Below are 125129 nucleotides of genomic sequence, written 5' to 3'. Positions count from 1 at the left end.
TAAATGTTAGAAACAATGTTTCTAAGTGCAGGTGATGCTTTGTTAAAGGAACAGTAACACCAAAAAATGAAAGTGTTTTAAAGTAATTAAAATGTAATGTACAGTTGCCCTGCGCTGGTAAAACTGGTAAGTTTGCAACAGAAACGCTACTATAGTTTATATAAATAAGCTGCTGTGTCAACACGGGGGCAGCCACTGAAGCTGGGAAAAAGGAGAAAAGGCACAGGCACATAGCAGATAACAGATAAGCTTTGTAGAATATAATGGGGTTTTATCTGTTATCTGCTAAGTAACCTGTGCCTTTTCTCCTGTAAATGGCTGCACAGAAGCTTTATTATATAAACTATAGTAGTCTTTCTAAGGAAAACACACCAGTTGTACCAGTACAGGGCAGCATTACATTATATTGTACTTACTTTTATACACTTTCATTTTTTGATGTTACTGTCCCTTTAAGATTTCTGGGGCTCTCTCCCAAAAGCTACTTTTTAATTGAATTTGTATCTTTTTAGCTCCAGTGCAGAAGATCAAAGGGAAATGAGGGACTTTTTAAGAATCCACTGGGGTTGAGCTGTCAAAAGAGGGACTGTCCCACGAAAATCGGGACAGTTGGGAGCTATGGTTTAACCAATGGATTTTGACAAAGCTTTCATGGCAAATTCAGCTGAACCCATTTGTTTTTATTTAGTCTTTTGATGTATGCATTAAATTATTTTGTAGGATCTGCAGTAAGCAGACTTTCGATGGTTCAGGGCATTGCACAATTTGTTGTCCTAATGCATAAAATACTCAAAATCAACTTCTCATGCATGTGATCTATTAGTTAGCACTCCTGTTTCTCAGTGTCATTTACATTCCGTTTAATGTACTGTCTGTTTGCACTGGCATTTGTTTTCCAAAAACATAGCAATAAGTTATACAGACTTGGCTGCAGCTATAAATGTTTTTGTTTTATTTACATTTCATATGGTTTTATATGGGTTTAAATGAAACAGGGCACGCTAAGAATCACAGTGCATGAAACTAATTATGCTACTGTTTTAAAACTTCTGACAGCCAGTAGGCAGAGGGGTGGTAAATTCTGGGAGGATGCAGGTCACTGGTTGGTTAATGTATCACTGCACTAGCTAATGTTAGCACCTCAAGACAAATGTTAATATTTAATTTGATTATATATATATGCTGCTAAGTATGATTTAGAAGAAATAAACCAGAGCACCCCATGTACTTGAAAGAAAATATAGCCGGAAACAAGCTATTTATAAGTCTAGGAGTGACTGTTTAGAAAGACAGGCTTTTTGTCTCAGGATAATAAAGCTCTATAAAAATCTAAAAAATACTTTATTTTGGATCAATCTTTCTTTCTAGGTGGGGTTCTACATCACATATACAGTATATGGTAATGTACATGGTAATGTACACAAACTGGCCCATCTCTAGAGAATGCATGCTTTATACTATAAAAGTCAAATATCAGGTAAAAAATATTCAGCAGAATAAGGGTCATTTATTTCCACCAGTGTTGAGCGCACGCACACAAATTCTAAGGCCAGTGCACACAACAAACTGTGGTGAACATAGAGAATTTTATGTGAAGACACAAAATGTTGTATTTATTCTGACCCAAGCACACAGTTTTTGAAAATGCCCACAAAAGTATTTGTTTGCACACATAGCAGCGAAAGAACATTGTTTGCCATCCATGGTAAAGTGCCTCCTAAGCCAAGGCTTTTATCTTGCCTCATGGCAGAAGTCGTACAACAACAATATATGAAAATGCTAATGATTTAATAGCTATTCAAGATTGTAAATGCTTTCTTTTTGGCCCTGGCTAAGCAGAAACCAAGCAGAAGTCAAGCTTGACTTTTTTTATTTGACAGTAAGGCAAATTATCCTTCTAAATTGCTTTGGCCCTATGTGCAGAAATTGTCTTTTGTGCACACTAAACTGTGTGTATGTAGAGAACAGATGCAATTCTTTCCCATGTGCCACCCTGAGGAACTTTTCGTAAGGCTGCCTTCCACCTTTCCCTGTACTTAGCTTTCCAGCGCTGGAGTGCGGGGGGCAGTCACACTCTATCTGCACTAGAAGAGCTAAATTTCTAATTGGATAACCATATATTTGGCTTTTAAAGTTATCAGTAACAGATTTTTGCCACCCCTGGTTACTTGCAGGGTGCTGCAGTCTAAGGCAAGGTTCTCACCTTGAATAAATAATGCAACATGCATCCATTTGGTCTGCTGTTTGATGAGCCAGAAATCTTTAAAGTCATCCAGTGTATAGACAGCATAGAATAATTATGTCCTAACATGGTGGGACTAAGTTACCAGTGAACAGTGATTATAAAAAAAAATTAAACAATTGTAAAAAGTACTGATCATTTTAGATTTAACCATTTCTTTTCTTTGCTGAAATGACAGCGCACAGCAATTATCACATTAAAATCCATTCTGCCAAATTGATAAATGTATTAATGTATTTACTGGCAGTTAGGAAAGTATTAATAAATGAGAAAAAATGCTGAACTACTGGAAATCCTCTACAATTCCCCAGTTTAGCATTATTATAAACTAGCACCTATGTTTAGGCCAAAGCTTATACTGAATCTAAAATGACAAATGTTCTATTAAATGAACTCCTGCAGAAAGAAGGTAATTATAAGCATATACTGTAAGTGTAGAAGACAAAGGTTGCCATCATTGGCATATGAATATTTTAAATAAGCAATTTTAAAACATTTAAAAAAACAACTTACTTTAATGTAATTTATTAAATGATTTCTCATAATGGCATTTAACATGGTTTCTACTTATTTGTACAGACCTTAGAACATTTTTTATTAACAATCAAAAAATAAGCTTTTACCTCTATTTATGGTGCAAAATTGTAAATAATTGTTTTTGAGGTCTAATGATAAGCCAGATTCATTACTAACCAAAAGTGTAGAAATAGCTGAGCCACTAGTTAACCGAGTGGTGCATAAAGGGATTTTAATGCATCTCATGACAGATTTTTGACCACTGGGCTATCAGTGTCCAGAGACTCCATTGTACATAATCTCCAGTCCCATAGACCTACATTCAGTAGGCCTTACAAGAAACGCTGCACTCTCAGATTTCAATCAGAACATTGCCACAATACAAAGATTTAACAGGTTGATGTTTAATGGAAAACTAGCCCCTGAACAATAAGGGTCTCTCTAAAAATATATTGCATTAAACAGATTATATGGCTTTGTCTAGTAAACCATTTCTGGCAGTATGTGCCATTGGCAACTCCTAAATAGAAAATTGCTATTTTTAGTGCTAAGGGACACCCTCTGGCTCACAGGGTACACAAACAAACTAAGGGCACACATACATGCTAGGTCACATCAGCGATTAATGGGGAAAGTTCTGTCTTTTACTCCCACACTTCTACCTGTTACAGTTAGAGCTGCATTATTTGCTTTCAGGTGATCTCTGAGGGAGCACACAGCCCATCTCAAAATGGTTGCTCAAGAGACAGGATGTAAAAGGGCAATATTTACCTATTTATATATATTCCAATTTGGTTACATTCTTTAATAGGTCACTTTATGCAAAGTATGATGCCTGACATCATGATAGGACTTTACCTAATCGATAATTTTTTGGACAAATACAGAGTCTTTCAAAAGACTGATTCCAACCCATATTTGCATATCCTGATTGGAAAAAAAAATGAAAAAAATAGTAAGTAAAAGTAAAGTAAATTTGTTGTTCATCATCTGTGGGTAAACACTTGTCATCTTCAGTTGTTCAAAGCTGTACAAAGTCATGTGTTCAGATTTGGTTAAAATGGACCAGTAATAATCTGTATTCTGGATAACAAAAGCAAAAAATACTAAATACAAGTACAGGCGTGGAATCTCTGATACAGAAACTTTCTCCAGAAAGATCTCAATTATGGGAAGGCCAACTTCCATAGGCTCCCTTTTAATCAAATAATCCAAATTTTTAAAAATGACTTTCTTTTTCTTTGTAATAGTAAAACAGTATATTTTACTTGATCCAAACTAAGATATAATTAATACCGTTTGGTTTATATAATGATTTTTTAGTAGACAAAGTATAGTGAGCCCAATTACAGAAAGACCTGGAAAACTCCAGATCCCGAGCATGTTGGATAACAGGTCCCATGCCTGTACCAAGTTTAGAGATAGCTAATAGTGGTGATGGCAGGCATGGGATTCATTTCCATTACTGAGGAAATTCTTTTCTTGCCATAAGTTGTTGGCCACGCTAAAGCTTCTTATTTTCCTTGTGCAGGGCTGAAAGGAATTTCATCTTTTAGAAAGTGATTAAAGGGGTGGTTAACTTTTAGTAAGTTATAGAATGGCTAATTCTAATTAGATTTTCAATTGGTTTTCATTATTTATTTGTTATAGTTTTTTAATTATTTGCCTCCTTCTTCCAACTCTTTGCAGTTTTTAAACGGGGTCACTGACCCCAGCAGCAAAAAAACTGTTGCTCTGTGAGGCTACTTTCTTTACTATTCAGGCCCTCCCCTATCCATGTACCAGTCTCTCATCCAAACCACTCCCTGGTTGCTAAGGCAACTTGGACCCTAGCAACCAATGGCTGCTGAAACTCCAAACTAGAGAGCTGCTAAACTGAAAATGAAATAACTAAAAAAAAATTACAAATAATAAAAAATGAAGACCAATTGCAAATTGTCTCAGAATATTATTCTCTACATCATACTGAAAATTGCTTCAAAGGTGAACGACCCCTTTAATGTGATTTTTAGCTTACTGCAGTTAACGATGGTTGAAATTTCCTTGTGCCTTTCTATACAGGATATGAACAAAGTTGTTCCTGCTGCAGCTGTGCCGGGCCTTTTTATTACTGGACATGCCCACACTGACATCACTGAATTTGCCACCTGGTTTTTAAAGCTAAAGTTGCACTATGTGTGGAAATAAGGAACGTTGTCACCGTTATAGAAGCAAGCACAAAAAGTCCATATACTCACGGTTCATTATGTGTTGGTGCAAATCCTCCAGATGCACCTGGCTAGGTGCCTATATCAATGAGCACAAGAAAAGAAATTTATAGAAGGACATCCCAACATTTAAATAGTAAAAAAAAGGGCAATTTAGACTGTACTCTTGTTCTGAAAAAGGCCACATCCCTCTTATAAGTAGAAAACCACTCACTTAATGATAACCACTACCCTTTTCTGTACTGCCCTGCCTTAATTGTGACCATAGGAGGTATGTGGTATATCGTTCCTTTAAGTGGAAATACTTATTTCTTTTTTTTTTTTCCTCTTTGCACAGATCAGTATATCATATTTAGAAGGGAGCAGCAATTTTTTTTAGGATAGTAAGGAGAGCAGTCACAAGAAGTTACTATCTAACATGGGCTATAAACGTCTGTATTGCAGATACACAGGTAATAAGAAGCCAGAGGTTAATAAGCAAGAGAAGGAGTGTCTCTGGCCATCTCTGGATATCCTTATAAACAGGGTATAAGGATCCTCATTTGCACTCACTATTTTCTCTTTATCCATGAACTCTCAGGTTCATAGTGGGGTAAGTCCTGTCTCACTTGTGAATATTTTGTCTCCCGTAAAAATAAACCCCTCAAATTAAACTGAAAAAATATGGGTTGTGGTTTTTCCACAGAAGCTCACTCTAAACCTCACATTGCTATGTCTGGTTCTTGGCATCGGTGGAACCTTTCAGTATGGACTACATATATCTCTCATCAACTCACCAGCAGAGGTAAGATTCTAATATTTTATAGGGCCTCACTTTGAAGTATCTAGATGCGCAATGCAGCTGTAACGTTGACTGTTCATAACACATTTTGATTGACTGTGTTGCTTACTATAATAATTTATATCACTAGAATTTAGCCACCCTCAGTAAAAATTATTATAGTTAACAAAAGAAAACAGACCAACTATCAGCTAAAGGCAAGTACTATTAGGGTGAAGACATACAAAACTACTAGAGCTCAGTATTGTCCATAGCAAGGTATTTTCTGGAGTTTAATAGCCATGAAAAAGTAGCTGCTACTAGTTGCTCAATGTGTCTTCACCCTTACTGCTCAACAGTCTAATTTTAAATATCAGATCTGCCTCAGTTTACACATAGTGCCAGTAAGTGGAGAAGGAGTTCCAAAGATAAATTTTAGCAGACAATTGACCACTTAATGTGCAGTGAGTTCCAATATTATTCTCTCATGAACAATACAACTTATTGAATGGAAGATTCATTTATTAAGCTACATCTGCCTAATAAGTTAATGTCCCAAAAGACAATGATGTCACCTTCCAAACACCTAGGATACCAGATAGGTATGAAATCCTTATGCCTAATTTTAGCTCCAAAGATGTGTCCTATTATTTTTCTGCTCTTTCTTATTTTGGCACCTTAGTATATCCAGAAATTTATCAACGACACGTGGCAGCATCGTTATGGCTCTCCACTACACCCAGATAAAATCACTTTATTCTGGTCTTTCATTGTGTCTGTGTACAGCATTGGTGGATTGATGGGATCCTTAATCGTTGGATACTTGTCTGTCTCATTTGGAAGGTAAAGAGTCTTGTGCTTACATAATAAATAACCGTTTGGGTTGCACATCTGATGGGCTATATTTATTATGTACATACAAATTAATTACTAACTGTTTAGTCTAATTCTACTTTATATTTTATCCTCTTTCGCAGGAAGAAGACTCAACTCTACAATAATGTCTTTGCTTTGTTGGGTGCTGCTCTCATGATGCTGAGCCCAGTTGCACAGTCATTTGAGATGATTATAGTAGGAAGGTTCCTGTATGGGGTAAATACAGGTATAGAGCAGAAGTTCTGGCAATTCCATTATTCCTGTGCATAAATGGCTGATTAAATGTTGAAGGAGGTGAGATTCCATATACTCCTAACAGGGTTACTATTTGTGCACAAATGACATTTGCCCAATATGGGTTAATTATATAAAAGTTAAATGTAAAACGATTACTATATAGATTCTTTGCTTATGGGTCAGGACCCAAAATTTGGTCTCATTGCTGTTTAGAATGGGCTAAGTTTATAAGTTAAGTTTTTCCTTACAGTAGGAAATACTAATTAAAATAAAGCTGATTCTTTGCCTTTATTTGACAATAAGGTTAAGAAGCACATAGATAGATATAGATGTTTTGTGCAAGATACAATTAAACAGAATGTGTACTCTGTTTGTGCTTTATCTGCTGCTTTAATTGCATGGTAGTTTCCATTGTTTTATACTAAACTGTGCACACATAGGATGCTGTTCTTACTAGACTTTCAACATTCCCTGTACCTACCTGTTAAATCATCTACAAATAACCAACTCCTGATTTATAATGACAGAAATAGAGGTGATAGAAGAAGCTCATTGTGGCTTACTGGTTAGCATTGCTGCGTTATAGCACTGGGCAGGTTTGATTCCAATGGGGCCCTATTTGTATGAAGATGTTCTCCCTGTGTCAGTGTGTGTTTCCTCCAGATACTCCAGTCTCCTTCCACACTCCAAAAACAGACAGGTCAGTTGGCTCCTGATAAAATGGAAAAAGAGAGCATGTAGGGAAAACAAGATGAAAAATAAAGTGAATTATAGTGCAGCAAATCTTATAAGCTAGTACACCCTGTGAGATAAAGAGAATTATTTAGGCATAAAGGAGGGAGATAAGGAAAGATAGGATATACAGGAAATAACTCTTACAGACATAGGCAGGAATATAAAAGGGAACTGGAAATTAAGTTAATGCATCCATTGACAAAAATAAAGTGATAACAAAAAGCCAGGAGATAAGGCATCCCCACAATCACCTTTTTTAGAGAGAAGAATTTATCACATCAGGGCTCTTTTTGCGGGCCTGTCCCTATGGAAAAGATGTATTGATGATGATATTGTTATTTGGAACAAAGGGGAACAGGCCTTACTTTATTTTGTAAGAGGGCTACCGTAATTGAAAATTATATAATGAATTTTAAATCTATATCAGAAATAGCCAAATCAAATCCCATACTTATTTTAAACCAGCTGTAAAAAAAAAAAGGCTTTTTCCCTGTACAGCCTTTGCAAAGTATGTTGGTATAGTCAGAAGGTTAAGAGTTTTAATACTGAAGAAAATTTTCAAATTCAGGAGATTATTAAATGCGATTCAACTGTTATCTATGTAGTGGAGTGCCCATGTGGCCTCGCATATGTAGCTAAAACTAACAGGGTTAGAAAAAGAATATTTGTAAGGGGTATGAAAAACTTTTTTTTTTTTTTTTAACTTTGTGTTTATTAATTGTTTTATGACAAAATCATTTACATATAAAACATGTAGGGGGAAAAGTAGAGAGAGAAGGAATAACATTTGTACAGAAGAGGGGGGAGAAGCAGGGGTTGGACTCTCGCCTATTTATTATAATAAATGTACACTTTCTTTATTTTCTGAACTGGGTTTATCCATTATTGGGCCTGGTCATCTTCTGGTTGCTTAGTGCATTTCTTATGTAGTGTAGTGGGTTGGTTTCTGAATATGTTGGATTTCATTCATCTTCAAAAGGATTACAATGGTTTGGGATTGAAGTAACTAAACCACATTGGAGGGAGGGGACTTAAATACAAATACAGGTATGGGACCTGTTATCCAGAATGGGGTTTTCCGGATAAGAGATCTTTCCATAACTTAAGTCTGCTAAAAATCATTTAAATATTGAATAAACCCAATAGGCTTGTTTTGCCTAAAATAAGTATTAATTACATCTTAGTTGGGATCAAGTACTTTAAAAGGGGAGAGCTGGTGGATATACAGTATCTGATTGCACTGTTTATAAAGCAAAAATTACTGACTTTCTGAATTAAATAACAGCAGCAAAATCTACTGCATATTTAACCATTTAATGGGCCAAATGACAGGAAATGGCCATTAGTGTACAAAAAAAATCCCTTATGATGCATTTATCCAGCTCCATTCCATCATTTTACATGTTTTTTTTTTTACCTCTACAAATGCCATAATTTTCTTCCACACAAATGGATTACCTGTAATTAAGGGTTTAAGGGTTTTCACACATCTTCCATCCTTATAGACTCCAAATGGACACCTTATTGATCCCCTTTCCATTTTTTCTTTGGAATTATTTGTATTCTAAGAGCATTCTGTATATGTGCAAATATGTGCATTTCTGTCAACATATGAAATGTGTTTCTCCAGGTGTAAGTCTGAATTTGCACACAATGTATATCGGTGAGTGCGCCCCCAAGAAACTCAGAGGGATTTCTGTAACAGTGTCTTTATTCATTGCCTTAGGGAAGTTGATGGGTTTTGTTGTGGGTCTGAGGTAAGTAACTAATCTTGTATAAGTGCCTGACAGTGTATGTCTCCCTGTTATTTTTGCTTTGTATGACACATTTCATCTCTTTGACAGGGAATTCCTGGGTTCTGAGGCTCTGTGGCCCTATCTTATGTCTTTCAGTGCAGTACCTGCTCTTGTCCAGTTGCTGACACTGCCCTTCTTCCCAGAGTCCCCTCGTTATCTCCTCATTGATAAAGACAACAAGGAAGGCTGTCTAAAAGGTGCAAAGCAATGTTTGGAAATTATTGATCAGAACCAAGGTTGATATTTAATGGATTTCATATTCTGCCGGAATGCACTGTACATTTATTTTATAATACTTCAGTAAGCATTTGGCAGTTCCCATCACTGAATAATGGAGATTCATTTAAAGCAAGAAATATGAAATATTAACTAGTCATAAAGACAGGCTTCCCTATCCACAGAAATAAATAGCTCACTTATGTTTTAGCATCATGCTTCTTAACATATATATAACAAATATATATTTGGAGAAACTAGTATGAGAAAAGAGGAAATAAGTAGAAGGTAAAAACAATGACAACTGAAAATGAAGCACCAAAAAGTAGGGCGTGGGGACACAAGGAAATAGAAAAGTCAAGAAAAAAAGAGCAAGAATAAACATGACTGGGAACAATGCCAGATAATAAGAAAGTTAAGGAATTGTATAGCTGAAGAGATTCCAAAAAACCGTTAGGGGATAATAGGACACAATCTGAAATCTAAGGTTGATGGTATACAGGGACAGCATTAGACTTGGCTGCTGGAGCACCTGGAGAAAAGCCGGTGGCCCAGACCTAATCTCAGCTGGGTGCTCCACTGATCTGCCAGTCTCCCTCCCGCAGCTTGCTTCAGGTAAATTTGTGCCATAATCCTAAAGAAAAAGATACAAAGTGCTACTATATTAGCAGTTTTAGACTGATAATTCCAGGCTTTTTGGCTTTATGCAGGCAGACAATTAGGGTTGCTGACAGTTTAAACCTGTTAATGTCTGAGAAACCACTAAAAATAGAAAATTAATATATAAAGTTGACCACTGTGAGCAAGTTTATATATGTTGACATTTGAGGGGTTAAAAGAACACTTAAAACGTTATTCAAGAATGATTCAAACATACCCATATCAAGGCAATAATTTACTTAACTTAGTGTCTGTTTAACAAATTGTTTACATTTGGCTGCATATACATACCCACAATATTAACACATCCTCAAGTGCATAGCACTTGTACATCAGGATTATCCAACATTCATCTTCATTATGTTACTGATACCATCTATATGGTGACACAAAATTGGTCATTATTCTACACTTGGCCCTTATTAACCCATATCGCTTATTTGCATTAAGCATTTACTTTATAAATATAGGAGATCCTCTCTCTGTTATTTTGTCAGCTATGCAGCAGCTGTGGGGTGCAGGAGATCATGTGGCAGAGATGGACGATATGCTGGCTGAAAAGAATTCATTAGAAGGAGAGCAGAGGAAAGGTGTGATGGATCTCCTGAAGAAGCGCTGTGTGCGCTGGCAGATGATTTCGATTGTTCTGACGTGTGGCGCCATTCAGCTTACTGGCATCAATGTGGTACTGTAAGCTACCTTAGAACAAAAGTGCATTACAGATATCAGTGAGAGCATTTCTTTTAGGCTCATATTACCTATTCAGTTTAAAGTAAAAGATATATCAATGTGTAGGTGACATGTTTAGAGATTCTCTTACCAGAAAGAATCCTGCTTTCCTTTTACCCTATCAGGTATACTTCTATGCCTATGATGTGTTCCGGAATGCTGGCATTCCAGACAGACAGATTCCATTCATCTCACTTGGAATTGGAGTTACTGAGGCATTAACTACGGTACTCTGTGTAAGTTTTGCACATTATATCTGAGATATAGAGCATAGATACAGATATATTGGATATGCGTAGCATAGTTCTGGGGTGGCTGATTATCCTGGCATGCATTCACTGCCACAGGGGCATGACTGGCAACATATGAACAAAATATTCATATTGTTGCTGGGCACCAAGAAAACTAAGTTAAAAGAAACACAGAATTAAAAACTGCACTGCAGAACACCTTGCATAGGGAATCATTCTTAATAGCCATCGGTGGAGTAACATGAACAGGCAGAGGCCAACTCCAAAATAACTATTAGAGGGGCCTAGCACACACAGTCTCACCAACCTTGCCCACCAAGCCACCCACTTGCTTGTTCGTATTTGGAGTTGGCAGCAATGCTAGCTGCAGAAGGGGCAGGGGAGGGGTATTACCATATAGTAGACCCCACAGTCCAGGTCCCCCTGTGATTACAGGGTCTCCTGTATAATAGTCACACCATTAATCATGGTTATCACAATATTAATTGCAGTTTAAGCATTTCTGCTTCCCAGGGTAAGAGAGTCAAAACTATGGCAACTATCTAGGGGAGAAAATATGTGACAAGTTTTTAGCTCAATGACATTTATTTGTGCTGTTATATATGTTTACAGGATGCAATCCTTTGTGTTTGACACAGTGCAATGTTTCATACTAATGCCTTCTGGTGCTGCGCTCCTTGCTTTAATGTACTGGTTGGAGGTTTAAAAAGTATTAAAGATCTAAACAATTGATTATATATTAAAACACTAGAGGGCCCCCTTGAGCTATAATAACGTGTACCAATTTTGCATCTACACACACACCATTCTTTTCCATTCCTGATGCATCATTAATGTCTGTTCAACCTGCAGTCCTAAAGTTCAATACACATCAAATGAGACCACCAATATCAATATATGAGGCACAATAGGCACAATGTTAGCAGATGCTTTTTGAGTTCCTAATATCTAGAATACAAAGCTACTATTAGGAGCCAAGGATTTCACCTTGAGTTACTCAGGCACTAAGCACTGAGAGTAAGTGAGAGTAAGCTCTATGGAACCTGGACTCAATAAGATAATGCACACAGTTGTGTAAGATTAGCAGTGGTTTATGTAATAATTACTATTTATATTATACAATAGTAGTAACATTTGTTAGTCTGCTTTCCATTGTATATTCTCACCTTCTGCTTATAATCACAGGGATTTGTTATTGATCGAATGGGAAGAAAGCCCCTACTCTGGATAAATTATGGAGTCATAACACTGACACTTTCACTTCTCACTGCTACACTATCTCTTCAGGTAAGTTCCAGCAGCACCATCTATCACCTGCTAAACTGATTCCAGGTGGAAGGGCTGCTGTACTGGAGGTGGGGCAAGGTGCAACAAACAGGCAGTAAGTCCACAGTGCAACTGCTCACCTGTAAATTGTTCAGGAATGGAGAGCAGATATTTGCACCCAGCACTGCTTACAAGAGGGGCCAGCACAAGTTATGTGCGGGTCAGGAAAAACTCAACCTGTACCCGACCCTAACTCACAAATCCTTAACCCAACCCTAACTCACAAATCTTTAACCCAACCCTAACCCACAAATCCTTAACCCAACCCTAACCCAAAAATCCTTAACCCAAACCCACAAATACTAAACCCAACCATAACCCACAAATACTAAACCCAACCCTAACCCACAAATACTAAACCCAACCCTAACCCACCAATCCTTAAAGGAACAGTAACACCAAAAAATGAAAGAGCTTTAAAGTAATAAATATATAATGCACTGTTGCCCTGCACTGGTAAAACTGGTGTGTTTGCTACAGTAACACTACTATAATTTATATAATAAGCTGCTGTGTAGCCACGGGGGCAGCCATTCAAGCTGGAAAAAAGGTGAAAAGGCACAGGTTACATAGCAGATAACAGATAAGTTCTGTAGAATACAATAGTGTTTTATCTGTTATCTGCTATGTGCCTGTGCCTTTTCTCCTTTGAATGGCTGCCTCCATGGCTACATAGCAGCTTATTTATATAAATTATAGTAGTCTTTCTGAAGTAAACACACAACTTTTACCAGTGCAGGGCAGCAGCACATTATATTTTAGTTACTTTTATACACTTTCATTTTTTGGTGTTACTGTTCCTTTAACCCAACCCTAACCCACCAATCCTTAACCCAACCCTAACCCACAAATCCTTAACCCAACCCTAACCCACAAATCCTTAACCCAACCCTAACCCACCAATCCTTAACCCAACCCTAACCCACCAATCCTTAACCCAACCCTAACCCACCAATCCTTAACCCAACCCTAACCCACCAATCCTTAACCCAACCCTAACCCACCAATCCTTAACCCAACCCTAACCCACCAATCCTTAACCCAACCCTAACCCACCAATCCTTAACCCAACCCTAACCCACCAATCCTTAACCCTAACCCACAAAATGTTGCCAATGTAGGACGTGCAGTCAATCCTTGCTGCATGTTTCCACTCTTTCAGCTATTTCTGCATGCACCTTAGGTTACAAGACAGGGAAACTTTGGGAGCAAAGGAAGAGGGTACTTCTAAAGTATGACACGCAATGGTCACATCCAACCCAATGGTGATCCGAATTTGAACCCTAACCCGCCTGACCTAAGGGTAATCCCGGTCATCTGACGAGTTACAGGTCAACCCACACATCACTAAAAGCACATTAGCAGGATGTGGGCATCATCTCACATCAGGGAAAGCAAGGTGTACTTAACACTTATTTTGGTCCCCTACCAAGTACATAGTATAATATTATGAGTAATGCACAGTGATGAGTGCAGTTTTTATCCCATTAGCACACCAGTATATATAGGTACAAAAATGCAGTGGTGCCGTAGCCATAAGTGAACTGTACAAATTAAAGGACATGTAAAGCCTACATTTTCCTACCATGCATACACGTTGGGCACATCTCCCCCACCCAAAGGGCTCATTTGTACTGCATATATCCCCTCTATTTTTCCAAGGTCTTAACATTTTCCTAAAACAAATAGCAGCTTTGACCCGGCGCCCATTTTCCCTCTGACATTTACAACTGCAAACAGCACATGTGCCCTGTAAAGTTCATGCAATGAAGAATGTAGGCTTACAGAGGCTTTTTGATAAACAAAAATGTTTTACTTGGATTGAGCACTGTAATGCTTAAGCTGAGCTCAGGAGAGAAGGTAAGGTGAAAAAATAGGAGCAGGCAGCTAGAGTAGAGTTTATGTGGGAACCAACAATGCCATCTCTTTATTGGCTGGAGGGAGTGTTTAGTAATCTGAGCTGAGAAGAACTGGGCATGCTCAATAGCCAAAGTGAACTCCTGAGCGAGGGGGCTTAGTGTGTAAGCTGTGGAGGAGGAATCCCAAGTGATTAAGGGGATGCTGCAGCCTTACTATTAACCTTTGGACAACCAGAGTGGCAGGTGTTTAAAGATTTTAAAGAGGCTTACATGTCCCTTAAAGATAATTAGAATTGGCTGCTGTATTGAAGGTCAGCATATTCCCTGTTGGGTGCAAGATAGAGCACCATAATAGAAAATATAAAAAGTTAGTCTTTGCAATAAACACATTTTATGATCAGCAGCTAACATTTTTCGCAAGCTTAAAGAGTGCTTGTTGCTCTTCATTTTTGTTTTCAGGTTCAAATGCATTTGACTTTGTTCCCTTACAGGATTTGCACAGTTGGATGCCTTATTTTTCTTCTGCTCTTATCTTCATCTTCACTCTCAGTTTTGGCCTTGGACCAGGTCAGTGTTAACATTTTTGCTTGTGATCTTAAAATTATCTTCTATAAATGGCCTGTCAGCTATCAATCCGTTATGCCTTTGTTACGGTTGCTAAAGGAGCTGCTGTATCGTGTAGTGATCAATGATGTATAAAAAGCAGAAGCAAACCCCAAACCCACTATAAGGTCACAGAAGGCAAGTCCAGAGTGGTCTGTAGCAATATCTCTAACCCACAAAGTTAAGATTTACTTGCAACCAGTTCCCACCTGATGGGGGATAAATCCTTCCGACCCATTGTAAACCCATGGCTTTGAGTTTGCCTGCTCATTACTACTATCATGCTTTTTATCTGCAGTATAATGCTGGTCATTCTAATAGGTAAAATTCTTGGCAGGGGCCTACAAGGAGCTGGTATATGAATATTCAATTCAGAACCTACCTTCAGTGCCATTCATTGCCTCAGAATGCTTCCCTTTTAGTTACATAGTAGCACCACATGTTGCCTGCCACCTTCAAATAGCATTTGGAATGTGCTATGAGCCTAAGGAGCAGCTTTACTCAGTTTACAGTGTAATGACCAAACATGGTCAAAACTGGAATTCCCTTGTCTGATAGAAACTTCATTCACCATTTTTTGATGATTTCTTTAATCTTTGCATGTGATTTCATATATATACCTACTAGAACTAGTCGTAGCCATAATAGAAGCAGGGTCGCACTGGGGGGTGCAGGGCCGACCGGGACTTTAATAATAGGATGCACAGCAAACACCAAAAATGACACCAGGTAGTCTTTGTAAATATCTAGTATCTGATTTGCATTGAATCACACCAGCAGTTGCATTAATTTTGGAACATTGGACACAATTACGGTAGACACAGTACGATAGCCCATTTGGACCTGCAGTGACACTGAAAAAAGCTCTGGTAAAAAACTCTGCATTGTGGATAAAAATATGGCAGTTGTGCTCGAAATTGCCCTTTGTTCACCACACTTGTGTACATGTGCCCTAATATGTTTTATTGATGATTTAGGGCAGGGTCACATGGGGTTTCTTGAGTGACAATTTAAACCCTTCTACTGACCACAGGCCATCAATGGAAAGTACTGGGGACTACTTGCCCAACAAGTTTCATCCTAAAAAGTAGCTACAGGGCAAACACCTCATGTACACACTATTATAAAATACTGTATTAAGACGATTATTTGTAGATTGTAAGCTCTTTTGGGCAGGGCTCTCTTCACCTCTTGTATCGGTTATTGATTGCTTTATATGTTACTCTGTATGTCCAATGTATGAAACCCACTTATTGTACAGCGCTGCGGAATATGTTGGTGCTTTATAAATATATGTTAATAATAATAATAAGTCACTTAGGAGTTCCTTGACCATAGAAAGATACCAGGCAAAAAAGCATGTGCTTTTGTACAGTTCATAGAACTCCAATATCCTTGTATTTTACAAAAGTGGGTACATTATTTGCTATAATGCACACGTTTCAGTGACACAAATTACATCACAAAGCACTAATTATATAGTAAATAATGTACCCCAAATGTAAAATTTAAGGATATTATAATTCACAAGTTTTGGTAAGTCGGGTGACAGAAATGATCTCTATGCACCGATTATAACTGATGACATCACCATGCACCACTTACAGTATAAGTCTATAATGTACTGGGTATGTAAAGCTCTTGTGTATTATAAGGATATAATTTACAGAATATTTATAAATCTTGTATATGTAAGCTTTTTTGGCCAGGGCCCTCTTTACCTCTTGTATTTGTTATTGGTTGTTTCTGTGTTTCTTTTTTAATGTTTAATATATACACCCATTTATTATACAGCGTTGCGGAATATGTTGGCACTTTATAAATACGTGTTAATAATTACATACTTTATTTATAGAATAAAAGAATAAAAATAGAAGCAGCCTAAGAAAAAAAACATACCTAAGTCTGGATGAATAATGCATGCATAATTTATTTATTTTCATCAGGTGGTGTAAGCTGTGTCATCCCTACTGAAATGTTTGTACAGTCATATAGACCAGCTGCGTACATGTTAATAGGAATTCTGAATTGGCTGGGAATGTTTATCTTGGCTTGGAGCTTCCCTTTCATGGAGGTAAGATATGGAAGTATGTGAGCTTGAAATTGCTATTAAAATGCACCGTCTCATATCACCTTCATCATCAGTGGCATCATCAGAGGGCCCTGGGAAACAGGCGGTCTGCAAGGGGGGCTGGGTGACCCACAATACGTGTGAAATTGCAGGTCACCTATGTTCACATCACAGGTCAACCACAATTTTGTGTAGGAGGGGGGCCCAGAAAAACATTTTTATTTTAATTTTATTCCAGTTACTATTTATTTGATGCTAAAACACTATTTGGTAAATATTGGGTGCTGCTTGGTTTGGATTACTCACCTCCCCAAAGTGTTGTGTATAAAAGTATATGTGTGAACTTGGTGTCATGCTAATTCACATGGCATCACATGGATTCAATTTTGGCTTTTTGATTGGCTTTGGCTTTTTAAAGTGGAATTACAATTTTTTTGGTCTATATAGTATACCTGTTGAAAGGTGCTGGAATTTTCAACTTTTTTTTGGGGCCTTCCTTGAATTCCTTAGTGAATTCCAAAGGTCTGTTTCTGCCACTGTATTTCTCAAGGTCCAGAAGCCCAATTATCCTTGGCAGCGGTGATTCTGGGGTTGCTGCCACCCCCTCTCTCTTGCTCCATGCTTACAATTTTAGCATCAGAGCAGGTCCAGAGGGGGCCGCATCGCTAGTGCAGCTGCATAACTACAGCACATTGGCCCATAGTACCAATACTTTTTCTTGAGCCTTCTCACTGGCACTACACCCACACGTGCCCTCAAAAAAACAATTTCCTAATCTCTTCAAGTTCACAAGAAGGACAGTGGAGGATTCCACACCATTTTTTTGGAGGCTTATTGGAGATGAATGTAATTGCTGATTCACTCATTTCCAGTTTGCTCCTCTTCCATGTTACTTTGCATTCTCATTCCAGCCTAGGGAATATTTACACAGGAAGCTGTTCATCCCCATCATGCATTCAGTATGTTGTAAACTCCACAGCCCTCTTACCTACAAACACAAAACATTCCAGTCCTCCCGGATTATATTTGGCATGAGAACAGAACAAAGCTACCTGTATAGAGTTCATTGCTATGAACTCTAAAGAGAAACTGTCATGATTTTTATGGTGTGCTTTTTATTTCTAAATGACACTGTTTACATAGCAAATAATTCACTCTACTATTTAAATTTTATTCTTAAACCAACAAATGTATTTTTTAGTTGTAATATTGGTGTGTAGTCGCCATCTTAATGCATTGTGCCTGAGTCTGAGCTTTCAGAAGGAGCCAGCACTACACATTAGAACTGCTTTCTGGTAACCTATTGTTTCTCCTACTCCCATGTAACTGGAGGAGTCCCAGGCTGGACTTGGATTTGTTACTGTTGAGTGCTATTCTGATACCTGCTGGGAGCTGCTATCTTGCTCCCTTCCCATTGTTCTGCTGATCGGCTGCTTGGGGGGGGGGGGGTAGATATCACTCCAACTTGCAGCTCAGCAGTATGAAGTGTGAATGAAGAGCTTAGGTCACATGGCTGTGGTACCCTGGGAAAAGAAGAATATGGCTGTAGGTTGTAGTGATATTGCAGTGTTATATTACAGAGTGATATTGCAGTGACTCTGTGCCACTTGTTGTCAACACAGGATCATGCTAGGCTTTCTAGTCAGACCTGTGGATGGGATGTTATTTACAGATCTTTAGCTGTGCACCCGTGTAGAATTCTTTCTGCCCTTCCAGTACAAAGGACTTATTTGTAGGGTTTTTATGTTTTTTTTTTTTATTAAAAACTTCACAATAAAAGATTAACATAACTCAGACCAACATGCCGGCCAATAATTTCAACTTACAACCAAAATTCCCCTCCCCCCAGTCCACTGGCCAAATGTCCTGATGAAGAACCTGACAATTGGACAAAAGCAGTCTCAGTTCTAGGAAGAGTCTATGCCTTTGCCATGGATTTCCGAAAGAGGATGATGGAAAATTAAAACTATTTACATCCATAGGGATTTGTTGCTCCCGGTGATCTGAAGGAGCAAAATCCAAAATAGTGAACTTGGCAGGTCCAGAAAGCTCCAAGTCCCATGTAAGAACACAGTCTAATAACAGTGTTAAAACTCCTCTTATTTGGAGGGCATGTTAGTACTGTTATGAGGGCCTGGACTGGCAATCTTTGGATTCTGGCAAATGCCAGAGGGGCTGCTGTAAGATGCCATAGACAGTCACTATTTATTGTGCTGGTTGGGGGTCTGTTTGGGCCTCTGTGAATTTGAAATTCCAGGGCTTATTTTGAATCCCAGACCTGCTATCATGATTAGTGAAATGTTGCTTCCTTCCAATTGGTGTATTTATTTCTCTCCACAGGCAGCATTGGGTGCTTTCTGCTTTGTTTTCTTCATAATTCTCTGCATCTGTATGGGTATATTCTCATTTCTAATATTGCCAGAGACAAAAAACAAAAGCATTCTGGAGATTTTGGATTCATTTAACCAACTAAACTTTAGGCAGCAGAAGACAAATCCTGTACATTCCACCAGACTATAGGATTCAAAGTGCTTTCTCATCAGAAATTTGTACATGCACCTGTAAACAACAAGTGGAACAGAGGGACAGATGGAGTAACATCTGGAGGACAAAAAGCATTTTTTAAATTGAAAATCAAGCAAGTGGTATGGCAGCTTGTGCCACCAAACAATCAGTTTTCCTGAACTTTCCTGATGTTGCTATAGGTTAAAAAGAATGAATAAAGCCTTGCTGGGAAGTTGTGTATATGGGAAAAATCATTCATTTCATAGAGACTGAGACCTGATGCTCATAGTAAAAAGTTATAAAAGGACAGGCCTATGTTAGGGTGACATGGGTATAGAATTTGCGATATATCTTCACAGGCAGGTGCAGAGTAACTGTTAAATGAGCTGTGCCATATGGATTGAAAAAGGACCAAAGTTTATTAAGTTCAACCTCTCCAAATGAACTGAAGTGCACATATATACACATACTCATACAAACCAACACCTATACCAACTAACTAACTGTAGATCTTAACATCACTATAGCATTCAATAATACACTTGTTCAAAAAATAATCCAAGCCCCTCTTAAAGGCATTAACAGAATCTGCCATCACTAGGCAGGGCATTCCACAACCTCACTGCCCTCACCATAAATAAACACCTACACTGTTTTAAATGAAAGTTCTGTTACTCTAGTTTAAACAGGTGGCCTCTGGTGTGCTGATCTTTTTTCTGTGAGGGAAAAAAGGTCCCCCACTATCTGTCTATAATGTCCTCTAATTTACCAGTTGTATATGTATGTTCACGTATCCAGACTGGGATTCAGCAAAACCAAACAGCCCCCCAGGGCCAATAATTAATGATTGTCTTTGGAAAACCAGGGGGTCATTGGCACTTATTGGAATCATTTTTTAACCGCACCACTTAAAATCACACCCATGTTATTAAAAGAGCTTTGACTATCATATAGGGCAGGCAGAGTATAGCACACACAGGCTTTGTAAGGCAGGCAGAGTATAGCATGCACAGGAAGAGTATGGAACACACAGGCAGCATAGGGCAGGCAGAGTATGGCACACAAAAGCAGGAGGGTAGGGCTGACAGAGTGTGGCACACATAGGCATCATAGGGCAGGCAGAGTATGGCACACACAGGCAGCATAGGGCAGGCAGAGTATGGAACACACAGACAGCATAGGGCAGGCAGCGTATGGCACATATAGAACAAGCAGAGTATGGAACACACAGACAGCATAGGGCAGGCATAGTATGGCTCACAAAGGCAGTGTACAGCAGGCAGAATATGGCACACGAAGGCAGGGTAGGGCTGACAGTGTGTCACACATAGGCAGCATAGGGCAGGCAGAGTATAGCACACACAGGCAGGGTAAAGCAGGGAAGGAGACAGGGAAACATATCATGCTTACGCAAATGATCATGACCACTCCAACATGAATTGTTTGTACTGTACTACGTACAGTGACACAATGCAGCTGTTCATCCCCATCATGCATTCAGTATGTTGTAAACTCCACAGCCCTCTTACCTACAAACACAAAACATTCCAGTCCTCCCGGATTATATTTGGCATGAGAACAGAACAAAGCTACCTGTATAGAGTTCATTGCTATGAACTCTAAAGAGAAACTGTCATGATTTTTATGGTGTGCTTTTTATTTCTAAATGACACTGTTTACATAGCAAATAATTCACTCTACTATTTAAATTTTATTCTTAAATCAACAAATGTATTTTTTAGCTGTAATATTGGTGTGTAGGCGCCATCTCAGTGCATTGTGCCTGAGTCTGGGCTTTCAGAAGGAGCCAATACTACACATTAGAACTGCTTTCTGGTAACCTTTTGTTTCTCCTACTCCCATGTAACTGGAGGAGTCCCAGGCTGGACTTGGATTTCTTACTGTTGAGTACTATTCTGATACCTGCTGGGAGCTGCTATCTTGCTCCCTTCCCATTGTTCTGCTGATCGGCTGCTGGGGGGGAGGTAGATATCACTCCAACTTGCAGCTCAGCAGTATGAAGTGTATGAAGTGTGAATGAAGAGCTTAGGTCACATGGCTGTGGCACCCTGGGAAAAGAATAATATGGCTGTAGGTTGTAGTGATATTGCAGTTTGATATTACAGAGTGATATTGCAGTGACTCTGTGCCACTTGTCAACACAGGATCATGCTAGGCTTTCTAGTCAGACCTGTGGATGGGATGTTATTTACAGATCTTTAGCTGTGCATTTGTGTAGAATTCTTTCTGCCCTTCCAGTACAAAGTACATATTTGTAGGGTTTTTATGTTTTTTTTTTTATTAAAAACTTCACAATAGAAGATTAACATAACTCAGGCCAACATGCGGGCCAATAATTTCAACTTACAACCAAATTTCCCCTCCCCCCAGTCCACTGGCCAAATGTCCTGATGAAGAACCTGACAATTGGAAAAAAGCAGTCTCAGTCCTAGGAAGAGTCTATGCCTTTGCCATGGATTTCCGGAAGAGGATGATGGAAAATCAAAACTATTTACATCCATAGGAATTTGTTGCTCCCGGTGATCTGAAGGAGCAAAATCCAAAATAGTGAACTTGGCAGGTCCAGAAAGCTCCAAGTCCCATGTAAGAACACAGTCTAATAACAGTGTTAAAACTCCTCTTATTTGGAGGGCATGTTAGTACTGTTATGAGGACCTGGACTGGCAATCTTTGGATTCTGGCAAATGCCAGAGGGGCTGCTGTAAGATGCCATAGACAGTCACTATTTATTGTGCTGGTTGGGGGTCTGTTTGGGCCTCTGTGAATTTGAAATTCCAGGGCTTATTTTGAATCCCAGACCTGCTATCATGATTAGTGAAATGTTGCTTCCTTCCAATTGGTGTATTTGTTTCTCTCCACAGGCAGCATTGGGTGCTTTCTGCTTTGTTTTCTTCATAATTCTCTGCATCTGTATGGGTATATTCTCATTTCTAATATTGCCAGAGACAAAAAACAAAAGCATTCTGGAGATTTTGGATTCATTTAACCAACTAAACTTTAGGCAGCAGAAGACAAATCCTGTACATTCCACCAGACTATAGGATACAAAGTGCTTTCTCATCAGAAATTTGTACATGCACCTGTAAACAACAAGTGGAACAGAGGGACAGATGGAGTAACATCTGGAGGACAAAAAGCATTTTTTAAATTGAAATTCAAGCAAGTGGTATGGCAGCTCGTGCCACCAAACAATCCATTTTCCTGAATTTTCCTGATGTTGCTATAGGTTAAAAAGGATGAATAAAGCCTTGCTGGGAAGTTGTGTATATGGGAAAAATCATTCATTTCATAGAGACTGAGACCTGATGCTCATAGTAAAAAGTTATAAAAGGACAGGCCTATGTTAGGGTGACATGGGTATAGAATTTGCGATATATCTTCACAGGCAGGTGCAGAGTAACTGTTAAATGAGCTGTGCCATATGGATTGAAAAAGGACCAAAGTTTATTAAGTTCAACCTCTCCAAATGAACTGAAGTGCACATATATACACATACTCATACAAACCAACACCTATACCAACTAACTAACTGTAGATCTTAACATCACTATAGCATTCAATAATACACTTGTTCAAAAAATAATCCAAGCCCCTCTTAAAGGCATTAACAGAATCTGCCATCACTAGGCAGGGCATTCCACAACCTCACTGCCCTCACCATAAATAAACACCTACACTGTTTTAAATGAAAGTTCTGTTACTCTAGTTTAAACAGGTGGCCTCTGGTGTGCTGATCTTTTTTCTGTGAGGGAAAAAAGGTCCCCCACTATCTGTCTATAATGTCCTCTAATTTACCAGTTGTATATGTATGTTCACGTATCCAGACTGGGATTCAGCAAAACCAAACAGCCCCCCAGGGCCAATAATTAATGATTGTCTTTGGAAAACCAGGGGGTCATTGGCACTTATTGGAATCATTTTTTAACTGCACCACTTAAAATCACACCCATGTTATTAAAAAAAGAGCTTTTACGATCATATAGGGCAGGCAGAGTATAGCATGCACAGGCAGGGTGGGGCATGCAGAGCATGGCACACACAGGCAGCATAGGGCAGGCAGAGTATGGCGCACACACAGGCAGAATAGGGCAGGAAGAGTATGGAACACACAGGCAGCATAGGGCAGGCAGAGTATGGCACACAGGCAGGGTAGGGCAGACAGAGTATGGAACACACAGCCAGCATAGGGCAGGCAGGGTATGGCACACATAGGTAGCATAGGACAAGCAGAGTATGAAACACACAGGCAGCATAGGGCAGGCATAGTGTGGCACACAAAGGCAGGAGGGTAGGGCTGACAGAGTGTGGCACACATAGGCATCATAGGGCAGGCAGAGTATGGCACACACAGGCAGCATAGGGCAGCAGAGTATGGAACACACAGACAGCATAGGGCAGGCAGCGTATGGCACATATAAAACAAGCAGAGTATGGAACACACAGACAGCATAGGGCAGGCATAGTATGGCTCACAAAGGCAGTGTACAGCAGGCAGAATATGGCACACGAAGGCAGGGTAGGGCTGACAGAGTGTGTCACACATAGGCAGCATAGGGCAGGCAGAGTATGGCACACACAGGCAGGGTAAAGCAGGGCTGGCAGTGTATGGCACACTCAGGCAGGGTAGAGCAGGGAAGGAGACAGGGAAACATATCATGCTTACGCAACTGATCATGACCACTCCAACATGAATAGTTTGTACTGTACTACGTACAGTGACACAATGCAGGCACTGCTCCTACAGTCTGAGGTGTGAACAGGTAAACAATGTTGAAGCCTACAGTCTGCGTCTGGGGTCTTACAGGTGTGACAAAGCAGGAACTAAACAATGTAGGGGCCAAATAATCTCAGTAGTGATACCATTTAAAGCAATCAGAGCAACCAGCAGGTGGGTGCCACTCAAGGGAGGGGGGTGGGGCACCAGTTGGACAGCACTGGTCTAATATCCTGCAAAGAAAACAAACAGAAAACTTTTTTTTAACTGAGCACTTAGAACCAATCTGTGTGTATATTAAGTGGCATCAATGGCCAATGGTAGAGATTTATCAAATACAAATAGAGAAAACCAGAGTGCCACGGGTATCTCACAATAAAATGCCACATATTGTTAAGCCACACACTGCAGAACAGAATAGGGGCCAAACAATAATTGCTGTTAAAATGGTGTTTTCCCATTAGGTGATGAGAGAAATAACATTTTGGGTTCCACAGAACATTACATCTTCAAAGAAGGTGTATAGTCAGGTGTATAGTCATGTAACAGGTATATGGGCTGGGGGGTACACCAAAATCACTATTACCTCTATTGGTATACCGGTTACTTTGGGCACAACACCCAGTAGAGCAAGTGTTACTTAAGACTTTTCTCACCAGGGCCGGAACTAGGGGTAGGCAACGATTGGGGGGCGCCAGGCAGGTACCTCTCCTGCCTACCCCTTGTGTTACTTTGTCATTGCCTCCGCCGCTTGTCATTAGCGGTGGAGGCAATGACCGATCTAATCGCACCACCCCCCCGCGCCTCCTCCTGTGCTTTGGCGCGCATGCGCCGTTCGGGGGGAGGGAAGGTGGGCGGAGTTGGCTGACCGGGTTGCCTAGGGCGCCCGGTCTGCTTGGCCCGCCCCTGTTTTTCACTCTGGTGGGCCCTTGCTTACTTTTGGAGGAAGGGTTAACCACACTGTATCTTCACCATAAGACAACCTCTTCAAATAAACTTGGTGAAACAGATGAATTCTCTATTCAATAGATCAGGGGTCCCCAACCTTTTATACCCGTGAGCCACATTTAAATGGAAAAAGTGTTGGGGAGCAACACAAGCATGAAAAAGATTCCTGGGGGTGCCAATAAGAGCTATAATTGGCTACTTAATTGCCCTATGTGGACTGGCAGCCTACAGAAGGCGCTGTTTGGCATTATACATAGTTTTTATGCAACTAAAACTTGCTTCCTTAGCAGAAACTCAACAATAAGCACCTGCGTTGAGGCCACTGAGAGCAACATTAAAGGGGTTGGGGAGCAACATGTTGCTCATGAGCCACTGGTTGGGGATCACTGCAATAGATGATACACTTAGAAGGGTGTGTTCTGATTCAGATGGTACAAGAACATTCATTTAATGCTTCAATCACTTTCTCAATTAGTAGTTGTTCAGAAAAAAATTCAGATGTAGTTTTCACCATACCCCAAAAGTAGTATTTTCTGCCTTCGGTGAATCAATTCCCAGCCGTAGGTAGAGCTCACGATGGTCCAAGAATCCCTGACCCTAACCGCTTGAGTCCCTGGTGGCCTTGTCACTAGGATTGCCACCTGGCCGGTATTTTATCAGCTTAGCCAGTAAAATACCAGCCAAGGCCTGGGCCAGTATTACAAATTTACCGTCAACTAGTGTATCTGGCTTCAGCCCATCACTGTTCCGCCCTCTGCAACCCACTTTTTTCCCTTTCTCGCTTTCATGCTTACCAAATCTTCTTTGGATCCCACACTGGATGATGTGACTCAGGCCCTTAGATGTTTTTGCTCTGCCCCTGTGATGTCATAACCCTTTCCACTTACATCATAATCTGCCCCCTTTTGTGGTATAGATATTGAAATAAAAGGTGAAAACCCTACTTGTCACCACAGGGTACTAGCCAAACTGACCTCCACGTTGGAGCCTCTGACTGGCTCTACTAACTAACTTAACCGCTATTATTCCTAGAGTAAGCTATTACAAGACTATCCTGGTAGTCTATGCTTGCCCTATATGGGAACCTACCTCCATTCCAGGCTCCCAGCACCACACCACTCCATTCAACAAGTGTGTGAATTAAAAGAGGCTGAACACATTGAGCCTTCCCTTTTTATAAACTAGGAGGTTACTCCCCCTCCCAACTGTTCTTACAGGCACACAATAGCTGGCCAGGAACCCTCCTGGGGAAACTAACATAATTAAAGTTTTATAAAACCTTTACCCTGCTACTCCCATAACATATGGCTGGCTTAGAAATAGAAAAGTCTGTAAGGAATGCTTTCCCCATACAGGATTGCAAGAGCAGTTAATATGAGTCAGTAGTTCCTGACTTAAAAAGAAACACAAAATAACTGCACTGTCCACCGAGAAAACATATTGGTGGTGTGCAGGATAATAAAATATTAGAAATAATCAAAAAGAAAATAATTACCCACCAGAGCACTATCTGCATGTGTTTTGGTTCCCTACTTGCCTCCCATACTCCAATAGGGTTGCCACCTGCCGGCTGTCCAAGTGTAAACTGGGCAGAAATCCTCCAAATTGCATCCGACGGAAGCAATAACCACACCCCTGACGTAATTACGCAGCAAGTAACGGCATAATGTGATGATGTTGCTTGATGATGTCAGTGACACACGATGTGGACATCATGCGTTATTCTTTGTCCGTGTTTAAAACGCATCAAAAGTGGCAACCCTATACTCCAAATAACATACTTGCTAAAATAGAGCCCTGCGTGTGTTGTGTTAATGTTGTAGGGACCTAGGCAGCAACAAATGTGAGCCATGTAGACTCATTGCTAAATGCTGTGTAAACATATTGGCACTATGCAAAAATTGATGCTAATATATTGTTATAGATAAACATGAGCACAAACATTGAATCTGTATGGGAACACTTAAGTGATTAGTGGCTGATTTGTTTACTATGGCTGATAAATCAATGGTCTTACAGCTTTAAAGAAAATGTCTGTAATAAATGTTGTCAGTTTTCCATGGTCATACTGATCAATGGTGACTAGTAAAATTAAACATGAAGGAATCACCCACGGAAAGGGGGATCCAACCCAGACTACTACTCATGCTTTTTTTATTTGAATGTTGTTTTATAATGCTTACATTTGTACTGTCTGTACTCTGCTGGCTGCAAAAAAGGCCATTAAAGAAAATTGGGCATCATACGTGTGATAGCACCCTGCACAGTAACAGAGATTGGAACTGCAGTACAGTAATATCTTACTTAAAGAATGTAGTGCCACATATAATATTCACATTACACACAGCTTTCTTTTGAGGTGGTAGTGGGTAGTATTTGGCCTGTAGCATGTTTTTTAAGTTCACTGATCAACAGATGGGATCCAAGGGTAGGTGGCTATTAGAGGAGCAGAAAAGAAGGTTGGGATCAAAGTAGCAGGGATCAGGCAACACAGATATGAGCTAGGAGGAAAAGTCAAACAAAAGCAATAGGAATATTACTACTAGGAATGAGATTCTAGGACTGAACAATAGTAGTAATTGCGAGCAGATCTACAAAAGCATCAGTTGCATTACTACAGCACATTGGCCCATAGTACCAATACTTTTTCTTGAGCCTTCTCACTGGCACTACACCCACACGTGCCATCAAAAAAAAACCAATTTCTTAATCTCTTCAAGTTCAAAAGAAGGACAGTGAAAGACTCCACACCATTTATTGACCACCATTTATTGATGCTCCCTGACTCTTCAGTTATCACAAATTATTCAGGTGAGTAATTTTCTTTTATATCATACACACAAAGGTTTATTGGAGATGAATGTAATTGCTGGTTCACTCATTCCCAGTTTACTCCTTTTCCATGTTACTTGGCATTCTCATTCCAGCCTAGGGAATATTTACAGGGGAAGTTCTTCATTTCTATCATGCATTCAGTATGTTGTAAACTCAACAGCCCTCTTACCTACAAACACAAAGCATTCCAGTCTTGGAATAAATTCATTGTGAGAACAGAACAAAGCTGCCCGTATAGAGTTCATTACTATGAACTTGTGATATTTCGGTGACTTTCTAGTCAGACTTGTGGCCCTGGTACCTTGTGATTTCACATTTTGAGCCCAAACAATGTTCAAGTGTTAAATAAATCTTTTTAACAAGTACCAAGAAATATTCTGAAAGGGAAAAAAGGTTATAATAAAAGGCACTGTTTGCCCTTGATTTAATGACTCTGGGTGCAGGCACAGGAGAAGGCTGATGCCAGTGTAGGGGCCAATTCTCCATCTGTAGGCTCAAATGTGTGGTAAAGGCTAAAAAAGGCAGGAAAGCCTGACATCAGTTTGCTGAGTCATATTGAATTGGGAGAATGCTGCTGTGACACTTCTGGTTACTAATTACAGTACTGACTGCCGTCCCTACACCTTTTCCCCAGTGCCTTTTTGAAGCATAAAGATCTCCAAAGTATAAACAAGCACATGGCATTTGTACACAGTACAGTACACTGACATCCAGGATTATGAAATCCTTCCTACGTTGGTGACCTATGCAGTTATGTCCCTGTACTACAAGCCCAAGCAGAGCTGCTTGTAGTACTTATAGTAAAATTTTGTTCAGCATGTTTTTTTATTTTAAAAATATTCTTAGTTTTATTACATTTTTAACCATTACATCCTCTTAATTCTTTCCTCAGAATCAGGTCATAAGCTCTGTATAAATAGCTTTCTCATTCCCTAACTGCTGACTTTGTCTCAGGTTAACTGATAAGAAGGACTACACGCAGGTCATGTGACTGATAATTGAATTGATTGCCTTATTCCCACAATAGTTTTAAAGGAATTGTTCGGTGTAAAAATGAAACTGGGTAAAATAGATAGACTGTGCAAAATAAAAACTATTTGTAATTTAGTTTGGCAAAAATGTAATCTATAAAGGCTGAAGTGAGCAGATGTCTAACCAGAACACTCCTGCTTTCAGCTCTCTAACCTCTTCGTTAGTCATTAACTTGGGGGGGGGGCACATGGAACATAACTGTTCAGTTCAGGTAACTAAACAGTTATGTCCTATATGACCCCCCCCCCCAAGTCACAACCACTGTTCCTTAGATAAAACAAGTTAATTGCAATTGCAACCCAGACATAAAAAGCTGAATAATAAAAGTCCTTTTTAAGTTAAACATGAAACCCAAATTCCTTTTTTTAATAACACATCCAAACCCATTATAAAGGCATTTAAAAATCCCAGCCTTAGGCATAGAGGCGGGGCAGACAATACCTTTAGCTTTCCGTTCAGCACTACCTAGATGTCACTGCACATCTCACTTTTCCTCTCCCTCCTCATCATCTAACTGTGTAGCCAGTGCATGGGCATGGGCATCTGGCCTCCAACAAGATTTTGGGATTATCCAAAGCTTGCCGTATTACAGTGTCCACAAAATGGCAACTGCCTGCTTGCTGTGATTAAATAGTTCCAAGACTGAAGGAAACAAGATTTATATTATTTATATAGAGTAAATGAAGTTTATTTTGCTCAACTAACATGATAGAAAAGAATTTGGAGTTATTTCTTAGGGTGACAGGTCCCCTTTAACAAATAGTTATGGTTTGTTAAATATATTTACTTCTTCAGAAACTGTACTTTCAGACATGCCCAAGTGTACTGCGGGGACTAGATTGCTGTTAAGGGATTTTGTTATGCAGACAGTTGGGCTCATTTACGAATGGAAGGTGCCTTGCAAAGTTCAAAAATAGATGCAAAGTTGGCATCTGTATTATGTTTATGAGCCTTTCTGGCTATATAAACCTTAGTATGTTGTTTGCAGGGACTCAGAGGAAAATTCATATGCTCTATTCATATTTTATGGTCCCTTGTTTGTTATTGTTTAGCACGTGCAAGATACAGTAAGGTGTCGAAAAGTGCAACGCTGAAGTTAAACATTAAAAATACTGTAGAAGACATTACTTTTTACGAAAGATTTGCAGCTTGCTAGCTTTATCACTTTTAAATTCTACAGAATATGGTATATGTATAATGTGTGTGTGTATATATATATATATACTGTATAAATATATAGAAATCCAACAATATAAGGTGCACACCAGGATCCTTTAAAAATAAAACATTACTTTTATTAAATCATGCTGATAAAACAGGCCCTGTATATATACAACCCGGATTCCAAAAAAGTTGGGACACTAAACAAATTGTGAATAAAAACTGAACGCAATGATGTGGAGGTGCCAACTTCTAATATTTTATTCAGAATAGAACATAAATCACGGAACAAAAGTTTAAACTGAGAAAATGTACCATTTTAAGGGAAAAATATGTTGATTCAGAATTTCATGGTGTCAACAAATCCCCAAAAAGTTGGGACAAGGCCATTTTCACCTCTGTGTAGCATCTCCCCTTCTTCTTACAACACTCAACAGACGTCTGGGGACCGAGGAGACCAGTTTCTCAAGTTTAGGAATAGGAATGCTCTCCCATTCTTGTATAATACAGGCTTCTAACTGTTCAATCGTCTTGGGCCTTCATTACCCACCTTCCTTTTTATGATGCGCCAAATGTTCTCTATAGGTGAAAGATCTGGACTGCAGACTGGCCATTTCAGTACCCGGATCCTTCTCCTACGCAGCCATGATGTTGTGATTGATGCAGAATGTGGTCTGGCATTATCTTGTTGAAAAATGCAGGGTCTTCCCTGAAAGAGATGACGTCTGGATGGGAGCATATGTTGTTCTAGAACCTGAATATATTTTTCTGCATTGATGCTGCCTTTCCAGACATGCAAGCTGCCCATGCCACACGCACTCATGCAACCCCATACCATCAGAGATGCAGGATTCTGAACTGAGCGTTGATAACAACTTGGGTTGTCCTTGTCCTCTTTGGTCCAGATGACATGGCGTCCCAGATTTCCAAAAAGAACTTCGAATCGTGACTCGTCTGACCACAGAACAGTCTTCCATTTTGCCACACTCCATTTTAAATGATCCCTGGCCCAGTGAAAACGCCTGAGCTTGTGGATCTTGCTTAGAAATGGCTTCTTCTTAGCACTGTAGAGTTTCAGCTGGCAACGGCGGATGGCACGGTGGATTGTGTTCACTGACAATGGTTTCTGGAAGTATTCTTGAGCCCATTCTGTGATTTCCTTTACAGTAGCATTCCTGTTTGTGGTGCAGTGTCGTTTAAGGGCCCGGAGATCACGGGCATCCAGTATGGTTTTACGGCCTTGACCCTTACGCACAGAGATTGTTCCAGATTCTCTGAATCTTCAGATGATGTTATGCACAGTTGATGATGATAGATGAAAAATCTTTGCAATTTTTCGCTGGGTAACACCTTTCTGATATTGCTCCACTATCTTTCTGCGCAACATTGTGGGAATTGGTGATCCTCTACCCATCTTGGCTTCTGAGAGACACTGCAACTCTGAGAAGCTCTTTTTATACCCAATCATGTTGCCAATTGACCTAATTAGTGTTATTTGGTCTTCCAGCTCTTCGTTATGCTCAAATTTACTTTTTCCAGCCTCTTATTGCTACTTTTCCCAACTTTTTTGGGGATTTGTTGACATGACATGAAATTCTGAATCAACATATTTTTCCCTTAAAATGGTACATTTTCTCAGTTTAAACTTTTGTTCCGTGATTTATGTTCTATTCTGAATAAAATATTAGAAGTTGGCACCTCCACATCATTGCGTTCAGTTTTTATTCACAATTTGTTTATAGTGTCCCAACTTTTTTGGAATCTGGTTTGTGTATATATATATATATATATATATATAAGTAATGTTTTATTTTAATATGGTTGCCTTAAGAAAGGTCCCGATGGGGACCAAAACGTAACGTTGGCTGTTCATGTGTTTTTAATACACAATTGTTTTTTTTTAAATAAACTCGGTGTTGCTGGTCTTTTTTTTTATATATATATATATTTAAAAGTGATAAAAGTGATACTTCAAAAGCTTCAGCTAATGTTGGGATTTGCCCATAATTTCGAATTATCCATACCAGCTTGTCTTGGCTAGAACTAACTTACTATATGACAATATGATGACCGGAACATCACATTATTAATAACATCACGTTAATTTTACTTCACTGTGTCCTTGGTCAATCTATAAGTGATCGCACCCCCAACATGCATCTTGTGTTTGTAACAATGTATCAGATTATTTGTAACCAATTTACAATAAGTACAACAGTGTATCTGATTTTTAATTTAACTGGTTTCCAACCAAACTAAGTATGAATTGTCATGCAGTACTTCTGAATACTTGGTTATACTAGAAAGTGTACGAGTGCTCTCTAATAATATTTTTTAATTTTATTATGTATTTGTACTCTACTAATGACACGTACATGTTTATTATGCTGTAATTTCACACTACAAAGCTATATTGAATATAAATCCCCCTGTTCTCTTTGTGTATTCAATATGTTGATTTAATATGTTGATTCTATCTTTCCTATCCCTTGTTTCACCTGTGGTCAAAAACACCTTTTGTTTTATCACAGTTTTTGGTATTCTTATGTCACAGTTTGGAATATACGGCTCACAGGTGGCCACGTCATTGGTCCTGTTCCCACCAAACATGGTATATAAGCTTCTCGCTGGTATTGTTATGTAACTTTGTCAAAGGCCAAAACATTAGTTCTGTGCCACTAAATAAAATTATTTAAACCATACCTTAGACATGTGTGCGCGGATTCTGAATGTTGTATATATATATGTGTGTATATACGTTGTGTATATATATATATATATATATATATATATATATATATACATACAGTATATATGCTCTGTATACCATTTATATATATGTATATGTGTATATATAATTTATTGCATGGATAAAAAGCATGGGCGACTATATTGTATTGTCTATATCAAATTATATGGCTTTGAGTATAATATCACTTTGCTGTGCATCTTTTCTTTGCATTTTATAGGTTTGATTACATTTAGATAGTAAGCTCTTGTGAGCAGGGGCCTCATTGTAAGACCCCTGTTTCTTATTAATGAATGTAAAGCGCTGCATAACTTATAGGTGCTATTCTGGTTCCTGTCCAAACTCCAAAATATACAGGTAGGTTAATGATTCCGGATAAAACTGGCTTTAGTGTGTGTAAATGTGACAGGGGCTTAGCCTGTAAGCTGTAATGGGGCAGGGACTGAAGACATGACTAATGTATAATCTAAAGTGTTGCAGAATATGTCAGCGCTATATGAATAATAATAATACTATGTCATTATCAGTTTTATGCATGTTGTTAATGAATCAGGTACTAACATGCCCAGTAGATAAGACATTGGAAACAGAGCTTCTGTATTAGGGCAAGGACATACATAGTACATTGTCTGCTTTTCTCCACCTGCATATTGTAAATGTTGTTCAATGTTGATAAGTGCAAAGTTATGCACTTTGGTAGAAATAATATAAACGCAAACTATCTACTGAATGGTAGTGTGTTGGGGGTTTCCTTAATGGAGAAGGATTTAGGGGTTTTTGTTGATAACAAGTTGTCTAATGCCAGGCAGTGTCATTCTGTGGCTACTAAAGCAAATAAAGTGCTGTCTTGTATAAAAAAGGGCATTGACTCAAGGGATGAGAACATAATTTTGCCCCTTTATAGGTCCCTGGTAAGGCCTCACCTTGAGTATGCGGTGCAGTTTTGGGCTCCAGTCCTTAAGAAGGATATTAATGAGCTGGAGAGAGTGCAGAGACGTGCAACTAAACTGGTTAAGGGGATGGAAGATTTAAGCTATGAGGTTAGACTGTCGAGGTTGGGGTTGTTTTCTCTGGAAAAGAGGCGCTTGCGAGGGGACATGATTACTCTGTACAAGTACATTAGAGGGGATTATAGGCAGTTGGGGGATGTTCTTTTTTCCCATAAAAACAATCAACGCACCAGAGGTCACCCCTTTAGATTAGAGGAAAGGAGCTTCCATTTGAAGCAGCGTAGGTGGTTTTTCACGGTGAGGGCAGTGAGGTTGTGGAATGCCCTTCCTAGAGATGTGGTAATGGCAGATTCTGTTAATGCCTTTAAGAGGGGCCTGGATGAGTTCTTGATCAATCAGAATATCCAAGGCTATTGTGATACTAATATCTACAGTTAGTACTAGTGGTTGTATTTATAGTTTATGTATGTGAGTGTATAGATTGGTAGGTGTGGGTTGTGTGTGCTGGGTTTACTTGGATGGGTTGAACTTGATGGACACTGGTCTTTTTTCAACCCTATGTAACTATGTAACTATATGTAACTATGTAACAGACACGCAGAAAGCAGATTCGCTTTCATGCACTCACCCAGGTAGCTAGGAATCTTTAACACAATTATAGTTTGTGTTTATTTGTATTTATTACTGTAATCACCCCTGTTTGTTCTATTAAATTAAATTGCACTGCACAGTGCTGCGTACATACTGTAAGTAGTGCTATATAATTAACAATGTACATACACACATACCTGGACACATACCATACCCTATGTAACAGCCTGACTGGGCACCCTGGGCAACCCGGTCGGCCACCTTGCACCTTTCCACACCAAACACCCCCCAACTGCGTGTGCGCTCATGCGCAGTTCCATCAGGCGGGGAGGAGGGAGTCATTGCCCCCACTGTGTAATGACAACCAGTGTGGGCAAGAGAAGGGAGCACAGGCTAGGGGTAGGCAGGAGAGGTTCCTGCCTGGCGTCCCCCAATTGTTGCATCCTAGTTCTGTCCCTGAATGGCCTTGTATAGACAGTTCGAAAGAGAAGCAGTTATGCACCAATTCATCTAGAGTTTGGGTTCACTGATTGTTTGACCTTCTAAGTTCATTAATGTTTTCTTAGCAGTGGTCTCTCCTCCCTTTGATAGCATGTGGTCAGCCCTTACATAAAACCTAGCCTTTCCGCTCTTCTCATGCTTACGGCTAATTCACTGAAGGTAAAATATATGAATATCAGGCTATCCTGTGTTGGATCTGTTGGCTGTTTGGAAGTTTGTCTGTAAATCTCCCAACCTCACGAAACACAAACAGCAGCGGCATATTAATGGCTAACATATCTGCTGACTTGGTGAGTACCTTCCTATATAAATATATCTCTTTTACAATCACCTTTTTTGCAGTATGCTATTAAGAACATAAAAGATACAGAGTGCTCGGGTACCCAAGGAGATTGGGAGCCCTGTACTACTTCTGACAGCTGTAAAGTACATTGTTCCCTTGCACCTTGCAGCCTTGCATGATCTCCAGTGCAAGACACAGAGAGATTTCACCAGCCAATAGTATGGAAGCAAAATGTTTAAAAAATCGGCCCTTGGGTACTCTGGGGGGGACTGTAGCTGTGGGATAGCAGGTATAGTAGGTAGAGATGGCAGGGGTGTTTCTGGCCCCTGAGACAGCTCCTTCGATGCCGCCCCCCTTGGCCCCCCGTGCTTACCTTTACAGCACCGGAGAAGTCGCATCGCTAGTGTAGAGAGTGCAGTTGCGCTCTCTGCACTAGCAGAGCAAAGTTACCATTTTAGAAACTGGAAATTTGGGTCTTAGCAACACTCCTGAGAGATGGTGGTTATAGTATTAGTGGTGATATAACCTCTGGGAAGGGACTGTGGGATAGCAGGTATAGTAGGGAGATATGGTGCCTATAGTATCAGTGGGGATATACAGTAGCCTCTGGGAAATTACTGTGGCTGTGGGATAGCAGGTATAGTAGGGAGAGATGGTGCCTATAGTAGCAGTGGGGATATACAGTAGCCTCTGGGAAATTACTGTGGCTGTGGGATAGCAGGTATAGTAGGGAGAGATGGTGCCTATAGTAGCAGTGGGGATATACAGTAGCCTCTGGGAAATTACTGTGGCTGTGGGATAGCAGGTATAGTAGGGAGAGATGGTGCCTATAGTAGCAGTGGGGATAATAGCATCTGGGAAGGGACTGTGGCTGTGGGATAGCAGGTATAGTAGGGAGATATGGTGCCTATAGTAGCAGTGGGGATAATAGCCTCTGGGAAGGGACTGTGGCTGTGGGATAGCAGGTATAGTAGGGAGAGATGGTACCTATAGTATCAGTGGGGGATAATAGCCTCTGGGAAGGGACTGGGGCTGTGGGATAGCAGGTATAGTAGGGAGAGATGGTGCCTATAGTAGCAATGGGGGGATAATAGCCTCTGGGAAGGGGCTGCGGCTGTGGGATAGCAGGTATAGTAGGGAGAGATGGTACCTATAGTATCAGTGGGGGATAATAGCCTCTGGGAAGGGACTGGGGCTGTGGGATAGCAGGTATAGTAGGAAGAGATGGTGCCTATAGTAGCAGTGGGGGGATAATAGCCTCTGGGAAGGGACCATGGCTGTGGGATAGCAGGTATAGTAGGGAGAGATGGTGCCTATAGTAGCAGTGGGGATAATAGCCTCTGGGAAGGGATGGGGCTGTGGGATAGAAGGTATAGTAGGTAGAGATGGTGCCTATAGTATCAGAGGGGGATAATAGCCTCTGGGAAGGGACTGGGGCTGTGGGATAGCAGGTATAGTAGGAAGAGATGGTGCCTATAGTAGCAATGGGGGGATAATAGCCTCTGGGAAGAGGCTGTGGCTGTGGGATAGCAGGTATAGTAGGGAGAGATGGTGCCTATAGTAGCAGTGGGGGGATAATAGCCTCTGGGAAGGGACCATGGCTGTGGGATAGCAGGTATAGTAGGGAGAGATGGTGCCTATAGTAGCAGTGGGATAATAGCCTCTGGGAAGGGACTGGGGCTGTGGGATAGCAGGTATAGTAGGGAGAGATGGTACCTATAGTAGCAGTGGGATAATAGCCTCTGGGAAGGGGCTGTGGCTGTGGCTGTGGGATAGCAGGTATAGTAGGGAGAGATGGTACCTATAGTAGCAGTGGGGGGATAATAGCCTCTGGGAAGGGGCTGTGGCTGTGGGATAGCAGGTATAGTAGGGAGAGATGGTACCTATAGTAGCAGTGGGGGGATAATAGCCTCTGGGAAGGGACTGGGGCTGTGGGATAGCAGGTATAGTAGGGAGAGATGGTGCCTATAGTAGCAGAGGCACAAAATCAGTAAGGTATAAATGGAATGTTATCGTCACTGAATTTCTTTTGTATTATTGTGCCGAATAGGTTCAATATCGAGGCCTTTTCTTTATGGCCTTTATAATGGGCATTGGGAGCACCTTTCAGTATGGTTATCAAATCTCTGTGCTGAATTCACCGTCTCCGGTAAGTGTAATTCCTCTTCACTACAAAACAATCACTATGAGCATTTATTCTGTTCTTTGCAGATTCACACATACTTCGTTCATATGTAAATACTATGGATGGAAATGGAGTCAGAGATGGAACATCATTTTGGGTGTAGATAAAGGAAAGTGGATCTGCTGTCATCCACTCTTTCATGTGGCCCCATTGACAGGCACAGCCTTACCCTGTGTGGCGCTACACTGAGCAGATTTTGGCACCACAATGTAAACTTTTGCATCTCCACGCCAATATCCATTCAATGTAGCTCCACACAAGGTAACGCTGTGCTTGTCAATGCACCACACAAAGGAGCAGATAACAGCAAACCTGCTTTCCTCCACCTGTATACAAAGCACAGGCTGAGAAAAGTGAATGATCTGCTCTGTGTGTCCATATCCTAATGGGCCCCTTCTCATAAAATATGAGATATTATACATTGCCTGGGAGTTCTGTGACCTGTATAAATCACTTGGACCATAACCTTGAATAGTCATGGAACTATTCCTTATACCACAGATTGAAAAGAAACTATGATGGTCTCTGTGCTCTCTGGAAGCAGTCCTCCATTCCACCTTAGGCTGACAGTGTCATGCAACCCCTCCCTTGCCTCGTTGTATTGTGAAGTGATGGATTCCAGGACTTGTCTCTCTGCTTTCCAGAAAATCTGTGCAACCAACTATGGAAAAAGAGGAACTGCAAGTCCCAGAATTCTTCACTTTACACTGTCAGCCTTGTGGACATTTATATTTTCTCTATACAAGTTTTCTACATAAGCCCACCTGAAACAGCTCATGTAAAAAATGGGGTATATTTTCTTTTTTCAAGTCCTGCTATATGACCCCTGGGTTTTTTAAAAAGCCTCAACAACACAATATCTTGATACTTAGGTTTAAATTAGACTGGAGAATCCTGAAGCATTCGTAGCGATTCAGATTTTATCACATGTGCTAACACACTTCACTGACTGACAGGAAAAATGTTTAATGAATTGCCACATTTATAATGGCAAACTAACTTGTCAGTTCAACACAATATGATTTGCTTTTTTTCTGTAATAATAAAACTGTAAATTGTGTTTGATGGTAACTAAGATGCACAAATCTATGCGGGTGGGAAAATAATCCTACTGGATTTATTTAATCTTTAAATGATTTTTTAGCAGACTTAATCTATGGTGATCCAAATGTCACAATATCCCTTTATCCAAAAAATCCTGGTCCCAAGCATTCCAGATAATAGGTCCTATACCTGTTTTACATTAATTTCAGCACAGTTCAAGGAATTTGGTAAATCTATCCACAATTCTATTGAAATCTGTCCCTAATTTCCCTTATTAAAGGGTCACATGCTCAGGTAACCAGAGTTACTTGGTTCATTGCTTTCTGCTACTAACACTTGTGCATGTCTTTACAGAAGTTGCTTGGATTTAAGTAGAGGAACTAGTCAAATCTAAATATCTGAGATCATTAAGTAAGAATTGTCTCTTTTCACTCCCTTTTACCTCTTCATTTGCATCTGTTTTAGTTCATTAAACAATTTATCAATGAGTCTTGGATGAGAAGACATGAAACCACGATAACTCAGGGAACACATACACTGATCTGGTCATTGACAGTGTCTGTATTCAGCATTGGTTGTCTTATTGGGTCGGTTTCATCAGGATACCTAAGTGGAAAACTTGGAAAGTGAGTATAACTGGAGAAAGAATGAAGAAAACAGCAGCACTCCGGTTGTTTTGAAAAATGTGAATCTTTACTAAGTGCCAAAGGCAACGTTTCGGGCTTCACTCCAGCCCTTTATCAAGCCTATTAGTACAAATACAAACAAGTGTTTAAATACCCACAGGAAGAGGAGGATCAGTCCATATTCACCTCCATTTAACCCATAATATTCTGTGAATATATTTAGTGTACACAATGAAATGCAAACTAAGTGCCTATGTATACAATATAAGAAGTGCCCTGTGGCATGTATCACATATAACATATATAACAAATTAAACAAATCTTGAAATGGACAGCATCCCACTGCAGTGTATTTCATCCCTCAAATATCTCTCTGGCTCCAATGCCGAATTAAGGGGACAATTAACCCCATATTCACTTCCATTTAACCCATAAAATTTAGTGAATATATTTAGTAAATACAATAAATCACAAGATAAATGCCTGTGCATGCAATATACTAAGTGCCCTGTGACATGTATCACATATAGCAAATTGAACAGCTCGTGAAATGGACAGTATCTTACTGCAGTTTATTTCATCCATCAAATATCTCTCTGGCTCCAATGCCATATTCAGGGGACAATTAACCCCAGAACTAATATGGATCAGGAGCTCCCACATCTTTAAATCTTACTGTCCTAAAGAAAAATGAAACAAAACATATAAGCAAAAATTTAAGACATAAAACACAAGTATTTGTTAAAACCAAGCACTTAACATCAACTTACTCATATAAACATCATAGGGGTATATTCCCTATTGAGACCGCCGGGTGACAGGGTACCTAATGTATTAATCCAACGCATTTCCAATTTTTTTAGTAATCGCTGTCTATCTCCTCCCCGTCTAAGTGGATCGACATTATCTATCACTTGATATCTTAACTGTGAAATAGAATGTTTCATTTGATGAAAATGTGCAGGTATAGGTAATTGCAATTGTTTACAACGTATATTGGATTTATGTTGCTTAATCCTATCCTTTACCTTCTGTGTAGTTTCTCCTATGTATGCAAGGCCACACGGACACTTAATGAGATAAACTACATACATGGAGTCACATGTAAAATATTTTCTAATTGGCATAGTTCTACCCGTGTGTGGGTGTGTGAAGAAACGTTGCATTTGGCACTTAGTAAAGATTCACATTTTTCAAAACAACCGGAGTGCTGCTGTTTTTTTCATTCTTGAATTTATCTGCCCGGGTAGTGGGTACAGCGTGCACCTGGGGCTGCAAGAAGCTATTTTCACTGTGTAAGCACATGTTAACTGATTCTATAACTGGAGAAAGGGGACCTGCCCTTACAGGCTTATTTGTCCAAATCACTTGGGCTCTCCCAGCCTGCCCGTTCCTGAAATGACTATCCATAAAAAAGTAATATACAACAGGTATCCATCATTAATACTGGAATTAATGGAACAGTTTTGAAAAATTGAGAAAATAAAAGAGCTGATACTATTACATTAGGTTCTGAGTTATTTCCCAAATATCTTCACTCCAAATACAGGAGGGGTAGGGCATTTTAAGAATTCCTCATTTGTGTGCCCCTGTACAGGTGGCTTGAAGCTGAGCAAGCTCCTTCTAATTACATATTAATATAGACTATAAGAGATGACATGTACAGGCCCTCATTTACTGATAAACGTGCAAACTGATTGACCATTCCCAGTACCATGTATAAATCATGAAGTAAACTTAAAGCATTAATTAGATGTTCCAGAACCCGTTTGCTGCATTGATCTGTACTTTGAATTTTGTATTGCCCGGCTGACCATGTCCAAAGCCATTTGACTGTATTTAAATTCAAAATAATTACATTTAAATAGGCAAACATTCTGGGAACATTAGTACCTGTATAACTGTATATTGTTACTGCATTGTAAAATTGCTTTGTATTATTACAGGAAGAAATGCATGCTCTATAACACATTCCTGCCTCTAATCAACACAGTTCTTATGGGTCTGAGCCAAACTGTGGGCCTCTTTGAGTTGATTATTGTTGGCCGCTTCCTCTGTGGCATATATGTAGGTAGGTTAATGTTTTATTTTTCCACAGTTAAGATGAAGGAGGAAAGGTTCCACATTGGTTAAAGTTCTAATACTGTCCTTAAAAAGGGGACTAAGATCTCAGCCTGGCAATTATAGGTCTGTAAATCTGACATCTCTAGAGGACAAGCTAATAATGCTTCCTCCAATCAAACAATCTGTACTTCTATTTCCTCCTTCATAAATACTGATCCACCTCAAATGGAAACCTTACACCCACCCCTCCCTTTACAGCAGATTATACCTATTTATATTACAGTACCTACAACAATTAAATTCTATATAATGACATTTTAATATTATAAAATACATTTTATAATATAAAAACATGTACATGACAAATAAGTCTTTAAAGGTAGAGTAACGCCATAAAACAAAAATGTATCAAAGTAATTCAAATATAATGTACTGTTGCCCTGCACTGGTAAAAGTTGCATTGTTACTTTAGAAACTCTATGATAGTCAATATAAATAAGCTGCTGTGTAGCCATGGGGGCAGCCATTCAAGCTGAAAAAAGGAGAAAGGGCACAGGTTACATAGAAGCTAAAATGCCTGCCATTGTAGTCTACAGAGTTTATCTGTTATCTGCTATGTAACCTGGGGCCTTTTCTCTTTTTCCCCAGCTTGAATGGTTTCCCCCATGGCTCCACAGCAGGGAATTTGAATAAACTACAGTCATCTTTCTAAAGCAAACACACAAGTGTTACCAGTGCAGGGCAACAGTACATTAGATTTTATTTACATTGATACATTTTTATTTTTTGGTGTTACTGTTCCTTTTATATATGTTCAAGTGTCTCTACATTATTGGATGTGCTATTAATATTAATGTTTTATATTTGCATAAGGTCTTGGACTGAATATCCATGCTCAGTACATAGGGGAGAGTGCACCCAGAAAACTGCTTGGCTTTTTAAATTGCCTGGCTCCCATGTTTGTAACACTGGGCAAACTGTGTGGGCAGATTGTTGGAATCAGGTAAGTGCAACAATGGGGGACACGGAACTGTCATTTGTAAACTGAATAAGAAGCTGAAACTTCATAGTGACACTTTGTGCACTAAGGGGATACCTTGGTAATGGGTGTTGCCATATTGTCTATTCTAGTATTCAAGTAATAACAGTAGTGTAATATGTTACAGGATAATCGCTATAGCTTTTAAAGGACAAGGATAATTACATTTTAAGTGTCTTCTGCCTAATTCAAGCAAAATGAACCTCCCCTGAGCAGCACATTAATTATCACTGCCAGATCTATGGCACTTGCGCGAATAGTCAACATCATACTAAAAGTTAATTTAGGGCTCTGGTACACGGGGAGATTAGTCGCCCCGCGACAAATCTCCCTTGTTTTGGGTGCGACTAATCTCCCCGATATGACATCCCACCGGCGAAAATGTAAATCGCCGGTGGGATGGCATACACGGCGACTAAACTCCCTCGTGTGCCAGAGCCCTTAAAGGTGAATAACTCCTTTATGATGGACAGAGAGACACAGTTATGCTAAAACAAAGATGATAATTGGATGCCATGGTACCAGCCCCATGGAGGAAGAAGTGGTTAAATGGTAACATCCAAGAGTGACTTATTCATTGTGCACGAGAATTATATATCCCTAGGGACGGATCATATAGGAAGACCCCATATTTCTGGGGGCTTGTGCAGGATGAATATAACAGGTATAACCAGGAGTAAAGTACTGTCTACAACCAGTATCATTGTGATTTGTACTCAAGCCGAATATATGAGTTGCCAATAGGGAAAAAACTTGTGCATTGCTGGGAGAAATAATGGCACATGGTTAAGTGCAGCTCCATTTAGTTCAGGGTTTCTTAACGTTTTTTTTAGGGTACCCAGATTAGCTCTGAGAACTTGCAGTATGACCCATATCATTGGTTCAGAATTCATTATGCACCTTATTGCCCTGTGTAGCTGGACATTTCTCTTTTTAAAACAGGATCATGGAGACCCACCCTGAGCAGCAAGGAGTGCCCAGACCCATAGGTTAAAATCACTGCATTATACTGTATACTTTAGATTCTAGTTATTACAACAAATTAACTGAATAAAGCAGAATATAAATATTTATGGCACAAATACCACCAAAAAAAACTATTTTTATCATGAAGTCACCCTTCTCAGTGTAATCAAGACTTTCAAACTTTTTAACAGGGAGTTGTTTGGGACAGAATTGATGTGGCCTTACATCCTTGTCCCCAGCGGAATCACATCCCTGGTCCAGCTGATTACACTGCCTTTGTTCCCAGAAACCCCTCATTACCTTCTGCAGGTCAAGGGTGACAAGGAAGCCTGTGTGAAAGGTAAAGTCATTTGTGGCAAGAAGGCTCATTTATTGAACTTGCAGTGTTAACTAAGAAGTAAAGATTGGTGTATATTGCTGTTTTTACCCACAGTGCAGGCATTTTTTCACAGCATTCCAGCTAGGTATCTCACTGGTCTAGCTGGTAATGTACTTAGGTAAATTTAGAGAACTTTCTGATTATCCACGATTATACTATCAACCTTGAGGGGACATCTGATGTTTGCTGCAACTAGTTTAATTAGGCAGGATAATAACATAAGTATTTTTTTCTCATTTCTCTAGCCCTGAAACAACTATGGGGGGACAGAGACCACCAGGCAGAAATAGAAGAAATGATAGAACAGCAAAGAGCCCAGAAGAAGACTGGAAACATGGGTATCCTTGAGCTGTTAAAGGACCCTTCCCATCGCTGGCAGCTCTATTCTATGATTGGCTTGATCCTCACTATGCAACTTTCTGGTGCCAATGCAGTTGAGTATAGTGACATTTTAGATATTACCTTATAATTGCTTAGAGTTGTCTTCAGGATGTATAAAGGCCAGCAGATCATACATGTGAAACCACAAGCCTAACTTTAAGACTAAAGGTGGCCATACACATGGATCTTCTCTAGATATGCTCACCTAAGGGATGCAGGCAGTTGGGAAGAGGACCACTTCAACGCACCGATGCTCTCCTCACCCCAACAGGATTTTTAAACCTGCCCGATCAACATCTGCCTGATTCTTTCTTAGATACTGCTTGGGCAAGCTCATACATGGGCTGATAAGCTGCCAACTCAGCTCATCAGCAGCTTTTATCGAGCCATGTAGGGCCACCTTTAGATGGCAGTTTTAATCATGCCATTGGCTCAAGGTGGATGGTCCTCCTTATCAGTTCCCTCATTTCAGTACGTGCGTTCCATAAATTCAGTTACAAAGTGGCTGAACCATGTTATATATTTCAGTGCATACACAGCCCTTCAGCTTTTGGTGGTGCTGGTAACCTGCCTAATGGTCAGCAAGTTTAGTGTAACTGACGTACCCTGAATGTTTCACTTTGCTACCTGTGTATTTAGTTTTCCATTAAGTCTAACTGGCCCTATTACTCTGCAGATTTACTTTTACTCCTATGATGTGTTTCGAGCAGCCAACTTTCCACCGGACAAGATTTCCTATGTCTCCATAGGAGTTGGGGCCTTTGAATTTGTATCTGCCATGGTCTGCGTAAGTTTTGATTTAAACATGTTGATATGAAGGGTTGCCCAGATAGAACTGATGTGGGGGGCTATATTTAGTTCTATTATTACATCAAGGTCTACCACACTGAGAAAATATATAATGTTGTATTTAAATGGACAAGAGATTTGACACTAGATCACAATGTACATTTTGACCATCACTGCTTTACTGTGCGGCCTAAATTACTATCATCTTACCTCCAATATATCTTACTTTGGTGGTTGTTATATCCCCAATCTAATGTCTCACCATTGCAAGATCATGTAATGTAACATACCTTCTCATATCCACGTATTACTTTCTAGGATTGTTATAGATCCTGGTTTTACTTTCTTTGATTACCACTGTCAAAACCTGTCACTTTTTCTTACGCAATATTGCCAAAATTCATCCCTTTCTTTCTACTGCAACAGCTAAGCTGCTCATGCATGCTCTCATCCTATCCCGACTTGACTACTGTAACCTGCTCTAACAGGCCTCCCTAACTCCCATCTCTCCCTACAGTCTATATTAAACACTGCTGCCAGAATTCTCCTCCTCTCATCCAGGAGAGTTCAGGCCCCTCCCCTGCTAAAGGCCTTATCGTGGCTTCCTATTAAACAAAGAATATCTTACAAACTTCTTCTCCTAACCTTCAAAGCCCTCCATTCCTCTGCTCCTCACTACATCTCGTCCCTTGTGTCTCCGTACGTTCCTGGCCGACTCCTTTGTTCCACGCAGAGCAATCGTTTGGTTGTGCCCCCCACTACTACTGCGGTTTCCCACCTTAAACCTTTCTGCCTTGCTGCCCCTTACATTTGGAATGCCCTCCCTGATTTCCTCCGGAAAGAGAATCCTCCCCCGGTCTTTTTAAAACTAAGGTTAAAGACTACCTTTTGGGGCACTCACCCAGCATCTGGGAACTGGCACTTATATTGTAGTGTCACCCACTGTGACCTACAGCACTTATATTTGCCTATTTGTGTCTGTTAGTTACCCTCCCATATAGATTGTAAGCTCTACGGGGCAGGGACCTCCATCCTCTTGTGTCTTTGACTCTTAACTTTTTGCAGCTGTATTTATCTTGTATCTATCTGTATTTATTGTTGTACTTTGTATTTATCTATTATCTTATTAACATCCTGTTTGTATTTATGTATTCTACTGTACAGCGCTGCGTACATAAGTAGCGCTTTATAAATAAAGATATACATACATACATACATACATTGCCATATCTCCATGTCCTCCCCTTTTTTAATTTACATAATTGCCATATCCCATTGTACTATATTTTCTTATCTAGCCCCCCTAGAGTGCTATATCCTTCTTTTACGTCTCGTGAGTCCTCATCTTCCTTCTATGATTGCAACATCCCATGTATTGCTTTTTATGATAGCTATATCTGCTCATCTTATTTACAAAAACTGTGAGTGCTGGACTACCAAATAGACTATTTTTAGGGTGCTGGGCTACCAAATAGACTATTTTTAGGGTGCTGGGCTACCAAATAGACTATTTTTTAGGGTACTGGGCTACCAAATAGACTATTTTTAGGGTGCTGGGCTACCAAATAGACTATTTTTTAGGGTACTGGGATACCAAATAGGATATTTTTGAGATTTCTTTAAACTGACACCACTCTTTGGGGTTGATTCACTAAAGTGCGTTAAAACGAGCGCTATTTGTAGCATGCGTTAAAAATGTCATTGCTTCTTATTTTTTGCGACTTAACGCACAATTCACTAAAAGGACAGGCATCAAAATTTAGACGCGATGTTCTTTGCGTTATTTAAGTTGCGATGAGCCTTTTTCTTGCAGTATTTTCCGCACGTGCGTTAATTCCTGCTGCACGTGATATATTTTAGCGCACAATTTAACGCACGTAACCATTACATTCGTAGAACTACTTTTCTGAAAATGCCCATTTCCCTGCAAACTGGAGGATGCATCACTCTAGGGCCAACACATACTTGAAAAAATCTAACTGCAAAGTCCATATTGTGTTGCCAAAAGCTCACGAACCAAAATTTTCTTTAAGTACCGCCTGCCCCAAGTAGGTGTAAATCTTCGCACAGATTAAATCAATATTTAGCGCGTTTAACGCTTCATATGTGTTTGTGAATCATGCGTTAGTATTATTTCTACACGCGAATTAACGCATTGCAGTAGCGCGTGATTTAACACATGCAAAATTACTTTGACGAATCGGTCGTTATTTATCGCGTCAATTTTAGCACAAAAAACCATGCAATAACGCTTATCGACCTTTAGTGAATCAACCCCTTTATGTGTTATTGGGTGAAATTATATTTTTACACCAAAAACTGTCAGTTAGAGAAGTATTCTCAGTTTAGTAAAAAAGTGTTGCATAAGTTTGTTCAGCTGGTCCAGCAATTGAGGTGTGTGTATGTTCTCTCCACAGAGTCTGCTTATTGAACACTTTGGGAGGAAGTTTCTAATGTTGGGTGGATTTAGTCTCATGTCTCTCATCCTGGGACTTCTCACAGTGACTCTTTCTCTGCAGGTAGGAGGGGTTATTTTATTACTTGCACTTTACCAGCTGAAAATAAGTACCTCACAACATAAGGCAGAGATTCTTTAAATATTACATGCACAGGCATATTGTTTAATAAATATTAAATATTTAGTATTTATTTATACTTGATAAACCTTATTAGCAATACACATGGCACAGACACTGTTTGCCAAAAACTTTGCATTTACTAATCTGAGATTCACTAAGGTTGAGTTCTAGAACAGCTGTAGCCTTTTAAAGAAGAACTAAAGCTTAACTAAAGAATTAGGGTAGAAATGTTGTACATTATATTTTGGGCTTTAATACCAGCCCATGGCAACCCCAGCCCTTTAGCAGGAGAGATCTGTGCCACTAAAGGTGCCCCAGTAGCTCCCCATTGGTTACTGAGCTTAGGGACCAACTCACAAAATACTTTATATATAGAATATAAATGTCACAATTTAAGGCTGATTATTAGTAATTTATTCAAATTCACATTACATGGCAGCTCTGAAACCAGTTCATTTAACATTAGAATTAATAATTAGTAGGGATGCACCAAATCCAGGATTCGGTTAAGGATTTGGCCTTTTTCAGCAGAATTCAGCCGGACAAACCGAATCTGAATCCTTAAAATCATGTGACTTTTTGCCACATAAACATGGAATTTGAACATTTTTGTTTGTGCTCGCAGTGTGCGGTTCTTTCTAGTGCCTACTTATCCTAATTTGCTTATGCAAATTAAGATTCAGATTCAGTTTGGCATTTGGCTAAATCTTTCACAAAGGATTCAGGGTTCGGCCGAATCCAAATGTAAAAAATACTTTCTCCCCCCCCCTTTAATAACACTTCTATCCTTGTTTTATCCATAAATACCTAGATAAAATCCATCTTCCTGTTGTGTGCTGCATTTAGAAAAAGGAGATGGGGAGACATTCATTCTTAAAGCTCTTACATGCACGCTCCAATCTTCAGCTTTCTGAAAAAATTTTGGCCTACTTTGTAACTTTCATCAGTGTGATTCATTTCTGTACCAGCTGCGGGCAGTAAATTCAGGCAGCACCCAGGCCGGCCCTAACTCTTCCAAAGACCACAGCAAACCCATACAGTCAGTGCTTTCCCAAACTATTCATAGCTTCTATCGAAATACTCATGCTGAGGATAATACTGCCCACACCCTCTTCCCGAACCTAAATTCTGTGGGGATGCAAACGTAAATGGAGAACCAGGCTGGCTGAAAAATCCTCTGTGAAGTTGGAGCCACTAACTTCTTGTTTACACAAGAAAGTCAAACAAATAATTTTGGAGGGCACACCACAATTGCTAAAGCAAAATTAGCTGGCTTTAAAACAAAGACAGCAAAAAGAAGGAAAAAAAGGGTGCAAATGAGAATCTGTTCCCCAAGCCCATATAGGGGCAAACAGAATATTAATACAAATCAATCAATTACTCAATGCACACCTACTAACCACAAAAAAGGCAGCAAATGGTATGTTTACCAGATAATGCTCTTTATATGGTAAATATTCACAAAACAGTAAATAAATTACAATACATAATATACGTACCACCAGTTGGACAAAATGTAATAAAACAGAAAACACGTGTGAATTGAGAAAAACCCAACTTTTCGCAAAACAGAGTCCTTTGTCAAGGGGAGGTATTTTGTGGAAATAATATGTGCATGTTTCATAATGGTCATCAAAGGGATTGGGAAATCTACTGTTAAGAAGGCTGAACCTGAATCTGTTGTTCTTCGCTTCCTCTAGGACTCCTACCTATGGATGCCCTACTGCAGTGTTGCCCTTGTTTTTTCCTTCATTTTCGTGTTCGGAGCTGGCCCAGGTAGGGGAACATTAACTCATTTCAACAGCACAAAATAATCCGTTTTTAACAAGCATCAGAGAAGTACATTCAGCTTAATGTACAACACTGTTCTGAGGCAAAAAATAACATTATTGTAAGAAGTATCTTACATATTAATATTTTTTCACCCTCCTCTGCAACAATTTCACTGCAAAATTAATTATAAATTCCATTTAATAATCTAAGTTTGCATTTTCTTTAAACTACAAGTGTGCAATATATTGTCATAGTTATTATACATTTACATTTATCCATACCAATTGGAGATGTCTAACTGACTGCTAGTGATTTAGCTATTTTGGGCAATTGCCATAGACGGCATTTAAATAACTGTGGGCAAAGCACCTATAATCAGCTCCTTTCCTGTACAGTGTACAATGTTACAGTGCATATTTCCCTTGTCTACAGCTGGTTCCATTTTCACTACCTGTGTTGAAATTTTTGCACAAGCTCCCCGTGTTCCAGCTTTAGCTGTTTCTGGAGTATTCAGCTGGGTAGGACTCTACATCCTGGGAATGATCTTCCCCTATCTGGTGGTAAGCTGCATAGGAATTTGTAGTAAATGTAACTTAACAGGGTCCTGCTTTGATCTGGTGCTGAGCAGTAATGATGTGCAGGTTAGCAAATAGTTAGATCATAGGCGGCGGCAGAAGAGTTTGGCCCATACCCACCTGCGATCCGCGGATGTCGGCCTGAACCCCCATTGGTTTCGGGTTGGCCTGCACATCACTACTGAGCAGCGTATACTGAAAGATAGATAAATAAGTTTCATAAATAATGAATAAAAAATGCATTTTCTAAATTTTCTATACCCTGCAGGCTGATCTGTCTGTTTACATTCTTTGCTCCTAAACAATGTTTAAGCCAAGTGATACCCAGAGGCATTGTTTCAAGAATCAGGAGCAGAGAACAGAAAGGAAGAAACATTGCTTCCAATTTTTTCTAATTGCTTTTACACATAACTTTAAAACCACGGCATGGCACAGCATAGACATAGTTTTTTTTCTTCAGGCCGTTGCAGTTTTCTCTGAAGGAAAGTAGCAGTTTGGATGAATTTCTTTCACTTGGGGGGGACCCTAACATTTTGGCACCAGTGGAATAGTATTTCCTATAATTCATAATTCTATTCAGATCCGATTTCAGCGCAGCACATTCTGCCTTGAAACATATAGTTACTACATATATTTTGTATTACTGTATTTCTTATTGCTGTTTCTGTGTTTCAGGGGACTCTTGGGCACTTCTGCTTCCTTCTATTCATTGCAGTTATGCTGATTTCTTCAACATTAGCATTCTTTATTGTTCCTGAAACAAAGGGCAAATCAATAGCACAAATTTCACAGGAATTCAACAAGTTCAACTTTAGGAGACAACACAGGAAGAACCTTTGTGAAGACAAGGAGTATGTCCTTAGTACCAGACTGTGAGCCCTGAGCTGGGAGCTTCAGATAAAAGGGATGCTAAGGGTGCATGGACTTTGAAAGAACTGAAGGTTTCAATTGAAATCTTGCATCCCCAATCAGCAAGCAGTCCTCAGGCAGAGTAGTGCCAAAATCTTCCCATCCATAACGCAAAAGAATAACGTTTGAATCCAGCCAATGAAAGGCCTCCATCCCTATGAGTTCCATACATATCAAACTGAATTATAAAGTAGTAAGGAGTTGTGTTCTTGTTCTATATGCAGTGTTGGGCAGTGGCCCACCAGAAAACCCTGGACCATGGGCTCTCAAAACTTTAATTCCTCCTCTCCTCCCTCAAACTCATTTTTATCCTAGTCTCTTTTCGCTACATACTATACTCTATTCTTCCATCAAGCTTCCTTGTTCCAAATGGTCAGGATGTAAGAAATCGTGTATCTTGGGTGCCCTTATTTGTGATATATATTAATAAAATGTGCCGCAGAGTTATATATATATATATATATATATATATATATATGTATGTTTGCGTTGTCTCAATACATATACACTGTGTAGAGGGTAGCTCTAATGATTAATATAAACCAGTTGTTCAAGTTGCACCCGAAACCAAATCTCCATATCTAAGGGTTTTTCTGTGGATGGGCAAGGTGTGGTTTTTATCAACCCCCATCTGATCAGTTGGTATGTGGGGGCAGTGGCTGAAAAGGTGTATAAATGTGGGCTGGACAGTGGTCAAGGGAGCAACCTGGGAAAGGAACCTGGGGGAAGAACCTGGGAGGAGGACCGGGAGATCTGCATCAGAAGTGACCGGGCAGGATGTGAGACAGACCAGATGTTCTGTGTTTTTTGGTAGGTATAATAATGTAGGCTTGTTATTAATCTGTATATGTAAATAATGTAAATATATTTTGGTGTGTTAACTAATCTTTTAATTGTAACAATCCATTGCTTTGCTACTCAATATATTCATTTTAATATACACTTATTGGTGTGGGTCATTTGTCTGCTTCTCAAAAGAACCGGAACCCTAGTAAGAGGGGTGATTAATATTATTATTAATATTAAATTATTATTAGATATAGTAAAAAATCTTACAAGGAGCAGGAGGGCCCACTGACCCCTGGGCCCAGCGGGAGTTTTCCTGGTATCCTGGTGGGCCAGTCTGACACTGTCTATATGACATATTGTTTTATAAGTAGCTACCACTTTGTAAAACATTACCAATACTTTGGATTTACCAGTTTATCTTTCACGGTTCCACAATTTTATTTGGTATTTCTACCCCATGGTGTACATTGATCTATTTATTATCTGTATTTGAAGTATAATATTTAATTTTAACCCGTGGCTGATTTTTTTTATTGTTATCTTTGGCTCCCTGCTTCTTTGTCTTTTATAGGGAGTAAACAATACCTATGCTCATTGTATTTATTATATTAAGTTTTAATAGCATTGTTGTTTTTTTATTTTAAAAATCTGGGAAGTTACTTATCTCTGCCCTGCTCGGTGCCGCTGCTTTGAAGCAGATGTAGTGGCTGGCTTGTTTCAGACTCTTTCTTTACTAAGGCGAGAATCTTTGTTTATTTACAGCAGAAAAGTTTGTTTAGCAAAAGTCTGAATCAGTATCAGACAGGCAAATACCGTGTCTCTATGGGAAGCCATTAAATGCACAGAAGCACATTTTCCTGTCACTGGGAGGATAAAGATGGTTCACTATAACTTGTTGACCTCACGTGCTGCACCTTTTTAAAAAAGTCTATTGCAGCGACTACTCGCGCCGAGTTTCCCGCTGTTGGTTTATGTATAAGTCACTGTGACTAATTGCAAGTGGGTTTTGCTGTGCGTATTAGTTGCTGAGTCTTTTTAAAAAGTTGCGGCGACTAATCACTGTGTGTGTCTTCGTCCTCGAGCTACTCTGGGACTGGGACTGATGTGAATCGCGAACACTCTCTGTAAAGCTCTGGTACTATATAAGAAGCCTAGTAATAGTCAAATTCAATTGCAAAGCAGAAAGTGGGTGATAGTTCTACAAAAACAAAACAAATACACACAGTTGTGTTGAGCTAATTTTCATCATTCTCCCACAGGATATGAGAAATTCTTTTTGGGGCAATTCTATGTCCCTGGCGGCTGCACCAAGGAGGCTTTACTGATGCTGCCCCCCTTTGCCCTAAACACTTTCCTTCCAGAGCCTTGGAGCAGTTCGAGGGGGATCATGACGCTAGTGCAGAGAGTGCTATTGAGCTCTAGAAGAGCTTAACTTCCAATTTAAAAAAAAAAAAAAGGAATTTTGGCTTTTAAAGTTACCAGGAATATGTTTTTGCGGCCCTTAGTAACCTGCAGGGTGCTCCTGTCTGAGGCAAAAGTGTAAAGAATGTGTAGTGTGGTGAAAAATGTTTAATCACACCCCCTAAATACTACTTCTATTTTAACAACATTTGACAGGTTCGTTAAAGTTTGAACATGTTTCTGGGGGTTTGGGGGTCTTGTTTTATGTAATATTACAGTTTTCTAAAAAAATAAAAAAAATTGCCCTTTAAGCTGTAAGTCTCAGTTCCCCCAATAAACTTGTTTAGCTTACTAGTTACAATTGTATCTAAGTGCAGGTGTTGCCTGATAACTTTTCTGGTCTTTCTGCCAAAAGCCTACTTATTTAATTAAGTTTGGGAAACATTTTATCTTTTTTAGCCTTCAGTGCAGGAGATCTTTATAGTAAGAATATGGGACTATGGGCTGAGCTGTTAAAATCGGGACTGTCCTGCGAAAATCAGAACTGTTGGGAGGTATGCATTTATTCAATATAAGGTCAAAATCATGCCCTAACCCTCAAATATATAGCAGGAAAATCCACATACTCCTGTATTATATCTCTTACCTAAAATTTTCCCTGGTTGTCCTATTACATCAGATATTGGTTCAGTATTGGAACTACTTTCTAAATATGTGGATGCAAAATTGCAGCCTATAGTTAGAAATATTCCTACCAGGGGTGTAGGGGGTGAAATTGCATCTGGGCCTGCTTTAAGGTACCAGTGGGCCCTGGCAAAATTTTACTGGTGGGCCCCCAAGAAGTGATAGAGTAACCCTCAAGCACATGATGTTCAATATAGTAAGGCAGGCAGTGAAGAAATGTTCTGCGCTTGCTGAACAACACATTATCCCCAGGTGAGCCATCCTGGTCCAACAGCCCTGGGAGCAGAACCAAGACAAAATGCTGATGCCACAAGAAAAAAAGGCAAAGAAATTAAAATAAGAGCTCTTTAGGGGTCTGCAACCTCTACAGGATGCTTCTGCCAAAAGTTAGCCCAGATGAAATGTGTGTCCCCCTATCCTGGTGGGCCCTGAGCAAGGCCCTGCCCCCTCTTCGCCCACTGGAGTTCACATCACTTATTCTGGAAGAGAGAAAATGAGCATTCTGGGAGGAGTGGGGGCTCGATTGCAAGTTCTGCACCAAGGCCTCGGAGGTCCTAGTTACGTTACTGATTCTAAGTATTTAAAAGACATAACTGATTTGCTATATCAAATTCAAAATCTAGCCTTAGGGTAAATTCATTTGGCCATTTACAGAGCTCTACAGCAGGATGGTATGGTACAGTATATATGTGAAGAAGCCTTAACTAAGACTGACAATTCACACCACAGGGTTTACTTGCTGATGGATTTTTTGAATCTTATTCACAAAATATATTTGTGAATAAGCTGGAACGTAACCTGTTCCTAAATAATGAATATGCTGTACATCCAAGTAAAGTATTGCTGATTTGTGGATGATATACTGATAGTCTGGAGCAGGACTGCATTTTTTAGAAGTCTTACAGAATCTGGTCTACTGACAAATGTTTTGTAAACAAACTGATTGCAGTACTCTTTAGCTGCCTTCTAGTTTCCATAATCAAAAAACTATAAAATCTATACCCAAAGGACAGTACCTTAGAGCCAGGTGTATAGCATTCACCCAAGAAGGAGAGAAGAAAGCTACGGAGCCCCTAACCATAAAGCTCTTAGATCATGAATACAAGGAACAGTGACCTCTATTTTGTAACAGGTGGGCCAAATTGATACAACTAATTTACCTTTATACTAATACCCTTAGGGATCTCCTCTGTCCCTCTGAGCCCAAACCTAAGTACAAAAGATTCCAAGGCAAAAAGAAAATACAGACATTCCCTTGCTTGAGTCGCGTGATGCTCGGCTGTGATTAAAGGAGAATAAGTCATCCAGTAAATTGTAACTCAAAAAAAATGAAGTATTATGCAAGTTGTGATAAAGAGAATGTAATTGACATGCTTAACTGCCCCTGTGGCATGTCATACATAGGCCAAATGTGTAGAAATGTTAAGAGAAAGAGAATTAAAAAGCACAGGGGGAATATGAAAAACTTCAAAGCCAATACATACACAGAGACATTTCTCTCAAAATAGCCATGATATGTCCAAGGTGAGATGGCTAGTATTGAAAACAGTCAAATATCCTTCTAGAGGGCGTTATATGAAAAGGCTACTATTCCAAAGGGAAGCAATTTGGATTAAAAAGCAGCCTGGTTTTATGCACCCATAAGGGATAAATTACTTACCCCCTTATGTAATAAAAGGCACTACATTCGCCCAGTAGCAGTAACCCAGAGCAGCCAATAAGAATAATTCTTGCTTTTATAGAGATGACCAGTAAATTCTACCTTCTGACTGGTTGCTATGGGTCACTACGCCTGGGCAAAATTAGTGCTTTTTATTACATAACCCCCCCAAGGCTCTTGTTTTTTCCTTTGCAGATACTTTATGGCTGCTAGCGATAAGTGAATCTTGGGTGAAATTTGCAAAACTGCAAAAATTTGTGAAATGCATTGAAGTCAATGGATGTTTTTCACGGGTACAAAGTGAATTTTCTTTGTGGCGAATCCTAGGGACATATTTTGCTCATCAAATATGGCTACCCTGGTCTTGATTAATGAGAAAAAGCAAAAGGCTACACCGAATGTGGTAAGATAAAGTTCCTTTTAATGGGCAGTAGTATAGTAAATATTTTAGTTATTGTTTACTATATGATTTGCTAATAATTCTGCACCTTTAAAGCAACCCTAGGTAGGCTGTGAGGCAGTACCATGATATTTGTGTTTATTATGGACATTACGTAATGGACAATTTATGGACTAGAATTTTGGACTTTATTTTAATGGATTTTATGCAACATTGTAAACACGTATACAAACTTAATGGTGATATTAACGCAGAGAACTTCACTCTTGTGTCATTAATATGAAGATTGTACTTGTACTGTAAAAATTAGCTCTTAATAGTTGTAGGGATGTGGGTTCAATAAGGGAGATTTGTGTTCAAATGTGGATTCAGTTGTTCAAATGTTGTATTATGTTTGTATATTCACACTTGATAAATGGCTTGTGAAGCCCAGTGGAATAAATTGCACATTTAGGGTCAGACTGGGGGGTGCAGGGCCTACTGGGGCTGCTTACTCAGGGGCCCCTGCTCCCCCCAAGGGGTCCAACCCTGTGTGCATTGTAGTTTAAGTCTGCAGTGTCCTGTCTCCCAGTCACTAGCTTTTATCTAACTAATTCATTTACATGCATGACAGAGCAGGACTGGAGTAATCTGAGGACTACCTGGTCTCTAAAAGGTACTGGCAAGCAGTATTTCCTCAAAAATAAAGGGGACAGGAAAATAAGAGGGGTCACTCCACTGCATGCTCCAAAAATGTACACAATACATCAAATACTGATCGTAAATGAATAATAGTAATAAATAAATAAATGGCAACCCCCAAACCAACTGATGGAAACTTACAATGTCAATTTGTAGTTGCCGAGTCATATAAAGTCCATATATGTGCAGCAAACACCATTGTCCAGTCCCAGAATTATAACGGTATAGTTTAACATGCAATCCCCTAACAGTAAAGTCAGTGGGGCTCATTTATAAACACTGGGCAAATGTGCACCTGGGAAGCGACCCATAGCAACCAATCAGCGATTACATTTTTCCAGCCAGCTGCAGGTATAACACTGAAAGCAGGTGCACATTTCCCTAGGGTCCTAATATTTTTATAGTTTTTTTTTTATTTTTACTTTTCTCTTCTGCCTCTTTCCTGCTTACAAATGGAGGTCACTGACATTGACATAAAAAATACTATCGCTTTGTGAGGCTCTGACTTGTTATTGCAGTGTTATTGTTACTTTTTCTTCTGTTCATGCCCTTTCCTATTCATCTTTCAGTCTTGCATTCAAATAACTGCCTGGTTGCTAGGGTACATTGGAAATTCCAAACAAAGCTGCTGAACAAAAAGCAGACTTCAAAAACCACAAAAAAAATTTAAAAAAATCATCAAAATGAAATTGTTTCAGAATATCACTGTCTCCATCTTACTAAGTTAATTTAAAGGTGAATTAGCCCTTTGTAGGACATAGCTATGAGTATTAGTCCCTGGAAGCTTCCTATAGGTATAATATTAACCAACTGTACATACACATTTATTTGTATATGCACAGAAAGCATTAAAGAGTTTACTCTAGCTCTGTAGTTATGTATTATATTCATGCCTACTTGGCAAGTGAAAGTTTCAGAACTGTAACTAAACCTCTGCACTCATTCCTTTGGGTTAACTGTAAATGTCCCTGGCTGATAAGCAACCCAGATCATGCAAGCTAGATGTCATCATGTGCTAATGTTAGGCAATGCTTTAGTCAGGAGGGCAAAAAATTTGGATCTCCATCCCTTAAGTCTACCAAAAAAAATCATTTAAGCATTTAATAAACCCAGTTGGATTGTTTTGCCACCAATAAGGACAGTTTTATTTTTACAGAGAAAAAGGAAATATTTTTTAAAAATTTGGATGATTTTATTAAAATGGACTCTACGTGAGATGGCCTTCCCATAATTCAGAGCTTTCTGGATAATGGGTTTGCTAATAAATGGTCCCATAACTGTAGGATATTTCCCATTAACTGGTAAAACCATGGTAATATATGCACCAAGAGCCCTATTAAAGCAGAAGGTATTCACATGCCTCATGCTATATACATAGCACCAGGGGCGCCGCCATGAGACGAGTACAGAAACTTGCCTCAGATGGCAGCAGCCCACAAGTTACCAGGGCAGCAAAAAGCCATTCCTGGTAACTTTAAGAGACAAAATTCCAATTTTTAATTCAGAATATTGGCTCTGCTAGTTTAGAGAATGCAATTACGCTCTCTGCACTAGCAATGCGCCCGGGGAGGGCACCCTGAGACGGCCTTTCAGATGCCACCCCTCGTACCCGATGCTTATGTTTCTGAGCATCTTAGGGCTGCAAGGATCCCAGAAACGTCCCTGAATAGCCCTGCCTTAAAACCAGAAATGAGATGCTTTACTTTCACTTAAGGAATTATAGAAAGAGACATTCAAATAACTCAATGTGTCTATGGGCCACAGGCTGCAAGTTTGGATGTATGACTATATTAGGCTGTATCTGTGCCATTAAACCAGTGATCTCCGCCTGTAATTCCTTCCTTCTATCGCTTTAGCTTTATGCTAATAAAACATTTGATGCAAAGCATAACAAAAGTGGTGTATATTTTGTAGCTTCATATCAAAAGTTTTAACCTATAATTTTTTTTCAACTGGCTAACAAATTTTAGAAATTTTTAAGGAGGAAGTTTTTTTTTCACCTTTTGTGAGCTTCTCCCATTGCTGTCCCTATTGCAAAAAAAGACTAATTTGGGATATAGGGTGCTGTAACAAAAAATTCAATTTGTATTTGTTTTAAAGCAAGTACCTACCAGATGAGTGGGCCAAGTGATGCCATCCCTGACACAAACAGGAAGAGACTGGGCAGCACACATTTGTATTGGCTGGCACTATGTTTAACCTTAAGCCAAACCCATCTGTTATTGTTTGTTATATACCTGTTATTATGATCCAGACCTGATCCCTGATATTACTGAAGTGGAGGGAGCAAGGCAAAGCTGGAACTAGGGGTAGGTAAAAGAGGCAGCTGCCTAGGGCACAAGGATTAGGGAGCGCCAGGCAGGCGCAAAAGTGAGTTATTGGGGGGTTAGTAGGGGGGTTGCCTGCCCCGGTAGCAACAGGCAGGCCAGGGTGGGGTATGTGGGAATGGAGACAAGAGGTAGTTGCCTTGGACGCTGGTAACTCTGGGCATGGTGCGTCAGATATAGAATACTGAATACTTTCTACATTTTTTTTCTACTGCAAACAACTTAACTACACTGTGCCTCTGTAGTAGTGCACATTGCTTATTCTTCAGGAATCAGCCAGGTACAGCAGGGGGACAGACACATGTGTGTTGTTTGCAGCTTGGAAAAAAAATTTGGTTGAAGTGACAAATACATCTGTAAAATTAATACAGTAGTTGGGAAAAATGATTACATATTGTTAAAGCAAATTTATTAAACACCCAATAGAGTTTTGTGGGGGGGGGGTTAATAGAGACAGTATTGTTAGTGTTAGTGTGACGTCAAGCTTCTTCCAGGTTAGTATGATGGGGGTTCCGATCACGTTTTTTCAAATACCTAACCCTACAAACTAACTATAACTTATAATAAACAAAGAATGTAAATATTTAACCTCCCCCGTGATCAATTTCTGTCTAATCTGCTAAAATGTGCCAGGTCCGAGACTGAAAGTTGACTAGTAAGCTTCTGCAAGCCATTCTGACATGGCAGTGTGGCTCCACAACCTGGTAAGTGTCCAAACACAGAGAGCAGCTTAGTGCAAAGCAGGACATTTTCCTTAGTTCTGTGTGTATGTGCCTGCTTTGTACCATAATGCACTAGCTAATATAAGGTAAGGGCTAAGGATTTATTTATCATTAAGAATTTCATCTTGTTATTAGGAGCAGATTTAAAGAAAAGAATGCACATTTAAAGAACGTGGGATAAAGCAGGAGGGCTGGGATATGATTAGATTGCTAGAAGTTAAAGGGCAAGATAGAGCTTTTTTGTGCATGGGGGCATTATTATACTCAGAGAATAGACTTCCACAAACTGTTTCACCAAACAGAAAGCACAGAATGGTGCAAAATGCTATTGCTCATTGCAGCCTTGATATTTGCTTTCAACAGAACCAGGGGCTCTAGCTCAAACCCTGGAAACCTGTCCCAAACCATTATTCCTCCTCAGGCAGGTAGTGCTCTCCTGGTATCTGCCAAACCCAGACCTATTGGTCAAACTGCCAGCTGGTTCAGCACTGAAGGGGAAGCGTTTTCCCTGCTTTAGAGTTCAATGAAAGTGACCTTTACACTGCTTCTGCTGATGCTCAATTAGATTTATTTGCCTCTATTTACCCATACAAACCTAACACTCCCTACAAATAGTTCTTGTGCTGACATAGCTTCTGTAGAAATGAATACCCTTACTAAGGATTCATCATTTTAGATGAATTTGAGTGAAGTACTCAGATATACATTATACTGTATGGTCATAATATCTGGATACATATCCAGATATTATGACCATACAGTATAATGTATATAATTTTTGTAAAATGAAATATATTTTTTCTTGGTAATGGTGGGTTTTGCATTACAGACTTAATCACAAAAAATATTGTTACTATGGCTTATGATCTCAGCAGGTACCTACTGGGCTCTTTGTTTCCATTTAGCATGTTATCTGTACATCTTGAACTTTTACAGCACTATGTGTGTTTAACCAACAACAGTTTAGTTACTTTTATTTGTGTGCTTGAAGCAGTGTAACAATATGGGGAGCAGCCCCTGTAGCTGCAGGGGGCAAGGCAAGGCCTCACAGATGTGTGGTGCAGGGGAACCCACAAATAGTTTTTCTGTGGTGCCTTGGGAGGTCAAGCTATGCTGCTGGCACCCCTCAGAGAGGACAGATGGGAGACCTATCAGGTGGCCATTATAATGGATAGTCCAAAATTTAGCATTGAAAAGGAGATGGAGCTTAGCCGAGAATTGGTGGGTTGGGGCATGTTTGAGCAAAATAAACTGTAGTAAATATGAACATGGAAAGTGGGCAGACAAAATATTTAGATGCAATTCTTTTCAAAGTACTTTTTTTCCTATGAAGGAACCAGAGAGCTTACTTCACCCCCACAACCTGCCACACTAGGCTGGGGTGATCCTGGCCTGTGGACCAAAGAACTTGTGAGGGGAGTTCCTGCCATGTGGCCTGGGGCAGCAAGTTGGGCTCCAAGCCAAATAGTATTGTCTTAGGTGGAAATACTATGTGGCCTGGCTCTGTGGCAGTAGATAAGTGCAAAGTCAAGGAATTAAAATTCATAAGTATCATATATTTATCACATATGGCCTCTGATATGCTCTATGCTATCTGTCACACACTATCAATGATATACGTGGTAATACTGCAAAATATCATATAGCATTGTACTTAGTTAGGGCAATACCTCTAGTGCTGCACTGCCTCCTGAGTTTTAAGGTGATAATAACAGGGGGCTATGGGAAGTGGGTGAAAGGTTGTAGACCAGGCTGAGTGATAATGGCAACTTAGGACAGTGGCAGACGACAACATTAGTAGCCCCGCAACAAATTTTCGTTGCTGCGGGCGACTAATCTCCCTGCAATGCCATACACGATTTCCCGAAGTTCCCTGAAATACGCGGCACCAGGATTTGCCGAAGTTGCCTTGATAGGAAACTTCTGCATCTTCGAAAAATCGCTGTGCCACGTATGCCATCCCACCGGTGATTTACATTCTAGCCGGTGGGATGCCATTGGGGGGATATTAGTCGCGGCGTGACTAATCTTCCCATGTGTCACAGCCCTTAACCTGCAAGAGTCAGTACACCCTTTATCAAATCTCTTAGTACTAATACCGTTAACATCTTTAGGCAACAAAAGTCACAGAAAAGGCAACAGTTGTTTTAAATTCATGACATTTGCCACAGTGAACTGAGATTGATAACAATCTCTAAAAACCAGCAAGTGTTTTTATTGATACAACATGGGAACAGCCTGGAGTGATTTTGGTGACATTTAAAATATTTTGTGTATTCAGTAAAAGTATAAATAGGGGGAACTATTCCTAAGTCTCTAGAATATGCAAGAAATCGAAAAGAGAAACACAGTATTAACTACTTTTTTCAATTGTTATAGAATTTAACTTCAATATGAGATAAATGTGATTGTTCTGGTCAGCATTCTACACGTGGCAGAGCCAAGTTACATTCCTGGACAGAAAGACTGCAAAGAATCTTGAAAAATGGAAAGTAGGCTCAAGGACTTGGTAAGTACCCAGATGATTTCCCAGCTTCCATCAGACCAGAGGAAGAGCTGGGTACATGACTGGAGTCCCTTAGCTTTGCCTGCTATAGCTATTTAGCTGTTTGCTATGTAGTCACTCCCCACCTGACTAGTCACTCACTGGGGGTCACTTTCGCAAATGGTTGCTTGTGCATGTTTCCCCTAAAAGCTTACATTTTGCATTGCTGTGCCCGTCTTTCCTGAAATGCAAATTGCACACAAAAATTTGCAAACAAGATTGTGATTTGCATGAGTGCATTCCCTCTGAGCTCGATTATTCTGTGCGAATATAGTGACTTCTCTTTGAGAATATAAAGTTGCAATTTGCGGAATCAGTTTAGCAAACGCCACTAAAGTTGTGGAATAACTCGGACACAATCTGAGTGCCATACTTAGAGATTTTACTTTCACTTTAGATAAAAAGTTTGCAATGATGTTTACACATTAAATGCACCAGTCCTGTCCAGCTTTATAAATATAAATACGGCAGGGCAAAAATGTTCATTGTGTAAATAATTCTGCACTGCAGGAATTTTATAAATGACCCCCCACTATCTGCTTTGTGTCTAAGTTTGATGCCATATAGTTTCAAATGGAATTTTGATGTATTGTATATATTATAAAATGCCCCCATTTTAAAGCTGCATTAACTGTATTATATATATGTTCCTATGGCACCTTATAAAATATGAGACTAAAGTGAGTGCTGGATGTGAATATGTAGGGGGTTAAAAACCCCATGCTGGGAGTGCTGGGTTTAACATGGAAGCAGCGTCTGGGCTGTCCGGTGCCCATTAGGGCTGCCACCTCATGCCCCCCCACCCCAAAAACAAGGTTCTGCAAGCCACCAGACGCAAACCCCCTTATCCCTGCAATGTATGCACTGCAAACCTCTAACTTTCTTCTTGCTGCAGCAATTGGGGTGGGGGGGAAGTCCCACAGTTCCACAGAAACAGGCCCACAGACTTTTCTCCCAGTGTCCCACCAGCTCAGTGGAACCCTAGGTGGGAGCAAGTGAATTTAACTGACTGACTGCTGTTTTCTTCTGACTATTACCTTGCTGAATCCAGGGGGTGGTGGGCTGTAAATAATTGCTGAATTCCTTGCTATATCTGGTTCCATTTGGGAACTGTGTGGTAACTGTAAATAAATACTGCAATATCAGAATAATATCAGTTTGAGCTTCGTATCTACTCTAACATGATCTCCACCAATGAAAGGAATAGAACCATCCGCAGAACTAAAATTCAGTGACTGTAACAACTTTTTTTCATTTTTTCACAATGAGAGAAAGCTCTAAGAGACTTTCCAATATACAATGATGAAATAAGATTATTGGTTCTAAAGTTGTTTGAAAATGCTGTCATATTTAATTAACCCTTGGACCATCAGCTTTAAAAGAATGTTGTTCATCCGTGAGTCCCATTTAAACAGTTTAAAATAGAAAACCAGAGAACTACAAGTTAGTTTACTCTTCTTTTTAAATTTAGAATTCTGTTACAGGAGCAAAAAATATAATAGTGTTTCCACTTTGTCACTTGACCCTTATACCACCTTTCTCTATTACACACTCCCACCCCTGGTAAATGTTTCTCAGTTTGGCTTAGGTGCCATGTAGATTTAAAGAAGAAGGAAAGGTAAAAACTTTCACTTTCAACTTCTTAGATATCACTGCACTCCTCACATTCCCCCTCCCTCCTCACCATGTAATTGTGTAACCAGTGCATGGATATAGGTATTAGGTCCCCCCATTCTGGCACAGAAACAAGATTTTAGCAGGATGCACAGCTTGCCTTAATAACACTGTCCACAAAATGGAGCCTGCCTGTTTTCTGCAATTGTGAATTCCAGTGCTGAAGGAAATAAGTTTAAAATAATTTATATAGTGCAACTGAAGTTCATTTTGCACGACAAACACAATAGAAAACGATTGGTAATTATTTATTAGGGTAACAGGTCCCTTTTTAGTAAACAGAGAAAGCTTCTAAAGCTGTTTAGCAATGGTTTCTGCAGAATAAATATATTGTTCTAGGTGGCACTAATGTGGCAAATCTATTGGCAGTAAAATGCCAAAATGACTTTCCTTCTCCTTTTCTTATTTTCTAATTATTTTTTAGATTTCTAATTATTTTTTATTATTTTCTAATTATAAGAATCTTATGTGAACCAAAAGCCTTGTAAAACCAAGGTTTACTCAATAAAAGAGACATACAGATTAGATATGGTACATGTGAATTTCATTATTAGAATGGGATAGGGCATCACTGGCATAAGAGATACAGGGAATAGGGTACAATATCAGTGCCAGTAGCACATCAATGCTCTTTACTAGGCATAATGTATCAACAAGGTTTTCTTATATTTTCTGATTGTCTATGATCTGTTATCCTTGTTTCCTTATTTTCTGGGCAGTACCATGGCCTTACTTCACTTGCACTACCCCCATCCTTCTTACTGACCAGCATGCTTTCTCATTTTAGTTCTGCCATTTTACTGAAGGCCTGCCAATTATGGGCCCCATAGGACAGGGCCTTATGCAGGTCCCTGTTAGTTTGTAAAATTAATATTTATGAGCTGAAAAGAGTACAGAAACATGAAACTGGGTTGTTTTCTCTAGGAAAGAGGCACTTGTAAGGTAACATGGTTAATCTTTACAAATTCACCAGTGTTTACAGTGTCGGACTGAGGTAGCTAGGGCCCAGTGAAAAAGTCAAGCCAATGGATTATCACCCTGGCCACCAACACTGCCGCTGACTGCTGCTTAATGCAATCTACCCCCATGTGTGCCACGCTGTGCTGTGCTGTTCCAGCTGGTCTGGGCCAGTGAGGTTCACCAGAACAGGGGGGCCCAGCAAGTATTATTGGCCAGTCAAACAACAAGAGGACATTATAGATGGATAGCAGGGGATTGCATTTGTTTATTATTTGTATATTTGTAAATGCGACTGTTATGGTGAAAACACTAATTACTCTAAATCCATTCTGGGTGTGGGTGTCACTGACACAAACAAAAAGCACATTGATGTTGAAGCTAACTTTTTTGTTCTTATTTATTGTATATAATTCTGTCCCTCTTCTACTGATTCACCTTTCTTGTTTCGGGCCACATTGCTTGGGTAATTAAGCTCTAGCAACCTATTAGCAGCCTAAAGTCCAAGTATGATGTGTAAATAATGTAAAAACCATGAATAAAGCTTAATTGCAAATTGTCATAAAAGACAGCAATCTAAACTGTATCAAAGTTAATTCTAAAGCAAACTACTCTATAAAACACTCTGAAGCACAGCTAAGAGGGGCTATAGATTTATTTACCTAGGGTTGGGAATTGATTCAGGAACTGCTTGAACAAAATGCCTGGATTAGGTCTATGGATTATTTGGAAGTAATGTAATAAAGTAGCAGAGTTTGCATTATGTCTAGTTAACTATAGCAACCAATGAGCAGGTAGCATTTGCTGGTTACCTGTTCAAAAGAAAACATCTTTTTGGTTTCTATGAATAAACAAATCTGATGTAGGCTTTGGGACCTATATTACATTACTCCTAAGACTACTTAAGAACTTAGTGAAGACAAGGAAAGTCAAATGCACTGAGGGATGGGGGTCCAATTTGTTAGGGATCCCTGGAAGAATGAGCTAAAATGGCAGTGTGGCAACCTGGCCGAAAGAAAACTAGGCCAGTGCATTTTTTTTCACAAAAGATGATCACTGCCTGGGGGAAACAAAAGTCAGGCATTTTATTCACTGGGGGTTGCCAAAGAAACTGCAACCACCACCCCAATGAATGTGACTGTCCTGTGAATTATTGATTAGATTAGAGACTAGTTTTGTTTTAGGTTATTTTTTGTTTGAATAGGGGTGCTGCTTCCATGAGGCGATCGGAGAAATTGAACTCAGGCGGCAGGTTTACCGGGGGTGGAAAAAATCTGCTCCAGTGCAGCCCAGCCTCGACCCCGTCCGGTGCAAGAAGAGGAAAGCACTGGGTGGCGAGAGGTTTAAAAATGTCATTCTTGAACCAACAGTCTGAGCTTTCACAAAGATCCAGCACTACACATTAGAACTACTTTCAGATCAGCTATTGTTTCTCCTACTCCCATGTATCTGGAGGAGTCCCAAGCTGGACTTGGATTTCTTACTATTGAGTGCTATTCTGATATCTACTGGGAGCTGCTATCTTGCTGCCTTCCAATTGTTCTGTTGATCGGCTGCTGGGGGGGGGGGGGGGAGCTAATATTGCAGCTCAGCAGTAAAGTGTGACTGAAGTTTATCAGAGCACAGATCACATGGTTGTGGCACCCTCGGATATGAATAATATGGCTAGCCCTATGTGAAATTTCAACATTAAATATAAAAAAAATTGTGTTTTTGAAAAACAGATTTCAATGCAGGATTCTGCTGGAGAAGTTCAAGTAACTGATGCATCTTGAAGAAAACATGTTCTACCATGACAATATTCCTTTAAACATACAAATTTCATACAAATACAGTAGACAAATATGTAATATATCTGCTCTGATCATAGTCAGTGTTCTAGTGATCTCCAAAATCTTTCTAGCTATTGTCAAACTTCAAGCCCACCAATATTTGAGCAAATTGTTGTATTAAACTTTTAAGTAACTTGCAAGGTGTTGATATCCTACATAAAACTATCTGTTTCTATTCTTCTTAATGAATAATTACACAAACTGTGCTATCAGTGCCTATGGTAATGAGATTAAACTGATGTAGTCAGCCACTTTGTAAATATTGGGGCTTGCAGGGGAGTAGTAGTACAGGTATAGGATCCCTTATCCAGAAACCCGTTATCCATAAAGCTCCGAATTACGGAAAGCCTGTCTCCCATAGACTCCATTTTAATCAAATAATTCAGAATTTTAAAACGGATTTCCTTTTTCTCTGTAATAATAAAACAGTACCTTGTACTTGATCCCAACGATAGAAGATATAATTAATCCTTATTGGAGGCAAAACAATCCTATTGGGTTTAATTAATGCTTTATTGATTCTTTAGTAGACTTAAGGTATGTAGGTCCTGAGCATTCTGGATAACGGGTCCTATACCTGTAATTTATGAGCCATTGGGTACTCTTATTAGATAATTGCTATTTTAGTACTTGGGATCATACGATTAACAGTGCACACAAACAAACCAAGGGCACACACATACATGCTAGGTCACATCAGTCAATTAATGGACAAAGTTCTGCCTTTTACTCCCACACTACTTCCTGTTACAGTTAAAGCTGCATTAGTTCTGGTCATGTGATCTCTGAGGGAGCCCATGACTTAATGGTCGCTCAAGGGAAAGGATGTAAAAGGGTAATATTTACTGATATATTCCAGTTTGGTAAGATTCTTTAAAAGGCCATTTAATATGATATAAAATGTTACATGTTGATTCTAAAGGTATAGTTTTCCTTTAACTGATAAGATAATGTTCATGACATAACTATAATACATGCAATGTAATTCATTTAGTTGTTTGTCATAACTAGGTCCAGCACCGGGGTCTTCTCATGATGATATTTGTGCTGGGGATAGGAGGTACCTTCCAATACGGATTCCACATCTCTGATATGAATGCCCCCTCAGTGGTGAGTGAGTTATAGTCTATCAATTTCTTTAGCTTTCAGGATGTTAAATAACAAAATGTCAAATAAAAACATTACAAATATATCAACCTGTACTTGTACAAGGACCCATGAAACTCCAGACAAGCAGACCCCAAATGTAGTTGGGATTTCAATGATCATTACAGCATAAATGAGCATAGCTGTCCGGATTAGAAGTGTAGGCCACAACATGTCAAATTGTTGCTAAATATAAATGATTGCTATGGGTCAGCAGCTCAAACATAGACCTTGTTTGTTTACAAGCCAAACATGTTTGTGGTCCATCTGTAAATTTGCAAATCAATCTTATCTGCTGTAATAACAGGCCAAGGCAAACATGGTGAGATCCTGGCATGGTTTTGTGGGGTGCAGCTTGCATGGTTCTCTGTGTTTTCCAGATGCCCTGTCACTATTCTAAAGCATCCCAGCTCTCGTGGCTTGTTGTATAGACTGAGTTCCCAGCATATTGTCACTTCTCTTCTAGTTCATAAAGAGGTTTATCAACACCACATGGATATATCGTTATCAGTCCCCTGTCGAAGATAACACACTGAGGATAATCTGGTCATTTATTGTGTCCATTTTTGCCATTGGTGGACTTTTTGGTTCAATGGGAGCCGGATATCTTATATCCAAATTTGGCAAGTAAGTGAAATAGCTACTATGCTAACTTGTTATTCACAGTAAGTATAGGATTTAGCTGGGGTGACAATTAGGGACAAAATACTTTGTATAGAAAATAAATAAAATAAGTTATTGACTATATTTTCTGTAAAGGCTCAGTAAAATACATTACAGTAGGTTACCCTTATAAGTGAGCTTTATTAATTTGCATGTTTGTATTTCTTTATATGAATAGAAGCAGCTATTCTAACTGTCACATATAATATCCATAGTTAGCACTATATTCAGAATTGTTACTTGGTTCTACAAGGCAATTACTTGTGAGTTTAAGGTCTCTCATTCAAGATGGGAGCCCGTGGATCATATGATCACATTATTATCACACAGTTTAAATCTTACATTGGTTACCTTAACACACCTCTATTGAAAAGGACAGTAATGTAACATGCAGAATAGTATAGACTCGCTCAAAAGGTGGAAGGTCAATTCAAACTATTTTGCTACCAAGTCTCCCTGTATGACCCCCTCCTACCTCTCACCTGGTTCATCCCAAGGGGGTTGTTCCATACTGGGAAGTTAGTTCCTGCTTATTATTGCAAAGCTTACCCATTTTAAAACATGCAGCCCTTGTCCTGGACAGTCCCGATTTTAACAGCTCAGCCCGCAGTCCCGGATTCTCACTGGAAAGCGCCTCATTTCTCTTTGATCTCCTGCACTGAACACTAAAAAAAATACAATATTTCTCAAACGTAATTAAATAAGTAGGCTTTTGGCAGAGAGCCCAGAAAAGTTTTGTGCAGGCAATGTCTGCACTTAGATACAATTGTAATTAATAAGCTAAACAGGTCTCTTGGGGGAACTGAGACTTGCAGCTTAAAGGGCAAATTTCAAAGTTTTTAGCAAAACTGTAACGCATAAAACAAGACCCCCAAACCCCACAGAAATGTGTTCAAACATTAAATAACGTGCAAAATTTAGCAAAATGGGAAAGTGGTATTTAGGGAGTGTGGTCACAAAAATGGGTGTGGTCAAAACTGTTGCCAGGCATTTCTTTTTGTCCTGACAGGCAGCTTGTGTTCTGAGCAGAGAGGAGTGGGAGTGGTTCAACTATTCTTGACTGACATCTAAAGTTCAACCCCCACCTCCCTACCTTTTCTATCTGATATAAAAACTGGAAAAGACTTTGAAGAAAGTCTAAAAATTCAACCCAGTTCACCCTTCATGCTTTTTTGAGCAGCAGCAATCAAGTTATTTAGCACAAAGGCCCAGCACATTTAAACATACATGCCAAGTGAGCTGGCAGGTGATGTGGGAGTTGTTTTCAAATAATACATCTACTTGCATATTCCCATAAAACTACAATTTGCCTTTTGTATAACATATATATAATAAATGTTGTAGGTACAGTAACATACGCTACTATTGGTGCAATAACATTGTAATCACTTTTTATATGTATCCAAGCTAATTGATAACAGAATACATGGACATTTCTTAAGAATACATGGACTGGCAATAGCAGAGAAAATGCTACAGACTGACCAGGTTGCACATGTTTGCTGCTGAGGGGTGTGGCCTCATGACATGCCACAGCAAATCAGCTTTCAATCTGCTCTGTCACTCACAAATATCTGCGTCACTGACGCACAGCAGGGAGCCAGGGATTCTGGAGGGTGGGGGATGGGATGCTTCAATAATTAGCGATAACATTGTAATGGTGCAACATTTTTGCAAAAAAACTATACATTATCAAAATGTTTGTCTACACCTTATATTTTTCAATATTATAAAAACATTTTTCATTATTGATCCCCTTTAATTATTGGACAGTATCAGATATTTGGCCTGGTATGAATATTCCTTATACCTTTCGCATTACAGGAAAAGATGCCAGCTCTGCAGCTGTGTTATTCCTTTATGTTCTGCTGTGTTAGCTGGTTGCAGTAGCACTGCCAAGTCTTTTGAGATGATCCTTATTGCCAGATTCTTTGATGGTATAAATGCAGGTAGGTATCTCAGAATCTTTATCTTACACCCCCCCACCCCTTTAAAACGATGAACAGTTTTTAATACAAGAGTCAGTCCGCACAACCATTGTAAAAATACTATAAAAATACTATAAATCAAGTCTTGTGCTGAGGCTAGGTACTAATGATATAATCCATCAGTTAAGGCAATGTTTAGCCAACCTCAAATTCACCATATAGACATTTTTCTGTCTAAACTCTACTTTTAAAAAGAAATGTACCAGTTAAAAAAATTATGGGATCAATGTGGATTTACATCAATGACAAGACATTATTAATACAGTAGAAAACTGAACCAGTCAAATCATGGTTTATTTAAAGAATACATTATGTAAAGCAGTAATGACAGTAGACCTTATACCATTATAAGAATAAGGAATTATATAGCTATATGAAATCACATGGTATTAATAGTTTATCACTGTAATTTGGCCAAATACATACCATGATACAGTATGTGTGAGGCAGCCATGCGCTATGGATATGTGGTGGTTCAGGAATCAGGCAAGTTTGACCATTTCATCTGCCGATGATCCACATTGGCCAGTGTAAGGTGCAGCAGATGTTGTTGTGTGCAGCTCCTTATCTTTTGTGCTGTTCCTATCATTTGGGCTGTTTTTCTGAATGTTTGGATGAAAAAAAAGCCTTACAGAGTATGTACTTGACACGTGTTTAGATAACTGTTTTGTTTCTCTTTCTGTTAGGAATTGGGTTTACTCTTCACTCACAGTATGCAGGAGAAATTGCGCCAAAAAAGCTACGTGGTTTTACAAACACTAGTATTTCCATTTTTGTTACATCTGGAAAAATGATTGGTCAGATAGTTGGGCTCAGGTAAGGCTAGTGCTAAAGTTTTTCTTGTATCTTTGTTATAAATCTCTATAACTGCTGTGCCATTAGCCACTATTGTCTCACATTTCAATAATTTCATCATCATCATCATTATTATTATTAAATCTACATTTTTACTTATATTCATAGTATACCTATAAGTAACCAAATTATTTTGAAAAATCAGGGACATTACATAGTAACATACATTGGTTAGGATGAAAAAAGACACAGGTGCATCAAGTTCAACCTTTTATGCCTATATATATATAACTGCTAGTTGATCCAGATAAAGGCAAAAAAAAACCCCATCTGAAGCCTCTCCAATTGCTGCAGAGAGAGAAAAAATTCCTTCCTGAATCAACTGTATTTCCTCACTTGCTCAAATTAAAAAACCCTTTCCGAATATTAAGATGGAACCTCCCTTTTTCTAATCAGCCCTTGTGTCTGCTGGAAGGACCTGAAAGGTCCATTGTCTGTCCCACATGGAAGCACAGGCAGGGTGCCAATAGCCATCCCAGAGGCTTCCTGCTCACTAGGGACTATTACTCCTTCCTTTGTGGTGACCTATGTACAGTGCCCAAGCTTCACCCGTAGGCCCTCCTACAACACACACATAAACCCTGAATTCCCTCTGGTACACACTTCAGGGGCTCTACTCCTCTTCTAAACACTCCTTGTCGGGACAACAGACTGTCCTTGCCAACTAGCCCGCTCTACCTTTCTATCCTGGAATAAATTCACTTGCCACTGCTATCACTAGTTAGCCCAGATACTAACCTCACCAGTAGGTCTGACTACAAGGTCTTGCTGCTGCCTCTGATGTTCTCAGGCAAAAAAGTGGAAGTGCACAGCTCATGCACTTACAGGTGGACTTGGTGCCACCTACTGGTTAACCTACATATTTCTTTATACATTGAAATAAAACCTTTTGTTTTACCCCTTTACAGACCTACTGGAAGGGGATGCCACATCCTGGATATAATTAATTGGGCTGCAGAGTTTTGTGTCATCTCCTAAATCATTAATGAACAATTACATTAAAGTAGACCCAATACAAACCGTTGTGGGACCCTACTCCCTACCCTACTCTACTCCCAGTAGAGAATGTACCATCCCTCTGTATCCGATCCTGTAGCCAGTTTCCTATCCATGTGCAAATGACTTCACTAAGATTAACAGACCTTAGCTTAGAAAGCAGTCATTTGTGGGGAACGGTATCAAATGCTTTAGCAAAATACCAATAGATTACATCAAGGGTGCCCAAGAGGTAGATCGTGGCCTACCAGTAGATCACTTTAAAGTTCTTGGTAGACCACAAGGCAGGATGCCATCTTGCCATTTTTTCCCCCCAACATACCAGACCTGTCCTTCATAGGTTGTCACCTATGTTTATATCTGAACTTGTATTTGGATTGTTAATTTGTATTTTTTTTCTTTAACTCCAGAGAACTCCTGGGCACTGAGCTTCTTTGGCCTGTGTTAATATCTCTGAGTGGTTTCTGGTCACTGATTCAGCTGTGCACCCTGCCATTCTTTCCAGAGTCTCCATCATACCTCCTATTGAAGGGTGACAAAGAAGGGTGCTTGAAAGGTATGTGACATAAACACAGAACATATTTAGAAAATAGGCAAAAAAAGGCATTGATGAAACCCACATTTTACAAGTAATTTATTCAATTAATTTGTTGTTACTTAAAAAAGTAAGCATTTGCAAAGAATACATTACCAGTAAAACACAGGCCAGGGAAACTGCATTGATTATTCCTATTTTCGGGTGAACATAGATATGCCAGTATTACCAGTAATGAAGCACAGCAATCTTGCACATTGCTAACAATAAACTGCCCCAGCCCAGTGGTCTGGTCTCAGAAGGAGCTATGTCCAGGGCAGTTTTGGTTTGTCATTCTGGGTGCAAAGTAATCAATCAATAAGAGGATTTTACTGGCCCCAGCATGGTGCGAGTGGCAGAACTGCTCTCTAGGTCTGACAAGTTAAATCGCATTGCAGTGTCTTTAAACTTGTGTTTATCTTTAACAATGTGCGTTAGTCAATGAATTTTTAAGGGAAGACTATTCCCAAGAAAAGGCAAAAAGGCAGAAAGGTGCCAGCTTAGACATCTTATCAGATGTAACTAGTTAGGGACACCAAATGTTGTTAGCTTTGCCATGAGTATGATGGCTTAGCAACTTTACATTTATAAACTCTGTGACTAAAAACACTGATTCACATACATCATCCTTTGATGATTTTAACATACTTTACATTCTTCATATTTCTTTTTATTCTTCCAGTACTAAAAATGTGTTTATTACTAATTATATATACAGCTCTGAAACAACTATGGGGTGATGGAGACTACGAAGCAGTCATTAATGAAATGTCCAAGGAACAAGCTGCTAGAAGTGGTGGGAAAAATCTGACTGTGCTGCAGCTTCTGCGAGATCCTTCCCAGCGCTGGCAGCTCTATGCTCTTATTGCCTTGACAATTGCTCTGCAACTTTGTGGGGTCAATGCGGTAAGAAATTAATTACATGCAGAAAGCTTTATGTTAAACCACAAACTGTGATCTTTAAACATATGAACTTTTCAATTTGTTCAGAACCTTAGGGAAAAAGCGGATTCAAAATCTGTGGAATTTAACTGAACTGCATTGGTTTGTACTTTAGGACTGGATATTCAGTGGTTCCTTGTACTGCTAAGTAACTGTATGTATTTACCTAGAGAAAAATTCCTGTTTCAAGGGAGAAAAACCTTTATTTTTAATCATTCTCTCAGAAACTCTCACTCTCCTCTATCTATTTGGCAGGACATCGGGCAAAACACTTTGCAGGGAAGCCTTTATTTAATTAAATGTAATCTTTCATAAATTAGAAGGTCTTACCTATGGCTGCTGTTGAATTACACCTGCCAGCACCCATCACAAGCTTCAGCTGTTAAACAGGTTTGCACTGGTTTGCACTTCAGCAGCAACTGAAATACTGCATTGGGCAACATTAATAATAGATTATTATCACATATTGCCCTACTATATCTACTATGAGACACTCTTAATACCAACAATCAATTATCTGCAGGCTCCACACCATGCACCTAAAAACAAGGCTTATCAGTTCTTTGCCCAACTCTATCCATTCCAAGCAGCTAGTATTGCTCACACAAACATAACTGGCTTTTATGATCATTTCACCCATAAATCTATACATGATATCAACATTAACAACCATTGGCCTACTATAGGAACTCTTAAGCAGGTGCAGGGTTATCAGTCTTTCGGTCTGTTTAGAAATGTTTTAAATGACCAAGCCAACTGGTCTATGAGGGCAAATTCAAAATGTATGCCTTCATGGATTTGTTATCTTAGGCCCCCAAAATGACAATAGGTCTGAGTTTTTTTTCTGATCTGATCAGTATTTATGCTAAATGAACTGAAGCTTCCCAACTGGTTGACCAGATTAGATCAGTTCAGAACAATCTGTTCTTATTTAATATAATTTGAGCAGACTTGTAATGTACAATTATAAATCGTGTCATTATAGATTGTAGTGAATTTAGCCCTAGTTTATACTGAGCCGCAGACCTCCAGAAATTCTTCAAGGGGAACTATCACAAAAATGGAAATGTAATATGAGCAACATATTATGTACATAATGGACTTTCTAAAGTCAGTTGAACAGTCTGTCTTTGTAATTGTAATTTTTAGAATACACTTCTCAGTAATGTGTTTCTCTTCATTCTCTCTTTATGCAGAAATTGATTGGTGTGGTTTGATTGGCTCGTTTTTTAGAGCGAACTGCTTGTAAATTACTGTCACTCAAGCTCTGACTCCAACCCCTGCATGAAGAGAGAATGTAAAGGCAGACTGCTGAGAAGAGTAAACAAAAGATTATCTTCATCTCAGAAACAGTATAGAATATCATTATATTTCCCCTATAATTCCCAGATTTATTTTTATGCAAGTGATGTGTTCAAATCTGCTGGATTCAAACCCACACAAATTCCATATTTGACCATCGGTGTAGGAATATGTGAAGCCACATCTGTGATCTTTTGCGTGAGTATCTATTGAAAATCTATTGTGATTGCCGATTTCATCTCATGCTGCCATACCTGTCCTGCCCCCTGATACTGGAGTTCCAGAAATGGAGAAGGATTGGGAAACATAGTCAGCCTCATAAATATATATAAGTATAATATATTTGCTTGCAAAGCCTACAAGTGAATTTTGTGAAATGGGAATGATGTTAATACGGTTAACCTGTAAACAATATCACTGATGTCAGAACTAAAACCTTATAGCATTATCTTTCTTATGTGGCAGCTCTGAGATTTTACAAGGAGGGATGCCTTCACATAGAATTTAGAAAAAAAAATTTCTTTGAATGAAGTGGCATATATAAAAGCTTAGTACCAAACCAGTTATTCCCTTAATAATAATCACAGACTTCAGACACAGACTAGTATTGTAATGTTCTTGGGTATTTAATACATTTGACATTGTTTCATGGAAAGGGGATCATTTAACAGTGTCTTATCTTTATAGGGAGTTATATAATAAAAATAACATGTTTAATAGGTTTATAAATAGATGATAATATACATATTTCGGGCATTAATTGTTCACTAACATTCACTTCTACAGAGTCTGGTGGTTGATCGTTTTGGCAGGAGATTCTTCCTTCTTGGGGGTTATATAATGATGGTATTGGCACTGGGTCTCATCACCATAACAATCTCATTTCAGGTAAATCCAGGACTGGGCTTATGTCAGTAATGGTATAAACACATTAAGCTATTCTATATTCTTTATGTTACCAGGAAACTAATAATAGAAATTTAACAGAAAGTGGCATATTAGGCATACTGGCATAAACAGTTAAAATATTTTGCATGCAAAACAAGAATGATTAAAGGGGAACTATCATGAAAATTTAATACAAGCTTCATCATACTGAAATAAGAAATTTTCTAAATATAATCAATTAAAAATTTCTACCTGTTTCTGAAATAATCTAATTTATCTTCACTCTCCCACTCTCACCATCTGTCTCTCTTCATTCTCACTTACTGCAGGAGTCGGGAGTCAGATTTTGATTAACCGTTAGATCCAATGTTTCTTTTGGTGGGGGGGGGGGGGGGCTTCCTTTCCTAGCAAATCTATTAGAGCTTTTTCAAATAACTGACTCCAGCACTAACAAAACAACTTGACTCCAACACAAATCCTTCATGCACAGAGACAGAAATAATCTGTTAAAATCCTTCTCGGTTTCTCTGCAACCTTGGCATCATTCTTTATAAAGTTACGCCAAAGATTCACAGAGCAGATCTTTCTGGGACCCGGATGGGGGAAGAACTCAAATTTGGGAATGAAGAAGATTGGGTGTGGAGCACTAGAGAGCAGCTCTTTCTTTAAATAAAGCTGAAATATCTGCAGACAGTGGCGTAACTACCGGGGGTGCTAAGGGTGCGATCACCAGAAAAATGTGTCAGATCGGGTGGGCGGTGGGGGTGGCCCAGCTGAATGCCCTGCACCCGGGTTGTTCACCTTTAAATTAACTTTCAGTATGATAAGAAAATTTGCAATTGGTTTTCATTCGTTATTATTTGTGGTTATTTGGCTTTTTGTTTGGCAGCTCTCTAGTTTGGAATTTTGGTAGCTATCTGGTTGCTAGGGTCTTGTTTATCTTAGCAACCAGGCAGTGGTTTAAGTGAAAGGCTGGAAATTAATAGGGGGGGCTGAATAAAAAATATGGAATAAAAAGTAACAATATTAAAATTGTTAGCTCACAGAGCAATAGTTTCTGGCGCCGGGGTCATTGACCCAGTTAGAAAGCTGTAGACAGGGCCGGAACTAGGGGTAGGCAGAAGAGGCAGCTGCCTAGGGCGCAACGATTGGGGGGCGCCAGGCAGCGGCCTCTCCTGCCTACCCCTAGTTACGTTTTGCGTCGCGCCGCTTTGAATCGCACACCGCGCCGCGCCCCCCCCCGCTCGCACTGCGCATGCGCGTCAGAACACACGGGGGGGTGCGAAGTAGCGGTGCAGGGGCGAGGTAGCCGATCGGGTTGCCTAGGGTGCCCGGTCGGCTCGGCCCGCCCCTGGCTGTAGAAAAGATGTAGAAGAGAAAGGCAAATAATTAAAAAACTATAAATGAACACCAGTTGCAAAGTTTCTATAAATAGGACATTCTACATTCAACATATTAAAAGTTAACCTAAAGGTGAACCACCCCTTTAAAACACATTTCCAATAGAAATTAATGGGTCATTTATGAAAAAAAGCACAAAAATGTTACACCTATTGACACCACTCATTTCATGTGTTGTGTCCAAACACTCTTAAGGGCAGATTTATCAAACTGTGAGTTTAGAGCTTAATACATAAAAAAACTCACCCTTTTTCTATTCACTCCTATGGAATTTTTATAATGGTATTTATCAATGGGTGAAAGTTAAAACACACCATTTGATAAATGCGCTTTTAAAAATCCCATAAGAATAAATAGAATGTGGGCAAGTTTTTATGTGTTAAGCTCTTGACATTTTGATAAATCTGCCCCTTAGTGTAATTCTCTATAGATGCATGAAGTGCCGTTGTGTCTGTGCTGCATCTTCTGCCTCAAGCTATTGTGTACCTTGAATGTAAGGGTGAATATTAGAAAGCAAGCTTGCTAGAAGTACAGCAATCTATTTCTGTCAATAATCATTTCCTTGCACTGGGTCTCATTTATCCGTTGGGGTCTAGAAGAGCATCATATTATCAGGCTAATAAAAAACAAAGCTTTATGAATAACCACATTTTTTTTTCTTCATCAGGCACATGCTACCTGGTTGCCTTACTGCAGTGTCTTCCTAATCTTTCTATTTGTTCTGTCATTTGGATCAGGACCAGGTAAGTGTTAAAGGACTATTAATTCTTAGAATTGGCAGGTAATATTGTTATCACCCTAATTCCAGTGTAACTGCGCAAATGGTATTTTCCTTGTTTTATCTTTCCATAAATTATAAAGGTTTGCAGGCCAGCTACCTGATTTTAAGTCTGACTTACAGAGTAATCTTGTCTGGTGCTATTTCTGTTTTCAATATCCTCTGCTGATTTCTTCTTTTAGGTGCTACCACCATGACCGTTATAGTGGAAATATTTTCCCAGACTTCCCGCACTGCAGCATTGGTCATGGTGGGAACAATAAACTGGGCTGAACTATTCATTCTTGGCATGGTCTTCCCTTTTATACAGGTAACAACAGACCGTTATTCTGAGTCTTGCAAGCTCATACAGTCTGCTGCATAATTAGGCACAATTAAGAGAGGCGAAAAAAACTGTGTACCATTTGCAATTTATCTTAGAAATAGAAAACAATCATGGGATTAACTTCCCCTTGAAAATGTGTCAATGACAGACTGTCACTGGCTATTCTATTCCTCTACTATTCTAAGCCTCCATAGGACTCAATAGTACTTTTTTTGCCAAAAAAGTTAACTAAACGTTAATATATCACAAATTATGAGAGTTATTTTCGAAAAAAATTCCGAAAAACTCAAATTTTTGGAGAAACAATATCGGAAAAATTGAATACTGGCAAAAACCCATTTAAAATCTTGAAAAGTATCAAAATTGCTTAGTAAATGTGCCCCTTAGGGGCTGATTTACTAAGACACGAATTCGAATCCGAATTGGAAAAATTCCGATTGGAAAACGAACATTTTGCGACTATTTTTTGCGATTTTTTCGGCGCCTTTACGACTTTTCGGAAATTATCGGGACTTTTTCGTTACCAATACGATTTGTGCGAAAAAACGCGAGTTTTTCGTAGCCATTACGACTTGCGCGAAAAAACGCGAGTTTTTCGTAGCCATTCCAAAAGTTGCGCAAAATCTGGCGATTTTTTCGTAGCGTTAAAACTTGCGCAAAAAGTCGCGCCTTTTTCGTAGCGTTAAAACTTAAAAGGCTCAACTTTCGGAATGGCTACGAAAAACTCACGTTTTTTCGCGCAAATCGTATTGGTAACGAAAAAGTCGCGATCATTTCCGAAAAAATCACTAAATACCGATCATTACGAAAAAAAACGCAATCGGACAGATTCGGCCCGTTCGTGGGTTAGTAAATGTGCCCCTTAGTGTTGCCATGCCCTGGCCAAACACTCCACAAAAGAACCTTCATTGTCAGAGTAACTGTCCTTCTATGTGTATGTCTCAGGCCAGCCTGGGGTCATTGCAGCAAAGAGGCTGGTTAATTTTTGTGGGGCTATTACATTAATGGGGCAAATTTTTGAGTGTGTTTCATTTAGTTGGGTATTAAAGACCTAAATATACAAAAGCATAGTGATTGTGGTAGGAAATTTCTTAACCTTGCAGTACATTTCTGTTTATTTTGTCTCTCCAGGCTGCCATTGGACAATTTTGCTTCCTCATTTTCCTTGTCATAATTGCTTCGTGTGGGATATATTTGTACTTTTTCCTCCCAGAGACAAAAGGAAAATCTTGGCTTGAAACCAAAGATGATTTTAATAAATACAGCTGTAGGAGACAAAACACGGATGAGACTTCAGAGAGTCAACCAGATATCTATGTAATATCCACCAGGCTTTAACCAGTAAACATGGCTGATGACTGCAACTTAGAATGAATAACATGGAAAGACCTTATTCCTAAACTGGAAGCAATAGCAATATGAAGTGCTCAAATCTGCATTTATATGCAACTGGCATGTAGCACTCTGAACAAGATCAAGCTATCCTACCCCAAACTAAGGCAATGTTGTGTCTTGCCTGAATGTGAACTGTTTTGTCTAAAACACACAATAATGGAAACATGAGAACCACAGACAATAACATGCATTCACATTGTAACTTTAAAAGTAGTGACATGAGGCAGAAATTTCAGTTCCCTTTATTTACTGGCCTACATCAGTCCTGTCATATATTTGGAAACCACTATGATGCCTATTAACACTCAAGGACCCGCACATGTAGGTCAGAGTAACTGTAGCCTACACACAGCACTGTCATGGGTGGTATACTGGGGGTACTGCTATCAGGAGCATTTTGGCCCCACTTTACTTATTGGCAAGACCACCACCCAGCCAACCCAGATAAGCAGTGGGCCCTTCAGGGAAGGGTGCTGCTAACTTGTATTGGGCCCAAGATTATTGATGGTGGCCCTGCTCCAAAGAGTGATAACCGGAAAGTATTCCCAAGATCAGTAAAAGCGATAATTCTTGACCTTGGTCTGCTGCTATTTATACATTTTAGGCTTGGGATACACAGGGCAGATGATCCGCTTTTCTGCAGCTACATTTAAAAGGTGTTGGGCTGAAACATGTGAATGTATTTTAAGGCCAAAATTTGCTCATTGTAGCTACACTCAGGTAAACACTGTGCTTGTCTGTGGAGCTACAAGGATGAACAGATTAGAGCAGCCCCATAGGCTCTTAGCCTAAACATTTCTCTGCACTCACATACAATAGTTTATCACGTTGTCTATGTACAAAAGCACTGGTAGTGTCTGTCCATTATGGAGATTATATAGGTAACATACCTACAGTAGATAATATGTATAGATAATAAAATACAGGTTTCTTCTGTACCTTTCTAAACCTATAGAAATTGTATAAACACAAGATATGTAACAGTTTGTTGTAACTATATGTTGCCTGCCCTGGCTTCACAATGTCTCCCAATTCTCATACAGGTCAGTTTCTGATTACCAGCAGTAATTTGTGCAACGATCCCTGTGTATTCAGAAACTATTATTCAAGTTCAACAGTGAGCTCCATTTACTTTATCCTTCCCACCTACTAATGGAAATGACAGTCCCCTTCCTCTCCACAGTCTGGATCAAATTGTGCATGTGTGTCTAGTTCAGAGCACACAACCTTCCATTGAAACTCAATTGTCTACATGTGCATTAATATGAATTCACCTATATTGCTCTGAACCCTCCATTGACATTTATTGAACATGCGTGAGCACACAGATTTAACATATATACAGCCAAACTAATGCTTTATGACATTTCAAGTTATAAACTTATATCCAGTGAATAAGTTAATAAAAAAATAACACATGGATTTTTATGTTTATGTAAACTTAGAGGCTGATTTATTATCGGTATATAAAAGCTTATGGGTTTTTTTTCCTTGAAAACCGAAAACCTGGTTGAGCTTTTTATTCTTTGAAAAAACCCAATGGTAGAAAAAAAACAATGTAAAAATGTGAGTGATAGTGGCGTAACTATAGAGCAAGCAGACCCCGCAGTATTTGGACCCAGGGTCTGTTTCCTCTATAGTGACTGAATATTTGTGCACCTGCTGGAGACACGCAGTGAGCAGGCACATGTGTGGGAAGGGGGGGGGCTAGGTGGTTGGTATACGCTGGAAAGAAAGTTTGTGAACCCTTTAGAATTTTTTATATTTCTGCATAAATATGACCTTAAACATGATCTGTATTTTACCTAAAACCATATGAGAACCCAATTAAACAGATCATCATACTTGTTCATTTATTATATATCAAGAAAGTACCATATTTGTGTGTGGCAAAAGTACCCTTTGCTTCAAGACTGCTTCTTCTCCCTGCAGCTAGGGTTGCCACCTTTCTTAATAACTTTTACTGGCCAGTTGGGGGGGTTGTGATGTAAAGGGGGCGGGGCTATGACGTGCGACGTCCAGAGGGCAGGTTATAGAGTGATCTAGAAAGAAAAAAGGTAAGTTTAGGGGCAGATCAAGGGTGGACCAAGGACTTATCTTAAGGGTATTACAAATATGTTTTCAACTACATTGCCAGTAAATTTGTCATAATGGCCGCAGCATTGGCAGATGTTTTACTAAACTAGCTAAACTTGGTCCCTCCACACCATATTGGCCTGAATGTAGGGTCCACCAATGGACCTGCTTAACCAATATAACCTGCTTAACCGTGGTCCTCCTTAGGCTCAAGAATATGATTTGGATACAAAAAAAATATTTTGAGTACTAAGAGATATAAACATAGATGCATAATGAAGTAAATTGTTTACATCTGTAAAGCTTTATTACTAAATTAACATCTGACAATCATGCAACCAATTTCTTATTCATGTTAATCTCTGTCAGCTATCTTATTACATAAATACATAGTTCAATTGGGTTGATAAATGACCAAAGTCCATTAAGTTCAACCCTTCCAAGAGAACCCCAGGATTCTGCTGGAGAAGCTCTATTAACTGATGCGTTTTGAATTACAGTATTCCTTTAAGCAACATTTTAAAGATATTAGATTTTTTTGGGGTAGAACGAGTGAAATTTGTTCTGTAAGGAGAAATGAGCTGAAATTCCTGACTGTGGAATTAGTGAGAGTTGGCTGCTATACGCTGGGCTGTCATCTGAATCTTTGGGGCCCAACAAGGCACACGCGTGAAAATCCTGTTATGACTAGTATTGCATGAGGGAAGGAGACAGACAAAGGAAGAGAGGAAACCTACTGAGATTGGCTCATTGGATATGGAGATAATGGTGTATCTGACAGATAGGGTAGGTTTATATTGGCACTTGGACTTAAAGGGGAAGGAAAGGCTAAGTCACTAAAATGTTAAGCACCCCCAAGTGACTTGAATTGCTTACCTTTTACCCCAGGCTGGTGCCCCTATTAGGAGAAAACCGCACCAGCCCGGGGCACCTGGGCGATTCGCTTCCTCCTTCCGCCTCCCTTTCCCCTGGACTCCGAGTCTGGCGCATGCGCATTAGAGTGAAAAAGCCGACTTCTCTGTTAAAGTTCGGCTTTTCACTCTACTGCGCATGTGCGCGCAGCGAAAGAGGACGGAGGAAGCGCTCGCTGCTACCCCAGGCTGGTGCTGTTTTCTCCATACAGGGGCTTACAAGGTAAGCGATCTAAGTCACTTGGGGGTGCCTAACATTTTGGCACCCCCAAGTGACTTAGCCTTTCCTTCTTCTTTAAAGAGAATGACACATGGGGAACGGGGTAAAAGCTCTGGGACTTGTACTCAAAAGTCAGGAGAGAATGGAATATACAGAGAAAGGGAATGGCACTTAGACTGGCACACAGGAGTAAGGAGGAGAAAAAAGATCTGATTGTGCTTTAAATGGCACTAAGAGGATATAGAGGGATTGGCACATTAGATTTGGGAGTATGGAATAGACAACAGTAGCATAAAGAAAGCTGCTTAGTTACATAAAACTTCCTAGTTAGTTAGGCTGAATTAACATGGAACTCATTCCATGGTACAAATGGTTCCAGGGCAGCTGCCAGTTAAGCCTCACATGGGGAAAATCCTTTCTGATGCCAAAATACAGGCCCAGACTGGCAACCTGTGGATTGTGGCAGTTGCCGGAGGGGCTACTGTAAGATGCCATAGACAGTTACTATTAAGTGGGCTGGTGGGGGCTGTTTGGGCATGTGTCTTAAAAAATGTCAGGGCCTATTTTGAATCCCAGTCCAGGCCTGGTTGTAAGACCCCCTTACTGTAAAAAGACCCCCAGAAAAACCACATATTTTTGGAAAGGACACATTTAGATCAATTTCAAATAGCCAATAATAGTCTTTCTACAAATATGTGTGTGTATATATATATATATATATATATATATATATGTGTGTGTATATGTGTGACATGATGCCCCAAGTGAAAATAGAACATATGAATTTTCTCATGTAAGAAACATGCTCCTACATTAATCCCAGGACTATTCTGAAAAAGAATAAAATGTGAGTTGCAAGGATTGGAGGGATGAAGTTTAAACTTCCCCTCCAGCCCATCCAATTCCCATGCAGCTTTACCGGGGCTTAACATCAGTGCCCAACAAGCACAGGGAGGGATGTGTAGGGGAAAACGCCGGCACCACATCTCCCGCCCTCCCTTCTTAAGTCCCCAATCTATCCGAGGTGAGGGGGCCCCTACTACGATCCAAAAATCTCACCCCCCCCCAGTTATAGCAGCCTGTCTACACGTAACTATGGAATTGAATGACAGCGCTGCCAGAAAGGGCTCGTTAGTCCCGTAAGATCCTGTGCGTGCGTACCAAGCTGCAGAGAGGCGCAATGCCCGACTATGCAGGCGGCATAACTAAACACTTGTACCAACACCTCACCAGAACAAATGCAGGAAATGTGAGTGACAAACCAAGCGTCTACCTCACTGCTTTAAGGTGCCGTTAGAAGCACGCCGATTGGTTGACCTGGAAAAGGGCGGGACTGGTACCCCACGTGTTCCGTCCCTTGTCAGTGTTCGATCCGTTCTCCATCTTTGCGTCTTCCTTCAGTTAGCTGCTTCATCATGCCTACGTTCACCGTCTGCACTAACGTCTGCCGGGACTCCATGCCCGATACCCTGCTGTCCGATCTCACCAAACTGCTGGCCAAGGCTACGGGCAAACCAGCTGAGGTGCATGGGGAGGGAGTGGGTGCGGCGAGTCATTCCACCGCTAAAACACGGGGGGAGATGATGTCCAATGATCGGGCCTCAAGCTTTAGCTGAACTACAATGTGCACATTCATGGAGGATACTGTGATTTGTGGTCCAAGCAGATAGAATATCAGTGTATTTTATAATAAAAAGTAGTCAGTGCACTGTTTAGGTTTACAGGGTACAGGTGGCGCTTCCTCCTCCCCATGAGTCGGGCCAAACCACCATTAATTAAAGGGGGCACCAAGAACATGTACTGGTTATATGCACAAGGAATGAACCTATAAAATGTGCTTTTGAACTAAGCTGTCACCTTAAGAAATAATGTAAAATTCTTTAATATCATGTTAGTTCAGAGAAAAAACTTTACTTACACTACATAAATAATTCAGATATTGTTTCCTTTAGTCTTGGAATTCACAGTAAGCAGGCTGGTGCCATTTTGTGGACACTGTTATTAAAGAGGTGATTCACTTTTAAGTAAAATGTTAGTATGTTATAGAATAGCCAATTCTAAGCAACGTTTTAATTGGTCTTACCACTACTACTTTTCAAAATATTAATGTATGTAAAAAGTTCCCTATAGGTCAAGTTGATCATTTTTCACCGACAGGTTTGCTTTTGTAAGTAATTGTTACATAAACTTCCTAAACCTGACTGTTTTGCCAACCTGACTGCCCCTTCTCAGCCTGTCAGTTATAGCTTCTAATGCTAATGTGCTACTGCTGCACAAATATGGCAGCCCCCTTATACAGGAACATGGGGGATCTGATAGGGAATGTAACAGCATTGGGCAAATAGGTTTAAGGTAAATTTATAAAGCTCATGCAAAGACAATGTTAATAGTAATTGTTGTGCCTGAGGCATGAGGGGGGGGAGGGGGGCTGGCATTATATGATTGACAGCTTGGATTTTTAAGGACATTAATAACAGGTATTTGGGTTTTATTTGTAGAGGAATGTTATTATACAGCTTATGTGTTAGTGACATGTCCCCTTTAACCCAAAACCCTAACTAGCACCAACCCGCTGTTAGCTGCTGTCCCACACTGCACAGGAGATCCTGTGACTTCAAGCACTTTGCACTGTTGGATGCTAACCAATCAGCAGCTAAGCAGACCCCACAGGGGACTGTGGTTTAACTTTATATATGTAAAGGCAGAGCTGTTATTGGCTTCCCCTATCCTATTGTGCTGCTGGGGAAGGACCATTATGACACACCCATCATTCGTTTGTAAGATAGGGAACTTAGGATGCTCCAATAAAGATATTTTTAAAGGCATTGATTCATTTTAGCCCAGATTGAAAGCAGTTGTAATGTTTTTTTTTTTTTTTTTTGTTATCACTGCATGCATAAATAGCTGTGTGTCCCCTTTAATACACCTGCTATCCCACAGGACCCTGTGACCCTCATGTTTCTCCTCTGCAAGTTGTTCATCCTAAAGCAGAGAACAAGATCCATGGCTTTGGGGATATAATGATGAAGTGCTTGCAATGGTGCTTTTTACCAGAATGCTATCATCATAGCTAACCTATTGTCTCCTCTGCAGTACATTGCAATTCATATTATGCCTGATCAGATGATGAGCTTTGGTGATTCGACTGATCCTTGTGCTGTGTGCAGCCTCAGCAGCATTGGAAAGATAGGGGGGCCACAGAACAAAAGCTACAGTAAGCTGCTCTGTGATTATCTGACAAAACAGATGAACATTCCTGCTAACAGGTAAGCACACTGACCACTAGCCATGTTGCCTCTTATTCAGGTCTATTATTCCTTGTTTGTTTTCCATGCACACCTTTTCTCCACTTTCTGAGAAATGCTAGAAAATGCCTCTGCTGCACACCATTCAATAAATTGGCAAGCATGTGACAGTGCTGGTACTGGTAAATCATATTCAGGTAATTGGAATGTATCCCCAAACGCTTCTGTAGCGGCAGATATACCATATACTGTATACCCTAGCTGCAAACAACAGGATCAGTATGAATTCTCTATTGAGAAACTCCCTTATGCCTAAAGCAAGTAGCTCTGCAACCAATCAGATATTTTTATTTTTGCAACTAGTCTATTAGAGCAAATTTTTTTATTTTTGTATATTTGGAATGCTCCTAGGCACAACCAGGCAGAAAAAATGAAATTAGTTAAGTCATGCAATTAGGTGCAGTGAAACCTGCATCCAAAATACATGAAAAATACTACCAGTAGTAATAGCACTTGGGGAAAAAAACTGGCCAAATATGGGCAAGAGCATTGAGTTGCCCAAGTGAGCACACATTCTCTGTTCTGCTCAGAGAATATCTAGAAAACACAAGCTGTTAATAGGTCCAGTAGATATGTTTAACCGTTTGTGTGCCATTTGCTGTTTGTTTTGCATTTAATGCATGTAACGAGTGGCAGTGCAATTAGAGTAAGCATTTAACCAAGCTCACTGGCAGAAGTTTCTGGCAGTTTTATGGCAATTGTAACAACACTTTGCTCGTGTTGCCATCAAATTCTTTTTGATGTAACGAAAACTCATTTTGGTACAGGGTAGTAAAAAAAAAAAAAAGCATCTAAAACTGGAGTTAAAGGGCATGCGAACCCAAAAATTAAATTTAACATAATTAAAAAATAATAAGCAGCTATCTAATATACATTCTTTTCAAATTTATTAGTGGTTTTAAAGTTCTTTGTAAATGTAATTGCTATTAAAACTAGTATTTGTCTGCCCCTGTCTGTTCTCCAGTCCAGATTTCTTAAAAAAAATGTTGTCACTTGACAAAATGCAGGAGACAGAACACCAAGAGGCAGATTTATCAAACTCACCCAAGTTCTGTTCATTCTTATGGGATTTTTAGAAACGTATTCATCAATGGGTGAAAGTTAGACTCACCAGTATATATGTATTAAGCTCTAAAATCACGTTTTGATAAATGCCTCCGTGTGTCATTGCCCTATAAGGTTTAAAACAATGATAATTTATTATTGTCATTTTTCCTTTTCAGAGTCTATATAAACTTTCACGACCTTAATCCTGCAAACGTTGGCTGGAATGGATCTACCTTTGCCTAAATATAAGCACATTATTCCAGTGTACCATGCAGTGCAAATGAACTCTCCTTCTGTGTAAATCATCCCACTTACTGAAAAACAGCTCATGACTGGTGTTAAACATTCCCTTTGGAATAAACAGAGTATAATAATTATATCTTAATGTGTATGTGTGTGCTTTATTACTTTTTATCATTGCTTTTTACTTCAATTTGTTTATTCTGAGATATAGTGGTGTTAATTTTAAATAGAATAAGGGTTTGCACACAAGAAATACAAGCACCGTGGTAGTATTAAAAAATATAGTCTTTTATATAGTACAGGTATGGGACCCATTATCCAGAATGCTCGGGACCAAGGGTATTCCGGATAAGGGGTCTTTCCGTAATTTGGATCTCGGTACCTTAAGTCTACTAAAAAATCAATAAAACATTAATTAAACCAAATAGGATTGTTTTGCATCCAATAAGGATTAATTATATCTCAGTTGGGATCAATTAAAAGGTTCTGTTTTATTTCTACATAGAAAAAGGAAATCAGTTTTAAAATTTTGAATTATTTGATTAAAATGGAGTCTATGGGAGACGGGCATTCCGTAATTCGGAGCTTTCTGGATAACGGGTTTCCGGATAAGGGGTCCGATACCTGTATACAACAAATTTTTTTAACAGCAGTCAATTTTAATTGCAAAGTTACAAAAAATACATAGATTAATAAGATAATACATACCGCAAAAGGAGACACACAATTTAGCCAAAGATGAGAATTACCCCAATGCTTCAGCAAAGAGCCTTTCTCAAGGGGAATCCTCAGGTTCCCTATATGGGGGTACTGGTTTTGGGTTTTTTTGCACCAAATATCTATATTGTTGTTTTTCTGCATGCTAAGTGAGTGCCCTCCATTTATGTATATTTAATATAGTGGTGTTAATGCCAAAACTGGAAGTAATGTTTGGAGAACTAACCAGAACCACCATTCTGCATTTATTTGTGATTGGTAGACTGCAGTATAACTCATAATACTATAATATATTGATATAGTATAGTACACTACAGTAAAAATATAAACTTCAATTTAAACTGGCAGCAATTCAACAGTTCGATTAATGTGCCAATAAGTCAGTTTATTGGGGGTCACCGGCATTTGCCCTGGGTTTGAACACTACTTACCTACCTGCCCTCATGAGGACTGCATTGGCAGTACAGCCTGCATTAGTGCCCATTATGATAGTTGGCTCTAGGTCCATACTCTGTACAAGTACATTAGAGGGGATTATAGGCAGATAGGGGGTGTTCTTTTTTTTTCCCCATAAAAACAATCAGGCCACCAAAGGCCACCCCTTTAGATTAGGGGAACAGAACTTTCATTTGAAGCAGCGTAAGTGGTTTTTCATGGTGAGGGCAGTGAGGTTGTGGAACTATGATTGAATCAGCCTGATATGACCCATCACATAGGTGGCCATATTGGACAAAGTTCCGCTAATTTGGCAGCCTCTTCAAACGAGTGGTTCTTCAGCTGTATGGCCAGCTTAACACCTATGGAAACCTTTTAAAGATAGATTTTAAAATATTTTATTTAATTAAGCAAGAAGATGTCACTATATCAGGAACCTGCAGACTTCAGTTGTTGACTACAACTCCAGCACCTAGTTGGTGGTGCTATAAGATATAATTAAATGCCAGAGTGCTTCAGATTACATTATAAATAATGGTGCCACCCACAGGCCCCACCAGCACTAAGGATAAGCTAAGCTTGGGTGCCATCATTTCTTGCATTCACAACAGTGGGCAGACAGTAGGTGATTTCATCAGCTCCCTAAACATGACAGATTTTAAGCAAAGTAGTGTCAGCAGTGGCGGATAATGAGATGTGAGGCTCCTAGGCTACACTTTCTAAAGGGCCCCCTTCTAGACTACTCAGACCGTGTAGAAGAAGAAGAAGACAACTTCTGTATCATCACTTTAACATAATGTAGCGCAAGCTTATTTCTTGTGTAATAACATTAGTAGAGCGCCAAGCACAAGGCTGTTGGCTCTGTGAATTTTAGCCAAGGGGAAGTCTAATTTCAGTGCCCTAGGCAAATTCAAACCAGTTGGTTGTAGCTATGTAACTTGCAAAGAGAGAGTTCCTTGCTTTGTGGAAACAACTTATGACTGTGGTAAGGAAGTTTGAAATTTGTGCAGGCGTTTACCAGTAGCCTACTGTCTGGGAGAACAACAAGGATTCGACAAAGTGGCTGGCTTGGCGCTGTGCTTTACATCCATGCAGGTTGAACAAAACTCCGGGCAGGTTAAATTAAACAAGTGGCCCCTGATGTCGCATTGCATTTGGCGCATGCCAAACGAAAATGTGATGCAATGTCACTGCACCCTGACGTTCACCATGTGCCAGAGACCCCACTGATGCAGCCAAACACAATTGGACGTCAGGGGCCAGGGCGTGCGCAGCCATAGGCGCCACTTGTTCAACCTGCATGGACATAAAGCAGCAAGCCAGCCACTTTGTCTAATCCTTATTGTTCTCCCTACTGACTGCACTGGGACCCTAGGCTTTAGCCTAGTGGCTAATCTGCCCTTGAATGTCAGTATCAAACAGCTATGTGCAAAACTATAGCAGTATTGACACTGTTTAAGGATAAAGAATTACTGAAATATATTATGCAGTTTTATGAACCTAGAGGAATGTTTAACTTAGCACTGCATAATGTAGCCTCAGAACCCAATCTAGACCTGAGTGTTATTGGTGTAAATCTCTATGTAACCTCTGTTTAATTAAGACAGGTGAAGAATGATGTCTGACTGCATGGATTAACTGCAGTTAATTGTCTCCCAGATCACCACAAGCATCATTTGCATTTTCTAGAACTAAGAATGGGAAAACTGCCTGGTCTCATTTTTAAAAAAAGAACATTCTAACAATGTATTTATGTCCTGCCAAACTATCAGTGGAAAAAGAGGCGCTTTTTGCACAAGGGCTCATTTACATTTGAAAGGACAGAGGGCAACTTGCGTTTTTTCCTGCAGTCAGTTGTACATAAAACCACTTTTAATGGTACTTGCCGTGAAAATGTGCTCTTTGTATTTTGTATAGTTGTGCTCAGCGCCACTCAGTCATTTCTGGCTGCCGTTCTGATTAAGGTGCTGCTGCGACTATTGAAGCAGTGGAACCCTGGAGCTACCACCACCTTCTGCCAAGCGGTAGCCCCAGAATTCCTACAGCACCCTTCATCAATGCACTTGGGCATAAAGAATGAGGCGCGCACATCACTTGCATGCCCAGACACTACAACTTGTGTATTATACAAAAATGTACCCCCTATTGTAAGATATGAGGCTATTAGAAGTCTTTTTCAGCTTTGTACCTTGACATGGTCATGAAGCTTTGGTGAACTTACATCAGTAAACTATAAAATCCTTATAATTTACAACAGTAAGCAGTACCGCCGCTCCCTATACGCAGAGTAAGCACTCTGCGTAGGGCATCAACTCCCAGGGGGCACCCAGCACCGCCGCTCCCTACGCAGAGTGCGCACTCTGCGCAAAAACATACCAAGCAAGTCTTTGCCAGCAGCTCCTTCTCTCTTATGCCGCGGCAACAGGCCCTTTTATAAGGTTGCGCCCATGCGTATGACGTCACACGTCAGCGACGAGGCGCAACCTTATAGTAGTGCCTGTTGCCGCGGCATAAGAGAGAAGGAGCCGCCGACATCACTGGTCTGTTGGGGGTACTTTCTGTGGGGGCAATTGGGGGCTCTGTGTGTGGGGGCTGGCTACTGTCTATGGGGGGTACTGTGTATGATGAGGCAGGCAATTGGGGGTACTTATTTTTGGGGGCACTGTTTATGGGGGCAATTGGGGGTACTTTGTATGGGGGCACTGTGTGTGGGCACTGTGTGTGGGGGCTACTGTCTATGGGGGCAATTGGGGGCACTGTGTGTGCGGGCTACTGTCTATGGGGGCACTGTTTATGGGGGCAATTGGGGGTACTTTCTATGGGGGCACTGTGTGTGGGGTCTACTGTCTATGGGGGGTACTGTGTATGAGGCAATTGGGGGAACTTTGTGTGGGGGCTACTGTCTATGGTGGGTACTGTGTATGAGGCAATTGGGGGCACTTTGTGTGGGGGCTACTGTCTATGGAGGGTACTGTTTATGGGGGCAATTGGGGGTACTTTCTATTGGGGCAATTGGGGGCACTGTGTGTGGGGGCTACTGTCTATGGGGGGTACTGTTTATGGCAACAATTTATTTATGTATTTACTTTTATTTGAATAAAGTTCTATTTTGGCCCCTATAGTAGGTGTTTTTTTTTTATTATTTTATTTTTACCTCGGTAATATTTGGGGGAGGGGGCACCAAAGTAAATTTCTGCTTAGGGCACCCATTTGGCCAGCAGCGGCCCTGACAGTAAGTACATTATTCCATATCTACAGTGTAATTTTTATTACAAAATGTTTGGGGTTTTGGACAGGTTCACGTCGCCACATAATATCGCAACCTATTCCGCAGTGCTGTACATTAACAGGGGCTATGCATAAAAAATCCAAGGGATAGTAGTAAAGAGGGCCCTAAGAGCACAATTTACAGAGCTCACAATGCTACAGAGTGTCTGTAACATTAACAATCCTGACACGAAAGGACGAACGTCAAACCGATGTTTGGCAGTAGAACGTATCTTTCAGTCGTCTACCTATCCACAATGGAAGCCGACTTTTACTGAGCCTTGTGTTGCATGTCGGGAAATCGATACCTGCAGTAAAGTTGTATATTCACCCCTGCACGGTTTAGAGGTGCTGGTTTATTACGCACAGAAGCACAGACGCTCCATGTCTGTCACAACACAGCCCACCCAATCACGCCTTGGCGCATGTCCGTTTCCGTACTCCCTTCATGACGTAGTTTAGCTGCGACGGCCCATGCTGTAGCTTCTGCGAATTGCGATAGACCAGTTGCATATTGACGGTGGAAGTACTCATGCTAGAATGTCCCTGTTTGTTATCAACAGGTAGGAATGGCAATTTTATCAACAGAGTTAAAACCACTTAAAACCTTGTAAAGATTAGAAGCAAGCGTCCCGTCTGGCTTATATGTAAACCCTGCCATCGCAATGGACTATCTGTGGGGCTGTTGTAAATGTGGAACTGTTTTGTCCACAACTTAACTTCCAAACAGCGTTGTCTTTGTCTAATTAAAACGTTTAAAATAGGCATCCTTAACAAAAGTTTTTGAACTATTAGACTTATTGCCAAATTGCAGCCGCTTATTTAATGGTCGGTGTGCCTATAAATGATTATTAATGGAGTTGCAGCATTGACTTGTGATAGGCTGTTTGGCTGAGATTACTGCATGCCGGAGCCATCCATACCATGTTATTGGCATGAGTGACCCCACCAGCTGAGGCTACTAAATTATTGGTAGCAGGTGGGATTTCATTTGCACCCAAAATGCATACATTGCTAGAGACCTCATGATGCAGTTTGTATCCTTTCCTCTAGTGTTTTGGGAAGGTTGATCTTCATGGACTGATGTACTGAGGTATTTTTAAACCTTTTAAACCTGTGTCTTTGAAATCCAGATACCTTGGAGATGAGGTGACTACATCTGAAGATCGTTCCAAAGCCCTGTTACAGAAATTGCATGAACAGGCTAAGGATAGGCAGCAACAGAGACAGCACCCAAAAGCGAAGGCTTCTCCAAAAGATGACCATGTCGAAGAAACAAACACAAAACCCAGCATAAATGAAACCCTAAGGAAAACTAAAAAAAGAAAGAAAAAACAAGAGGAGGAAGAAGAAGGTGAATTGAAGAGTCCTAGTGATGAGAATGAACAGGACAGTGGGCAACAGGAAGCTACATGTATTAAAGAAAAAAAACAGACCAAGAAGAAGAAGAAGCTTATAGCGGAGGAATGCAATGAAGTCATAGAGCACATATCTAAAAATAATGAAGGCAGCATGGCAGAGGAACCTGGTGGGGCAAAAGTAACCTCATCAGACCCTAGTTCCATTCTCCTTGGGGGGTTTGAACCCAAGTCTGTAGAGAAGGTAGGGAAATATCAGCTGTTTTAAAACAGCTGTTTGGCGTGCCCACAGTTTTTAACTGCATGATATTTTTTTTGTCACACATGGTACTGCATGTAACAAAGCAATCACTGCTAATATTTACAATAAAGTGATACTGAAGAATTTTGCTGCCACCACATTGTTACCACAGCAAGCAACAATAAAAGTGGCAGCAGAAGCTGGGCTGTAGTTTTTATGTTTCCACTGCATATGACCCAAAGCCTGACCTGCATAACTGCAGAAGAAACTTCCTCACTGTTGGTGGGTATGAGCGTGTTCGTATGTACACGCTGACAGTGGGAGGGGGAGAAAAAATAGGTTACCTAAAAGCAGTTCTAATGGGGGTAGCACTGGCTAAAAATAAAAAAATACATATGCAGATTCAAGAATAATTTGTTTTTATAGGTTATTTATTATTATTATTATTAGGTAATTTATTGTTTAAAAACATAAAGAACCTAAAACAAAACACAGGTCAGTTGCAGAGTAAACTACATATGAGAATAATTATAAAAATACTATGGTTGATATATTGGTTGTCTCGACCATGTGACAAGCAACCTTTCCTCCATTGTAATCTTATACATATCACACATGTAATTGAGTGAATGTCCATTACACAAAGGTCTACATAGAAGGTTTAGGTCCTATATTCTTATAGAATAAGAATAAGGTTTAAATGGTAGAGTGAATTATTTGCAATGTAAACAGTGTAAGTTAGAAATAAAAAGTATACCATAAAAATCATGACAATATCCCTTTAACCACTCATTTGTATTTTTGTTTGTGTATGTATACTCAAGACCCTTAGGCAGAATTTTCTATAACTGTGGCCGTATCTTTACATATTTACATAATGCATATTTTGAAAATGGCACACATTTTTAGCACCTGAACATTTTATAATATCTGAAATCCATGGCTTCAGATGTTTTTGGAAACAACTAATTTTGAATAAAATAGATGACTGCCACAATAAAGCTAAATATTTATTTCTTAACTGTAAATAACCCCTCCCTTAATAGCCAGAAACCAGACAAAATGTGCTGCAGTAGAGAACCAAAGAAAGATCATTTTCACCCTACGGCTCTTTAAATTTTTCCGAATAGAGGAAATATGATGAAGAATGTAAAAAGCATGATCACAAACAGGAAACACATATTACTTATTTTGTGCATTTTATGTGTGTTATTCTTCTGCTACCACTTTTTAAAATAAGCTTACTTACTGGTGTAGAAGTTTCAGTGTTACTTTAGTAACTGGAATATTCACTTTACTTATTTAAGCATGTAAATGCAATGATTATGGTTATCAATTACAGGTGTATTTGAATAAATTGATTACTGTCAGCTCCAATGTCCAGTTTGTGCACACATCTGTCAAGCACCTTTCTAATATTTTCGAATTCCTTTCAGGTTTTGCCAGTTCTGCCGCAATGGCTGGCTCAGCCAAGTCTAGTACAGAAGAATATTAAACAGAACTTAGTTCCCATTCATGATATCCATTGTTTGCACCCTAAAGTGCTGAAAAAGCTAGAAGCCAATAAGGTGAAATATCTTTTTCCAGGTAAATATTAGTGTCTTAATCTTTCATCACACATTTTTCACTATCTCATTTCTCCTTTTTTGTCTTTATGAATTAACCCCTGCTTGTCTCTTAGTTCAGGCTGAAGTTATCCCCGCCATTCTGGACAGCACCTGCCATGGTTTCTTATTGGGTAAGGGTGGATACCGTCCCAGTGATGTTTGTGTATCTGCACCTACAGGAAGTGGAAAGACCTTGGCATTTGTTATCCCTATAGTTCAGGTCTGTATCCTTGGAGAGACTGCCTTTTACGGCATACTTAATTCAAACTTTGCTTTGACCAACTGCTTTTGTTTTCAGGCTCTGCTACAGCGAGTAGTGTGTGAAGTGAGAGCACTTGTTGTGTTGCCTACCAAAGAGCTGGCCCAGCAGGTAAAAAAAACACTTCACAGTAATGCAATAATGGCATCATTTTACCGATTTTGCTTTCTTCTTCTTCCATTATCTAACTTTTTTTTTTTTTTCACAAGGTCTGTAAGGTATTTAACACTTACGTGGATGGTATGGGACTGAAAGTGGTAATGGTAACAGGGCAGAAATCTTTCCTTAAAGAGCAGGAATCTCTTATACACAAAACGTAAGTTAGATCCTTTAATTATGCATGTCCGTTTCTTTTTATTACTCCAGGGCAGAATCTGATTACCTTTCTAGGAATTTAAGAGAATTTATTTTTTTTCCCATTGTGACTTAATTTGAGTTGTTCAAAAAAGTTAAATCACACATAAAACCAAGAACAGTAACACTAAAAATGAAAACTTTCACGCAGATGTCTTTGTTTGCATTGAAGTGTGTTTAGTGTAATTTGAACATAAACATCATAAGTTGCCCCAGAAGTCATGTACTAGAGGCATGACTGAATAATACTATCATAGTAAAAATAATGAAAACCAGTACATTCTCATGTATAATGCATTTTAATGTTGCCTTCTGCCCTTCTAATCTGTGCTAATATTTTATATGATTCTACATCCTTTTTCCTTGTGTTTCTGCCCCATATGAACACTGTACTTCTGTTTTCCTTTTTTGTGTCATTTCTTTTGATAGTTCTTGTACCTTTGCTAATATGCAAGCATCAGCTACTTTCTATTACCTTGTTTTTTGTCACACTTCCAGTCCAAATAATTTTTTTTCCTTTGTCTGTGTTGGACCCATTTCTGGAACACAGAGCATTTGGCTTTTGCAGCCTGGCAGATATTCTTGTGTGCACCCCAGGAAGGCTTGTAGATCATATTCAGCAAACAGAAGGCTTTAACCTGAGACACCTTCGGTTCTTGGTAAGCTCCCTGTGGCTGACATCTCTCAGCCTCTCTGTCTAGCCTGAAGTCTATCCAGACTTCTTACAGATAATAATCTATTTTATCTGCTGTGTATGTTCAAAACTATTTTATTTGTTAGGTTATAGATGAAGCAGATCGAATGATTGACAGCATGAATCAGGATTGGCTCAGTCATGTTACCAAAGCAGTGTTTCAAGTGGTGGCTGATTCCCCCAATATGCTTTTTACCAGGAAAGAGCCTGGAATACTCACAGCAGCCAGGTACCCAGCATGTCCGTCTTTGCCCTACATCATTACAGGCTTGATATATATTCTGTCTATCTTCCGTTCTATATATTATGTTCCATAAGTGGTTTTGGCTGTCCATATACTGGCCTGTTATATTCCATAACTTGTTTAGCTGTTCAGTTACCCTGCCATTTCTGGTCATTCTTGTAATATTAGTCTCACTAATTACACTTTGATTTTCTGATATCGATCAGTGTCTTTGGCCTCTTATCATATTGCATTAGTATTTTTAAAGAGAAATAAACCCTAGCCCCTCCCCCCTTCCAAGCTCCCTCCCCGCAGCATCTATTCTTTCCAGAAGTCTCCCTGTGTCCTGACCTGCCATAAATTTGCAGAGTTGAGCAGCGGAGTTCAAAGGGACCATCTTTCCCCTGTCGTATGATCCTGGAGATCTTGCAGAATCCACATACAGAATAAGATGGCACCTTTAAACTCCGCATGCAACTCTGTAGGTTTATAGCAACTTAGCACGCAAGGAAACTTCTGAACAGAATAGGAGTGGAGGGGAGGCTGAGAATTCGGTAGGGTTTGGTTCTCCTTTAAGTTTGTGTTTTTTAAAGTTGCATCTCACAAAATTGCCTGCAGCTCCTGCCTTCCCCAGACTCCTCTACAGAAACTGCTCTTCTCAGCCACTCTAACCCAGAACCCGGAGAAACTAAAACAGCTGGGCCTGTATCAACCCAGGCTCTTCACCTCCAAGCAAAAGGGAACGTCAGATGATTCCTCTGAAACACAAATGGAATCAAGTACATCAGGGAATTTTTCCCTTCCAGAGGGACTTACGGTAAGCTACCAAGGGTCCTGCTACAAATCACTGTCGCCATGCAGTAGTAAATAATATACATGGCAACTTGTTTAACAAATATATATCAAAGTTCATGCATACACAAAGCAAAAGTGGACGTAAATCATTAATTTTATCAAAGGAAAGCTACCTTCAGAATAGATATTTAACCAACAGATAATTTATATGCCAATATAAGAGTCTTTAATAGGTAACTTATGATTTAAATTATCTGTTGGTTAAGTATTTAGGTCGGTGAATGGACAGTGCTCTTTTTTTATTATGTAATGGTAATTCAGCCCTAGTTCCAAGAAACTAGTAAAAGCTACCTACAGATTGGTTGTTATTGTTGATGGGACCATAGCAAACTTTGCTGTTTTTTTACATAACACCCTGCGTCTTGAAAGGGGTTAACATTTTCATTATCTTCTAGTATCATGTAGACTACTTGCAAAAGGTAGTGTAAAACAATTTGTATTTTTTGAGTGTTTTTAATTATTTCACAATTTTTTCAGCTGTTCTCCAGTGTGGAATTATAGCAGCTATATGATTTGTATGGTGCTAGGAAAAACTCATTTCTCAGTGGACTGGTAATTAGTTTTATTAGTTCCTACTTCAGAATCAAGAAGTGCTGTTACTTCCTGAAACTGGCTTCATATTCTTAAGTGCCAGAAATAACAACAGAAACCATAGGTATATCTTAGGGATGCACCAATACAACCCTTCAGTAGCTTAATTTGCTTATACAAATTAGGATTTGGTTCAGTATTTGGCCAAATCTCTTACAAAGGATTCGGGGTTCAGCCAAACCCAAAAATAGTGCATTCGGTGCATACCTAGTATATCTTATTTAAATCAATAGGCAAAAAAGTAAGTTTAGGACTTGCCCTATTCAGCGAGCTCATGCTGAAAACACAAGTGCAGGTACAAGCAGCAGAATAATCTATCGTCCTGCCTCAGTTGCAGATTCTGAGGTGCAATCTTGCTTTTTGCTACTTTCATATTTAAATCCCAGCAAATGCTGCTTTAGATGGAAGAGTAAGCAATGATCAAGCCAACAGTGACAAAATAGTGTCCCAGGGACCTTTTGTTGCTTCACACATTGAAAATAATACAGTGGATACAAGGGCTTTGTTACAAACTCCAGGTGCAATGCTTGCTAATGAATTCAGAATCATAGCATATAGAGAAAGAGAGCTGCCTGTCAGTGTTGGCCACATTTACCAGTGGGCAGTTCCTTTGAATCTTGGGATATTTGTAGAAGAGTCTCCATAGCAATTGCCCTTTCTGTTGTTATGCTGATATTTAATGTTATTTGTGTAATAATGTTTACTTTGGTGTCTTCTTTTTTCAGCATTATTATATTCCCTGCAACCTCAATTCAAAGCCTCTTATCCTTCTGCACTTCCTCTTGTCTCTTCGTTTCTCCCGTGTCCTTTGTTTCACAAACTCAAGGGATGCCTCCCACCGGTAAGTCATCTCTGACCTCCTATGAATCCATATTTTCTTATAGAAAAAAAAGTTCAGGTAGTTTAGAATTTTGTGCACATAAATAAATGCAGTTTTAAAGTAACAAACCGTGTTATAAAAATTGCTTGAGTCAGCTGTTCCTGACCCTATAACAATGCTGTTGTAGTGCCATAGTATATTATATATTTATGTCACAATACAATATATACTTAGGATATAGGATAGAATATATTAATGGGACTTAATTGCCCAGCCATTTTATTCCACAGCCTATATCTGCTGGTCCGCAGCTTTGGAGGAATCAGTGTGGCAGAATTTTCCTCTCGCCTTAGTCCAGGGGAGAGGAAGAAGACCCTGAAGGAATTTGAGCAGGGGAAAGTTCAGCTGTGAGTAAATGAATTGGAATGTGGGGTGTATATATTTTTTATGTTATGCTAACATCATTATCCAAAGGCCTGTGTGTTGCACATCAGTGGTCTGCATCACAAAACTGAAACAATTTACTGTGGCTTTAATTTGCATATAAGTCAAAAGAAAAATGAAAAGACAGGCAGAAAAGACAGAAGGGGATTGTTACAGGCATTCTAACTAGGGTCTTTAGCTTCAGGCAGATCCCCTCTAGGCTATCCCCCCTCCCTCCTGATAATAGATGACATACGTCTTGTTCTGTCAAGATAAAATTAAATAATATTCGTCCAATAGCCCCTTAGCTTAACCAGGTCAGGTTTTGACCCCCCTCATTCACTGCCTTTGGCCCAGAGGGGTCACCAGAAATTTCTCTGATTCAAGGAACACTAGGGGGCACGTTTACTAATCCACGAATCCGAATCACGAATGGGAAAAAATCGTATTGGAAACGAAAATTTCGGAAGATCGCAAATATCCCGAAAATGCTTACGAAAAAATCGTATTAGTGATCCGAAAGTCACGAAATTTTCGTACCGAACAATTGTAAACAGCGGTAAAACCTTTCCGATTTTTTCGTGCAAACGTCCGAAAAAGTCGTGCGCCGTCCGAAAAAGTCGTGCGCCGTCCGAAAAAGTCGTGCGCCGTACGAAAAAGTCGTGCGCCGTACGAAAAAGTCGTGCGCCGTACGAAAAAGTCGTGCGCCGTACGAAAAAGTCGTGCGCCGTACGAAAAAGTCGTGCGGACACCCGAACAAATCGACGAAAATATGCTCGGAACGTTTGCATGAACGCTCGAGCGTTCGTGCTTTTGTAAATGTGCCCCTAGGAGTCTCTGATTAAATACTATACCACCAGAATAAATACTTAATCAACAGTTTATATCATAGTAAGTGGCCACTAAAGAATCTTTCCTAAATGAAATATATAATTATAAGTAAATTTTCCCTTTTACAACTTTTCCCTTGAAACACCATTTTGTGTGTCAGAGATCACCTGACAGGAAATAATGCAGCTCAAACTGACAAAGACAGAGCTTTGTCCATTAATTGGCTGATGTGACCTAACATGTATGGGTGCCCTTGGTTTGTCTGTGTGCACTGTGAATTGTATGATTCCAGGGGGTGGCCCATAGCGCAGAAAATTAAAATTTTCTATTTATGTTAAGGCCTGCTTCATCTAAATAAACCATTTTTGTAAAAATATACTTTTTTTTTAGTTGTATGTGTCATTGGGTATGTACCCAAGTATAATAGAAAACAGATCATTGTTGTCACATTATGATTAATACTATATGATTCACTGTGTTTATAACAAAGGTGTTTAAATAATGTAATCTTTGACTTTTAGTTTACATTGTGTCCTGAACATTTTTTTACCTCCCCTACAAGGTTGATCAGCACCGATGCAACAGCTAGAGGAATTGATATCAAGGGAGTCAAATGTGTGATAAACTATGATGCGCCACAGTTCATTCGGACATATGTTCATAGGTAACAATATAAGTGCTGCAGAGAGAAAAGCTTACAGTGCTGTCCAACTGGCAGGGGTTTGTTCTGGGAGTTTGTTAGTACGGGTATGGGATCCCTTATCCGGAAACCCGTTATCCAGAAAGCTCCGAATTACGGAATGCCTGTGTCCCATAGACTCCATTTTAATCAAATAATTCAAAATTTTAAAACGGATTTCCTTTTTCTGTGTAATAATAAAACAGAACCTTGTAATTGATCCCAACTAAGATATAAATAATCCTTATTGGATGCAAAACAATCCCATAGGGTTTAATTAATGTTTTATTGATTCTTTAGTAGACTTAAGGTATGGAGATCCAAATTACGGAAAGACCCCTTATCCAGAATACCCTTGGTCCCGAGCATTCTGGATAACAGGTCCTATACCTGTAGTTGGAAATAGTCATTATATGGTCCCTAAGTTGTGTAATTATATGCTGGGGATTGCTGTGCTATCCACAGGGGAGGCATATGAATTTAAGGGTATGTCTTAATATGACATAATTAACTTTTTTACATATGAATGAAGGGTGATATCCCTGCAGTGAGCACCAACCATTTGGGTTTTTGCTGTGCTACCTCCATTAATTTAATTAGTTGCCAAAAAAATTAGGTTTACAGGTATAATTGATCTAGGCACACTTGCAGGCTTTATCACCCATTCATGTACCTCCTTGGTACATCTTGCAGAACCTTGACCAGAGTGCACCTTTTCTCTGAACTATGTAATTGCTGTGGATGATAACAAATTTTCCCTTCCCTTTGCACAAGTAAAGTCTTAAGTGTACCTTATGTAGTAATAAAAGCTAAGATAGCTGGACTTGTAATTTGTGCAAAAAACAGTGAAATGTGCTTTCTCTCCTTCTATTAGGGTGGGTCGAACAGCTCGTGCAGGGAAAGCTGGCCTAGCATTCACAATGCTGCTGAAAGTGCAGGTATGTGCTAAGCAGATACACTGTGATTACTACTGAACGCTAGTTATCATTTGTCACAAAGCTATCTAACTTTCTCTTCTGTTTTTAATGATGTGCTTACTTGAAACGCCAAGAGAAACTATACATGGTCTTTTTTTGTGAAGAGAAGTGTGAATTTTCACTTCTGTTCATGATATTGTCACCCATACCTTTATTATTTCTCTTTGTATTTGTCTAATATAAATATTAAGTCGATATATTTTTCCAATTGCTGTGACCCTAGTTTTGTAAGGAGAAATAACAGATGAGTGTTAAGTTGATCATGTTTTGTTGCTATGACAAGATGCCTAAAAGTTCATTCCCATTGGTGGTGTTAAACACTTCAGGTAAACACTTAAATTACACAAAAATGTGCAAGAATGAAGTTTCTTGCAATTGTACAATGTTTTTTTTTTTCCCCTCAGTGATTCTCACTTCCTGCTGTGGAAAGGAAATCTTGTCCGCTTTCTCACTGCTACAAAAAAGCAAGTCTTTGCTTGAAAGGTGTTACTGGCTCAGCTAGTACTTTTAGCTTTGCCTTGTCTCTAAAGGTGGCCATCTACAATAAGATACGCTTTTGGTCACCAAACAAGCCGATCTTTCCAACTGTATGTCCACCTAAGGTGGGCAATACTGTTCTAATACAATCATTTGGCTCTAGGGCCTTAAAACTAAAGGAAGAGAAGCCATCGGAGCAAGGACATCAATGATCCGATGCTCTCTTCTAATCGACAATAATATATTGAACCTGCTTGATCGACATATAGCCAATTTTAGGCCAGATAAAGGTAGAGGGGCCCTTATACATGAACAGATAAGCTGCCGAATGGAATCGTTCTGAAGGACCCGAATCGGTAGCTTAAATCTGACCATGTATGGCCCCTTACAAGCAGCCAGTAGGAGCATGGGTAAGCAGAACATGGTCATGAAATGATGTCATTGGGTCTTGGCCAGCTGCTTTTTGTCCTACACTGTACACAGATAGACACAAAATTCTGACAGAATAGGTATTTGAGGGTATAGTAACCTGTTCCTGTTAAATCTTAAAGCGGACCTGTCACCTTAAGAAATAATTCCAAATTGTTTTCTATTGTGGTTTTCAAGCAAAATAAACTTTATTTACACTATATAAATTATTTTAATCTTAGTTTCTTCAGCCTTGGAATTCACAATTGCAGCAAGCAGGCAGGGGCCATTTTGTGGACACTGTTATCAAAGCAGGCATTGCATTCTGCCAATATCTTGTTTCTGTGCCAGTATGGGGGGACCTGATGCCCATGTCCATGCACTGGTTACAAAATTACATGGTGAGGAGGGAGGGGGAATGTGAGCAGTGCAGCAACATCTAAAAAGTTCTGAATTGAAAGTGAAAGTAGCTGTCTGCCACACCTCTATGCCTAAGGCATAGAGGCGGGGCAGGCAATATATGACTGACAGCTGGGATTTTTAAATGCCTTTATAATGGGTATGGATGTGGTAATAAAAAAATGATTTTGGGTTTCATGTTTAATTTGAAAAGGGCTTTTATTATATAGCTTTTTATGTCTGGGTGACAGGTCCACTTTAAGTTGTGAAATTCTCAATACATTTTAAAGGCTATTGCTAGGCAGGTATTTAGATATTTATTGAATTGCATATTTTTTTTTTTTCAATAAATACATGACCAAATATAATAATTTTTGTTTTGTTTGTTTAACTAGGTTTTCTTCATCTACTTTTAGGACTTGTTTGAAAATAAGATAATGTTTTAGATCACATTTATATAAAAATATAGAACATTTTAACGAATTCACAAATTTTCAAGCACCACTACCAGATATATTGCATTATAAGCAAACTATTCAAATTTTTAAAACAGATTTCCTTTTTTCTCTGTAATAATAAAACATTACCTCATACTTAATCCCAATGGTATAATTAATCCTTATTGGAGGCAAAACAGTCCTATTAGGTTTAATATCTAAATTATTTTTCAGTAGACTTAAGGTATGAAAAAACCCAGGTCTTGAGCATTCTGGATAACAGGTCCCATACCTGTGTGTGTGTATACCTTTTTAAATGATACCTTTTTTGAACTTGGCCATACAAACTCATATTGTTCTCCATTACCGTATTTTACCTTGCTGAATACAGTGCAGTTTGGCAGATACTTACCCTTATGATTTGCCATATTGGTCCTTATTGTATTCTAATACCTAAACATGCTAGCATCTAATGAGTGCAACATGTCCCTAATGCGTGCAACTTGTGCGTTGCCTGAGACGGCTACTGAGCAGAACGCAGGACTTTTTGGCCCTTTATATCTCTTGCTACGAGGTCTATTATTTTCTTTGCATTCCGATACCCCTTCATTACATCCACTCTTATAGCAGATGTTGCACCACCGGGCAGCATTTGTGAGAGTTGCAGTCCAGTATATACGTTTTTTTCTTTTATTTATCTTTTTCACTATACATAGACTGTATTTTTGAATTTTATTTTTTTCTTTTTGTCACAATGCATACACTTTGGGTCAGTGAGGGGAGGGGTGGTATTACTGTGTGATGTCTGTTTAGAGTAATTTTATTAATAGAAAAAAAAAAGGTTTACTTATACTTTAAGAAAGTAAAATGTCTACATTTGGTAAAAGAGACACATTTATTTAAATGGTTTGTACAAAGTATGCATAAGCTAACGTGCCCCATCAAGGCAGTGCCCTTGTATCAATCCTAACCTAGTCTTATTTACTAGGTTAGGACCAACACAAGGACACTGCCTTGATGGGGCACTGCTAAAAACAGTCTCCTGCATAACAAATTGCCCTTTGCAGCCATTCTGGATCCTAATTGAATTGCAAAAGTGTTCGGGGAAACCTAAACGCATATTTCCTTTATTTTTGAGACTTGTCATACCCTTTACTTTGCCCAATATATGCAACTTTCCTTCATATACTGTAAGCAAGTGCTTTAAACCCCTTGTACTTTTGTGAATCTGTAAGTGAAATTATTCTGTCAGCTTGACACACTAGTTATTGGTTCAGTACTAATTGGTGTACTTACACAAGACTTGTTGAACCATTACAAAATGTAATTATCATTTTAGTGACGTGGATGAAAATCTCCCAGTAGGTTTCCTAGCTAACCAAAGAACCTAAAGAATTACTACAATTTTCTCAAAACCGAAAAAATGAAATCATCTACGCTTTTTTTTATGCCGCCTCATTTAAATGCCTATGTTAGGAGCCATGTATATGACATTCATCTAATATATATTTATTTAAACATATATACATTTAGCCTATCTGAATTATCTGTGCATTCATGGTTGTCTTTCTTGGGCAGGAAAACCCCTATTTCAGTATGTTGAGGGATGCGGGCGCCCCAGAAATGCAAAAGCAACTGGTGAAGAGTGAGAATCTGAAGCAATATGAGCAGCGATACGAAGAGGCTCTGATTGAGTTACAGCGAGCAGTCAAGGTGAGGTGCCCTAGTTATATATATATATATATATGCTCTCCTCACTTTTAAAAGGGAAGATGCGTAATATGAAGTATTTAGAACTCCAAATTGTCTTACTCTATCCTGATTTTTCCTTTGCTCTCCTTGCTTTCTTCCCCCTCTTTGGCTGTCTCTTTTCCATCTTAATGATTATATGTGATTTCTCTCTCACCTTACCTTTATCTTTTCATTGTAGTTTATTCTGCTTTTCCCATTCATTTTACAGAATGAGAGAGCTCAGAAGAGATCCTAAGACTTGGAATAGCTCTATGACATAAAACTCCTCTTCCTCTTGGAGAAAGCTAGCTGCTGACTGTCCTGGATTCACTGACCCTATAGTCCAGGGATCCCCAACCTTTTATACCCGTGAGCCACATTCAAATGGAAAAATTTATGGAGAGCAACACAAGCATGGAAAAACATTCTGAAGCTGTCAATTAGAGCTATAATTGGCTATTTGATAGCCCCTGTGTTGACTGACAGCCTACAGAAGGCTTTGTTGGGCAATTACACTGGGCTTTTATGAAACCAAAGCTTGCCTCCTAACCAGAAATTGAAAAACGAGCAACTGCTTTGAGGCCACTGGGAGCAACATCCAAGGGGTTGGGGAGCAACATGTTGCCCCTGAGCCACTGGTTGGGGATCACTGCTATAGTCAGTAGTGCTGGAGCTAAGCTGCCAACACCCCTATAGACCTGTTCAGCTACCAGGCCCTAAATCATTCAGCCAGTTAACAAGTATTGCTCCTGGTGAGCTTGTCCTTTTTGTATTTGCCTTCATCCAGAGCCAAGTAGGGTGTCACAAGTCCCAGAAAAATGGGAATCCAGGTGACTGAAGGAGTTTGCGTAAGCAAATAAATACATTTTTATTTATTTAAACTGGCTTGTGTGTATAAACAAAACAGTTTTCTATTTCAAAGTGGAATAAAAGGGCTGTAAAAAAAAAAAAAAAAAAGGATTTTATACTAGAATTGGTATAATCAGATAGTGTTTTTATGTTTAAATTTATGAAATGAAGAACACAGAACCTTCCAGGCAATATACAGGCCATATGTCTGGCAATATACGTGTTTATCTTGTGGGTTTGGCACCCCTACCAGCTCAGAGTGTTATGTTATACATATGCAGCTATAAAAAAGGCATAACAATTTATGATGTGTAAAATTTTCATCTGCTGCCCATACATTTACATGAAACATTGTGGAGTAGTGCCAAAGAAACAAATGTGTCATTTCAGTAGGTACCTGTGGCTGCTGGTTCTCTATCCTGAATCCCCAAGAAAGAATACTACAGAAAGTCTTCCATTAAATGCATGGATGGGAGACATCTGCACCAAAACATACACAGAAAACTACAACTACAAAGGCTTATTATAAAGAATACTCACTGAGCTACTATTCTCAAAATAGGAAAACAGATAAAATTATTATGAACATAGAAATCACACAGAAAACTGTGCTCCAACTTAATTAGATAAATAGTATATAATAAATAATTTGAAAGACGCATGGTCTTAAAAAAGCCACTCTGCACTCTTACTTTCAAAGTTTCGGGCACATCAGTTGAAAGTTCCTTTTAATAATACCAATAGGTCCTTTATATTTTATATTTTTATTGAAAGCTGGAAATAGGCAGAAGAGAAAGGCAAGTAATTCAAAAATGTAAAAAATAATAAATAATGAAAACTAGTTGGAAAGTTGCTAGGAATAGGGCATTCTATAACATACTAAAAGTTAACTTAAAAGTGAACCACCCCTTCAATAGTAGAAATAAATGTTATCTTCTTTAGCTTTTTCTCTTCGGTTGCCCATAATAGGGAATTGAACTTCAGCAATGACCTCTCTAAACCTTAATAGAATAAAGCAGAAATAGAGGCTGCACTCAAGCAAAATTTGAGCTGGGGAGCTTACCCCATTTATTATGCCAATGTACCACAAAAAAATCAAGGGAGTGCCCCTGAAACGTTGATCTTTTTTATTTATTTATTTTTGTAACATATATGCCCTTTAACCTACAGAGCACTTTTATTGAAGCAATCACCCAGCTTGAGGAATAATTCTTGAATATATGTTTCCTTAGTCCTTGCCGCTAAACAGCATTTACAGATACAGAATTAGAACCTGTTACATAAAATCTTAGACTCTTCCAGAGGGATGTTAGCATATGTAGTCACTACTTTCAGGTAATTTGTTACATCATCCAGTAACGTCTTTGTAAAAGGTAAACAGGAATATTTTTCTGTAGTGGCAAAAGGTCCAAATTTATTTCTTAAAAGTGCTTAGCTGGCATGAATCCAGAAATGAATTCCTGTCTAGTTTTGCAGCACAGAGAGGAAGCACAATCATTAGGCAATGGGTTTCACAGCTCGAGAAAACATTCTGCCTTTACTTCCGCTTTCTTTAACGCAAGCAATTTAGTCATCTCTAAAGAAAGAAGCATGAATAAAATACAACGCTCCCCAACAGATAAGGAAAGAAGAACTGTGAAGCATAACCCCTAATCAGACTTACCCTAACAGCCTAATAACTACAGCCCTGCCACAAGCACTTACAGCATAAAGATAATATACCCACAGAAATATATACATTTATTGTAGGTTCCACACTCAGTAGGAGGGATTAATCTGCACCTAACTATAGAGCCTACTTACTCAGCACTGGCAACATAAACGGCCTTGTTTGTGTCATGGTGACCAGCCAGAGACTAAACACCCAAACAGTAACCCAAGCACCCTGATAAGATGAGACTGTGGATGACATATACCAATAGTTGGGTATTGGTACAGATTCAATTTATAAAAAGACCCTTCATACAGAAAACCCAGATCCTGAACATTCTAGATAGATCTTTAATGTCTAAATAGAGGTGAGTCAGGGTATGGTAACAGTTTCACATTGAAGGTTCCAAGCCTGACCTTGACTGCAGCCCTGATGATAAATCCAGCCCTTCCTTACTGAGTGTGCCACTAAAGCTTTCACTAATATCCTTCCTCTGAGCTGATGCTGTAATCTGGGATCGTTTGGCACAGAAAGCCTTGTTTGCTACAGAAGTTCAGTGACAGCTGGAGGAAAAATCCAAAAAAATGTTGTGTAGCTTGCAGCAATTAAAACAGTAAGAGGTGTATGATTGTGGCGCCTATTCATGCCAGCCTTCTATTTATATTATGTAGGCAACTGCCTGTGTTCTGGAAGTCCCTATCCATCAACAAAAACAGGATGTTCACATTTACTGTACATATATATATATATATACACTATACACATTACCCCAGCACTCCATTATAAAGTTTCAAGAGAAAATTAAAAAACAATTTTGCACACTCTGAAGGAAAAATGTCTGCATTTTAGTAAAAAGAGACACGTTTAGTTACACGGTTTGTACAAAGTATGCATAAGCTGACGCGCCCCGTCAAGGCAGTGTCCTTGCGTCAGTCCTAACCTAGCGAAAAAAGAGAATATATTTTCTTTGGGGGGAGAAAGACCATACCTGCTTTTCTCTTTATATGGCATGACCTATTCCAAAGAAACCATTCAGTGATTAAGCGAATAAATACCTTCTTTGAGAAAGGTAACGTTGGCTGTTCATGCATTTTTAATACACAATTGATAGTTTTTGGAATATATCTCGGCGTTGCTGGTCTTTTTTGGATATATATATATATATGTGTAATCCAACCGAGCCGCACTCCACGTAGATACATGCACAATCAGCATTAGCGTGAATACTTCCCCATCAAGATGGCAGTCAGAACGCGACTTTTCGGGAATACCATATCCCTTTCTCAAGCGTATTACCATGACCGCTTCATATTATAAAGTACATTTCCGTTCCAAGTTCCAAGTTTACTATATGTGTATATATATATATATATATATATATACACATATATATATATATATATATATAGTAAATTACAGATAAACCTGGGCTAACAAACTTCTCATCAAGTTGTGATTTACAGTGGCTTGCAAAAGTATTCGGCCCCCTTGAACTTTTCCACATTTTGTCACATAACAGCCACAAACATGAATCAATTTTATTGGAATTCCACGTGAAAGACCAATACAAAGTGGTGTACACGTGAGAAGTGGAACGAAAATCATACATGATTCCAAACATTTTTTACAAATAAATAACTGCAAAGTGGGGTGTGCGTAATTATTCAGCCCCCTTTGGTCTGAGTGCAGTCAGTTGCCCATAGACATTGCCTGATGAGTGCTAATGACTAAATCGAGTGCACCTGTGTGTAATCTAATGTCAGTACAAATACAGCTGCTCTGTGACGGCCTCAGAGCTTGTCTAAGAGAATATTGGGAGCAACAACACCATGAAGTCCAAAGAACACACCAGACAGGTCAGGGATAAAGTTATTGAGAAATTTGAAGCAGGCTTAGGCTACAAAAAGATTTCCAAAGCCTTGAACATCCCACGGAGCACTGTTCAAGCGATCATTCAGAAATGGAAGGAGTATGGCACAACTGTAAACCTACCAAGACAAGGCTGTCCACCTAAACTCACAGGCCGAACAAGGAGAGCGCTGATCAGAAATGCAGCCAAGAGGCCCATGGTGACTCTGGGGGAGCTGCAGAGATCTACAGCTCAGGTGGGGGAATCTGTCCATAGGACAACTATTAGTCGTGCACTGCACAAAGTTGGCATTTATGGAAGAGTGGCAAGAAGAAAGCCATTGTTAACAGAAAACCATAAGAAGTCCCGTTTGCAGTTTGCCACAAGCCATGTGGGGGACACAGCAAACATGTGGAAGAAGGTGCTCTGGTCAGATGAGACCAAAATGCAAAACGCTATGTGTGGCGGAAAACTAACACTGCACATCACTCTGAACACACCATCCCCGCTGTCAAATATGGTGGTGGCAGCATCATGCTCTGGGGGGGCTTCTCTTCAGCAGGGACAGGGAAGCTGGTCAGAGTTGATGGGAAGATGGATGGAGCCAAATACAGGGCAATCTTGGAAGAAAACCTCTTGGAGTCTGCAAAAGACTTGAGACTGGGGCGGAGGTTCACCTTCCAGCAGGACAACGACCATAAACATAAAGCCAGGGCAACAATGCAATGGTTTAAAACAAAATATATCCATGTGTTAGAATGGCCCAGTCAAAAACCAGATCTAAATCCAATCGAGAATCTGTGGCAAGATCTGAAAACTGCTGTTCACAAACGCTGTCCATCTAATCTGACTGAGCTGGAGCTGTTTTGCAAAGAAGAATGGGCAAGGATTTCAGTCTGTAGATGTGCAAAGCTGGTAGAGACATACCCTAAAAGACTGGCAGCTGTAATTGCAGCAAAAGGTGGTTCTACAAAGTATTGACTCAGGGGGCTGAATAATTACACACACCCCACTTTGCAGTTATTTATTTGTAAAAAATGTTTGGAATCATGTATGATTTTCGTTCCACTTCTCACGTGTACACCACTTTGTATTGGTCTTTCACATGGAATTCCAATAAAATTGATTCATGTTTGTGGCTGTAATGTGACAAAATGTGGAAAAGTTCAAGGGGGCCGAATACTTTTGCAAGCCACTGTATTTGGAATGATTTTTTATACATTAGTCTGATTGCAGCTAAAATGCTGGGAGGGTTCAGTTGTGTTTTTTATACATCATAAAGTGCAGCAAAATCCTATATTCTATATAAGGAAGGCTTTCATGGCACACTTCTGAGTGTGTGTCTTCACTTGAATATTTAAACCACTATTTTTAACAGCTCATCTGTTACTTACTATACTAATTTGGATTTGCATTCTAATTGCAACTTCTAAAGCAAACATACATTATACAAATTCAGGTATAATAGTGATATATTTAAATGCACACAACCATTCCTTTACCTTTTAAGTGTTACTTGCCCTTTAATGGGGTGTTTGCTAATCCCTCATTATCAGTAGGGATGGTCCCACAGGATCCATTCCGAGTCCTAGAACTTTTTGCAGGATTCTGAAACAAATTCTAAGGGGGGCATTTACTAAAGGTTTTTTTTTTAATTCACGATTCATATTTTCTTGCAAAAATATGATTTTTGTGAAAAAGACGTGATTTTTTTCCCGCCATTTATTGTTCGTCAAAACGGTGACAAATCTGAACATCAAAATATCTAAAATCTGATGAGGTCATGTAGAAGTCAATGAGCAGCTGTCCTGTTTCCAATTGAAAGATCTTCTTTTGCTTTTTTGTATTAGATGTTTTTGAGGACATTGAAAAACGCCAGAAATTTGTGGTTTCACGTTTTTTTTTCAGTTCATGCTTTTTCAGTTTAGATCTTTTAATAAAAGACTAGACATTCATGGTCACTTAGTTGATAAGACAGGTTAGGAAATTTCAGTCAGATAATGGTAAAATGTGCTCATATATTGTGTATCTGGCGATATCCTTTGGGGACCTGCAATGCATTTCCAGGAAATCACTTTCATACGACTGTGTCTACCCATTATTTAATGTTCACAACATCCCCCGATTCGTATTTTAATGGCTTTTTCCTACAATTTCAGTTTGAATGTTAGTTTCAGATAGTTGCAATTAAGCATACGACTGATATCCGAATGTTCGCCGAAAGAAGATTAAAATCTGAACGTGTATGGCCAGCTTTAAGGTGGCTACACACGTGGCGATTTTCGATCTTTCGTGCGACCATGGGCAAAGGGCATTTCGGAATAGTTAGTCACTTGCGGTAGCAGAGATCTATTGGGGGCGACTCACTCACTCCGTGGGTCCTTAGCCTTAACCTGTACCCAGACTTAACCGACAGAATATTGCCATTATAGGACCCGCATCCACATCCTCCCATTCCGTATTGTGCATGCGTTTGGCTCTAAGACAGGTAATATTGGGAAATGAGGAGTGTACTTCCCCAGTCAGACCCTCTACCAACTTGCAATGGAAGCGGGTTTCTGGTCAACCTGCACACCACTATCCTAAATCAAATAAGCGCTATTAAAATCATGTGACTTTAAGGGGCAGAGACTTCCTTCCTCCTGTGTCTCGTACCACATGTCACATAATCACTTGACTAGTGGCATGACCCATTGCTCACTCCTCCCTCTACCGTACCAAATAACCACGCGTGACATCACCTCTGTTGGATGATATGGCCACAGCTTTTATTTGTACAAACAATCATGTAGCAATACTTTATTGTTTACATAGCAGAAAAAACATCCTTAATAAACATGGCACAAACTTGTAACGATTGGTAATAGCAATTGACAACAATTGGTAACAACAATTTGTAACAATGGGTAACCCTTGGTAAAGCCCTCTGCCAGTCTGCCCTTCCAAATGCCAGCAATGCTCACTAGCCGCTTGCCCCTAGCTCAGTGAGTATGCGTAGCGTTGTGATATCCACACCATAGTTGTTCAATGGAAACAATCCACCAGGGACCAAGCCCTGTGGGTAAATTAACTGCACATATTAAACATCACCGTGGGTACCCACCTTAGGGGTTGCCCCAACGGTCCAGTATTGTCCAAACCACACCCACATGCCCGGCAGACTGGCAAGGGACCCGCCAGAGCTGTGACTAGTACGCCACCATGGGTGGCCTGTCTCGTTCCCAATGCTGGGTGCAACCCGCTCCCTCCCGGGCCTATCCCTAGCCCAAAGGGTGCTAGCTTACCCTTACCGAATTGGTAAATGGGGAGGGTGGGTGGGAATTTTTTGTGGCTGCTGCCCACTCTTCCTCACTGTCTTCCCGCGCAAGTGCTTTGTGCCTCCTTCTGCTCCCCCTTTTAACCCCTGCTGACCCAGTGCCCTAGCTGCCCAATCGGCGCTCGCTTTGTCAGCCCAGTCATGTGGGCCCTCCCCCCTATGCTGCGCCCGGTTTCCAGGCCTTCTGTATATTTATATTTGTTTATTATAAGTTTTTATTCCTTGTTTGTACTTTTTTGTTTTGCAAAATTGTATGGCGCCGAAATGCACACTCCTATTTTGTACAGGGTTTGGTCTTTAAAGCAGCAAGTAACTTCCTGACTAGACTGGTGTAGGTTTTGTTTGCAGTTTTTACTGACTGATATATGGGTTCTTTCCTGCAGCTGCTTAGTAGGGTGAGCAATGCTGCAATTATTATTATGATTTTATATGTACTACAAGCCTTATCAGTTAGAATCCCTAAAACTTACTTTGCTAAGGGGATCATTTAAAAAAATGTGTGTGGGCTGGCAGGAAATATACCAAACAAAAAACTTAATAAGCAAAAAACTTTAATGTAGAAATTCAGCATCTAAAGCTGCCAAATTCATGTAGAAGTCAGTTGGAGTTGTTCTATAGAATGTTAATAAATTCAATTCAAGTTTCTCTAATTTTTTTTTTTTTTTTTTTTGAAAGTTGGTAGACTCATTGAAAATGATGAGTAGAATGCTTTTCTCTGCAAACAAAAGGCAGGCCTAGAGAAGTGGACTGTATGCCCAGTGTACCCTCATTCTTAGAGGATGATAGCTTTTTTATGCCTCCTTTCTATTCCAGTGTGTCTACACTTCTGCATTTCTTTAATTTACTTTATTGATTTCCCTATGTTATTAGCAAATTAACTAAGAATAATACAATTAAATGTTAACTGGTTTCAGTTGAAAATAATTAAAATTGCCCCTCCCCAATTAGAGGGGAGCGTCTTATTATTTGTTAAATGAGAAGGAAAGGCTAAGTCACTTGGGGGTGCTAAAATGTTAGGCACCCCAAGTGACTAATCGCTTACCTTGTACCCCGGGCTGGTGCCCCTGTTAGGAGAAAACAGCACCAGCCTAGGGTACCTGGAGCGATGCGCTTCCTACTTCCGGCTTCGTTTCGCTGCGACTAACACAATAGGCGCATGCGCAGTAGAGTGAAAAGCCGACTTCTCTGTTAAAGTTCCACTATTCACTCTACTGCGCATGCGCGCGAGCGAACAGGAAGGAGGAAGCGCTGCAGATACCCCGGGCTGGTGCTGTTCTCTTCGAACAGGGGCACCAGCCCGGGGTAAAAAGTAGGCGATTTAAGTCACTTGGGGGTGCCTAACATTTTGGCACCCCCAAGTGACTTTGCCTTTCCTTCTCCTTTAAACCATTTCCTTGGGAACCGGATGAAAAGAGGGATATAAAATGAAACATTGTTTTTTGGTCTGATACAATAAATACTGACAGCATGAAGTTTGGTTGAGTGCAAATGACATTTCATTGCTTGAAATCCCGATAAACTGATTTTGCCTTGAATGAAAAGCTAGTGTTACAAAATCATTACTGCCTAACTTGCTGAAGGTAATATCCTGTTTTCTCTCCAGCACTGTAATGCTGTTTTTTCAGTGAGTAGACAGCGGATATTTACATACTGGGTGGGATCTTGTTACAGTTTAGCCGTCACTCCCACTGGTTGGCTGTGTAGCCTGCAGATTTTGTTAACCTAGAAAGACAATCTAAAAACTCTCTAGCAATGTCCAGCTCAGAACTCACACTGTATCTGGACCTCCTATCACAGCCTTGTCGTTCTGTTTACATTTTTGCCAAAGCAAACAGAATTCCTTTCAACTACTGCAAACTGCAGCTGCTAAAAGGTAAGTCTCTGGGACATTGCAAAGGGACATTGGTTGGAAAGGGAGATCAGCTGCCTTACAGCTCTGCGGGCGATCTGTGAGCTGGGCATGCAGCTTAGTTGGGACCAAGTACAATGAAGTGTTTTATTATTACAAAAATTAGAATTATTTGCTTAAAATGGAGTCTATGGGAGATGGCCATTTTGTAATTCAGCTTTCTGGATAACTGGTTTCCAAATAAGAGATCCCATGCCTGTATTATGATTAGTCTTTATGTATATAGCACTGACATCTTTATGCAACACTTCACAGAACTTCATCTTTTCAGTCAGTCCCTGACCCGGTGCAGCTTTGCAGTGTAAGTTCCCTAACATAGATACTCACACACATTATACTCAGTGTCACCAGGAACCAGTTATGCTGCATGTGTGTTTGGAGTGCTAGAGGAACCCACAGAGACATAGGGAGAACATACAATCTCCTTGCAGATGGTGGCCAGCTCCCTTTTGAACCATAGAAAGAGTTGGACTGGCAGCACTGCAGGGAATCAGTGAGCGTATTACTGATAAATGGGATTCATTAATATTACTCTAAGTCATCTAAATACAAAGAGTTAAAACAATTAAGATATTCCACATTCTGATTAGCTGAAGCCCTGTTGATAAATACACACCAGCCCTTCCCTTTTGTGTATAGGGTTAGCCCTGTCTCTAAACTAATGCTGTAATCAGGGATCTGTTGGCACACATACCTCTGCAGATGTTGCTGATCTGTAACCTTGAGCTTCTGCAAAACTGAAGTTCGGTGATAGAAGCCAGAGGAAGTATCAGCAGTTCTTGAATTTGCAGCCATCTAAATGGCAAGGGGTATATCCTGTTGTCTTTTTATGCCAGCTTTCTATTTATATCATCTGTGCAGCTGCCTGTGTCATGGAAAGCCCTATGAAAAATATCAGAGGGTACTAGATTAGCATTTCATATCAGTAAGCATTATAGTTATAGATACAACCTCTCTAGGCTAGGTATTGCCAGGATTTGACGGAAATCTAGGACTTTTCCACAAAATATGTGTTCCAAGCACAAGCAGCCAAATATTGTACAAGTAAAAATTCCGATATCCAGAAAGCTCCAAACTAAGGGAAGGCCATCTCCCATAGACACCATTTTAATCAAATATTCACATTTTAAAAAATGATTTCCTATTATTGTGTAAAAATAAAACAGTACCTTGTGCTTTAACTAAGATATAATGAATCCTTATTGGCAGTAAAACAATACTATTTGGTTTCTATAATGTTTAAATTATTTTTTAGTAGACTTAAGGTATAGAGATCCAAATTATGGAAAGGCCTCTTAAAGTCACCTTATTCAAAAAACCCCAGCAATATAATTGACTTATCTGCTGTTCTGGGCCATGTGGATCATACAGCATTGGATTATGTACTTTTTGGGTTTAGGGCAATGGCACACAGAGCTACTTGTTGCGGCTGCAAAATAGACAATACTAATCATTGTCTCTATGTGTGTTTTAGCAGAGACAATTTTCAATATTGTTTACAGAAGGAAATTCTGGCATTTTGTTGCTGGTTACAAGCAGTTCCATGTGTCATAGCCCTTAAGCCTTTTATTTGCTTTGGTCCATTAGTTTTCTGTGGTGCTTCTTTTTTAGACATGCTTTACAAATTTACAAGTAGCGTTGACAAAAAAGCCTTGGAAAAAGACTTGACTACCATATTTAACAGGAAGGTAGGTAGGCATATGATTACCACATAAATGAATGTTAGTTATGGGGGGGCAGGTTGCTAAGATTCAGATTTTTGTGGTTTTAAATAAACTAATCTGATTTGGAAAAGCACAAATGGGAAAAAAAAAAAAAAGCAGAAAAATACAAAAACGACTATTCTGATTTGGTCACACAATAACCATGACTCTCTCACATAGCCAAACAAAAGCCAGCGTCAAAAAACCTCTAAAACCACAAAGCAAAGAAAGACCTGCAGTTGACTTTTACATGATCTTGACAGGTTTTAGCTGAAAAAAACTGTAAGAGATCAAGCTATGTTCTGGAACAAAATTGTGTTTTCTAGCAATAATAAATGCCTTCCTGTGAGTTGCAATAACATTTAGGTTGATGGCACTTAGATGTATTTTAGCAATGCAGAAGAACTTCTTGATCTTTCTTCATTTGCTTGTATGGGAAATGCCTGACACTGACATTGTCCTTTGCAGTCTAAAAACATTCACTAGAGCATCTTCAGACTGAAAGGTGCCAATGCTATGCAATGGTGTTGCCAGGCATTTCCAGTAAATGGAAGCAGCAGGGATGCTCTTGGTCAGTTCTGAAATATATCCATAGAGAAATCGCCATGAGTCTTGAACATGAAAGTGTAGCACGTTTTACAATACTTTATTCAACATTACTCAGAGCTGAGGATGAGCTCAAATGAAATAGCCTTTTGATGTAAGGGAATGTGGCATAATATTTTTTTGCATAAAACCATAATGTCCAACTGTATTCAGCAACTGGCTGGAAAATACCACATGCTCCAAAGCTGGAAGCAGGCAGTCTCAAGGACAAAGCTATGAGGGGGATAAACAAAAACCACTGTAGAGTGGTAGTACAATTTTAGGAATGTTCAAGGTTCATGCAAGTGATCCGAATTCAGAGTTTTTTTTCCTCTTTTCTTAATATTTTCTTGATTTTAAGGAGTTAAGGATATACTGTATATACAATAAAACAGCAGGTCCCAGCCTTTATGACTTATGATGTCTTTGCAGGGGAACATCTAACTCAAGAGTTTGGGAAAGTAAGTGTATTACATAAAGTGCCTGCGCTGAAAGATGGCAACTTCACAATGGCCGAAAGGTAAAGGATTTTTTTGCTTGGAATGGAGGTTTCTACAGCCATGCCAGGATCAATGAACACACTTCATCCTAGACTCTCATGCTAGAAGTATGGACAGCTACTAATAGTCTGTTTTCTTCCCAGCACTGCCATGCTACTTTACCTGGCTCGCAAATATAAAACCCCCAATCACTGGTACCCATCAGATTTACAGAAGCGTGCCCGTGTAGATGAATACCTTGCTTGGCAGCACACTAACACCCGACCCCATGGCTCTAAGGTGTTTTGGACCAAGGTACATTTTTCTTTTTAAGTCATTCATATAGTTTGGTACGCACTCATTCCGACATGGATTATCTATGGCCTTTACTGATCGCTAACAAGAGCAGTCATTATGTGAAACAAAATGCTCCGGTTGCTGCATGGCAGTACAGATGCACTGAATCCAGGATCCGGTTTGGCATTCAGAATCCTTATTGCTTAGCTATACTGAATCCCAACCTTTAGCATACTGCCACATGGGGCACTTATATGCAGGCTAAGATCCTTGCTGCCTTGAGGTGGCCTTTGGGATTCCACCCCCCTCGCACCCAATGCTTACATTTCTGAGAGTCTCACAGGTGTGAGGGGTGGGGGTGCATCACTAGAAGAGCAGAAAGTCTGAGTGAAAAATCAGAATTTTTTCTCTTAAAGTTACCAGGAGCATTTTTTTGCCTCCCCTGGTAACTTGAGGGATGCTGCCAACTAAACAACTTTTTAACTCCTGCATTCTAACCACTCACACTCCAGCACAATCAAGCCTTTTTTTTTTTCTTTATTTGCAGAGGGGAGAATAAAAGTAAACAATAAAGGTAAATCAGTGTAAGGTATATGAAAGCAACAAAGCTATAATGTATGTATGAAGCTATTAGGCTATACCTGCAGCCTTGCCCAGTTATGCCAAGACATGTCCTCGATCTGCCAATCTGTCTGAAACAACACCCACTATCTAAGTAAATGTGGCCATACACGGGCCGATTGAAGCTGCCGATATCGGTCCCTTGGACTGAATTAGCCTAAATTCCCCCAATATCACACACCCGTAGGTGGGGATATCGGGAGAATATCCGCTCACTTGGCGACCTTGCCAGGCGAGCGGATCTTTATGTGAATGGCCACCTTAAGACCTGCAATTTTTTGGGTCTACTATTAAGGACTGTTCCACCTAAATCATGACCACTGGAAGTATGGATTAAGGCTACAAAATCTAAAACTAAATTTTATTAATTCTAGTAATAACATTTCATTTCAGGGTTGGGTATTATTATGCATTATAAGTAATTGCAATGTAAGGATCTTTTTCTCTTCTGTCAGTGTGTATCCCCAACTATTCTAGGCAAGGAAGTTCCCAGTGAAAAAATGAATGCAGTAATGGCAGAATTTGTCACAACCATGAACAATTTTGAAGAGAAATTCCTGGGGAACAAACCCTTCATTGCTGGGGATGAGATCTCTGTGGCAGACCTGGTGGCCATTGTGGAGATTATGCAGGTAATACAGAGACAGCTGTCGGATGCACTTGTTCCTGCAAATAAAATGCAAATCTGTCATTAGTTATATTTGTATGTTTTGCTTAATAACTTCAATATATTATTTACAAGTAACAATATACATTTATAGGTTTATATTGACTTTCTATTCACAAAACTGTTTAGTAAAACATGCTAATCTGCAAGACATTCATTGTTTATGTGCAAATTTTACTTATTTACAGTATATCAATTCTTGCTGTTCAATAGCCCGAAGTTCTCTCTTTCCATTGGGCTAATTGCCATAAAGCAAATGAATGGAATGCTTGTTTGACTTAGTAAGCAATGCTTTACTTTACAAAGCATCTCAGAGTACCCGTGATTTACTCTGGTAGAAAACCCATACGAATATCGTGTATGTATAGTTCCTAACTGTTGGACTTTGTTTGCAGTAATTGGAAGGACAGCTTTCAGTGCTAGTAGGTACTTCAGTAGGGTTGTTGCTAAAAGACTTTTATTAGTAGCTACAATAATAGTCACAGTGTACTGAAGTCAACATTTCTTTACCTTTCTAAGCAACATTTACAATGTCAAAGAGACTGTAGTACCAGCTGTACATATAAAGTATTTGGAGTCAATGTGCTAAAGCCACTGCGCCACTATATGTTAGGGTCACTATGCCTTTGTGGTAGAGTGACTGTGAAACTATATGATGAAATCAAAGTACCATTACTATGATGAGCACTGTGCTAATGCCCTAAGAACTGTGCAGTTATAAGCTGGAGTTACTGTGACATTATCTGCTCTAGGATTAGAGGTAGTGGAATCATATACTTTATAGGACAGAAGTTGGGTTACAGCAGGACACTACCAGTGCTGTGGCAATTTTTTGCAACACACATTCTCACCCCCTACTGCCACTGCATACCTTTTACTGCATCTCCCTCCCCTCACTAGCTCTCTGCTTCCCCTCCAGGTTGTGCCCTAAACCCCAATGTGCCCTAGGAAGCTACCTCTGCTGCATACCCCTAGTTCAGTCTATTATTTAGTGGGGGATAGGATGGGAAAGGAGTGCTCATTCCACTATATAAATAATGTAGTCACTGAAGTACTTGTAAAAATGTGCTAAGTTCACTGAGCCATTATATTCTAGATTTAATTGTATTATAGGTCAGTGGGTCATTATATGCTGGAGATGCAAATAGCGTTAACCACTGTACCACCATGCATATGTTGGCAGGGGATAGGTGGGAGGTCACTCCAGTTACTGTACCATTATACATTGGGATCACTGTATTAGTAAGTACTAGAGTTCAATGTGCCATTATACACTGGCTATTTTATACTGCAGTTATTATTCAATTTCATGCTGGAAATTGGCAGCTGTGCAATAGTAATGAGCTATGTGTATCTGTATTGACCCAAACACATTTATTACACTATTGCAGTATAGTCAATATACAATATTGTGTCCCTTTTTGCAGGTAATTGCAAGTGGTGTGAATGTGTTTGAAGAGCGGCCAAAGCTGGGATCCTGGAAGCAGCGACTAGTGGAGGCTGTCGGGGAAGAGCTGTTTCTAGAGGCGCATGAGTGGATTCTCAGTTTCAGCAAACAAAAATTTGACCCTCCCCCACCTGAGCTGCTGCAGCGCCTGAGAAGCAACCCCCTTTATAACCACTGAATAACTCTTGGCACTTTAGCAGTGTTCTATATCCATGATGTTTAAATGTCTTAGATAGAGTTACCAGGTCACTGGAAAATTCAAGGACACAACTACATGTTGCAGGGCTGCAACAATGCCTTTAAATTGCAATCAGAGCAGCCCTTTAAGTAACCCTAATTTCAAAGGCAGTTATGGTATCTGGCGCTGAATTCAGTATAGTATTAATAACATGTATGCCCTGCTAAAATGCGATTTTTATCTACACTAGATTGCCTGCATGGCAGCAGCTTTGTATCTATTTTTCTGCAGGACATGATTTGTATCATTTGTAACCTCAATAAAAAGTTATTTTAAAGTAAACTTTTTTTATGTTCAGTATTTTTCTAACTGGAACCTTTCCTCCCCCCACTCAGTAATAATTTATGTGACCATTAAAGCAGCATACTGTTACTTAAATTCCACTGTATGCAATTCCATAGAATGCTATTACAGAATTCTTTGGAAGGGGTTAATCAGAAATATAGAGGCAAATAAAGATGCCATTTAACCATACCCTCTAGCATTCCACCTTCCTTATTTTTAATTTGGATATTTTTCTATCGGAGCACCAAAACACATGCAAAGCTGCTGAAAACAACAGCTACAGTGAGTGAAGCTGATATGAATAACCCTGCCTGATCGCTACTTGTCATTGGTTTTAATATATTCTTGCAGGTTTAGACTGGCCCATTGGGACACTGGAAAAAATCCCAGTGTGTCCTCTTTGCCTTCTGTTCTGCTGCTGTCAATATTATTTATATTTTCATCATTCTCTCTAGATATTACAAGCAAAACAAACAAAAAGGTGACATTCTTGCAATTATCCCAGGTACATCCACTAGCTACATCTCTACTGGCTGCCTGGGAGCAGCATTTTGTAACAGTCACTGACACGGAACTGCATGCATTCCTTTAATCCAGTGCTGTCCAACTGGCGGCCTGTGGCCCCCCCCCCCCCCCCTGTGGCTGCTGCACCTGTCTGGCTGCTGTGAGCTTTAAAGTAGAAGGAAAGTCATTTTGGCATTTTACTGCCAATAGATTAGCCACATTAATGCCACCTAGAACACTATATTCTGCAGAAAGCATTATCATACCTGAGTAAAGAGCCCTAGAAGCTTTCTCTGTTTAAGATTGAAGCTGCCATTTTAGCTTGGTCTTCATATCTTCCTGCTTGCAGTCTAGCCATTATAGCTCAGATTACACATTACTAAGGGTGGGGGGTGAGTTTTATGAATTCTTATGGGAGCAGGAGAGGGGAGAGTGGAGAGAACTCTGCAGACTCTGGCCCCTGAAATGAAGGCTCTTCATGTTTACAAAAAAGGAGACAAGAAATCCTGTGTTTCTTTTGATAGAGGACTCAGTGCAGCATTACTTTAAGTGGTTATGGCTTACTTAGTTTTTACCTTTCCTTCTCCTTTAAATGAGTACATCACAGTACATATAAAGATAAAAGGGTCATTTAATTATTTTACTTTTCAGGTGGCCTAACTAGACCAAGGTACTCAACTCACACAATGGCTGGACTGGATGAAGGTGCATTTTCTATGCTATTTAATTTCTTAAAAAAAAACAAAAAAAGTTTTGCTTAGAAACTGATACAGTTCCAGCAGCAGTTTAGGATTCAGTCACAAGGAATTCAACACTGACTGATCCTACAAGCAATAAAGTGCAGAAGTGCAGTCAGAGTTTTAAATTGCAAGTCATAACCCTCCGACGCTCCCCTCATTGCTGGAATTTGTTTGCCTGTGTTTGTTGTGCATAATTGCTCAGAAGAAATAAATACTGCTTCTAGTTTCCTGCCCAAAACCATAGAACAGATGGATCAGTATAATTCACATTTTCCTCATGTGACATAGTTCCACACACAGTCTGTCAATATCCTGTTAGAACAGCCAGCAAGGCACTGCTGTGGCTTTGCTTTAGTTTTGTTTTTATATCAGCTGACACTATTAATGCATCCAGAAGGTAGATGTTGATCAGAGGTCACTCTGCCTCTCTGACAAAATAATTTTGTCTTTCTAATAAATACATGTTTCTGTGCCTTTCTGGAGAGAAAACTATTACTAAAATTAGAAAGAGAAGGGTTCTTGTTGAACTATAACTCTCACGCTAGTCACAGTGCATAGATGTAGGTGGGTACTCACAAACCCCTGATTTGGTGTAGGCTCATCACATTAGAATCACAGTTAATAATCTTTCTTAATATTCCGATTCAGCATAATAGTTCTCACTAGAATCGTATAACGAGCAGGAAAAGCGTCAATTGTGTAAATACTTACCAAATGCGTTTCACCTGGAGGGCCTCCTCAGAGGCAGGATTTGCTATGCGCCCTGTTCCTTATTTATTCTAAAAGGTAAGTTCGGGTGTGCATCCCGGGTGTTTATGCACCTACTAGGTGTGCATCCCGTTTCCGGCTGCTTCACAGTTTCCACATGTACTTTACTGACATGTTGCCATAGCAGTGTCCCGTTCATTATAACAAAACTTCTATAACTGTTATAATGTTCAATGCTAAACACATAGGTACAAGTACAAAAATATATGACTACAAACATATTAATGACAGAATTTTAAAAGGCAATATACCTAATCAGGCCCGGATTTGTGGAGAGGCCACAAAGGCCCGGGCCTAGGGTGGCACAAATTTGGGGGCTGCATGCCGCCCCGCTGCACCTAGGGACCTCTCCTCCTGCTCCATATGCGAGTTTAAACTTCCGCGCATGCACGTGCGTGGGGCTGGCCTAGGGGAGTCCGGATAAGAAATCCGGCGCTGTACCTAATATCCTTATATTCAAATTGGAGAGAGCGAAAAAAAAAACCTTTCTTCTTCTTTCCTCTTCCCTCTCCTCTTTTTTATAAGAATGCTTTTAGGTCGATATTCCTGTTTAAACCCTTTGGAATAAAAATTTGTAACTTATGAATCCATCTGCTTTAATGCTGTAATATGGATTTTGTTAGATCTCCTCCCCTCCAATTTTTTCCTACTTTTCTATACCCCAGTATTTCAACCCTCTTGGGTTGTTTTCATGATGTAGTTTAAAATGTTTGGAGACACTCTGGGGCACATTTATCAATGAACGATTGGGTCCGAATGGAAAAAATTAGTATTCTTTCAAGCTTATAGAACTTTGCGTATTGCACACAATATTTTTGTTAATATCCGCAACTTTTTGGTGCTTTGCGCCACTTGGTGCGACAAAATCGTATTTGTCACAACAACTACAAAAGTTTCTGAATTCATTTACGCTTCGGTATCGGGATTTTCTATTGGCCATGTTGGAGTTGCAGAGTGCCATTGAGTCCTATGGGAGGCTTCCAAAATCATGCACTGAAGGTTCAAAGTCAGAAAGGTTTTTGCGTCGTTTGCGATCGTTCGGATACGAGAGTTTTGTTACTTTCGGATCATACAACAATATTTTCGTATGACCATGATACGAATGTCGCGCAATTAACGCACATCCAAAATTATTGTATTAACTACAAATTTTGGCAATCATACTTTAAATTATCCGAAATTCGGACTTTGATTAATCTGCCCCTCTGTGTCTCTGTATCTGATAAAGACAAGTTGACATTTTTATTATAGGTGTACAGTTCTGACACATAAATTGTTATATTGCAACTGTAGTGAAATGACAATAAAACACAAAAGGCTATTAAAAAATTGAAACGAGGTAATGGCTCATAAGAGAGGCAAGGGTGTTAGGATGATGCCACACGTGGCGTTTTTACTCTGCGTTTTTTCTCAGCCTAAAAACGCCGCACAAGCCACACAGCCCCTGACTATGGCGTTTTTCAGCCTAGTACTGGTGACGTAGCAAATCCTGTTTCCATGGTGCTAATAGTGCGAAATAGTAAAAATGCAGCGTATTTCCACAAGGTCAGGCAGCTGCCTTTGTGTATATATAGGAATAGCTTGCTGTGCAAATACTAGCGTATTTCGGCCAACGCTTGAAAAATCCGTGCTACGGCGTTTTCTAGCATATTTCCGCATTGTGTGGTTTGCTTCGAGTCTTTTCAAGTTATTTCTATGGATGATGATATTGGGCGTTTTTCAGCCGCTGAGAGAATTAGATAATACGCAGCGTAAAAACGCCACGTGTGGCATCAGCCTTAGAATCAAACTATATCAAGTTATTCTTGTTGAATTATTTGTTGAATTTTCATTAGAGCATAAAAGGATTACATTTTCATTGATAACATCAAAATCTGTTACTTACATTTTTAAAAATCTGATATTTTTAATGATGCAACATGGGTAGATATAATTATTTATTATTCATGCATGAGCAGCTGCACAGGCCCTGTAGGCTGAAAAGCCCTGGGGAAGCCATCTATCTGGTTTGTTAAAGGGAAAGGGGCC

At 39.5% G+C, this 125129-nt stretch overlaps 6 protein-coding genes across 10 annotated transcripts; all 6 read left to right on the top strand.

Moving 5' to 3' along the window:
- The first annotated feature begins 5533 nt into the window (after nucleotides 1–5533).
- slc2a11.2 (solute carrier family 2 member 11 gene 2) lies at nucleotides 5534–19821 on the top strand. Its single transcript, NM_001352227.1, is given in 12 exon segments — nucleotides 5534–5557; nucleotides 5651–5749; nucleotides 6408–6568; nucleotides 6703–6827; nucleotides 9204–9330; nucleotides 9418–9566; nucleotides 10743–10930; nucleotides 11100–11210; nucleotides 12411–12512; nucleotides 14902–14977; nucleotides 16960–17087; nucleotides 19425–19821. Coding segments are annotated over 12 exon segments (1470 nt in total). The 3' UTR covers nucleotides 19605–19821.
- A 15536-nt stretch (nucleotides 19822–35357) lies between these two features.
- Nucleotides 35358–50650, top strand: slc2a11l2 (solute carrier family 2, facilitated glucose transporter member 11-like 2). Its single transcript, NM_001352226.1, is given in 12 exon segments — nucleotides 35358–35381; nucleotides 37425–37523; nucleotides 39069–39229; nucleotides 41176–41300; nucleotides 42167–42296; nucleotides 43490–43638; nucleotides 43923–44110; nucleotides 44735–44845; nucleotides 47265–47366; nucleotides 49127–49202; nucleotides 49632–49759; nucleotides 50450–50650. Coding segments are annotated over 12 exon segments (1494 nt in total).
- Nucleotides 50651–51402: 752 nt separating this feature from the next.
- On the top strand, nucleotides 51403–81048 carry slc2a11.3 (solute carrier family 2, facilitated glucose transporter member 11 gene 3). Of its 3 annotated transcripts, none has more exon segments than NM_001352228.1 (13): nucleotides 51403–51493; nucleotides 61727–61856; nucleotides 67367–67465; nucleotides 67968–68128; nucleotides 69989–70113; nucleotides 70839–70968; nucleotides 72414–72559; nucleotides 73296–73483; nucleotides 74909–75019; nucleotides 75608–75709; nucleotides 77778–77853; nucleotides 78071–78198; nucleotides 79345–81048. In NM_001352228.1, coding segments are annotated over 12 exon segments (1497 nt in total). In that variant the 5' UTR covers nucleotides 51403–51493; nucleotides 61727–61832; the 3' UTR covers nucleotides 79552–81048.
- Nucleotides 81049–84218: 3170 nt separating this feature from the next.
- mif (macrophage migration inhibitory factor) lies at nucleotides 84219–87546 on the top strand. Its single transcript, NM_001113675.1, is given in 3 exon segments — nucleotides 84219–84338; nucleotides 85909–86081; nucleotides 87344–87546. Coding segments are annotated over 3 exon segments (348 nt in total). The 5' UTR covers nucleotides 84219–84230; the 3' UTR covers nucleotides 87411–87546.
- A 4673-nt stretch (nucleotides 87547–92219) lies between these two features.
- ddx51 (DEAD-box helicase 51) lies at nucleotides 92220–106077 on the top strand. Of its 2 annotated transcripts, none has more exons than XM_004910584.4 (15): nucleotides 92220–92392; nucleotides 92963–93431; nucleotides 94865–95015; nucleotides 95110–95255; nucleotides 95334–95405; nucleotides 95504–95610; nucleotides 96199–96307; nucleotides 96429–96571; nucleotides 97184–97382; nucleotides 98737–98852; nucleotides 99143–99238; nucleotides 100648–100749; nucleotides 101639–101702; nucleotides 105041–105175; nucleotides 105423–106077. In XM_004910584.4, the coding sequence occupies exons 1-15, from the start codon at nucleotides 92370–92372 to the stop codon at nucleotides 105447–105449; spliced, it is 1959 nt and encodes a 652-aa protein (XP_004910641.2). In that variant the 5' UTR covers nucleotides 92220–92369; the 3' UTR covers nucleotides 105450–106077. The 2 variants fall into 2 exon arrangements, with proteins under 2 accessions (XP_004910641.2, XP_002931939.2); XM_002931893.5 differs by having other exon boundaries at nucleotides 92222–92392; nucleotides 99122–99238.
- An 8428-nt stretch (nucleotides 106078–114505) lies between these two features.
- LOC496693 (glutathione S-transferase theta 1) lies at nucleotides 114506–121086 on the top strand. Of its 2 annotated transcripts, none has more exons than XM_031892353.1 (5): nucleotides 114506–114731; nucleotides 117485–117575; nucleotides 117699–117849; nucleotides 118908–119084; nucleotides 120547–121086. In XM_031892353.1, exons 1-5 carry the CDS (start codon nucleotides 114611–114613, stop codon nucleotides 120742–120744), a joined length of 738 nt encoding a protein of 245 aa, XP_031748213.1. In that variant the 5' UTR covers nucleotides 114506–114610; the 3' UTR covers nucleotides 120745–121086. The 2 variants fall into 2 exon arrangements, with proteins under 2 accessions (XP_031748213.1, XP_002931957.2); XM_002931911.5 differs by having other exon boundaries at nucleotides 114571–114731; nucleotides 117488–117575; nucleotides 120547–121081.
- The last annotated feature ends 4043 nt before the right edge of the window (nucleotides 121087–125129 follow it).

Source organism: Xenopus tropicalis, chromosome 1 (assembly GCF_000004195.4).
Source record: "Xenopus tropicalis strain Nigerian chromosome 1, UCB_Xtro_10.0, whole genome shotgun sequence".
In the NCBI taxonomy this organism is placed as follows: domain Eukaryota; kingdom Metazoa; phylum Chordata; class Amphibia; order Anura; family Pipidae; genus Xenopus; species Xenopus tropicalis.
Note: the sequence above shows the minus strand (reverse complement) of the source record. Positions and strands in the feature narration are given on the sequence as shown.

Excerpts from the sequence above, each read along its gene's own strand:
- slc2a11.3 (XM_031896801.1), top strand. The coding sequence starts at position 61,833 with ATGGAAAGTAGGCTCAAGGACTTG. Across the intron at positions 72,560-73,295 it reads CAAAGAAGGGTGCTTGAAAG|CTCTGAAACAACTATGGGGT; the intron begins GTATGTGACATA and ends TTATATATACAG. Across the intron at positions 75,710-77,777 it reads CCATAACAATCTCATTTCAG|GCACATGCTACCTGGTTGCC; the intron begins GTAAATCCAGGA and ends TTTCTTCATCAG.
- ddx51 (XM_002931893.5), top strand. The coding sequence starts at position 92,370 with ATGTCCCTGTTTGTTATCAACAG. Across the intron at positions 95,611-96,198 it reads GAATCTCTTATACACAAAAC|AGCATTTGGCTTTTGCAGCC; the intron begins GTAAGTTAGATC and ends TCTGGAACACAG. Across the intron at positions 96,572-97,183 it reads GGAATACTCACAGCAGCCAG|CTCCTGCCTTCCCCAGACTC; the intron begins GTACCCAGCATG and ends AATTGCCTGCAG.
- LOC496693 (XM_031892353.1), top strand. The coding sequence starts at position 114,611 with ATGTCCAGCTCAGAACTCACACTGTATCTGGACCTCCTATCACAGCCT. Across the intron at positions 117,850-118,907 it reads CTAAGGTGTTTTGGACCAAG|TGTGTATCCCCAACTATTCT; the intron begins GTACATTTTTCT and ends CTCTTCTGTCAG. Across the intron at positions 119,085-120,546 it reads CCATTGTGGAGATTATGCAG|GTAATTGCAAGTGGTGTGAA; the intron begins GTAATACAGAGA and ends CCCTTTTTGCAG.